This window comes from Gavia stellata, chromosome 20, assembly GCF_030936135.1.
Source record: "Gavia stellata isolate bGavSte3 chromosome 20, bGavSte3.hap2, whole genome shotgun sequence".
NCBI classification, from domain to species: Eukaryota; Metazoa; Chordata; class Aves; order Gaviiformes; family Gaviidae; genus Gavia; species Gavia stellata.
In genome coordinates this window covers 6436228-6579699 of record NC_082613.1, presented here as the reverse complement: position 1 = coordinate 6579699, position 143472 = coordinate 6436228, and the positions used below count along the sequence as shown (strand labels likewise).

The 143472-nt window shown below is 47.4% G+C and overlaps 3 protein-coding genes and 1 long non-coding RNA gene across 6 annotated transcripts in view; 2 read left to right on the top strand and 2 right to left on the bottom strand.

The window, feature by feature from the left end:
• Nucleotides 1-4669, bottom strand: part of CTCFL (CCCTC-binding factor like) — a 13791-nt gene extending 9122 nt beyond the window's left edge. Inside the window, exons 1-4 of the mRNA XM_059827412.1 lie at nucleotides 4292-4669; nucleotides 3074-3287; nucleotides 1192-1362; nucleotides 613-746 (exon numbers count right to left, since the gene is read on the bottom strand). Of these exons, the coding sequence (XP_059683395.1) occupies nucleotides 613-746; nucleotides 1192-1362; nucleotides 3074-3287; nucleotides 4292-4669 (897 nt within the window). The remainder of the gene's footprint in view (nucleotides 1-612; nucleotides 747-1191; nucleotides 1363-3073; nucleotides 3288-4291) is intronic.
• A 14079-nt stretch (nucleotides 4670-18748) lies between these two features.
• On the top strand, nucleotides 18749-25603 carry PCK1 (phosphoenolpyruvate carboxykinase 1). The gene is made up of 10 exons (XM_059827287.1): nucleotides 18749-18766; nucleotides 18962-19236; nucleotides 20602-20783; nucleotides 21388-21591; nucleotides 21911-22098; nucleotides 22967-23129; nucleotides 23260-23484; nucleotides 23577-23708; nucleotides 24447-24542; nucleotides 25149-25603. Exons 2-10 carry the CDS (start codon nucleotides 19013-19015, stop codon nucleotides 25601-25603), a joined length of 1869 nt encoding a protein of 622 aa, XP_059683270.1. The 5' UTR covers nucleotides 18749-18766; nucleotides 18962-19012.
• A 46410-nt stretch (nucleotides 25604-72013) lies between these two features.
• PMEPA1 (prostate transmembrane protein, androgen induced 1) lies at nucleotides 72014-119941 on the bottom strand. 3 transcript variants are annotated; one of them, XM_059827272.1, is made up of 5 exons: nucleotides 119835-119941; nucleotides 85169-85179; nucleotides 79207-79361; nucleotides 72664-72717; nucleotides 72014-72562 (listed from the first exon to the last, which is right to left on the bottom strand). In XM_059827272.1, the coding sequence occupies exons 1-5, from the start codon at nucleotides 119939-119941 to the stop codon at nucleotides 72014-72016; spliced, it is 876 nt and encodes a 291-aa protein (XP_059683255.1). The 3 variants fall into 3 exon arrangements, with proteins under 3 accessions (XP_059683255.1, XP_059683254.1, XP_059683253.1); XM_059827271.1 differs by lacking the exon at nucleotides 85169-85179 and adding an exon at nucleotides 101852-101890 and having other exon boundaries at nucleotides 119839-119941; XM_059827270.1 differs by lacking the exon at nucleotides 85169-85179 and having other exon boundaries at nucleotides 119839-119941.
• Nucleotides 119942-121571: 1630 nt separating this feature from the next.
• On the top strand, nucleotides 121572-124289 carry LOC132318760 (uncharacterized). The gene is made up of 4 exons (XR_009484385.1): nucleotides 121572-121765; nucleotides 121863-121914; nucleotides 122901-123050; nucleotides 123753-124289. It is a non-coding gene; the product is annotated as an uncharacterized LOC132318760 (long non-coding RNA).
• Nucleotides 124290-143472: the final 19183 nt, after the last annotated feature.

Below are 143472 nucleotides of genomic sequence, written 5' to 3'. Positions count from 1 at the left end.
AGGATTCAAGGAATTCAGATTACTTGTTCCTTTTTTGAGGGGCAATGGGGAGGAAAAGATGTGCATACAAATGAAATGCATGTCACCACGAAGTTTTAGTAATCAGCTATCTTGCAGTAATACTGCAGTAACATAGCAGACAAATGAAATTCAACCCATCAGTGTTGTCCAAAGCCATTAGCAGAGCCTGGTGGTCTTTGCTTTGATGCTATTATACATGGGCCACTGATTCCTGGGATCCAGCAGATCTCCCTGCCTTTACAGTCTCTACAGTCCTCTTTCACAATATTGAAGTATTACAGCAACCACAAGTTTGGCCATTCCTCCCAATTCAGAATGCATACATACATCCCCATCACCGGACAAATATTAGTACTGTAGCTTGACATCTGCAACTACCTCTGTAATGTATTGAGTTGATCTCATATAGAAGTCTGACAATAACCAAGGATGATATAGACAGTACGATATATGCACAGATAGGTCCCAATTTAGCAGAAACTTCTCAAGGTTAAAAATCTGTGCAAAAATGTTATAACTGACAGTACATTAAAATCTTACTATTTGGAAGCCTACAAACCCTCCCAAAAGATTCAATAAGGCTGTACTTACTTCTACACTAGAATATTTACACACTGAACACTTGAAAGGTTTTTCTAAAGTATGCTTGTAACGCCTGTGTCGTGAAAGCTCACCACGGGTCACAAATGCCATATCACAGTCACTGCATTTATAGGGTCTGGTACCTGTAAGAATATACTGTTTCTTAGAATTTTATTTAACAACACAATGGTATGATTTGTCTGCCTTAAATCAACATGCACAATTCTTTCATAGAACCTTTTCTGAGATTCTGAACTTTCATATACAATAAATGCTTCATATGGTTATAAAGCAAAATGAAAACATCACAAAAAATTCTGTTATGCACATAGGAATCAGACACAATTAAAGTCAATATGCAATTGACAAAAAATTTTTAGAACGGTATTTAACAAAATAAATGAATATATATATACAGAAAGCTGCTAACTACAGACTTTGTTTTTTTAGCATGGAACTCCAAATGAAATCAGAGATACCTCTAAGCACAAAAGGATCACAGAATATATCTCTAAGACAAAGTCATTTGCCTGTTAATTAAATTTTGCAGACAATACGTAAATTGAAGTATTTTCACACGTTAGATACCTGTATGTACATTCAAATGATTATGCAGGCGAATAGCTGTACGAAAAGCCTTAAGGCAGAGGTGACACACATGACGTTTCTCATCAGAATGGGTTTTCACATGACGATTAAGACTTGATATTCTGAGTGAGGTGAATGTGCACAAACCACAGCTGAAAACTGCTTCTTCTCCTGTGGGAACAAAGACAAATTTAGATTGTATAAGCCACAAAATAATGACTTTACTTTTTCAAAAAATAGTACCAGTTTCAATATAGCTCCTCTACTTTGGGTAAAACTACTTCATACTTTTACATAAAAGGACTTCAAAATACATTACAAAAAAATCAAGCTGTCAAGACAGAAATTATTGTATCTATTTAAGACCTAAGTGATTTGCCCAAAAAATAGTGCCATGTGTTAGATACAGTTTCGAATCTAATCCCAGGAAGCCTAACTCCTAGCCTAGCTCTCACGTCCAAGACAGGATGGAACTTCCTCTCTTAATAGCATCATTAAGATGTGGTTCATCAAGGTACTCACAACCTGTGCAACACACTTCTTGATGACAACTGTACAATTAGTAGTAAGTAAGCTTGTTCAAAGATTTGGAAATGGCAGGTTAAGCTATTCTCAGCTTTCTGGTAGTCCTGAATCCATGAAGTATATGTAAAAACCATCATGATGTAAAAGCTTCTCTAAAATTATTAGTTGAATTTGAGGAAAAAAAGATCAATTCCTTGAAGAAGTCATAGAATAAAGTTATGCTTTCTGGATTATATAACATTTCCAAGTTCATGGCACAGCAGTAATGAATTTCATTTAAGCTTAACAAGTTAAGAGTAAATGTGCAACACTTTCAGTTTTGAAGATTTGAAACTGCGAAATGGCAAATACGTCATACTTGAAGAGCCTTTCCAGAACAGTTGTCTCAGCTCCCAAGTGCACTCTCTGTAATGATTTTCATGCTGAGACCAAAATGTATTTTATACAATGCTTTATACCACACAGAGATGTGCAGCTAACACTTCACTTCAATAACAGCAAACAAAACCACTTTATTTTTATTTATTCATTGTGGATTCATGCCCACACAAAAGAACATTGTTAGCTTTGTTAAAGCTGCTGAGATGTGCTTCCTATAAACACAGTAACTAGAACAAGGCACATTAACAATTGGTACAATATCCGTACTTTAAACAACCTCAGCCAAGATACCTTAATATCCAGATGCTACAACACACACGTTTACAGACTCTTCAACATTACTGATGTCATCCAACTTTTACAGTACAGACATACAGTTTCTGGGGAAACTATTGCTTATCCATTCCCTTCTAAGTCAGTCCTCAACTTCTGCAACATACTTTTACATTCCCAAAATCTTAGATCAGCCATTTTCTGTAACTTTTACTCAGGTTCTGGGAGATACCTTGCTGACAGGCATTGATACATACCCACCACCCTCAGCTAGCAATTTGGAACCACTCTAACCTCATCCATAAATCTCCGAACAAGCACATTTTGAAGCTGAATGAGGGAACTAAGAAAGACTAAGTAAATTACTAGGCTTATTCAAAGGCATTTATACACAATATTAACTTTGAAATCTCCCTGGATGTTTCAAATACCACATACTGTTCAAAAGACCATTAATTTCTAAATGCCATCCAAAATGTCTCTCCTGAGCACAACACAGATGACATCAGCCTGAACAAGTAACTTTTATCACTTAAGGCTGAAGGGTATTATTCCTTCTTCCAAATTTCTACAGAATATTAGATTTAACCTAATTTAAACTTAACAATTAACACTGTAAATATTTAATATAAAATTTCAATCTCACTTAAAAATCTAACTTAACATATGTTATTTAAAAATTAACTACAAAGATTCTTTTTACCTTTTTTCCGATGTGGAGCACAAATCTGAAATTTTAGATTCTTGGGATTTCTTACAACTGTTTGTTCTGATGGAGTTGCATATTCCTGCTCTTTACCTTCATCACACGAGTCTAACAAATCATCACCGGCTTTGCAGCTCTGGCTCTTTGTTTCCCCAACAGTGAAAAGAAGTTCCTTTCCTCCCCCCTCTTCAGACGGGGTCAGTTGCTGGACCTTATTTTCAAATGCAATGACATCATTATCTCTGTCAATTTATTTTAAAAAGAAAATGTTTTATAACTTCCCTAATCAAAGCTAGTCGCTAGTGGCAAAACAACTGAGCTATCAACAAGTGGAAGCGATTTAATTTTGATTTTCAGCCTTAAATGTGATGGACAAAACTGCAACAAAAAATTTGCTTTTAACATACAGCAGCCTAACTGAGAGGTGAACAATTACTAAAATTGAGCCCTAGATCTTCAAAATTTTATATAAAATTTCAGAGCATCATTTTAAGATTACAGCACTGAGAACATAGAAACTTGTATCCTCATTTTTAAAAGCATTTGAAATTTAATTTCTGTACATTTACCTTTTAAATGAAAATGACAAGAAAGTATGCTCTCAATTTTTTACCAAACTAATATAGGACTTTTGCAGCCTAACTGTAATGCTTATATATTTTTCTTTGTCATACGGCAATTAACAAGTTTGTGATACTTTTTGCATTAGATAAACTTAAATATGACCATAGCTCAGAAATTATCTAGGGTGGTACATGAGTTTTAAAAGAAAAAAGAATATTTTATTATAAAAGCAATAGCTTGTATGGGATAAATACCAATGTTTGCACATCCTTTTAATAAAATGCATATCAAATGAGACCATATTACACATCCAGCTTTAACAATGACTGCGGTATTGTACTAATGCAGAAGGGAAATTGTCTAATGCTACTTAAGAGACCTAGGCTGTCAACCCACATAGCACCAAACTGGCGAACTGAATTAAAAACTTGTCTGAACTTCAACAGGTTGGTCATCTAGAAAGGCTAAATTTTTAGTTTGCTTTTTTAAACACGGGATGAAATTATAAAAAACTGTACAAAGGATTAGATGCTGAAGTCCAACAAATCTGAATGTCTAGAAAAAGTAACATTGAAGTCAGAACTGCATCAGTGTGATAGCATAAGCTAACAGCTAACGTATCGCCATCTTCACCACGTACACAACTTGTACCTCAATCAGTAGCACGTCTGGTGGCTTATCTGTTGGCTTCCTTTCTGAACTCTTTGCTTGCCCTTTTTCTTGCAAAGTGTTAATCTGTGTCAGGCCTAAGTCATAAAAAACACAGCCCCCTTCCCGCACGCTTACAGCCATGCCTGCCGGCGCGCTGTGCAGCACAGCCTGGCCCTGCTGCACCACCGGCTGCAGCACACCTGCCCAGGCCAGGGCTGCCACAGCCCCCCGCTTCTGCGGGGGGGCAGTTATCTGGCTGACTCCCTCCAAGTCCTCTTCCTCTGCCTTCAGGCACACTGGCTGTAGTGTCAGCAAGTGTGTTTCACCCTCTTCAGGAGACAGGGACCGTTCTGGGGGGACGCTTGCCCCTGTCCGCATGTTGAGTCCCGCACTGCGGTCACTGGCTCGGCTCCTCTCTCTCATTCACTGTCCCCATCACACTCATCTTCTGTCCCTGTTTTCTTCCGCACCCCCGATTTTGGTAAAAGGCTCCAGCAGCCCTAAGGCTACATATGCTGCTGAGTGACCCTGTTCAAAAGGCGAGGTTAAAAACGAAGGCAAATCACAGACTTTCAGGACAACCCCCCGGCCCTGCCTCGCACTCCAGCCCTTCAACCACCTCTCTCGCCTGCTCGCCCACAGGCCTCCCGCCCACCGACTACCGCAGCACGCCCGCCGCCCCCTGCACCCCCCGCCGCCTCACTGACCGCCCTCGCCCTCAGCCCCACTCCCAAAAGCTCCCGACCGGCCCTCACCGCCTCAAACTCCCCCTCCTCCTCGGCCAGGGCCTCCCCTCATCCCAATCCACCTCACGGCCCCGCAGCGGGAAGGCTCCCACCTCCTAGCCGCCACCCTCCTCCCGCCGCCCGCGGCTGCACCACCCCCGCGGCGGCCTGTCGGCAGCGAGCGTGCCCGCTGCTTCCCCTCAGGGAAGGGCGGGCAGAGAAGGGGCTCTGCCCCACGGGCCCCTTCCCCGTAGCGCACCTCGGGATGGGCGGCCCTGCAGCCCCGGGGCGGAGTCTGCCCCCTCAGCAGCCGCAGGGGGGAAGCCCACTCGTGAGCAGCATCTCCCGCAGGGGAGAGGTGGTTCCTCGCCTGTAAATTCCCCAAGAGGCGCCAAGGCCTGACACGGGCGAACCTCCAAAGGCCTCCCGGCGCGAGGCCCGTGCCCGACGCGCAACACAGAGCCCTTCGCCTCAGCAAAAGCGTGACAAATCCACGCCGCTAGGCAGCAAGGCCTCCTGTAAAAACAGCCTGCCATTTTGTCGCGCTTGAGTCCTAGATGAAGATCTCTCAGTCTTAATTGTAGGCCCTTAACCTTCTGCTCCCACTTGGCTGGAGACCACGGGGCTGAGCTCAATTGGTTTCCCTACTTGCAAAATATTTGAAGTACTTCCCGTGTTTCTCTCACGGAAACACTTCAGCCTGGGTGCCATGTCGCTGGAGTGCTGCTGAAGAGCTGGCTGACTGCTAGTGCCGCAGCGTCTCTTACCCTGGGAGCTGAAGTATTTTTACAAAATGGGCTGAAGTGCGTTTGCGGAGGCAGTAGAGCGATATATAAGAATCATTACACAATACTTCAGGCCAGGATTGGTTATTCAATGAGAACAAGAAGTTTTAGACTTAAGAGTTCTCCAAAGGCATTGTAAAAATGCCATTGAGGTAAACTTGTACCATTTGAGAGACTTAACATTTAATCTTGTGTACCCTTCTAGACTAGCAATTTACAACCATCAAACATTTTATAAGGCCCACTACTATTAATACTGTATTACACGCTAGTGCAAAGGACGGATTTGGAGCTTTATCTCTAAATACTTGTTCAGTGTGTTGCAAAGTACAGTACATTGCAGTCACTATAGCCCAGCGTGCTCCAGATCCTGCTAAACCATGTACTGAGCTCAAAACAAAAGAAACCCCTAACCAATTTGTAGCTTTCCTTGCCTGTGTACGTAACCCGTTAAAACTGGCATTTGTGAAATATCCTTAGCACAAAATAGCAGCAAATGCCGCTGGCCTCTTTAGCTGTACTATTCCATCAGCTGAGGTGGTGTTTTGCACAAAGCCAGTATTATACGGTGTGTTTCTGAGTACACTGCTGGCTACCCAGGAACCACGCGTCCCCTTTTCCACTGAATTTGGCAGGGACGTTATTCCTATTTCTGTGTTTTGGGTGCCTGAGACAGCAGGTGCTGCACAGCACCATTGGAAAAGCCAGTGATTCTGATTGCTATACAAAGGATGTAGCTGTGAAAAGTACATCGGCGGGGCCACTATAACAAGTTGTAAGAATGAAAAATTAAAACCTTCACATCTTGAAAAATGAATCTCACGACAAGCCTGATTTTAGGTCATTGACCTTACTGGGCCTTATCCTTAGAGACAGCAAGTTCCTGTAACTCCCATAAATACCCTTGACAACAAGTACTCCTATCCACAAATCTGTAGAATCCTAAATGCAAAAATAATATAATTTTTTTACATTAGATAACTGTAAATTAGTCATAACTATTATGTTACTTGGAATCAACACGAATCCAAAGCATTTACTTAAGGTTAATATGTATTCCGGCAATTTAGGGCTGATGTTTTAGTTAGACATCACATTATTCATCATCTACAGAATCTGTGGGCTCTCAAAACCAAAGAACAGGATGCAGAATATGCAATATATTCATATAATTATGCTGCTGGTGACTGTAGCCAGATATTGTACTTCTTGCACATTTCTGAATCTTTTCAAATGGCTATGGATACTGTGCAATTATGATAGTTGAAGGGCACTGAGGAAAAAAGTTGTTATAATAATATATCCTCCTTTAGGTCATTTTAATGAGGTTTTCTGCAGTTGAACAGTCATCAGCATCCAAGAGCTGTCCTGCCTGGTACTTCTGCATTATTAATACCAGCACCATCCATGCAGCTACAGTTAAAGGTCTGTCATTATTTCCATTATAAACTGATATTTTCAAGGATTTATAACTCAAAAGAAGAATAGCCCTTCAGTTCATTTTTGTTGAATTTAAAGGAACCACTTGGATCAGCAATCTACAAATTCAACCGCTTTCTAATTACGTTTTGACACAATAGAGGTTAACAGCTCCATAAGGCCGTTATGGTCTATTGTGTATACAGTCTCCAGTTACCACCGTTGCTGCCTACTGCATCGTGTATCTCTCACTCAATCAAGCTTCTACCCACTCTTCTAAAGGGCCTATTTCTTTCTAACAGATCAACAGTCTGCATGAAAAATCTATCATGAAAAGAATAGAGGACCTTTTTTATTTTTTAAGATGTAATTATGTTTTGGGGGGTAAAGATACTCAATATGAATTATTGTTTGTTAGAAGTATTTTATAAGGAATATAAGGAATTTAGTGTTAGGCACATTCTCTTGTGCTAAAGTAATGTTACATAAAGAAACAAAATTCAGCTACAAAACTGCAGATAAATTGCTTATAAGAATCTACCAGTGCATGAAAGCAAATACACGGACAACTAAAATCCTAAATCAGCAGAGTAAAATCTACCCTTGGCTTCAGTAAGGAAACACAGCAAACTGTTCTGATCTGCATTTTCCCCTGAGTATAAACAGCACAGCTGACTTTTTTGATGAGTAAAATATTGAATTCTCTGTTCAGGTTGTCAGTCTTAAATCTGAATAATGTTTTTTATAATATTTAAGGTGCTTAATGCTTCTTAGATGGAGCTGACTTTTTTAAAAGCTCCATTACCATGTAACATAAAGCATATTTGACCTTGAAGGTAGTTCAAAGTCTTCAGTTTCATTCCCTTCCTGTGTTTTAGAAAATCACTTTGGATGACTGCAGAGGCTGTATAACCAGCCTCTACTGCGTATGCTTTGCACCTCCATCTTCCTGTCATAGGTCCTAAACTACAGTCCTCTGATGCCAACAGAAGGCTTGCCATTGATTTAAATGGGTTTGGAATTAGGCCCAGAATAGATAACTATGTGAAGCAGTAACGGTGTGATTTACTTACACATTTTTGACCTGTCCACAAAACTCAGAGTAAATCAGGACTGTTGCAGTACACCTGAAAGAAAAAAAAAGAAAAAAAGAAAAGAAGAGACACAAGCAAAAAAGCCAAACAAATAACCCCCAATTTAACCTCCAGTGCTCATAACTATTTCATTTATGATATTCCATCTTGTAGTTGAAAACTCCATTCTTCTCCAGAACTTGACTCCTGTTAGCCTACGAGAAAACCCAGTCTTTGTTGTGATTTATTTTGACAGCTTTAATATCATTTTCCAGCTGGCATCTGGAAAGTTTTCCATTTTCACTTTCCTCCAATGTCTCACTTTTGTTTCCAAGTATATGTCGTATTCACATTGCACCTGTCATAGTAGTATCTATGTGCCTTAACACTGGTCTGAAAACATACAGGCCTTTACTTTTGCTCTTACACCAGGGGCAATTGCTACCTTCATCACCTGTTTTGCAGTGAGATATCGCCCCTCTTAATAACAACAGCAGTAGATAACCTCCTTCACACCATCAGCTGTTTCAGAGAAAGCGAGTATACTTCTATAATCTTCTAATTCATGTGTCTCCTTTAAATATTTTCAGTTTATGAAGTTGTAGTCACTAAATGGTTGAAATCTTTTCACTGTACTTTCTGGTGCTGTTGTCAACTTGTTCTTTTAGCATCCCACTTTCAAGCAGATGAAGCACTTCTTCAGAGACCACCAAAAACCTTAATTAAAAAAAAAAAGAAAGGATGTCAGCTAATGAGTGAAATTGAAAAAAGGATTATATTCTTTTGGATGCTGTTCTAAGCAACTGAAATTTGCAGATTCAGAATTAACTTCGTGCTTCAGTGCTGGCCTGGAGGATTCTCAGGAGAAATTATACAGCTAATTTCAGAAAAGATAGTGATCACTTGGAAAGAAGAATATTATTAAAATATTTTAGCTTTTTTTTTTCTTTTTTGTTTTTCCCCTCAGACATCTGGTTCTGAGAAGGGAGCTGCAGTTTATTCTAGCAGACATCATTTAGGATTCAGATCTGACTTGGATTTCTTGTCTACCCAAAAGAACACAATTTTCTGGTCCCTCTCTCTACAGTCATATAAAAGCTAGTCAGACCTCAGACCCGGGAACTTCAGAATATACCGTCCTAGTCGTTTCCTTACTTATTCCCCAAAGCAAAGGGAAGATGGGAGCATAGCAAAGCAAAGACAGATGGAAGTCATCCTGGGAGGGTATTGATCGACTAGTGTCTAGCCCGGCTATAAATTACCACTTCTCTTTCTCAGTGCAAAGAGGAGAGTGAGGAGAGCTGCAGAGCTTTCTCAGAGGAACAGCGCTTGCTTGGGCTGTGCCATTCATGCACAATCAGCTAGACATGGGCTGTGCCTAAGGCATGGGGAAGGACTTGCTTTGCTCTCTCTCCAGTGCTAATCTTGACTTTGAGAAGACAGATCATCTCTTTAAATATGAGTGGTTCTTGTAGAAGAACCAAAGCAACTTCTATTAAGTTAAAGAACTTAATGCTTTTAAGTATTGCCTATGCTTTTAAAATCCTACTCTATACTGTTAATGATTATAATTATATAGCATGACAAAAAAACCAGGGCATAATAGCATACAGATGTGGAATATATAAAAAGGGAAGTATTTAACATAAGCTTATTGGACCTGAAAGTACCAGGAATGATTGATTGCTCAGACACAAGTCAGGGAAGTGGTCTAAAAAATATTAACCATAATTGCAATTTATCTATTAACTGTTTCATCTAACATCATGATATATTTAGAAACAATTCTGCCATCCAGTAATGCTCTGTTTGCTGCTTGTGGCAAACAGCAGATATGCGTGCCTGGGTCTGTTTGGAAGAAGGATGTTTACTCGAGAAGCATATCACTTCTTCCATTTCAAAAGACATTAGCATGGTTATACAGTTAACTACACCTCAGTGACTTCTACTGTTTTTATAGAATACTCTTTAATCCGAGAGATAGCAAAGAAAGTTTTAAAGACAACTCCCCTTAGTTAGTTAGTAAACGTTTCTGTTGCTGTTTGTGCAAGGGTCAAAGAGTTAAAAGTTTAAAAGGCAGAAAGTTTTCCTCTTGTTTTGACTAAACTGGAGGAAACGTGCTAGAGCTGTGCAGAATTTGATTGCCAAACACAAAGTGAAGATACACAGTGAGAAAAGATAGTAAAGGTTTAACCCAACTGATGTAAGAAACAAACTCCAAGGATGCCCATGTTTCCTTGCTTTTATCACGTTGTTAATCTTTAATCAGGAAAACAGTTCTGAGAACAGGTCTTTGTGCACAGCTAAACAGGCACCATTGCTTGGAAGTTAATAGGATCACCAGAGAACGAAAGTATTAAATCACTATCCTAATAAATCAAGGAGTGAGATGTACAACCCAAAGGAGTTCAAATTCTGCTTCCACGTGGATATGCAGCAAGTGCACATTAAACCTTGCAAAATCAGCAGTAAGGAGTTGGTTGGTGGGTTCAGAAGAGCAGTGGCTTCCCGTATGATTTTTTTCCAGCTCAGATCACAAATCGGCATGGGCGCTAAAGTTTGAATCAAGCTTCTTGATTCAAAATTCCAAAGAAATCTAGAATGGGCTACAACATTTAGGGGAGCATTTAAAGACACGTATATTAGTGTGACTTCACTGACAGCAGGTGATTTACTACTTGATATTTATCAGCAGAGATACCTTAAATCTTAGAGTCTTCCTCCCTGCTACACTGGTGAATCATCACTGAAAGACCAAAACCAGATAGCTCCGTGCCTCTCCATCACGAACAGCTAACAGAAATATGGTATAGCAGGCATTACTATACATCTTTTATGGTCCTATAAGAACAAGCAAAGTCAGTCTTATAGTCCTCCTCTTCATAATCTTTTTAAACAGCAAGATGAGGAAGTGCCTAGAAAACAAATGAGAATAGCCAAGTCACTTGTGTTTTGTGAATAATGGTTATTACTCTGTTCAGAGCTGCCTCTACAAACTTACAGTCTCTTGATCTGTCATTCATACCCTTCTTTTGTTCTGTCTTAAACAGTATGATCTCCTGGGCAGAACGCATTTATGCTTTCACCCAAAATAACAAGGTACTGCTGCCTTAGTGCTATTGCGATGCAAATATCTGAACTATACAAGGATAGCAAGTGGATTACTTGTTTTATTTGCAGAATGCAAGTTGGTTGCTATTCATTTGTATGTATTAGTTTAAGCTCGTGTGTAAAAGGTTTCTCTTTAAGTAAACAGTATTCATATGTGTATGAATCATCCTGAATCAGTAAATTTGGAGACAGGTAGAGATGGTCAGTCAACAGAAGCATGTACAGCAGAGTCACAATTCTGTCTTCCTAAAAGCGTAAGAAAGTAGTATGATCTCCAGGGTCCAGTTGAATCCTTGACCTCTTTACCGAGTGTTGTTTGTAGCAATAATGGTACTTGTGGCATGTGTCTGGTAGGAACCATTTACACTGACAAAACAAAAATGCTTTTACATTGAAAAAATCCCACTGTGGTCCACCCATGTTGCCTTCTTCCTATTAGAAATGTGCTAAGCATAAGTGTACAGTATGTAGGATTTCACCTGGCCTGTTAACGCTTACATCAGGGTTTTCCAGTAAACACAGGATCTATTACAGAGGTAATTGGTTTTTTGTAATGTTGATTTTCCTACAGCAGTCAGGTTCAAGAACCAAAAGTTATGTAGGGCTTGACATAGGCACATTTGCCTTCTGACCTTTAGATGTAGCCTGGCTTTTATTTCTGCACAATCAGCTTCTCTATCCTGTTGTTGTTGCTTCCAGTGTTACAAAATGCTTGAAATATTCATCAAAGCTATTTTCCTGGGAAAAATATAGAACAAATCTCACTTGAAATAGAAAACATGGTTCAGCCCAAGTTGGTGCTTTTGTGTTGCTGTCAAAGGAGAAAACAGGTTATAGTAAATGTTTTTCATTTCAAATAAGAACATACTATTTACATTACAGTAATCTAGAGAGGACCCAGCAGGGACTATCTGTGACACAGATATAAAGATGAGAAGAGATAATGATCTTGTCTAATTAGGTTTTAAACTCCTCCGGCCGGGAACTATTTGCCAAACTAGGAAGAACGCTCAAGAACAGAGAGAAATTGGCATTATCACCTCCCAGCCCTCTTCCCATGGAGACGATAAAGGCTTAGGCATGTAAAGTTACATGTCCAAAGTCAAATGGGAAATCCATAGCAGAGGAAGAAACATAACCTAAACCTTCCGAATCTGTACCCACGCTTGGAGGTATTTAAAAAGATGTGTGGATGAGGCACTTAGGGACATGGTTTAGCGGTGGACTTCGCAGGATTAGGTTTGCGGTTGGACTTTATGATCTTAAAGGTCTTTTCCAACCTAAATGATTTATGATTACTGGTTAGAGCCATCCTCCTTTAAAGAAGTCGGCTCCTGAAGGACATGTAGAACTGTTTCAAGTGGGTCAGACTGCATGTAATGAGGGATAAAAGTGACAAGAAAGACAAAAGGTAAATGGAAGTATCTAAATAAATGAGAAGAAACACATTGACAATCAGGTGGACAGAGCTGTGTAACCCTGAAATGACAACTGCCAATAGAGTGCTGCTAGCAAGTGAAGGATTGCAGAGAAATAACGAACAGCATGCAAAAGGAAGGAGCAAGAAGAGCCAGGGTTATCTCATCCTAGAAAAAAATAAACATGTTTAAATTTTAAAAGGTGCTGCTATGTCATTTCTTAAGGCCTGAGGAGGTGAAGTCTCTGTAAAAGGGCACAGTTAGCAGGACCCTCGTTAGCAGCGGGAAGTCAGAAGACTGCTCTTGAACAAGAGGTTGAAACATCTCCTGCTGCTTGAACCTGTGTGCGAGGATGCGTCATTTACCCCCTCCGCAGGTAGGAAGCAGGGAGCCCTTGACAGCTGCAAACACACAGCTCTGTGGTAAACAGATTTTGCTCCAGCAAGGGTTACCATTTTTATTTGCAAAGCTGAATCTCTGTGCCATCTGGGTTTCATATGACTGAGCAGAACGGATGCTACATAGGTGAAGGGAAACACAAACCTTATGCTGACTGTTTTCCACTCTGTTTAGTACAGTTTGTCCCCTTCTTTCCTGGCTGTGGTTCTGCTGTGCATCCAGCCAAAAAAATGCAGTAACCATGCAAAGATCATAGTCATGTTCTTACCAACCTTGTGCTGGCTAAGGTAAAGTCAGTCAAAGTCTTGGCTGGCCCAAACTCTCTGAGTGCCTGTTAGACCTTCTACAGTACATGAGAAGAGTTCCCGAGATCACACTTGACAGGATTACACATACCCAGACACCGGTCAGGTACCAGTGGCTACAGAAACCATTACATTCGCACTGATCCCCGATACAGGTTTTACAAAAGAGAGGACAGTGTTCCTACAGGGAAGAGTCCCCAAATTAGAGACACAGCTCGAGAAATGGCTCTGAAAGAGCGACTACTTATCAACCTTAAGATTACATCAATCAATCCCATCTCCAGAGATAACAGGCTGGTAAGAGAGAAGGATGAACAGTGAATAACATGCTGCTCAGAGCCACTAATTGAGCAAACACCATTAACGGGGAGCCGCTTGCTGCTGTGCATGTGGGGTGCCATCTCCCACCTGAGATTCTGGTGCAAAATCAGAACCCAAGCTAAGTGTCTTGTGTTGCTGAGAAGGGTCACCAGTGTGACAGCAGGGAATTAAACCTCCAGTATCCTTCACAGGCAATGTGTGGATGCGCCACAGTACCACTCTAGACAAGACTCCAGTTTTTATTCCTTACAAGAGAATGGAAAGGAGACCCTCACCTCCCCTGGTGACTATAACAATATCTCAGAGCCAGTTAAAAGTGAGCTTAAAAAAAAAAAGAAAAGAAAAAAAAAGAGTCAATAGTTTCTCTGCCAAAGCAGAAGAATAACAAGCTAGAAACCAGTCCGCCTATGGTATAATGTCAGTCTTGGCATGGACTGTGGCACAGTCAGGACTTCCCATAAAATATAGCCCAGGGTTGGTCACTCAAGCTGATTCTAAACTAAGAATCAAAGGTTGGTGACTTTCATCAGAGACTATAAACATGCACTAATGCATGTTCCCGTCTGCTGAGATTTACTTCCATTTGTTTTGAGAAATTTTAGCATGTCTGTTGTCAAGATGAAAATGCTGGACAGGCTTATGAAAGTGCAGTCTAATCATGATAAATCTGGGCATTTTTTCCCCTTTCTCATTCCTCTGCCATCAGAACAAGCCACTTAACTTTGAAGACAGGCAAAAGTTACACCACCTCAGTGATCCACAAACATTGTATTTTACAATCTGCCCAAGAGAAATACTGTGTCATTTAGGGTTCGAGAGAGGGAGGCAGGAAGGGAAGCACTGTGCTCCCAGTTTGCTGCTACCTGTTCTGCCTGGTCCCAGAGGCTCAGTCTCACGGTTCACGCGGTGCACGAGGAGAGGAGTCTGCAGCACATGTGGCCAGAGCCCCCGGACCTCGTGCAGCTGGGTCAGTGCTGAAGAACTGCCTATAAGAAAAAGGGGCTGTGAGGTGGAAATATCACACAGGGCTGTGCAGGATCTGGAATAAACACTTGGCTCAGTCACAGACTCTTTTGCAACTGCAGGCAATTTGCACAGTTCATGTTTTCTTCTGGAAATTGAAGGAGCAGTCCCTGCCTTGGTCTGTGTGAGCTGTATGCTTGCAAGGGCTGCACTTGGATCTGGGCTCGTGCGGCATCCAGTCCAGCAGCAATTGCAGTATACTCAGTATCAGCTGAGCACAACTTCACGGCAAAAATAATAATCAAGCAGCAATGTTCTTCCATTAGTAGAATAGCTCAGAGAATTTTTTTTAAAAAGCTACAATTTTATAACAAAAAACCCAAGTGACAAACTCTTTGGAGGTGACAATATGTAGGATAATTAGTAATGGGAGGGGAGGAGAATTTCTGAGTATTATTATATGTCATTAACAACTTTCAGATCTCATCGAGAATGCTTTGTTACACCTCGGTTTGTAGTGATGAGTTAAGCTTTCTTATGACACTTTTTCTGAGCATCTAAGCAGCTTTGCATTTATTGCATTGAGTTCCAGTAAGTCAGTAAAAGTCAAAGTGCTCAAAACCTCTATTTTGAACAGCCTGAATAGTGTCCATCAAAGCAAACATCCTGAAAACACTCCTTTCAAGGCACTTGTTGAACACTATAATCTTGAAATGTCAGATTTACACACATTTAAATAATTTGACAGCTTCCAAGAAGACACCTGAGGAGCATTACATTCAAGTGTCAAGAATCACAGAGAAAAAAAAAAGTTCAATCTGAAGAAATAGTATCAGCTATTAGATGAGTGTTATAATACAGTTACTACTAAAAAAGGTTTCTCATTTAATGGAAAATAAACTTTACATTCAAGACAATTTTTTTTTAAGAAAGACCTTACATTGCCCCCATACCTCCTTTCATGTCTCTCGCTAGTGAGATCTCCCAGCTCACTGAATCCAGAAGGCAAACACATACATGACAAACAGCAGTACACACTGGTATTGGGCGAACACCTCAAGACCACTGTAACTGAGCCATTGGAGATGCTACTTCTGGGTTTTTTTTTTTTGTGGAAGCCACTGGGATTTATGACTCTTCAGTGTCTTCAAATTAAACCTTTAATGCCTTCTGTTGGGTATCTAAAAGCTAAGTCTCTAAATGAAAAGATTCTTGAAAAAAATGTTGGCCCTGATTTGCATATGCTCCAGTTACTTCATTGCACCAAATACTATGCATGTTTTATATATGGGCTTGAGGCTTACTGTGTGTTTGTGATATGCTTTGAGATCCTCTGATGGGAGGTGTTACCTAAATACAAGTAATTTGATGCTTAAGTGTCTAGAATTCCCAGTGGACATCTGCACTCAAGCCCTGCTGCCATCACAAACGAAAAACATTTGGAATCCTTAATGTGATTTTTAATGGACATATGTTCATAACACAGTGCCACCAATTTGGCATATTTAGTGTCTTCTCAAGAGAAGCCCACAGTTTGTATAGCAAGATTGTGGGAGGTTAGGATTGCAGTGTGAGAAAATTTGCACAACACCTGCCTGACTATAATTTAATTGGCAGAAACTAATGCTCTGGGTTTAGGATTTTTTTTTTTTCTTCGCTCAAAACTGAAGAGACACTAGGACTAATCCTGCTGCCTTACACTGTCAATTTTAAGCTTTTACTCTGACTTTACTTGTGCTGCAATATGATCATTTTCTGGGCCACTCTGTTTTTTCTGGCAACTGAAGCATTGCTGTTTTACTCTCAGTTGTTATTTCTATGTATAATGACTTATCTGGCCAGCAGAAAGGACTTAGTATTTTTGTACTTCACTGAAAAAGGGGTCTGCTTAGTATTACTGAAGATTATGCCCCATTTTATTTTTAATGAAGTGCTTAATGATATGTTCTAAAAGGAAAACAGTTGGCCAAAATATTTCTGAGCAGGTCCACCAGCAACACAGTACGTGGACTCCAAAGACAAACACCACTGCTGTTATTATTAAATTGTCTTTGATTTTACCTTTGCTTACGGCAGAGCCCCGTCTGGAGCTGTCTTTAACACCTCTTATCCTACCAGATTTTTGTTTTCCTTTTCAGGAATGTTTGGCCTTGCAGTGCATCAAGGACAGCCCCTCTTACTTCACTATTTTCTTCCCTTCGCATTTACAAAACATAGTAAAAAGCTTTGCAGGAGAGATAGAGGATACAGTCCCAGGGGAAGCGTTCCTGCAGTGTGAGAGTCAGCTCCATGGTATTTTAGACTTGCAGGGCAGGAAGGTGAGCTGCAATCCTGATCCATGCTGCTCTGCCAGACCTGGCTGTTCAGGGCTTGCAAATCACTGCTGGCTGCCTCGGCAAAAGCCTTGCTGGAAACATGTCATTGACTGCAGGAACCAGAGTGGATGGCGGGTTATGAACATCCTTTATATAAGAAACTCACATCAGTTTTATTGCTTTAAAGAACTCCCTGAAACTTAGATGGGATTCCTAGATTTCCTGTTCTGCAAACTACCATTGACAATATTTTACATGCATGGTGGCAGCCCCATCAATATAAAAAATGACAGGTTGGCATGAAAGCATTGCCTTACCCAGGCCCCAGATGCTTTGCTGGGACTGGGTGTAAGCAGAATGAGATGAAATGGCAGCAGGGTTATTTCTACAGTTCTATTTGTCTGAAATACTTCAGTCTTCACACACCCAGACTGCATGGACAAATGGACACGAAGATCAGCCTTTCTTTATGGGCATGATGGTCTAACACACAGTAGGGGAAAGTAAAGAGCTGAAAGACAGACAGGCAGGCACAGTTAGAGGCAAGACCTCAAAATGCCTGAGGTCACATTCAGTCGCAGAATTATACAAGTAGTGGTGGCTGTTGATATCACATACTGCCACGACAGATACAGATATATGTACACGTCTATATATGTACATATGCATACAGTGCACTTCACACATAAAAAGGGTGCAGCCACATTCCTGAGCAGTTTTGTGCCTTTCCTTTGAGTACTAATTTAAAGATGGATTAATATTTTATGACCCCCATAGGATTCCCAGTAAAATAAAACATAACATTTGAAGGAGGGGGTTAATTACTGAGACAGTTGCTGATCTGTCTCTTCTGAGCTTGTAGCAATAGAAAATAGTTGTTCAGTTTGCAAGAGCCTAAAGCAAGCCTTAAGCAAAAACTTTCTCTCCTGCACTGAAGGAAATCCAACATTTAGATTTACATTGCTTAGTTTTTTTCAGAATTACATGGACAAAAATAAGGCCTCCAGGCAGGCGTATGTAGTGGTTATTCAGGCCTGTCAGTGCTCACTGTTGAACTTTATCCCCGGATCAGGCAATGTTCCCAAGGTGAGTAAACACACCTTGGACGAGCCTCCACTTCACAGCCAACTAGTGAGCATCTGCCTACCGAACGTGCCAACTGCGCTTTGTCTGGACGACCCCCGTGTTCCCAGTTGCAGATACTCTTTGTACTCAACCTTTCCCACACACCGAGAAGTTACGACGCTTTTGGTTTCAAAGTCAAATTGGATCAAAGTTTGGTTAAACTGCTAAATTTTGTAACTGCTTCAAAACAGCAAACCCAGTGGCTAAGAATCACTGCTTTCAGCATTCATTAATCAAACCTGTTAAATGATTACCTTGTCAGGTCTGCTTTGTTGACAACTCTGCATGATGACAATGTCAGTGGCACTGTCCCAAGACACATTCAGTGGTGACGTAAAGGACAAGCCTCCCTCACCTCACCTAGTGGGATGGACAACACCATGAAGAATATTTAAGGAAGGAGAACGCTTCCTTGGAAAGCGGTGATCGCACGAATCCTCCAAAGCAAGTGAAACAGGATCAACTGAAAGGGACAGCAGAATCTTCTCTAACATCCAACTCAATCTTACAAAGACAGTAAGTAGAATGGCCTCTATTTTTTCCATCTTGAAATTACCAGTGATCCAAGTTCTCTATATTGATTTTAAAGCAGAAGTACATCATCAACTCTATTACAAATTCTACCTTTGTGTTGTATGTTGTTAGGAAGGCTTATTGACATTGGTTAGAATGTAATAGTATGCTACCAACACCCAATATATTTGATTTTAGATTGTGAACAGTATTTCAAAGCCATCAGCAAGATCCACTACAGGTTTAATAATGCCCCCACAGTTGAAAGCAGAGGTAAATGTCATACCCAAGGTTGTCCAGGGGGATTTGCAGAGCCTGCCTCCAGAAGCAAGGGATTTCATTGAAAGTAATGCCAAGCTGTGCCAGCCAGAGAGCATTCATATCTGCGACGGCTCCGAAGAAGAAAACAAAAAAATTCTGGACATCATGGTAGAACAAGGCATGATCAAGAAGCTGAGCAAGTACGAGAACTGGTGAGTAGACTGAAGGAAGTATCAACTCAGAATTACAATATGCATTTTCTATCTTGTTTACTTTTAAAACTGCTTATAACCCTTCAATATTTTCTTTCCGTGAACATTTTGGCACTGTAGCTTGCATAGGCAAAATACTCAAGAAAAGCAAACTTTTTCCTCTAAAAATTAACATAAAGCATATTATTCAATTGGACTATCAACTGTACATTGTCTCTATTGATTAGTTACATCAGGGAACTGAAATAACATCATGAGACTTATGTAAGTAATCATTAGCAATGGCTAAATATTATTTAGCAAATACATCTTTTGAAGAATTCTACTATTTTAGTCAATTAGTTTATTCATCAAATACTGTTTTGTGGCATTCAAATAGTTCTGTGGGTTTTCAAATATTATTCAGTACAGGCATTATTCGTGTCGTGCTGATGAGCTTTGACTGTAATGTATTCAGCAAGTACTTTTTTCAAATATTTCATCATCTCTCCCAACTAACCCAACATGAAAGGAGAATATTAACAACAAGTACATACTCAGGAATTACGTGCCGACCAAGAGATCTTCATGGAAGAAATCTGCAAAGACTTTTGAATAACTAAGTGCAGGAATTTGGCAATCTGTTTGCAGACTATTTGGGAGAGAAAAGGGCAAGATTCACCAGATAAATTATTCATTGTTAATTATATGCTTAGCTGTAGTGATGATGGTTATGACAGCCCAACTAGAACGTTTTTATACTCGTGGAAAATTTCTATGCACAGGGGTGAAAATGTAAAACAATCCTCTCTATTGTAAATAGATGGCAAAAATTCTTTAGAGGGGAAAAAGAATCCCCTTTAATAAACTCCTTCAGTTTTTATGATCATGCTTACACTCAGTGTTTCTTTTGTGAGGCCTCTAACTTAAAGGACTATGCCAATCCGCTAGGCTGGATTCTGATCCCACAGGCACTTATACCAGCACTTAAAGTACTCGCTTGGCATCCACTTTGCTTGAGGCATCATTTTGTGGTCCCCATGCAAAACAATTTCACACTCATGAGAATGAGAATTAAACGAGATTAACTTTTCCCTGAAAGTTAGCAGCAGAGAATAAGGCTGAGATAAGAGGCAGGGGAGTATAACATGTAACCAGAATTTCCTCGGCCATATAATTTGTTATTCGTACTGGAAAGTCTTGAAACAGTTTATACGAGAGACTGTAGCTGACTGATTTTTGAGATTGTATGTTACACTGGCTCTGTCACTGTAGTTTTGGCCTTACAAAGCATTGTACCCTTTTGTGCTAAACCAGTCCCACAGAAGGGTAAAAAGTGCTATAGTGATAATTAAGTCTAATTTCCTGGTTTTTGGTGAAATGCAGCTGGTTGGCTCTCACTGATCCAAGAGATGTGGCAAGAATTGAGAGCAAAACTGTCATTGTCACTCAAGAACAGAGAGATACCACTCCAATCCCTAAAACTGGAACTAGCCAGCTGGGTCGCTGGATGTCTGAAGAAGATTTTGAGAAAGCCTTCAATACCAGGTTCCCAGGCTGCATGCAAGGTAGGCAAGAAAAGGACAGTTGACATTGAACTTCTAGGATTACAGAGACACTGCTACTACTAGTTACTGTAATCTTTAAAGAAAGATTTTAGCTGAAGGTTTAGGTTTATACCCATGATATTAGTCACTTTGTTAGTTGCATCCGGATCTTTACCATAGATCCAAATGCCTGTGCAAGGGTGGTCTTTAGTCTCTTCCCAGCATTCTTCTCTTCATAAAGAGGGGCAAAGTAAGGTAGGAAAATGTGGGTGATTTTTTTCAGAAAGTCACACAGCAACTAAGCAGCAGATAGGAAGTGAGGTGAGAATGGAGGACTCCCACACCAGCAGTAGTTTCAGGTTCAGTGATTTACACCAACAGAGAACTTGGTCTCCACATACCTTTACTACTGGCTAGACAATTTGTCTGAACAGCTGCTTTCAGCATTTAAAATTTCTTGCTACACAATTAGAAAAACAAGGCTACAGCTCTTTAAACATAATCAAAAACACCCACAAGACAAACAGCTTTTAAAAGAGTGAGAAACAACCTCCATGTTAATAAAGATTATTTCAAAATTTCCTTGTTTTGCACTTTCCCACATCTTGCTACTCCTGTTTTCCAGGACGTACAATGTATGTCATCCCCTTTAGCATGGGGCCTATTGGGTCTCCTTTGTCCAAGATTGGAATCGAGCTGACAGATTCACCATACGTAGTGGCCAGTATGAGGATCATGACACGGATGGGAACAGCTGCTTTGAAAGCCCTAAGCAACGGGGAGTTTGTAAAATGCCTTCACTCGGTTGGATGTCCTCTACCGCTAAAAGGTAAGAGACATTAAAAACTGTCACCCCTGGAAATTCCCAAGGGCATTTTTGAGAGCTGACTGCATGCTCTCAGCACATGAGAGGCACCATGGAAGACCAGGGTGGTTTGTACAACAGCACTAGGTTCAGAACTAAATTAAAGGAATTAAAGCTCAACGAGAGTTTCATGGAAAGGAGATTATTATCCCTAGTACTTACCAGGGGGTTTCATTTAAAGCATCTGGTGTGGGTTGCTGTCAGAGGCTCAATGCTGATGAAACAACAGTGTGATCCAGCATGGAAATTGCTGCATTCATGAGTACAACATTCTGTTCTGCAGAACCATTAATCAACAACTGGCCGTGCAACCCGGAGTTAACACTGATTGCCCATCTCCCGGATCGCAGAGAGATCATTTCATTTGGCAGCGGTTACGGAGGAAACTCCTTACTGGGGAAAAAATGCTTTGCTCTCAGAATTGCCAGCAGAATCGCCAAAGAGGAGGGCTGGCTAGCTGAGCACATGCTGGTAAGAGCTATTAAATCATGTGTGTTTGAACAGCCATTAAATCCTAAATTAGCTTGATATAAATACATCATATCTTGCTATCAATGAAATTAGTCTCATATGGATAGTCCTGTAATATTAGATATGAAGTTATCAAATGGCAGGCTTATGAGAAATAGCAAACCGCTTGCAAGGTTAAGTACAAAACATTTTAAAATATTACCCGTGTACTTGAGCAGAGCCTAATCATCATCACTGGGCATCCACATTGCCCCTACAAATCTAACAGCAAAAGATTAATGCAAGTTTTAAAAATTGTCTTTCATATGATAAAGAGGTCTATGCACTTAAAAATCTGCAAATATTAGATTTTCTGAATGAGTTCTGCTTTGTTCCTGCCTTTACTTTCTGCTCTCATTTAAACATTCTACTACCATAAAATACCACTGAAAAAAAGAATTTCAAAGTGCGTAAGAGAACAGTCTCAGAAAAAATATCTGTGGACTGAGAAGTGCGGAAGTATGCATACATGAAATGATTTCACTTCACTCCAGTCATGCAGACAAAAGAATATTGCCCGATTTTCTTCTGTCTCTTCTGTATCTTTAATCAGCAAAATAAAAATAAATGTTTGAATTATATACATACCTGACATTTTTTAAAAATAAAAGAACTCCTTACAGATATTCTAAGGGCAGGAAGAATAGACTTCTTGATTAATAAAGTACAGTTTGAGTTATTTGTCAACTATATTATGTGGTGCTTCTTCTGTAGGAACAAATTTGCATAATTAAATATTTTATCATTACCACTTGCTGGGAGACAATCTTCAAAATGGAAAGTGCAAGAAAAAAGACCACGTTTAACAGTTGCATTAATTTTTCAATAGATTCTTGGCATTACCAATCCAGAAGGTGAAAAGAAGTATTTTGCTGCAGCATTCCCTAGCGCATGTGGAAAAACTAATTTGGCCATGATGAACCCAAGCCTGCCAGGATGGAAAATTGAGTGTGTGGGTGATGATATTGCCTGGATGAAATTTGATGAACAAGGTATGGAACTGAAATTGGATTGTTTTACAGTCCAGTATGGGTTGCTTTTAGGTGCAGCAAGACATGCTACAAAAATCTGGATAGAATTAAAACAGTTTGATTTACTTATATTTTGTTCTTTAACTTCCAGGCAACTTAAGGGCAATCAATCCAGAAAATGGCTTTTTTGGTGTTGCCCCTGGAACTTCGGTCAAAACAAACCCCAATGCTATTAAAACCATATTCAAGAACACCATCTTTACCAATGTAGCAGAAACCAGTGATGGAGGTGTCTATTGGGAAGGCATTGATGAGCCATTACCACCAGGAGTAACACTGACTTCATGGAAGAACAAGGATTGGACTCCAGATAATGGTAACCTGGCCCACACCACAGTCTCTCTTGGCTTTTGCTGCCGAATTGAAGTTAATTCTGCCATTATGACCTTTTCATTGTATTCCGTACAGGGGAACCTGGTGCTCATCCCAACTCACGATTCTGCACTCCAGCCAGCCAGTGCCCCATCATGGACCCTGCATGGGAATCACCCGAAGGTGTGCCCATTGAAGGGATAATATTTGGAGGCCGCAGACCTGCTGGTAAGAGATGCAGCAGCCATGTGTCAAGGCTGAAGTGCTGGCCACAGAAGGGTTGAAACAAGACATAGGTTTTGCTTTCACAGCTGCAAAAGCAAGGAAATAACCATGTTAGTCTAACTTCTCCATGTTAGCCTTTGACACGCACACTTACAGCCGCTGATATTTCAGTGTCTGAATTGTTAGATGTTAACACAAAACAGGTGATAATAAAAAAGGGCTGGAGAGAGATCAGGACCCACTAACATGGGTAATAAATAGACACACAGCAAATTGCTGTACTTGTCTTAATTTGCTTGCAGTTTAACTCGTTCAGATAGGAAATGGTTAGAGAAATGAACCAGTTGTAGACAGTTTACAGAAAAAGAAGTAAAATTAATTTATCTGTTAAAGGTCACCTAAAGTTGGAAAAGAAATAGAAGTAATGCTAAGTTGGAGTCCAATATCATGACCACAGGACCAGGTTCTACTTCCAGAATCCCCAGCAGATTTTGCTGAGGTCCCAGGTATCTCCAGCTGAGCAACTAAACATGGATGTGTTCAGTAATCAGTAGCCAGTTTTGAAAACATTCATATAAACTTCTTTGCTATAAGAGGGCAGGAAATGAACTAAGTAAAAAAACCAGGAAAAATTAGAATACATTATACAGTAACATGCATTCAGCAGTATTTTAGGTAGCAAAACCTGTTACAAAAATGTTTCTGGACCTCTAGTTACTGAGGGGATTTTGTTCTTTACAGGTGTGCCTCTCATATATGAGGCCTTTAACTGGCAGCATGGAGTATTTATAGGAGCAGCTATGAGATCTGAAGCAACAGCAGCTGCTGAGCACAAAGGTAAATCAAAATTTAATCTGCCTACCTGTATTAAAAGCAATCCTCTCTGTACTGCCTGCTCTGTCCTCCTCCCCTGCTCTTTCGCATTTCAGTCTTGGCAGCTGATTTTGCAACCTGTGCATTTTCACATTAGAAAATATTTGTACTGGAATTAAAAGTCAAATTCTCTATAAAAGTCAAATTAAGCAAAAATAATCCCCTAGGTGGCAAGCATACAGTACAGGGTGCAGGCGTGGGGTTGCCAGAAGCCTTGATATGGAGTTCTTGTTACAGTCTGGGATGAATAAACTTAACTTTTCTCTTCTGCTAGAGCTCAACATAAATACATGAACAAGGAAAGCCAGCTCTTGAGGATCTTTATTTAGGCTGCTTGATGTGAGATTTAAGAAATTAATTTTCACTGATTACAAAAATTAATTTAATTTTTACTTTTTTTGTACATCAAGGATAACATTTGTGTTGTTTCTTAAAGCTCTTTGGTTCAAATGCAGAAAGGTGGTTAAAGGACCATGGGTACTAAATCCATGGGTACTAAATCTGAATCTTTGTGCTTCAGAATAAATGTGCTATTTATTATCTTACATTCTCCATTTCCGTTTTGAACAGGCAAAATTATTATGCACGATCCATTTGCCATGAGACCTTTCTTTGGCTACAACTTTGGCAAATACTTGGCCCACTGGCTCAGCATGGCACATCGTCCAGCTGCAAAACTACCAAGGATCTTTCATGTTAACTGGTTCCGGAAAGACAGCCAAGGGAAATTCCTGTGGCCTGGCTATGGAGAGAATTCCCGTGTGCTGGAGTGGATGTTCAACAGAATTGAAGGGAAAGCCTCTGCAAAGCTAACTGCCATAGGTTACATCCCTGCTGATACTGCTTTGAACCTGAAGGGTTTAGAAGATGTCAACTTGACCGAACTGTTTGATATCTCCAAAGAGTTCTGGGAAAAGGAGGTAGAAGAAATCAAACAATACTTTGAAGTGCAAGTTAATGCTGACCTTCCCTATGAAATAGAAAAAGAAACGCTTGCCTTAGAGATGCGGATAAAACAGTTGTAGCTGATAAAAACCGCAGTTATTTATCAATTCACACATACTAAGACAGGACAAACACATTTTACCAAATCACCACTGGAAGCATAACAGCACACTGATGAGCAGGGAGTTATAATGAAAAGGAGGTCTTAGTTTAGTTAGAATATAGATAGGGGCATTCTAGAAGTAACTCCAGACCTAATGATTTATAACTACATCAGTTGTGGTGAATAGGTGAGCAGCTGTGGGAATGTATGTGCACATGGTCTTCGAAACCCTGATCTGTCACTTACATGCACATATAGCCATGATGTGTGTAAATTACTTGGCTAGTTCTGCATATACAATCCAAACCAATCCAGCCTTCAAGATGTAGCACATTGTTTCTATCACACAAACTGCTAGAGTCTCAGACTCTACAGGAAAGAAGAAAGAAAATTAGGTGCTGTATATTATGTATTACCTAAACATATTTCATGGCTTAAATATTTTTTAGAAAAATGAAGTTGTAACTTTTATCAGCGTGAAAGATGACTTTGTATTACTAATGCATATTTAAGATATTGCTATAATATATGCCTCATGTTCCTGTGATTTCCAGATGTTTTGAATGGCTTGTTCTTTAAACTATTGAAATAAATGTTTATACAAAATATTACTTCATTTCCAGTATTCTCACTGTTTATAAACTACATGCATATAAATTGGGCCTCCTGTCAATACCACAGCACAGAGAAATTCACATGTGGAAGTTAGATGTTGACTAGCATTGGTCTGCTACTCCTAAGCCAACTAGTTTAAGCCACATACTGTCTTTGCAACTTTTATTCAAGCCAAAGGAATGATCCAGAAATTATGATACCAGCTGTGAGCAGTCATCCAACTAGTGATGTGCTATCCATAACTGGGCATTGTTAGTTACCTCAGGCATTTATAAGATAACGTGCTCTCTAGGAAAGGCCCATATTAGGACCTTGCTTATTTGCTAAAGTCACAGGATTTGTCTCTGTTCCACAGTACCTTGGCTTTTGCAAGAATAACTAGTGGAGCTGTTGAAGTAAAGATAGATTGGGAAAAGTTTTCTGGATTTGTTGAGATTCCTAAAGCCTTAGAATTCAATGAAAATAGGGGTAGGAGCCTGTGTTGACTTCTTTGTAGATCCAAGATACTAAAACCATCACATGTTCTCCCAATTAGTGTCGTCCTTTACATGCTTCCCGTGTTCCTGGCAGGTATCTTTTTCACTTTGAATGCTTGATCTCCCAAAATATATTGCAAATATTTGCTTAGCAAAAAGAAAATCACTTACATTGTGTAATAAGCCTTTTTATAGACCCCGCTTCCTTGCAAAACAAACAGTACCAGAGCTGGTCAACAGATGCCCTTCGAAGTTTGCTAGGAGAGGTCACATAGCCTGAAAAGCTTCTAACTACCTCCTGACTCCATGTTCCCAACTTAACACAAATATTGTCAATTCTGAAGCGACTAATACAGCACAAGTCAATAGATAGATCACACAAAAAAACAGACAATAGAAAGCTGTGACAAAAGCAGGGGAGAGCAGTGCAGCCTCTGTAGAGATGATCATCAGCTGACCTGCTTACTGGTCAAAAAACCCACATCTGCATGGATGCAGGTCTCCTATAGGGTCACTCCTACTCTTGAGTGAGCTCCAAATTAAAAGAAAAATCAAGGTGGAAGACAGTAAATAAGTCAGAGGAAGTGAGCCAAAAGAGACTAGCATATGCATTCCTCAGATTCAAGGACTGCTATCACGTGTATAAAATAAAGTTGTTTATAAAGTAATTCTATAAATAGTTGATGAAAGGCTTGGGACATTCCCAAAGTGATGTGACAGTATTGGACCTGATATTTGGATAAGTCTAAGGAAGAACAAGGGGATCTAAGAAAATCTGTTATGCTAATATCAGAGAGTTACGGCCAGTTACAGTCTTGGAGCTTCTTACGGGCCTCATGAGAGGATCCCAGTCCTGAGCAGTGCAAACATGTTCCAAGCACATTTTGAAATGCTGCCCAGGAGATGTACAGAAGCTCAGGGCTTTCCAGAGCTCTCTGAGCAGCTCCAGTGTGCTGTTCTGCCTTCTCAAACACAATCAGGCTCAATGTTCTGAATATTACAAAAGAAATGACTCATCCTTCACACCAGAGGAATCTGTGCCAAAGGCCCAAGCCCAGCAGGAATACGGACATGGGAGAACCGAGTGACACTTGTCCCATAAAATGCTGCTCAGTGAGGAGATAGCTACCATCGCTGTGGGCCAGCATAACCGGGATCTTATAGCACACACCCAGCTAGCCAGATTGGTCTTACAAGGTGCTAATTGCCTCGAGAACATCATACCCCAGCCCAAAACTCTGGATTTCATATTCTGAGTAAACCCTCGCTTTCTCCTCCTCGCCCCAACAGGCTGGCAGACTTTCCTTCCCTTGACCGCTGCTGCCCTCGGGGTTCTCCTCTGAGTATTCTTTCTGTATAACATAACACAACACATGGGAAGTGGCTATCACAAGCACTTCTCGCAAAAATATTTAAACCATTTGTGGTTCTCCCGCTCCACATTTTAACCACATGCACCTTTTCAAACACTGCTCAGAGACTGATGGGCATGCAAATCATTCCAGAAACTACAGAAAACGGGGGACGGGAAATGCTGTACTGTTAAGGCAGAGAACAAGAAAATAACTTTTTGTATAAGTCATTCAACAGCGCCTTTGTATGCAAATATATCCACAACCCATCAGCATCTATGGGGAGTAAAATTTACATTTAGAATGATCAAAATGTTTAGTATTGGCAGAGAAAATGTTTAAAAAGAGAGAAGGCGGTGGTTTGAAATTTAGAAACTTAGTCAACCGTGCCAGATTATGATCTCAACTTCTCTCCCTCCAACAAATACTATGCTCCATAAAAACAAAATGAATTAGAACAAAATGCTTTTAAATTGAAATTTGGAAGTTCCCTTGATTTTCAAAAGAAAGAGGGGAAGGCAACAAATGCAATAAATTTCAACAAATTAGTAGAGAAATATAAAACTTGGCCTATTAAATGTGATTCAGAGAAAGGAAGCACAGGAAAGACTAACACATGAAGTGTACGGAGCCATAACATTTGCAACAGCTGTGTTATGAAATGCACTTGGTATTCTGGGAAGCGAGAAACAAAATACTTTGTTAAAACACTTGCGGACGTACCGGTGGCTGAAAAGAAGAGAGACAAAAATCTAAATCACAGTTTAACCATTAATGCTATTGAGGATACGGTCTCTCTCTTGTTTATGCCATGATTCACTGAACAAGACAACACAGCGATGGATGCACCACATCCAGGGGAGGTTATGTTCAACTCCCTTAAAGTCAGCGCAGCCCTTCTAAACGACCTTTATCTACTCAGGCAAAAGTCTGGCTTCAGTGCCAAGTACTCCTATTAGCACAGATAAATCCATAGAGCTCAGACCTAGACCTTGGTCAAATCTTTGCACAGGTTGAGAAGTCTCCAAGCTTGATGCCATCCTTTGGACACATTTCTAATGTTTCAAGGTCAAATTTTGACTGTGTTTTGTCTTGTTCCTTCAAATCCCTTTCTCAGATGTCAGTCTCAATAGTAATTAGCTTGAGTATATAAGATATCCACACACCTGTATTCTGTCAACATGGTGAAGGTTAAACCAAACAAATAAATAAAACAGAAAAGCAACATCCAGCTTGCTGCAGAACTCTTATCAGAAAAAAGTGAAATCCAACTTCAAATCTCTCACAATTCTGTGATGAGAGGGCTATTTTCAGGGAAAGAAGTAAAATTCAGAGAAATGGCATTTGTGCTCTGGGAAATACTGTTTTCCAAAAACCTTGGCTACCATAGTAACATGATTTATTCCATACTTGCTGCAGTATAGTCAGTTAGCTCCCGAACTGAAAGACAATTATCGTAACTAGAGATGTACCTGGCTGGAAGACTACTGAAATGCTGCTTATGAATGGCAAAGCAGAGTGCTCTAAATTCCACATTAGTAATCATTATTGTCGATCATGGAGGACATTTCTGGCAGTGGTTTAACCTCCGCGATACAAAAGGGCACATTTGTCAAATGGGTGCTGGCAAACCCCAGTCACCGAGATTCCAAAACACATCCTGCCACATCTGTGAATCTGTATGCAAAACAGCTAGGTGGAAAAAAAGAGAGAAGAAAGAAAAAAAATTGCTATTGTATGCCTTTACTGCATTCTGCAGCCATACAGATACAACTTTTGCCTGCAAAACTTTAACAGAGAAGGATTTTGTGCACAAATTGTGGAAATCCATATATATTAATATGCAAAATTCAGGCTGTATCTGATCCTTGCAAGCACAAACATTGTTACGGTGTCTTTGTTATAAAAGGCCATGCAGAGGACCTCTGAGCTGTCCCTACCCAGTGTGAAAGGCTTTACACTGCCTTCCTTACCACCAGGGACGTTGGTCACGGGGGCATTCATTTTGCTCCTCCTTACACTGGCTCCATTGGACTTGCGTGGCTTTTCTCCAGCGTAAGTGTGACCAGCTGTAGATTCTGAGATTGACTCCAGCTTTGATTCAAGCCGATAAGCTGCTAGCAGAACTTTTTCTAACACATCCCAGAAATGTTCTTTGTGTCTTCTTTGGAAATGTCAGATACTGGCCATTGGAAAAGAGAAAACATCTGTTTTAATCCTCCCAAAGGAACATATCAAATTTTTTGTGCTGTTTTTACGCAGCCTTTATTCAGCTGAAAAAACCCCTTTGTAAATCTGCTGGGGGTTTTTGTTGTTATTGGCCTTTTTTGTTTTTAAACCAAGCTACTAGTTTTTGTTCTTCTTGTAAAGCGTCACTACGCCATCTCCCAGGACCCAAGGAACAGTCCTTCCCAGAAAACTGCTCCTGATAAACAGCTGTTCTCCAGAACAAACTAAGCTCATCCTCCATGGAGAACAGCTTCTAGGCTCACAGTTAATGGATCTTAACCCTGCTTTGTGTAGTTTGGGGGGCTTTCAACTAGTTAAACTAATAGTCTGAATGCTTCCCCCTTCTCCCTGCCTCCCCATCTCATCACTGAAATCCTAGGAAGGCCTGTCACCACGGTGGAGGCTCGCACAGCATCAGCACGTGCATACGAATGCCATCTCAACTATGAATGTGAAGAGCACAACAAAACCTCGTTTTACCCACTGGAAACCATCACTATATTTCATCTGTTCAGGAAGACACAGATAGAAACTTCCCATGGTGTTCTGGAGCTCCAGATCCTGAGAGCAGCTATGAATAGCAGCTTTAAATTTAACCAAGGTTGGAAAGAGCATGAAACCTAAATGCTACAAGACGATGCCAGTTCAGCTGGCTCAGAAGCCGACAGAGTGTTGCTTGCAAGTGGCATGGAGATAAATTCCAGCCCACAGGGCAAACAGCATCGCCATCGGTATCCAGTAACGCTGCAAAAGCAGTATGACTTCACATGACTTACACACCACTAAGCCTAGAGCAGTACTCCCAAGAGTTATTCCTGCTGGCAGAAGCCAGAAGGGTGGTGAGACCCGAGTGAACCTTCTGGAGGTGACAGCACATTGCACTGACTCTTGCTGAGCAAATTTGACTCCCATGTTCCTTTTCCTGTAGCTCATTCAAGTATGACCAGGCTAAGGTAAGTGTGTCTGAACTTTTATTCCACCTTGGTCGCTGGATTACCTTAATGCTAAATAGCAAGTCCACGAAGAGCCACATGGCAGCAACAGTGGAGCTGGACAGCAGAGCTCCTGCCGACTTCTGTTCTTTGCTGAGGTTTGATTTTGTACATTTGGTCTGGTTTTGCCTTTCAGTTTGGGATAATACCAGCAGTTACTTGAAGCTCCAGAGGTAGCCAGTAAAAAAAAAAAAAGATACTATAAATTTAACTAGGAGAGCAGTTGGAAAAGGGAGGGGGAGGATGCATGAGAACTGTGGGTTGACTGGTGGTCTTAGAGTATAAAACCAATATCCTTCTGACACTAGTAAGTAGAAGCAGGCCTCGGATTCCATGGAGTTTTCTTGGTCTTTATTCTATAGAGACAGAAATCTGGCTCCATTTCATCGTAGTTATCTACACTCAAGCACCCCTCCACCCTTGAAGGAGATTAGTAGTGATAATGCATCTGGTACCTGCCCCAGCAAAAACAGATCTATGTGGAGAAGATTAGAAGAAATTGTTTGGACGTCTGCCCAGTCCTAGAAGTCCCCCAACCATTTCCAAAAGTCCCATCAGTTTTTATGGCTTGTCTCTCAAGAAGGCTGCTGAAACCTACATGAAGGGAAGACTTTAAAAAGACTTTTGCAGACATTTATTTCTGGCCAAATTATGATTGCTTGGAGGAAAAAGAAGCCACCATACAAATCTTGTTAGAGACTTCAGCAGGAACTCACAAACCCATGCAGAACTGAGATAAGCTAAAAAAAGCAATAGCATCCAGGAAGGAAAGACGGACCAGCCAGCCAAATGCAACTCTAATTCCAACCCGTGACAGACCCCTGGGGCAGCTCCAAAGCCACTTAGCACAAGCGTGGAGCTGGGCCAGGAGGAGACGCTGGCACCAGAAGAGCAGCTCTAGCAAGTCCAGACTGCAATTTGGTGATTTGCTGAGGGGGACAGACTCAGACAGGCTTGTTACCCCCAGTACCATAACTGCACAGCTCCCCACCTCCGAAACCCTCCAAGTCAGATAGCTCCAGGGACACTGTGATCCCTGAGCTCCCCGTACGGCAAAGTGCGCGCCGTGTGTGTGCATAGGAAAACAGAGTAACAGCACATCTGTTAACGACACAAAAACATGCTGGCAATGCTCGATGCGGCTTGGCAGGGGAACCTATATCAACTGTCTGCAGTCCAAGGTCTAAAGGGCAATCTGCCTTCAGAGATGCCTGCAACTTCAAGGAACTGTGTCCTGGAGTGAAATCGGTGCCTCTGCAGCACACAGCCTGCACCGGGCCCCCAACATGTGCCAAGCGAGCGCTGTACCATCTTTGTGCCACACAGGAGGCGAATTTCCCAGGAAAGCTAGGGGGGAAAAAAGCACACAGAGCATCTCGAGAGGCTAAAGGCTAATCCCTGTGTCTCTCGGACCCCTCCAACAGACCTCAGTGGAAGGACTGCTCTGCCCCAGCACAGGCAGAGTACATGGGACATCAGCACAGGATTACCAGCTGCTGGGGATATTTACTACAGCAGGGAAAATGCCTTTTTTTTGTAGGGATACAGTGCATAGAGCTGCCAGGAAGGTAACTAAACTGATTATTCTGGTGCAGGACTGTGAGACTGCTGACAACTGTCTTGCCTGGGGTGCCCAAGCAGCACTGTTCAGTGCTGTAGGAGGAAGCTAAAGGAGGGAGACCAGATACTTGGGGACAAGTGTTTATAACAATGACAGCTGGAAAAGTCCCCACAGGCTGTGTCGCACTGCTGTGGTTACCTCCAAACAAGCAGCTTTCTCCCATATAACTATACCCTTAGAAAGCAGAAGCTGGAAGCTTCTTCTGTTCCAGTTGCTGGAGAGCAGCTCCCAACCTCCTGGTCCAGGTGAACATGTTTGCTGGATGCTGTCCCTGCTGCAGACACAGCACGACGGCCAGGAAGGGCATCTGTTCAAGACATTTATGATGGTGCTGGGTTTTTTGAACCATGAATTTGAACAGAAACCATGTTGCACCTTAAATGTCACTGCTAGGCAGAAAGAAAGTCAAGAATCTTTAGCAATGTTCCCAACTTCATGATTTTCAAGCAGAAAATGAATATACATTGGAAGAAACACTACAGCTGTGACTGCCTCAGTGAAGCCATTAACAAATGCAATGTAACACATCCAAATGCAGTCAGCCCTGTCTGGGGGCTGCTGGGTCTTTCTCCCATCCTTCTCTCCCCGTCGCTCTGCTTATTGTTTGCTTCATTGTTAATCCCACCTAATTTAAAAATAGGAAATTGATTTCTTATGTATCCATTACAAACCAAATCATTTCTTTATTACAGCAAGGATCATATTTCATAAGCAAGTCATGCAAAATTAAAACCATGCCTGTTGCTTTGATGAAATAATGGAGAGAAACGCTGGAGGGGAAGGCGCAGACAGCTGGGGGCTGTCATGCAACCAGTGGTGCAAGTTAACTCTTTGCAGGCACCCAAGGCTCCTGCAGCTGCCAGTTTTCCTCCCCCAAACTTCTGGTTATACTGCTAAGTACTCCCTTATCACTAAACCTCACAAGCATCTAAGAGAAGGAATGCAACCGCTCCGAACGAAGTAGGTCAATGATTTTGGTGGCTGGAGATTATGTTGTTAACAGAAGGTTTGCAGCCTGCCTGTGTGCAGAACCGGATACCGCTCAATATTAACACTACCGAAATCAGGTGCCTGACAGTTGCTGTTGTACTGTGTACACAACACAGGAACCCACTATACCAGCCACATGTTAGCCCAGAAGTCCTTGTAGCATAAATATTTCCAGGCCTTGGGCATATTAGACCATTGTGCTTTGCTACCAGGTAGGGAGATTTAGATTGAAGGGGAACCACGTTTGCCTGGAGAGATATTCAGCGTACATTGCACATGGCTCATGTCAGTACAGCAGGCACCCCAGCCAGATCAACAACTAGTTAGCAGTGTACTGTGACTCGGGACAGATTATAAATTAAACCAAATCCATTGTGTGCATTACCGGGGATTTATGGACTGCTCTGTGAACCTCCCTGTGGAGCAGACAGGACACGGGCCCTCAGAGAAGTAATCCAGATAAGTACTACAGCTCGCAGGACCTTGCAACATCCAACCCAAAGTTCATCCACTACTTCATTAACATGCTGATCTCGAGGAATTACAGCCAAACAAAACCTCTTCAATTTCCTTATTAGAAGCAAAAAGATCAGTGAGTTATCATTGTGCAGAATGTTTTTATAATGTATTATCTATAGATGTATCTATATAAAAATACCATGTCTGAGGACAAAGAATAAGCAAAACTATTGCAGACCATAAGCAGACAGACTCCATGAGAGTGAAGGGTAGTAGAAGAAGTTGTTTCAGAGCAGTGATTAATCTCTAGTCTGTTCATCGCTCTGAGCACACCCTTTCAAGCAAAAAACTATTTGCCTTCTCTTCTTTGGGGCAAGATTCTCACATTTTTCAAAAAAAGCCCATGTTGCAGTATCTTGGAAATCTGTGTTACTCAAAGTCTGCCATGGCTCAGGGACTTGCAGTTCTTCTTTCTGGAAGTTAGGGCCAGAGAGATTGTCCTACTAAAGTCATTCTTACACCAGCTAAGAGGACTGCAAACACAGCCACCTTACCTAATCCTTCCCCTGCTCTGGGAGGAGGCCAGCCAGCAAGCAGCAGGCATTTGCCAGTTCGCTGCAAAGAGCTTCCTAAGAAGTGAGCCAAAGAAAGTCCTTTTAAAACTCTTTATGGTCCTTTTGCACTGATGATTCTCAGAACTGGAAAACAAGTTTTGTAACTCAGTGGGAGTGAAGGAAATGGGCTCCTTCCAGGAACATCCTGCATTGTCTCTCCTGCCCCCGCCTCCAAAGGGCTTGTCTAAAGCTATGTCACTGGGAAATACTGTGCTCCTTTCTGCTAGTTTCTTTATTGGCTGCTACTATGTTGAACTAACTTATTTATGCAATAAAGATCCCAAGAAACAGTCTGTGTAAATGACTACAAGCTACCACCAAGCAGCTCCAAGATCAGCTAAAATGGCCAAAGGTCTCTCAGCCTCTGTAAAGTTCTCCTACGTAAGAGGCATTTCAATTCCCTGTTACAGAAGATGCTTTACACTGCTTTCTGGTCTGCCATGTTGCTCCCTCATCTGACTTTGCCAGAAACTCAGTCCTCTGTAGTTTCTATTAGCATTTCAGTGATTATCAAATATATTATAGAATTATTTTCAAGAAGTTCCTTCTTTGGAAAATACCCTCCAGGAGTCCTAACAAGTATTTGTTTTGATGATACATTTGATAAGACAGTCACCAAAGAATTTCAGAAATACAGAAACATTCATTTGCACTTGCACAACAGAGCCAACTCACCATGCTAATATTTTAATGGAACCACTGGATGTTTTCATTAGCTGCATTTGCCACTATGACAGCAACAATAACTCCCAGACAGAAGTCGAGACAAGACATAGTAATTAGGTCAAACCTTCGGGATAGAGCTGTCATCACAAAACATAAATGTAAGTTACTCTCCCACTGCCCAAGCTCTGTGAGCTGTGCTAGTGCACTGGGTTGTCTAATCAGGATAAAGAAGTGGAAGAAATGAGGGTCATTCTGCCTTTTGCTGTTCTTCACAATTACCCCGTGTTTAATTGATCTTGATTAATTATTTAAGGTAAACGGAGCTTTCCTGACCTAATGGCAACATGTAAACTGATTAACATTACAAAGCCAGCAAAATGATCTGCACAGCAAGATCAGCTCTGGTAATGTATTATTTAGGCCAAGTTATCCCGCATCACTGCTGCCAAACGCAAGACAGCGATGTGAAGGTGTGATGCAGGTCCCCTCAGGGTGAGGGTTAGACCCACCCAACCCTTAGCACCAGTGGGAAGGGAGGAAGAGGAGGAGAAACTGTCCTGTGCTATGGTAGCTTGACTGCATCCATGTGGGCTTGGGGGAAGGAAGGAAGGAAAAGGAGAAGGTAACCACCTACGGGGTGACAAGGGCTGGGAGCACGTGGGGAGCTTGGGGGAGGCAGCGGAGTGGTGATGAGGAACGAGGCGCAGGTTTGAGCAGCCCAGAGGGACCAGGTTGCAGTTCAGCTAGTGGAGCCAAACACTGCTGCTAGCGCAGCCCAACCCTGAGAAGCAAATGCAAACTGGCCCTTTGTCCAGCTCTGTTTTGGCAGTCCTGTCACAGTCTCCCCATCTGTAACATCACTGGGGGTTACAGGGCAAAAAGGTTTATTTTGTGTAGATAATGGCTATCTTTGCCAGAAATCAAAACCTAGATAAAAGCTTTCCAAGAGATTCTGCCTAGATTCAGGTCAGAGGCTTTGCTTATCAGCCTGGATAGGGCACTGCTGCTCCCATTGCAATGGGGTAAAATTGGTTCCTGTAGTAAATGATGCACATCAGAAGAAAGTTATTTGTTTAGATATCTACAGTATTCCCATCTCTTCTGGCCAATCACTAAGGCAGGTACACAGATAAATGAGAAGAAAACACTCGTCACCACTCCAGCTTCAGGGGAGAAGCAGATAAGGCTGATAAGGCAGTAAGTGAAATTCTCCTCCAGGCTCCCATACAAATACGGACTTGGGCAAAGGCTGCTCAGCTACAGCAGAAATACTGCTGTGGTTGTTTGAAATAACAGCACCCCAGGCACAAATAGGACAATAATCTCCCGTCTCCATCAAAAGCTCCTTGTTCAGAGAACTTACAGTCAAAACAAGCAAGACAGAGCAGCTGGGAGAAAAAAGAGGCACCCAGAGTCCTCCTGGGAGGCATAGGGACGGGTGGGAGACCCAGCAGGAGGTGGATCTTTAGATACAAGCCAAGGCCACCACCCCTGGGGAAGCAGCCTCCCCCCAGGCTGGTTCTGTGAAAGGGTAAGGATGCTGTTAGCTTACAAAATACGTAGGCGAGAGAGATGCAGGCACCAGAAGCCAGCTCACAGGCCAGCACCACCAGTAAGATCCCCATCACAAGTTGGAAGGAGACAACACCCCATCAGAACTGTCCCATGCTGCTGCCACCAGCCAGGAGGAAATATACAGAAGACAGGAGCATCCCCAACCTGCAGGATGGACTAACCCCCCTCAGCCGTGCTCAGAAACCCAAAATCCTTCGGTCAGTGAGAACTCTCTTAATGACCTGGCCATGACACCAGAGGCTTTGAGACCCTCTCCCTCCTTTTTAAACAGAGGTTCATAAAGTCTTATGAGCCATATTACAAAAAAAAAGAAAAGAGATAGAGGCTTTCTGCCAAATTGCTGAGACTTCAGGGTTTCCCTCCCTCTCAGTTTCTCTTACATCCCAACAATTCCTTCCCTGTATTTATTTCTACTCGGTTTTCTACCTCTGGGACCAAAGCAAGCCATCGAACCTGGATTAAACATGCCACAAAAGAATTCAAGCCTTGACATGGCCAAAATACATGGCCAAAATATTGGTTTCCAATGAAACAAAACAAAAGGCTAGGGTGAAGTAACTGTTTCAGCAGTCTATGCGGCCATGTAAATAGATGTTGCCAACGGAGACTGAAGAGAGATAAGACTCCACCACCCCTCTGGAGCTCACAGAGGAAGTGTTCAGATCCAAACCTCATTTCCCAGCAGTGTTCACCACTCTGGCTTCAGCTGACATAGTGGATAAGTCACATTTAAAACATAAGTATTTTAAAAAGGGACAGAAAAATTCAGGCTTCCCAGCTGGGCACCAGGAAGGCATTTCCTCTTGGGGAGGGTTTCATTTCCGAGCCGTAGGACATCTGCAGTCTCCTGCCCATGAGGAAGGGACTGAGCAGACCTCAGGACTGACCCAGGCCAGCAGCAAGAACAAGAGCACATGGTGTTTGTTTTTATTGAAAAATGTGTTTCTTTGGATGATAATCTTCAATGGCAATCCCCAGACCTACCAGGCTGCCCCACTCCAACTACTCCAAAGGTGGAAACGAGGCAGAAGGGGCTGGCAAAGGCTGGAAGAGCTAAGCCTCACATCTTGTAATGCTGGGGATGTGCTGAGGGGCCATGGGCTGCACCTGGGGAGGTTCAGGTTGAACATCAGGGGATTTTCTCCTGGAGGGTTAGTGCAATGCAGTGAGGCTGCCCGAGAGGCCACAGAGTCTATGTCCTTGGAGGTTTCCAAGCCAAGACACAGCTGACCCAAACTAGCCCTGGCAACATCTCAGGGACCAAACTCAAGCCCTCCCAAGGTCCCTCTCACCCAATACTTCCATGAAGACAAAGGGAATCAATGCAAAAGGAGATGAATACAAGATTGACCACAAAAATATAACCAGCAGGTACAAGAAAGAGGCAGCTCTAAAATAAGTGGATTTATCCCTGTGTGTTAATTAACACTGAACCTGATAAAGCCTAACTACACATTTGTTTTAATTAAGAGAAGGGGCCACTTGGCAGCTCCCCCATCAGCTCCTCTATCACAGGAACACCCACGCTGGGCAAAAACACTCAGGAATGCAGCTCCAGCTCACCCGCTGGCGTAACATGTTTGTTCTCCAATGTGTTGGATTCCTGCTTGTAGCCAGCTGTATTGGCTGTACTTTGGTCCAGGAACATTTCACCTGAATGTATGAACCCAGCACTACAGCCACCAGGGTAAACATTGTATTTTCAGAGGGCAATGCACACACCACTTTGTTAAGTAAGCCAATGGACAGATCAACTTTCTTTATATTCAGCCTTTTCAGCAAATTACCAGGGCAGACTGTGCCAGTTTTGCAGAAATCGCAGGGATTGTGCTGGCCTGGCAGGCTTCGCTTTCCAAGGAGGGGGCTGGCAGAGCAGTTATGGGGAAGCTGGAGCCCCAAAGCACCACAGCAGCCCAGGCCACCACGCTCATGGGCTCACACTCCCACAGAAGCAAAACCAGCTGATTTTTGTGGTGGTCTGGGTTTGGAGGGGACAGGGGAGAAGGGAAGAGGCAGGACTGCTGGGGGGTTCAGGCTGTGGTTAACAGGGAGAGGCAGCCTGGGCTGTAAGCACAGTTTGGTTCTTGGGAAGGAAGAAATCTAACCAGAGCCTGCAAGTGTGTGTTAATCTATACACTCTGGGAAACAATTCCTACCCCACTGCAGCCCTCCCCAGGGTTGTTGCCTATGGGCAGAGAGGTAGTACAGACCTTGGGGAGGGCAGCTCCAAAGACGACCTGACCCAAATACCTACTACACACTGCTGACACAGGTGTGTTTGGTGGTGCAGAGAGCATGCAGGATTTCAGGAAGGCTGCAAGGAGACACATGCCTCCAGTAGAGGCCAAAAGCACCCCACACTTCAGGCCAGCAGTTCAGGGCTGGGATCAGGACAGTGATGTTAACGCACTGACTGCCTTCCTGGCTGGTTCACATCTCCAGTTGCCTCATGCTGCATTGCCTGTATGATGCCTCCTCCTCTGCCCAAACCTGCTCCCTTGTCCTAAGGAAATCAGCCCTTGAGAGCCAGGCTGCTCCCTCCTACACAGGACCCCCACTAACACCAGCCATGGGGTGGGCTTGACACAGACTCCATCCTGCACAAAGCAGCACAAAGTCCCTTCACGCGAGGCTGGGTGCCCACCTAGCCAGGACAAGCTGTTGCACGACCAGAGGTCAGGCAGGCTGTCTTGGGTCACTTATCTCAGCACTGCATGAAAGAAAGCAGGATTTGGGGTTTCTGTAACTGGATGTTTTTTTTGTTTTAAAACTATGTCTTGTTTCAGAGAGTGTTTCAGGTAGCCACTGAAGGGAATTTCGACATTAATGGTGCAAAAAGTCCCCCAATGAATACACAAGCATGCACTGGTTTAGGAGGGAGCATGCTGCTGGGACTTAGGTTGCCCCCTCTCAGCTGAACTGCAGTCCCAGGCCACAAACACACTCTTAGCACAGACCTCTTTCACAGGAGGCTAAACTACCCCAGCACACATGCTGAGGACCAACAGACCAGTTTCTGTGGCTCAGCTAACACTACTACTAAGCTACAGTGCCTTGCCCATGGACCCCTTCACTGCAATCAATGTTTAACCCCAGTAACCTAAAATGACCCAGCAGAGAGGTGCCTCATGTCTGGATACCTGCCAAAGAGTTTAGAGCAAACCTGAACAAACTTCACCTCCAATGGCAAGGTAAAGCTGGCAGCACCTTCACTCATTCCAGCCAGGGATCTCCCCCCACCCAGGCACCCTCCCAAGATAAAGCTTCTGTCCCAACTAGGACTAATAACTCCAGTTTATCATATATTGTCTGATTGTTAACATAATATGGTGCTTATCTCTTAATACACAGAGAGAGCCAGGCAAAATAACCCCTGCCTCTCTACTCACCTCCTATCTCAAAAGGACAAAGTAGCCAGAAGTTTCTATGCACTAAAAATAAAAAAAAAATCAGGATACTCTGGACTGCCACAAATTGTAACTACTCAAACAGGTCTGCAGGTCAAAGCACTACTGGAGAAGCGCTAGCTGTGTCTATTAGATTACCAATTCCCATTACAAAATGGCTGTCATAACCACCCTCATTCATCTCAATAGGGTAGCAAAGTAATTGCTGTGATATTGAAAAATAAGGGGACTCCGATGCCCATTCAGCACTGCACTGGCAGGACTCCCCTCTGCAGGTTACAGTGCTGGACATGCTCCTGCTCCTTTCACAGCAGCCAGACCAAGTCTCGCTTAAAGGCTGTCGTGCAAATGCCCACCCCGATCAGCAACGCTGAGGAAGTGTTTAGACAGCTCACGTACAAATTCTTTGTGTGCACATATTTAACAAAAGGACCCTTCTGTTCCTGCAGACATCTTTTCCAGTGGAGGTGTGAGCTGGTTTCCACAGAAAGCTTTTCCAGCAGAAAATATCCAGGGGGAAATACCTTGGCTACCCCTTTTGCAAAGCAGGGCAGAGAGGAACCACTGCCACCCTGCATCACAGGGCAGAGGCTGCCTGGGGGACGGCCCCAACCCTCCTGCCAGGTCAGAGCCGGGCAAGCACCAGGAGAAGACCCCCAGCCCAGCAAAGGGTGGGACTCCGTGCATGCACTGGAGCAGAGCACCCGGAGTGCAGAACAGGAGGCAGCCATAGAGATCTGGCAACATCAGAGGAAAGCATCAGCTGAGGAAGACGTCAGCCCTAGAGCTCATCACCATCACCCTACTACAGGGCTCACCCAGAGCCTCCCCACCCGCGGGCAGCACTTGCCTTCACGAAGCCTCGCATCCCCCTCTTCCACCACACCCTGGGAAGGGCCTTCCTGCTGCTCCCCAGGCAGCTCCTCCAAGCAGAGCTCCTGCTCCTCCACTCCTTCTTGTAGGGCCTCCCCAGCTCCAGGTGTCCCTCAGCAGCACTGACGGGATGCCGTTAACCCCCTCCTGCCCCGGCTCTGCTCCCGCTCACCCCGGCTGCTGGGGAGCTGGGGAAGCAAAGAGTTACGCTGGCAGTAAGAGGGATGCAGAGGGGAAGCAGGGAGGCAGCCCTTCCCTTGGAGAGTGTGTCAGAAAAGGGGGGCAGTCAGGGGGGACGAACAGCCGGGGGACGTGCCGCCAGGTACTCCCAAATTCTGCTCAGGTCGTTTCAAACACCCTCATTCTTACCCAGCCTGGCCATGGGCGTCCCCGTACCTGTTGCCCCCCCTCCTCCCATCCCTCGCTAAGGAAGTCGCGCTGAGACACCCCACGCAGCCGCGAGCCGAGCACCTCTCCCTGGGACAGCCCGCAGAGAGGCTCCTTCGCTCGCCATCTCGTGGTGGCAGCAGGCAGCCTGCCATGGCCCCCGGCCCCCGGCCCCGCCACCCGCATCCCCCGTCCCGCCTCCTCTCCGCAGCGGCCCAGAGCGCGCTGGGGACAGGGCAGGGGCTGGGGCACCGCTGTGCCGCGGGGTGCTGGGGACCCGCAGCACCCATCTGCACCGCACGCCAGCCAGGTTCCCCTTGCTCATCCCAGAGCAAGCGTGACCCCAGCGGTGTCGGAACGTTTACACCTGTGTAACCAGGGCATGGATTCGGCCCCGCACCTGCAGGTCATCTCTGCTCAGGGCTCAGCCATACCCCAGAAATCTCCCCTGACTGCGACAGCAGATGCACCAGGAGGTTAAGACGATGGGGGCGATGATGTGTCAGCCATGCAGAGGTTTCATGCTCCCAGCTTTGTAACAGATTTTAGAAGTTTGGCTTTTCATGTCCCCAGCACACCAGGTCTGGGGTGCCCACCCTCGGGGAGCCCAAAACTGCTGTAGGTGTCACGGGTCGGGCACCCTCGCAAGTGCCCGCAATGGGAAGGGACGTGCCACGAGAGCCCCTCCATGACCTGGTGGGGGGACCACCAGGGCAGCGGGTGGGCAGCTTTGCACTGGCACAGCTTTGCAACCACCCAGCAGTGTGACTGCAAAGCTGCAAAGGCAAAGCTCCTGCCTCAAACCCTTTTAGCATTTTTTTTCCGGGCTGCCATTGCAGGACCCAATATCGTCCCTTCAGCCTGCGCAGCCCCAGGGCTGGCGGCTGAGCCCCAGCGCGCTCTGCCGTGGTACCACCCCGCACCAGGCTGTGGGGCCAGGCCCTGAACCACCGCTGTGCACGCACTCAAATTGCAGGCTTGGCCAAATGGTTTTCATTAAACCTACAAAGGGAAATTCACCCCAGAAAGAGCAGATGCCTGGAAGCTCTTCCAAGCTTGGATACCAAAGCCACGGCTTCTGCAATGTGGCCCCTCGGGCAGGGTCCTCCAGGACCTGCTGTGCAGCCCCAGCCCCTCCTCCAGCATCCCTCACCCTTCCTGCCCCTGCAGCACTCCCAGACCCCACCAGACTTACCCTTTTTCTGATTTTCCCCTCTAATTTGGGATGAATGGTTCTGAAGGACCAATTTTGCTTCCCACCCCCTTCCCATCCTCCCTCCTCCCCTGTCTGGCAGGTCTGTGTTATTATTAAGACACTTGAGATTATGGTTGTCTGAAAGTCGAAGAATGACAGCAAAGAACCAGATGCTGTACACTGATAAATTACAAGGGCATTATGCAGAGGCAGCTGTACTATATAAAAGCCTAGTTTTTATACCACGCCATGATTTTCCATGTGGCATCGTATGGTTCCAGCATCTGGGCGTCACCGTCAATGTCTCCCGTATATTTTGCTGAGCACTGTCATTATGATAATGAAGAAATTGCAGCAGACGTTAATTGCAGTTCCCGCTGGCTATTGCGAGAACTCGAAGGCATCGGAGCGGGCTGGCAGGGCCTCTTTCATCTCACAGGGGGTTTCTTCACTCTGTTGGCAGCAGACGAGAGGGGTTTGGATGGCTCCGGGTGCTGTAAGCAGCATCCCAGCCCTGCTCTCCCAGTGGCCGGCCCCAGTCAGGACTGGCCGGCACTGGTCAGCACGCAGAGATGAAGTCAGCAGGTCTCTGTTCAGTTCCCACTGCTGAGATTTGTAAATGCACTTCCCTCGCATGGTTTTCACATTGGTCTTAGCAGAGAGTGGCTACAGACTGCGTGTGGGAAGGAGGTCCCCATGTCCTCTCCTCGGTCTCCCTTCCCATCCTGGCCAAGGCAATACACAGCGGGGAGGCACCGTGAAGGAGCAGGGCTGAGGCTCACGGCTCTTCTTCGTTCATGTCTGGATACAGCCCAGCAGCAGCTAATCAGTTCAGAGCCTGGAGGGAAGGCAAAAAGGACTTTTTAAAGTTTATTCTTCATCTCTCTGTCATGCATTTAGGGATGTCAAGGCCCTGAGCTAGAGCTGCTGCAGCATCAGCTGCCCCAGGGCTGGCAGCGCTGCAGGGAGGGATTCCCCGGGGGTGCAGACCTCCCGCTCCCGCTGCAGCAGTGGGCTTGCGGTGGCAGCAGCTTGGTTGCTCATGGTGGGGAGATGGGTCCCTTGCTTAGAAAACGCAGCTGTAAGGTACACGTGTATCTGGGGATCTACTGGCAGGACAAAACATCTTCATTTTGCCTATTAGGTCTGAATTTGGAAACATTCAAATTAGGTTCCTCTTTGGACATAAATACCAAGGCTCGCCTCTGTGTTTGTCTTTCCTAAGCCCTCTGCAGTCCAGGGAACTCAAGTTGTGTGCAAAGCTACTCATTTCCAGGCATTGCTATAGGATGTATGAAAACAATATGCCCAGAAATGCTCATGTTCATGACATAACAGGGTTTCAACAGGGACCAGGAACATTTGCTGCTCCGATGAGCAATTGCCTTTGTATCTATGTAAATCCCTTTGCAGGACTGGCCTTGCCTGCGACGCTCGCCAAGGGCCAGGAGACTTGCCTTGCCTTGGGCTGTGGTCTTTGGGCACCATGGTGATTGCTCAAACCACACGGGATCTCAGTGCTGTAACCACACTGCAGGTGACACTGGCGGCACGTTGGAGGGCAGCTAGTGGAGGCCCAGGGAGCACAAGGGCAGGACGATCTGAGCCTCTGGTTTGTGACCCCATCACTCGGCTCTCTGCACGCAGCAGCTGGCAGAGGTACTCTACAAGGTGGTCCAGCCCTGGGCGTGGGGACATGGGACACCGTGACAACCCCTCACGCCCTGGGCTGATTCACAGCGATATCTGACAACAGTCTGGGTGACGGTTTTGGTGTCATGCTGGGGGTTCACAGGGATGGTGGCACGCAAAGCCTCAGGAATCCGCTGCGGGTATGTCCTCGCTGAGCGGCAGCCAGGTGAGGATGGGCAGAATTGCTGCCCTATAAGTCACTCTGCGATAACCGCTGTCAGACATGAAACCTTCCTGCTTTCTTGCTCTGCCGCCCAGTGGAACAGGGACTTATGTTGCGGGTGTGACTCACAGCAGGGAGCAGGGGCTCAGGGTTTATTGCACCGGTATCACGGGCTGCAGTAACCGCCTCCCATCTGCTCTGGTGGACATCAAGGGCAAGTAAAGCATCGCGCCCACCAAAAAGAGCTGCAGCAAGGCAGGGGGAGGAGGCAGCCCCTGCACCCCGGAGCCAGCGGGTCGGATCAGGACAAGCCTCAAAGCCTTGCCCTAGAACTCCACCAAAGCTTTTACAAGTTTCCAAACCCCATAAAAGCAGGTACCTCCACTTCCCCCTTCTCGACCCCTGCCAGACACACGTGTTTCTTTCCAAACAGCTCTGTAAAGTTGCAGGTGGGATTGATGCTCTGCCAGGGCATTGCTGGTGTGACCAGCAGCAGCAAAGCCTGGGAAATCCTCATGTGTTTCCCCTCCGGCTCTCGGTTGAGAAGCAGGAGCTGTGGCAGTGGTGTGCGCCTGGTGCTGTGCCTCCTGCCAGGGCCCCAGGGTTCCTCCAGCACCCCCGGGATGTCACCGTCAACTGGGAAAGCTGGCCTCTCCGTCTTAGGCAGCTGAAGAGATGACTTGAGAAATGAGCTCATTCCCTTCCTCATCACTCACCGTGGCCCATGACTTCATAAACCAACCCTTGGGGCAGCCCTGGGTCAGGAGGATCTTCATGCAGCACCCTCCACCTTGCCTGCACCCAGGAAGACTTTTGCTTGAAGGCAACAGCCGGACGCACCAACACAGCATTCAACCTATCCCTTTCTGAGGGTGACGCTGGCAGTTGTAACACTAACCTCTTTTTTTCCAATGTGCAGCAGAAAATATGATAAGTAAATGTATACGGCTGCAGCTTCAATGGAAAACTACTTTGGGTGCCTGCACCTCGTCAGTGAGCTGTCCCAGGGATGCAGTGTGCCAGACTTTAACATAAACAAGGAGGATGTGGAGTGACTCAAGAAGGTTGTAAAAAGGGGTGATTTTTCCCCTGCAAGGGGATGTTTTAGCTGCCTGCCAGCCAGAGCACATGGCTTGCGGGTGCATGGGCAGACGGGGGTGGCAGGGAGGCGAGTCGGGGGGCTGGTATCAGCACCTGCACTGCACAGCCACTGCCTGCAGCATGGGAATCATGCCCATCTGCCAGGGATGGGATGCCAGGCTCCTGATGGAGACGGTCCTGGGGTGCAGTTTTCAGCAGGGAGGGGTTCCAGTCAGGAGTAGCCTGGAGAGCTGATTCAGGGAGCATGAAATTAAAAGCGATCCAAGATGTGCAGTAAGGTTGTCGGTAAAAGGACAGAGGACTGTCATGTGCTAATGCTGCTGACACTGCCATAAAATGAGAGGAGGGAAGCATCATGGAGCTGAAGCGAGTGGGGCACTTTGTTCGCTAGACTCAAAAGCATTTAATATTACACTGAAACAAAAGCTAAAAGCATTTGTTAAGATCAAACAGCATTCATGCCAGCTATTGTCAAACCTCCAGCTACCAGGAAAGAAGAAAAGAAACGAGATGACCACCAGGCATTAAACCCATGAAGAGCTGGAGCAGGACAGGCAGGGACCCTCCTGCGGGGCAATGACACTGACCCGGCGCTGCTGGGGAATTAGCTCACTGCTCAGGTATGGCTCAGCCACAAACCTTCCACCGGCTGCCGCGGGCCGGGAGCCACAATTAGCAGCGATGCTCCAGCAGCTGCGTTGGGCGCGTCCCCCCGGGGTGGGACGTGGGACTCGGCAACGCAGGGTCTGACCGCCTGGCCCTGCCTCTGCCCTGGCACGCAGGGCCTTTGGAGGTGCCACGGAGCGGTCCTTGGTGGCTGAGCACAGCTCCTGCCTCTGGGCTGAATACAGCCCTATCCCAGGGAGAGTCCCCATGGAAGTTTCTCTGAAATTTGCTTTCTTCCTCTTTGCTTTAGGTCACAACGGGCTCTCACCGGAAACCCACCATTCGGCGGCACTGGCAGTGTTAGAAATGGGCAACACTATGGACATGCATCTTTAAAATCTCCCCCACCCACATTAAAATAAATAAGGCAGCTCCTCACTCAGGTTTCCCTTTCCCCAGAGAGGAACCCTTGCCAGGAGAGGGGCAGCATCCTGCCCTTTGAGCACCCAGAGCAGCGGCTGTGGGGGTCACCCATGGTCCCAGCACTGCCTGCATGCCTCTGCATGGTTGAGGAGCGCACAGCAGCCCCACAGCATGGCCTCCTGCATTAGCTATGGGCACACCAAGAGGTGCTGCGGGCAGCCCCGTATGGGCTGGCATTGCTGGGTGTTGGGAGCTCGAGCCGTGCCAGGCTGGCAGCCCTGCATGGGGGCTCGGTGCCCAGTGGTGCCAGGAGCCAGCCCCATTGCCCGTCGTATGGGGCAGGCATTTCCCGCAGCCCCCAGTGGAGACCCTGCCACGGAGGCATCGGCATCGACCCCTTCTTGTTCCTGGCAGATGTCTTCAGTGGAAAGAAAAGGCCGGGGGGACACAGGGGAGATTTTCCTGCAGGGGGAAAAAAAAAAAAAGAAAAAGAAAAAAAGGAGAAAGAAGGAAGAGGGAGGCTGCCCATCTCAGCTCATCGCTGCCTGGCACCTGTGTCCCAGGGCAGGCGTCCAAGTGCGGCGAGAGCAGGCGCGGTGCCATCGCAGCAGATGGGCACGAAGGCAGGCAGCCCCCAGCCCGCAATCCTGCCGCAGCTTGGGGAGGGGGGCGGCTGTTTAGGGCAAATTTCCCAGCTGAGAATGTCAAAACAGCTGCCAGTCTGGAGTTTATACACCTATAATTAAGGGGGTATGTGATTTCTAATCCAGCTCAAACAGAGCTGGATTAATTGGCAAACCTAAAAATAGCATCCGTGACCATGTAAGGCAAGCTTTTGTGTGTATAGTTTAAATTAGGAAAGTGGGCTCTGGCTGTTTGGAGTGAGCTGGGAGAGACAGAGGCATCCTTCTGCCTCTAGACAGCCTGCGAGGGCCTGATGTTGCTGAGGGACAAGAGGAGCCCGCAGTGCACTGTGCTATCCAAAAGGCACAGCCTGGAGCCAGCAGAAGGAGCCAGGGCAGGAAGGCAGCACCCTGATCCCCGGGGAGATGTGTCCCAGGTGGGGTGGGAGACCTCTCCCCTGGGAGGTGACCCCTTGGCAGCCTCAGCTGGAGCGGCTCTGCTTCCCCTCCCCACACGCCAAAGACCTAACTGCTCACCATTTTACCCTGTCACGTCATTTATAAGAGTCCACAGCAAGTTTGACTGCTCTGTTTGCAATGCCCAGCAGCTTTACATGGTGGAAAGGGACTTTCTGAATTCCTGGAGCCTCCCTGCCTCTCCCAGGAGACACCTCCACTTTCCCACACCACTGCCGGGCGGCTTTGCACCAACACGGCCAACAGCAGAAGAACCCCCATTGACTTGTGCTCTGTGATCCGCTCCCTTTCTCGAACACTCATCTACCCGAAGCCAGACTGCATGGTTAAATTGCTTTTAATTTTTGTTTAATTATCTGCAGTGGCACAAATAACTAACAGCATCGATTTGAACTTGGCACACAAAGGCAGGTTCCAAATGGCAAAGCATATTATGAGATCGAATTATTAAATGTAGCTAATGAGCAAAATAATGATGTGGTGCCAAGCTATAAAAGGTTAGACTTTAAAGTTGTCACAGTTCATGAGCAAGAAAGATTTAATCACATTCTTAATCAAATATTTATATGATAATGTGTTTTAATCAAAATAATAGCAATTAATTTGGAAAGGAATCTATTGTACACTTCCTGTTCTTGCTTTATGGAGTATTTTTGCGGTGGGGTTACAGAGCACATATTCCCTTACTCAATAATAAATCCATCCCAATTGTAAGGTATTCCAGCCATCTGTGCCTGGGGACACGCTGGTGGGGCAACAAAGTGCAGGAGCAATCCAGGCCCTGCAGATGCCCTTCACCTCACAGGGAGCCTCGGGCCCTCCCGGGTGCTGTTGTGGGGTCAGTGCTGGGTCCTGCTCCGTCCCGCCATGGGGCTGGGCAGCCTGGGCTGTGTGAAGCATGGGGCAGCGGGACCTACGCTAGCACCCGCCAGTGAGCCAGGGCCCCTCGCTATGTCTTTGAAGCACTTACTATTCACAGATGATTTAGCTGCTACCTCTTTCCCTCTGAATCCTGCCAAATCTCATAACTCTCCATGGCAGCTGATGCTATCGCAATGATTTCCAGCTGTGCAAAGAAGCAGCTTAAAATGGCTGCTGTGCTGCAGCGCTGATTCTCTCCTTCCCCCTCCTCCTCTTCTGGGCAGGGAGGCAAGGGGACACACCGCCAGCCTCGCTCCCTCCCATCCCTTCTCCGGAGCCCTGCAGCCCCTCCTGCCCTGCTTGGCAGAGCTCAGGTCTGCAGCTGGATGCTGAGCATCGAGATGCAGTGAGTTTTGCTCTGAACTTTTAGTCTAGCGTGTTAAAAATACAAAACTGGGCAGTTTAAAGAAGCAACAGCCAACACCAGGGTTCAATTCCAAGTGCCTGGAAAGTGCAGAGGTGGCTGTCCTGTCCACCCCCGCTGAGATACCACATGTGAATGCCATGAAGAAAGGGCCATGGAGGCTGAAGAGGTTGGACATGTGTAAACCTGCCAGTTTGAACAAAAAGCATATATCTAAAACTTTGCCCAAAACCTCAAAATGAAACTTGTTTGAAATTTAGAAAAGCCTGGAGGACCATTTCTAGCAGGCACTGCAAAGCCAGAACACCACGAGAAAACATCACCTCTTAAGGAGCACATCAAAGTCCTTCCAATGCAATTAGCTGAGGGAAGCATCCACACAATTCCAGTATTTCTTTTAACGGAGCCTCCAAACCACCAGCATTCACTAGATGTGGGGAAAGATCTTCAAAACACCATGCCAACCAAAACAGAGCCTACTGAAAGGGAGCGTGACTTACCCAAAATCCTTGATAAGGATATTCTGTTACTCTGTGCATAGCTCTGATGAAGGTTTTGGAAAGGAGGAATGAGACAAGGGCTGTCAGGACTGCAGTAACCTCCCAGCCGGCTCGTGCAGACCGGCCACAAACCACCCGCACAAGCCTCGCCTGTCCTACGGTGCCCATAGGTAGGGGCACGTGGAGCAGCCGGTGCAGGAGACGCTGCTGGAAGCGAGTACCAGGGACTCACAAGGCAACGACAGCACCATTTGGTAACCAGCCTTTGCAATAACGTGTCAGTCTTGGAGCCACGCGGCTGCTGGGATTTCAATCAAAAACACCGTGACAGTGTCGAAACGCTGGCCCTGCCTCTGGGCCCTTGGCACACACCTCTGCGTATGCACAGCCCAATATTTTCTCTCCTCCTCCATTTAGCCTCTTGTGCTGGGTAGACGTATATGCACTTTTCGCTGCCTGACTTTTTAACACTTCATCAGAAAGCTGGAATTATTTTTTTTTTAAGTGCTCAGTTTGCCGTTTCTGTTGGAGTCAAGATGAAACGCTTTCAATGAACCACCTTTGATTGGAATCACTTCTGTTGCCTTCAGTTTGGCCAGATGTTTCCTAATTACTTATCTGTCAAAATTTTTTTTTTTTTTAATGCACAGACATTTCCTCTAAGTGCAAAATAGTGTAAGGTTCTTGTTTAGTGTCTTCGCCTGAGTGAAATAAGCCAGGCTAAGCTTCATCATCAAGGCTGGATTTTATGCTTGAACATGCAACTTAACATCAAAAGCTTGATCTTTTTTATTATTCAGCGCAACCTTTTTAGACCAACTTCAGCAGGAGCCAAATGGCACATCATAACTTGGGATTTAAAACTTTTATTTTTAAAGCTAGATCTGAGTCATGCAGCTTTCTCCTGAGCTCGAGATGGTTTCGTGTAATAACTCAGGGCCAGAATCTGCCACCATTACTCACGTCACTGAAGGCTTACTTACATGAATAGGCTTATTGAACTAGTGCTACTTGGGGTGAGTAATGGTTACAGAATCAGGTCTGATCCTTCTCCCATCAAAAAAATATTCCTGCTGATTTGAGTCAGTTGCTGGGTCCTATAAGGATGTCCTGTCCATGACTCATGCAGCAATTACTTTGGAGGTAGAAAGACAAAGGAGGAAACCTTGAAGACTTTAATTCCCCAAACTGGCCACCGCTGGCGGTGCAAACCCGCCTGGCAGGGAGCAGTGATCTGATCTAACGAGGCAGATGTCGTTACGTGTCAGTCATTTGAGACATTTGGCATCGATTTGCTATTTGGCTGCTGTCAGAAATCTTTTACTTCGGGTAAGTGTCCCAAGGACCCCGACATTACTGCAAAAAGGAAGGGGAAAACCAGCAGAACTGAGCCCTGAACGACTCTGTGAGTGCTTTAAAGGTTTTGTTCTCTTCCCTCTCCATTAAAAGAAAACAAAAATCCAGTGCCTGTCAAAGTGTCCATGGATAATATACCAACACACCAGAAGGGGACTGAATTAACTGAAAATAAATCCATATAGCAATTTTTCAATAGCTTTAGCTGTCTTCAAAGCCAAGTAGCATTCTTTAATGAAAGCAGGATCAGGCCAGTAAAGCTTTAAGAGTTTAAAGTTATTTGATAGCTAGTTATTTTTCTTCAAAAGAGACTAAGTAAATCTCTGCCTGTAGCCTTCATCACTCCACCAGAAATGCTTTGTCAGTGTATTTGTGACAAATTAATTATAGCAATAGAAAATCTCAGTAGAAATGAATATTAAAAAAAAATTTTTTTTAGGCTGTTGACTTCAGGGAATGCACTTCTGTTTTAAAGCTGTGTGTTTTCCTCATTAGCTCTCTCCCTCCCCCAGTTCTTTTCAGAAGCTTTCAGAAGTGATTAGAAATGGTTTTATTTTCAGCTCGCCTGGGGAATGGCATTAGCAGTGGAACAAACCAATGACGTTAGAGTCTTGCTGGCAACAAGAAATGGCCCATCAGCAAACTTTTCAGAGGAAATATCCTGAAATTCCTGTATCAGTGCTGACTACCTGATGCTAATATGCCATAAGATGCTTGCATGGGGTTATCTCACAAAGCTTTAACACTGAAGGATCTTGTCCTCACAGCTCCAGGGAGACACAGGAGCACAGCTCACTGGCTCCATCCTCTAATGGATCCTGGCCTGATCCTGCAACCAGAAGAAGGAGCAGAGCTGGGGCAGACCACAGGCAGCTCTAACTTGCCAGAAAGAGATATGTGGCTCTTGCTCACGGCTAAGGCTCCGGCAAAGCAGAGGACTCCTTTTTGTCTCTTGCTCTAGTCATTGTTTGTAAATTGCAGATCTTTCATCTTGGGCAAAAGTCATTTCAAAGAGCACAATTCCCATTTGTGAATCTCATTAAGGCTGACAAAAGCAGGAGGCCACCACTGCCTGTCACCTCCCATACCTCCAAGTCATCCTCCTTACCTTCATCCCATGGTCATGCTGGTCCTGTCCCAATGCTTACACAGCTTAGCCCTGCGTGAAGCACTGCAGTATTGGCCTGCAAGTCCTGGAGTCTCTTCTTGACAGGTTGCTTTGGGCTGAAAACAGGAATAAACATGAATAAAACTTCTCCAAAGCTGTGACTGTGCAACCCAGCTCAGGAAGCTCCCACAACTGATGGCCCCAGGAAGAGCCACGTTCCTGGCTCTGCCACAGGAACCAGGCAGAGATCCTCCTCCCCATCCTCACCTCCCCCCAACAACTCAATTAACAAGCTGCCTCATTAGCATCCTATACTTAATTAAAAAGTTGAATTAATAAGTAGCCAGAGCTGCTTAGTTAATAATTAATCAATCCTTTGTTAATAAGGACACCAGGAACTAGTTCATAAGGGAGACATTTCAATAGATTAAGGTGAAAGAAGGATCTAAGGAGGAGTTAAGTGTCTGCATGGAGCTGGATCCCACCCTGAGACCAGATGTCCCTCCCTGAGTCCAGCTGTGAGTTGCCACCTTGCCTTTGAAGTTCTTGCCTGCCTCCTCCAGCCCCAAATCCAGGTTGGAAATGTCCAAAATGCTCATTTGGTTCTCGTTTCCACCGGTGAAGCTCTCCAGACATAGCGCTGGGCGGCTCCTCCCTGGGAGGTCCCTGTCCCTGCTGCAAAGGAGGAGCTGGGGCAGGTGTCTCACCCGCTGGCACTGGAGCAATGCAAAAGGGTGGTGTTACTTGAAATGAGCAACAAAAAAGGGAGGAATAAGTACAAAATACAATCTAAAACATCCTTTCCCTGCCCTGCAATGGTACATTATTTTCCAGGGAAGGACAGTGAATGCATTTCAGTAATTGCAGTTTAAACCTGCTCTGGACCCACCAATCAAAATTTGCTGGGGCCAGGCGAGGGACCTCACCGAGCCCCTGCCCACGGGCCGTGAGCGCGAGGCAGGCGTGGGCAGTGCTGAGGGTCCTGGTTCCAGGAGGAAACACTCTTCCCTTGGGCTCAGGCAGTGCTCAGCTCAATCATAGCCAACTCAATATGTTGCCCACACTTTGACAACATACAACATTTGGCATTTTTCAGTAGGAAAGTGTGAAGAATTACATCGATGTTTCCTTCTCATTTTGATAATGTAAGTGTCTTGTTTCCATATTAACATTGATCTCAAGGTGTACATATATATATATACACACACTGCATTAAAAACACTCCTATTATCATATAACATTTCAAATTTAGCTGAATAGAAGCAGTTGATTTTTCCTGATGGTATTGGTTTGAAATTTCCCATCCACAAACCATTTTGAAATCCCCAAAAAACCAAAAATCAGAAGTGTTATTTCCCACACAACAGATGCAATGCAACAATCTCTAGGAAAATGAATTTTTAGTTTATTGTTGTTTATGGTGACTTCTGTTCATGGCTGGTTTCAAAGAAGATACTGAGTGTAGCAACAAAACACCTTTACAGAGAGATAATTACCATTATTTTCAATTATAATGTTGTCATTTCCAATCCAAGTATTTCAAGACTGGGAAATACAAACATTACTGTTATTGCCACATTGATAAATTATGTTGTTCGTTTATTCTGAGAACAATTAATGGTGCTCAGTTTTGTCCAAAATTTGTTGGACAACCTGAAATAAAACCCAACATAAATTTGTTACTAATGATCACAGCAAGGAGGGGGTTGGGTGGAAGGTATTTATTGGCAAAACACTCTAGACACAGAATCTATAAACAATATTGAACTGGAAATTCAGCTTCCTGGTAGAAAGATGTGAGATGGTATTGCACTACTTTATAAAGTGGAAATCAGTGCTCCTCATACCTCTTATTTAGCTCTTTTTGGTATCTAGTGTTTCTCTAATGTCTCAAACTGCCATTTGCCCAAGTGTCAGTAGGAAAGAGCTGAAAGCAAGTGCAACTTATCTGATGACAGAAGGAAGTTCTAGTTAATTTTGGATTCTTTTTTTCTGACATAAATCTGTATTTTCATAACGTCTCATCCCTATATAGAGCCAAAAATGCATGGTGTCTCAGACTTAGTCCTGTTTTACAAAGGCTGGAAAGGAAGAGGATCTCGGTGGTTTTTCCATCTCCTTTCACCCACTGCCCTCTTCCGTGTCACAGGACAGGGAGCTCAGGCCCAGCCTCCCCACTCCTGACCATAAAGGTTAAAGGTAAATCCAGCGATAAGCATTAGCATCAGTAACACAAGAAAAGCATCAGAAAAATTGAGTAGTGGTGAGTGGTCTCTAACCCAAAGAGAACTGGGAGGGAACTTTTTGTTGGCTAATTGAAAGTATCAATAATAAAAAAGACAAAGTTCCTTTAAGTGTTAACCAACACCTGATGTAACAAAAAAATAAGCCTCAGAACAATACCTGCTGCATGGTCATTAACTGACTGCTTTGTGTTTGATCAGAACTCAAGACTCTCTCTCTGCAGTTTATATAACACGGATTGACATCCTTCTGCATTGTCTTTCCAACAAGCAGCCCCTAAAGCCCTCTGAGGTCTGTTTTGATGTGGAAACACAGGCAATTGTTTTACGTGAGAAACAACATGAAGATTATTGACTTCCAGAGCTTGACGATACAGCATAGATCCTGTTCCAGCAGATACAGATCATGGTGTACTAGTGCTCTAGTGGCTTGAAAGCATTCAGGGTTGACAACACTTCTTATAGATGGTAACTAAGTTATTTTCTCTAATGAGCTTCATGTGACTAGGATGTAGTGTGTGAATGTCCTCCATCACTTTCAAATATACGAGAAAGAGACCCATGAAGCTTCTTGCTCAAGGCCTCTAGTAGGCCAGTAGCAAAGAAGATGTGCAGCCTATCCAGCACAACATTTCTAATGTAGGACTCCCCTCTGTTGGCAGTGGCTCTACAGAGCCCAAAGGGTTCCTCTGCCTCTTCTGCAGATCCCCCAGGACACTGTTAGGGCAAAACCCAAGTGCTGGATGGGATTCATGCCTTAGCCAAGTTTCAGCTCTGTCATACACCAAGCAAGAAAGGATGGGAAGAAAGAAGAGAAAGAAAGAGGCAATTGACTTCATCCCCACTGGACTCCAAATAATGAATGCAACTAATTGAGGTCAAGGACTCGTTGAGTCAGCAGCATGGTTATAGTCTTGAGAACAAAAGCCTGCTCCCAAATGCTTCCCACGGTCAATGTTGCAGTAACAACTTGGAAAGGTTTTCAAAGTATTTACCAGTTGCTGCGTCTGTTGCCTGGCATGGAAGTTCCGACTCTATCGTCTGCACAAATCCACTTGCATTTCTCTGTTTGCTTTACCTACTCTTCATTACATAGCATGTATAACACTGTGGGCTTCTGGCTTTGCAATGCGAACAGCAGTAGCAATCTGGATGGCTTTTGGGGACAGTTTTGACTATTCTCAGATGGTCCAAAATCCAGCAGTGATGCTAAAGACAAGCAAAAAGCTATCTACCCCTCAAGGCAACTTAACAATATTTTCTGTAGTGATTATTGCAACCAGAGATTCCCCTGTTTCCCAACGACCCTCATGCTGAATTTTGCCTTTGTATTGTCATATAACAATGATTACAGATTTGGGAGGGAGCTGCAATCAGTAAGGCACAAAGTAGAGAGTACACACCACTCCCATCCCTCTGAGCAGCTGGGAATTGCAAACATAACTACAAATTCCTGTCCAGTGAAAACTGTATTTACTCATCCAAAACAAATCCATGTACGTCACCATTGCCAAAGGCTCTAGGTCCTATTTTGGACCACACTGATTCATGTGTCTCCTAGATGCCTCACCAGAAGACTGGGCTTGCTGTGAGTGGCTGGCTCTGGCCTTGCAAAGACACAAGCTGACTTAATTTCAAAGAGCAAGCAGGAAACTTTGCACGTGTCCAGGACGGAAGCCCTGAGCCTCCTGCCTGGTGCTGCCCCACAAGAAGGCCCAGAGTTGCAGCTCCATCTCCCATCAGTGACCGGCTCACACAGGTCAGCACCATCATGGCTAATGAATCGGCACTACCACGCGAAAACAAATCAGGAAAGGAGCGGATCTCCCACATCTTCCCGCAAAAACATCTCTTCCAGAACATATCATCCTGTGTGGTCACACTATCTTGTGCAAGTTATATCAGCTTCGAAGCTGAGGACACATGGAAGATGACCCTATCTGTTTCTCATAGCCGAGCTCTGTCTGTTCCCTGTGGCAGGGGACGGACCCGTTTGGAGCTGCCGGCTCTTCTCCAGCTGGATTTCGTGTGATCAACACCCAGGAACTTTTGCTAGTGAATCCCTGGATCAACACATCATCCTTTCTGAGGCTGGAGTCCCTGATCCTGAGACTCCTGCCTTTGGGCCAGACGTGGCATGTTTTACCCAGACTTAACCTGCCACTGGTGCAGCAGGGCATGCGATAACGCCTGCAGATTGATTTTTGACCTTCTTGTTCTTCCCAGGCCTGTCTTGACACTTTTTCCCCCCTCCTATTTTCCATGAAATCTAGGCCAGCAAGGAGGAGGAGAGAGTTCAGTGCATCTGTTCACCACTAACATTGACAAACAGCACAGAAAAGCTTTGCTAACCTGAAATGTATTGGCATATCTAACCAAAACCCACTTGATTTCCCCTGGAAAGCAAAAGCTGTGAAAGGCCATTACGAGCAGGTTGCCCTTGCATGTGAAGTAATTGAATCAGGAAGTGGGAAATGTGAGGCAGGAAAGCTTAGCTGTCATTTTACAAAAACAATTAAATGCATGAAATGTATCTTAATGATATAATTAAGGCAAAATTCCAATCCGCCATTAGTAGTGGCATTAATTATTGCAAGCACATTACATTCGTTATCACTGGAACGATGAAATCCTTTATTATGCAGCTTTATTAAGAAAAACCCCACAGATAATCTGCTCCTCAAGAGAAGCTCTAATGCAAAATTACTTTTGAACAAACCTTGATTACTTTTGTCTGTTCAGGCTGATAGTAAGAGAGGTCAAAGCAACACAGGGAAACTACTATAAAATACTAAATGACTGCTAGCACCCATCATGGGCTGTTGCTGAAGGTGTGCGGTGAGAAAGTCGTATGAAGCAAAGTTGACTAGTATCATAATAGACATGGTAAGCTGTTGCCATACACTTGCAAGAGGTGTGTATATCCATCCCACGTATAGCCCAGGATACTGGACAGCTGTCAGCACAACGTGCAGCCCAGTTTGCAAGCCCTCCCTGCCTGCGGCAACCAGATAGCTGGGACGCTTGCCTTGAGCTGCCCCAGGCTGTGGTCTCACTTTCCTCTGCACTCCTGGATTTCATCATTTCCAAGGCTCAGACCTCAGCGATCAATCAATGGCTGCGAAGTTGCTCCATGTAAACCCCAGCTTTCAAAGGGGCCAAAAACTGCATTTGTGTAGTCATTCCTGGTGCAAGCCGAGTCCTGTAATCTCATGGCCGCTTACAAATCTCATATGGGTAGAATTTGGCCCTCAAGCAGCCACTAAATATAACCATGTCATCCAATGCTCCATCCCATCTAAGTGTGCTTTCAGCAGCTTCTTAATTCCTGGATTTCACAGCACCTTTCACAAAGAGCCCCAAACATCTTGTAATCTTTTCCATCACACGAGAAGTTAAACCCAGCTCATGTGAACAGCTGACTTCCCCACGTGCAAACCCTGCTTTCCAAATTGCACTGGCCAGGTGCCATTCTGGTGGTGGCATCATTTTTGCCACAAGCCCCTTTGGCAGGGCCAAGCCATCCGCTCAGCTCCCCGGGAGCTGCTGCTTCCCCTCCTGCAGTGACATGTCAAAGCCAATTTGCTCCTTTTGACTCAGCTCCCTCCCCAGTCGGGCTTTCCTGCCATCCCCTCGGCATCTGCAGACTGCAAAATGAAGCACAGCTGTTGCATTTTGACCATTTCCTACACTTCCTAGAGGAAACCCTTCTCTGCTGGCAGGAGACTGCCTGCACTGCTGGGCTAAGGCACCCAAAACAGCAAAGGGAGGGAGGGATGCTCCTGGGCAGGACACTGACCCTGCACCTCTCCTTTTACACACTGATTTACGCACCAGCTATGTGCAGGACTTGCTTTTACCCTCCTAAAGCAACTGAAATCTGTTGTCACCTTTGAGACCTGGTTTGCAGCAGAGCAAAATCTCACCTGCCTTATATGAGAGGCAATGAATCACAGCGTTTCAGTTTTACAACTTATTTTACACTTATTTTTATACTCTGCTCCCACTTACTCAGACTGTTGGTTCTCTATGTTAGATTTCTGGGGTTTTGAGGCAGTTGTCTCCGCCGTGCCAAACCAAGGGCTTTGGAGCCAAGTACCTTCACTACCATCAATCAGCTGCTAAAAGGCCCTTGGATGTTGCTCAAAACTGCTTTACATATTGGGACAAATGGTGGAATTACCAATCTCAGAGTTATGAAGACATCAAATACACCTTTCCAACCAAGGGAGGAAGCCATCAATAACATTCCCCCTATGGGTACACTTATTTGTGACTATTAACAAACTTATTAGACATGGAAGTCTGTTTATAGTGATTTTCAACACTTAATTCAACTCAAGAAACAAAAATTAGAAAAATTAACCCCTCCAGACAGCCACGTGACTCCTAGGTGCTAACTGCCAGAGGACAAGCAAATGCATCAGTTGAGTAATTATGTGGATACCTGCTGGAAGAGGGGGGGTCTTCAGTTATGCATGGTTGATTTTCTACATGTGCGTTTCCCGTTGTATGGGGGAAAAATCAATTAGCAAGAGTCATTTGTTTCCGAACGCATTGGTTGGAGAGAAACATTAGTTCAGAAACATTAATTTCTGGACAAATGTTTACAATTAAAATGCAATTTCGATTCCACTCAAGTCCTATACTGCCACCCTGTATCTCAGCCAGAGGTGGAGAGAAAAGAGAGTCTCCAGGAAAGGCAGATCAGGGGTCACAGCGGTGGGAAGTGCCGCCTGTCAGTTTGCCGTGAGGATGTTGAGATGCATCAAGGGACAGGGCTGGGGGACTGGGCTGTTTCTGCAGCTGAACCGTGTTCCTCAAGCCATGAACAAGTCCTGGGTTAATGGGAACCCAGAAGCAGAGAGGAGGACAGCACAGACAGATAGCGCATGGGGATGGAGGACAACATGATGCAGTCCCTGAGGGTTTGGGGTTTTTTCTGTGTAGGACTGATAACGCAGAATTTCTTTAAAAGCAACATGTGCCTGCACTGGATGACATTTGTGCCGTTTGCCCAAGTCCTAGAGTCAGTCCAAGAGATGAAGACCAAGACAGAAAGTGAGTGATGGGCGTAGTCTCCTGGGGGTGCCAGAAACCCCAAGCACAGGCAGCACATGCAGAAGCAGCGACTTGTGGCTGTGCTTTTACCCACGCATGGCACTGAAAGCCAGAGCAGGAAAGCAAAACCAATGCCTTTCCCCATAAACCAAAACTTTAAGACAAAGCCCATTTTCCAAACTCACATTTGGTTCCAGCAATTACTCAGAACTTGTTACAATTGTTCATGACTCAATCTGAGAAGACCTTGATTCAGGGCAGAAGCCTCACCAAGGAGTCGAGCATCTTCTGACAAATCGGAATAGCTGAGTAAACTTGCACAAGTTTTTAAGGTTAGTCCGCTTCCTTAAAGCTTTGCTTCATACTGTGCTTTTCTATACCACAAGGAGTCTCGATTATATTCCTCGATACTGTCCCTTTATTCTCTGACACAGCTATTCAAACACCACACACCCCGAAAGGGAAGAGTTTCATTTGAAGCATCGCCAGGCTATAGGCAATGGCGACAGATATATGCGTACATAAAAAGCAAGGGTGCTGAATGTGCCTCACCTTCCTCAAGATCCGTTGCACGTAAAGCACCTGCCTGCCTCGCCTTCCGTAGGGGTTTTCTGCAATAAGTCACTCTTCTGCCACAGGTTACTCATCAGGTCTAAGTTCTCAGCAGCAGGGTGCAAGTGCATCCAGGCACTGTGCAAATTTGCAGAAATTGTTTATATAGTTTATTTGGGCATTTACAGTAAAACCTGGCCTGGAGAGGGTGAAGAGAGTTCCAGTTTCATGCCACTCTTACAACATTACTGTAAATCTAGTCATATTTAGTATTTTTTCCTTCAAGTGTAGGAATTATGCACCCAGCTGACCTTGCACTGGCACAGGAGGAAAGGAAGCTTTCCAGACCTCCTGTTTGCAAAGCAATAAAACGTAACAGGGCTCAGAGATCAGAAGGAAAATAAACAGATCCTCTCACTCACTCTCCCCCTCCCCTTTTTCCCCCTTCCCAGCTTATATTTAGCTCTGGCCCTTCCATGCCCATGGGAGGGCTGCCCTGGGAGTGGGGAGGCAGGGCACCAGGGCCAGGCTCTTGGGGAACCTCAAGCTTTCCTCCTCGGAACAGAAAATCAACAGACCTGCTCAGCAGAGCAGAGGGAAACTGCAGCTCTCTCAAGAAAAAAAAAAAATAGAGATGAGAAAAAGAAAGCAGTGGGGCCCATCAGGGTCGTGCATCATTTGGTTTTTAACCTGATTCTGCTCATCTGAACCTTGCAGAGCCTTGGTTTGAGATTCAAGGGGAAAAAAAAAATCTGTCAGTGTGCACTGTGGTGGACAAGTACATTAGTAAGTTGTCTGGAGTGAACACGTGCTTACAGCTCGTCATCTTCCCTGAGAAAGCCCTCGGTGTGCACCCACCCCGAGGTAAAACCCAGCCCAGCTCCCTCCTCGCACTCACACCAGCTCCGCTGGCTACCCCAGCCCTACACAGACTCTCCTCAAAACACCACAGAGCACCCTGAAGGGGCTGGTCTTGCATGACTGCGTGCTTGCACGACTATTTTATAGCTTCTAAAGTGTTTTGGATGCCTAATTCCTACACATGTTAATGGGTCCAAGTACTAAAACACTGTAAACAGCTCTTGCTAAAAGGTAGCTGACGGCACTTGGTACTGAAGATACTAACTCAACACTACAATATCAGAGCAGGAGCTGTGGCCACAGCCCATCCTCTGCTGGTAGCACAAAGGGGACACAGCACGGCAAACTGAGAACACCCACCCGTGACACTACAGCGACTGCCTGGGACTTACAGCCACTGCCACGTCCTGCTGATAAGCGACTTAGCAGAGCTGCTGTGGTCTCCAGCACGGCACAGCCATTCCCCTCCCTGGGTCAGGTTTATCCATCTGAAAGGTCTTTTGAAGTAGCCCAGTAGCTTCCACAGTATTGGGAAACAAGGTATGACAGCTGTGCCAAGCTTCCAATGCAGAAAAAGCCACCTTCTTATCTTCATTTATGCCTCGACAATAGCGAGGCCACAGTAAAAAGGAGAAGGTGGGAGCCTGGTGCAAAGCCACCTGCCTTGGTGCAGCACATTGCTTGGTGAGCAACGCGGTGAAGTGCTTTATACTTAAGCCTCCAGTCTCTTATTCTAAACCCAGGCTGCTTATTAGCAATGCGCATCAACACCAAAGCAATAGCTTTGTACTTCAGAGTTACTCTCTTAATCAAATGCAACTTCACAGAGCCACGCTGATCTAATTGTTCAATGTCCAGGTTCCCTGCATTTGCAAGAGATAAATACTCCGAGGAGCTGCATTTTGACTGGCATCCAAAACTCGCCACTGGCTGCTGTGATTGTGATTTATTGCTACTGCTAACAATCAATCTCAAGGCAACTGTGTGCGTTTGAACTGAAAGTCAGGACTGCAGGGGGGTGGGGTGGGGGGGGTGAGAGAATGAACACCCACCAAGAACTGACAACTAATGAATCCTGACCAGCAGTCAACACTCTCCCACATTTCTGCATTGCAAAACCCACTCCAAGTACACTCCATAGAGTGTATCATGTCACCTCTCCTCTGCCTAGTCCAGAGCCATCAGTCTGGTCAGCCAGAGCTCCAAATTTCATTTGTGCACCTTTTAATCTTACCTGACAACAGACTCTCCACATACAGAGCCGGGGAAGAAGCTGTGGAGCAGCATAGCCACCATCCCGACCTGCTGGGCAACACCACCCAGCAGACAAGGGATGCTCTCTAGCAGGCAGCAAGCCCCGCTCACGCAGGGAACGGCGGGTCCTGTTCCCCAGCGGGGAAGGCAGACAGGGAGGAGGCCCCAGAGCTGCCACGATCAATGCACTTTCAGCCCCAGAGGAAGAAAAAGCATGCCTAGAAGTCCTGCAGCATATGACTCTAAGACACCCTGAAGCCCAGTTTTGGGTACCCTAGAAAAATACCATAAATCTCAATCTCACCCTAAAAAGAGTGAGCACTGAAGTGGCTGCTGCTTCAGAGGATTGGTCTTTGCTTTGCATCACCCAGACAGCTTCAGAAACTTGGGGCATCACTGAACAAAAACCCAGTCCTTCCCCATGCAGCTGCAAAGGGTGGCCAGGAAACACCCTCTTCAAAACCTTCTTTAGCTCAGCAGAAGAGCAGAGAAACCCCCACAGCCAACCACCACCCTCCCTGGAGCTGCTTAAATTTGCCCCCCTGGGCCACGGCAGGATTGTGCCCACCTGGCTCAAAGCCCCAGGCTGGGCCAGCTGCCCTGCCTGCCCCTGCCTGCCCCTGCCTGCCCCTGCCTGCCCCTGCCTGCCCGCTCACCGAGCAAAACCCATGAGTCTTCCTGCACTGGGTTCAAAGGAGAGGGGTGAGCTGTCTGCAGGGCTCCTGAGAAGGCAAAAGAGGGAGGGGGAAGCAGTTTTGACCCCGTCAGACCTTAAATGAAGAGAATCTTGAGCAGTGCTTTTCCAGCCTGATCATGTCTAGGAGCACAAGGCAGGAATTATTCCTCTTTTCTCCTGTCCAGTCTTTTGCTTTTGGTACTAACACTGTTACACAGTCCTGTTTTATGTCAAAGCAGTGGGAATTTCTAGACTCTTTTTTTTAAAGAAAAAAAAAAGGATAGCAGGAAGTGTTTAGTGTAAATTCCCATTACAGTCAGGATAGTCAATAGCAAGGATTCCTGTGAGAGCACGTTGCTTTCTTAATAAATCTCAGTGTAATCCATCACTGCGACTCTCACCATGAGGGAGAATTTGCGTTTCCAGCCACCTTACTCGGGGGTTTCTGTCCCTGGTCAAGGCTTCCCCTCCCTCGACGGCGAGGCGGCTCTCAGCCTGCGCAGGGGCTTTGGGGCCAGCAGCATGGAGAAAAAAAACCTCCAATAAATCAACCCAAGGGAAAAGCAGCCTGGGCAGGTTAAAAAGCAAGAGGCTGACTCCGGGTTTCACACCTTCCGCACCTCAAAGCACCCCAAGCCATCTCTTCCGTCTTTACTGGGAGGGAATCACCGGCGGGGACCATCCCCGAGCAGCGGGACGGGAGCTGAACAAGCCTGGGGGGCTGGTTTGCTTCGTGCCCTCCAGGTGCAAACTGGATTAAATGCAGGCGCAGGCAGTGACGTGGCACGAGCTGCCGCTGAGACCGCACGAGAAATGAATCATCTGCCGGGGAGAGCAGGAGCGGGGATTAACGCGGCTCCCCAGGAGAGCAATGGCAGAGAGGAGGTGCCGGCAGACAGAGGGGAAGAGTTTGGGTTAGGACAAGCATATAAAATATGGAGACAAAAAGCGAAAAAAAACAAAGCTGCTGTGAAGTTCAGATACTCTGAAGTTGGAATTTACACCTTCCAGCGAGCGCAGCCAGGGCGGGCCAGAAGAGCTGCAAAAAGGGTTTCGATGCTGGAAGCACAGGGGAAAGCTGAATCTGATTTCTTAAGTCCTATTCAATTTGCAGCACAGAAATCTGTTTAAAATCAAAGGCTTTGCCACTTGTGGTTTCCAAAAGTCACAAAATTGTTTCTTCCACTGAGTTGCAAAAAAAAAAAAAAGAAAAAGGGTTAAAAATAATCTTTTGCCAATCAGCCGTGCTGCAGTGTCCCCAGATCACCTCATTAGCCGCGGAAAGGTAGCTTAGTAACTGTATTTCTCTGCCCATTCCCACACACTGCCGTGGTTGAACTTGGCTTTTTTTCTTCATTAAAAAAAATTCCCCTTTGGAAAATGTGGTTTCAGCTGAGTTCCCATTTTCTGTGGGAAGATGTTGGTTTTAGCCGTGAATCCGAAAATGAAAAATGTCATTTCAAGACAGTGATTCAAACCAAACCCTGCCCTTTCCCCTGCCTCGCCGTGCCTGGAGCAAGGTGGATGTTTCCCCCTTGGATACTTGTGATCCTGAGGTTGGGGCAGGGGCATTGCCCCCTTCTCAGAAATGCAGCGTTTCGTGTTTCTTCACATGTGGGACGGGAAAGCGAGTTTGGAGCCACTTGAGCCAACGCCAGGACCATCGGCATCCCGCCACGGTCACCGAGCTCCTCATCCCGCCGGACCGTGCTGCCCCTTGCAGTGCACGGTGTCGTGTTCGTCAATCAAAGCGCTGTGTTAGTAAAGCAAACCCACTCAGCCCTGCCATGGGTTTTCCCCTTGTTTCTTCCTGCCGGCCCCGACCCCACAAGACTCCCGTGCGCAGTGTTATACACTGAGTAAGCCGTTTGAATTTTTATCTGTGTTATTCACAGTGCATAAAATGAGACATCTGTGTCTTTTCAGGATGGGGGCCTCAGTTTCCGTGAGCCGTGTCAGCTCCCGCGGAGCTCCCGCCGTATCAAGGGTTAATCCTGGCCGTGCTCGCAGGCGCGGGGCAGCTGAGGCAGGAGCAGGGCTCATGAAGATTGCAAGGAAGAGAAAACTCACGTCTTCATTACCTGCTCGAACGCACGCAACAGGGGGAGTTGCTTGTTTTGGTCCATGCGCTCAGGCTGAAATGCAGATTCTGCTTCCTAAAAGCTGTCCCGTGGCAGAGCTGCCCTGGGAGCTGCCGCCAGCCGCCTCACAAGCCTGCCTGAGCTGCTCAGGCACTCTCCCAAAAGGAAACAAGAGATCCAGCACTGGAAAGCCCCCCTTTGGGATAAAGCATCATGCTTGATGGCAAATGGGTTAAAAATTTTAGCTCCAAACACTCATGTGAAAGTTGGTCAGTCGCTAAAATGGAGCGAGCAGGGTTCTGTTCATTTAAAACATGATTTAGAGGAAAAAAGGCTTCCTGGCTAACAGCTGGGGGGTTGTAAATGGCCTGGAAGGCGCTGAACGCTGGCAGCACAGAGCAGTACTGCATACAGCACACTCTGGTACCTCCGATACATCATCTCAAGTGCTCCATGATGCCTCGAGAAGCCCACCTGCCCCTCCAAATCATCACTCACCAATTCATCCCAGAGCCCAGACTGCTGGGGCCAGTGTCCTGTGGTCTAAAATGGCAATGAGAGCAATTTAACCCATAGCGCTGCTCATGAACCTCACCTGCACGGCAACGCACTCTTCCTCCAAGGGGTACCCCAGCTCTTTGGGAACCTCTGCCGCCCTCGGGGCACGGGGACAGCGCCAGGCTTGAAGCCCCACCACCCGCCGGAGCCCTGAGAGCAGGCGGGGACAGTCCCCTGCCAAACCCCCCCCCGCCGTGTTACAGCTGCTGACACTGGGCTGTGTTGAGTAATTTGGGTCTAAAGGAGGAAGGGCTCCAAACTGGACTTGGTTGGGTATTTGGCCCATCAGAGCCTGTGATCAGTTACTGGCAAGTGTTCCCTGAAGCCAGGAGAGCCCCGCCGCCGAGCCAGGCACGGTGTTAAAAGCAGCTGATTGCTTACCACGGGGGAAAATTAAAATGTTCCAACCCAGGGCAGCTGCTTTCCCGTACTGTATCACCCCAGGTTGTCTTTCCAGCAGCCACGCACAGAGGACACCAGGAATCCCACAAAACAGACTGCAGCTAGGAGGCGAGTGGCACAGTTCCAGGATCAGAGCCGGAGGGTTGGATTTGGGGTTCTCCTTCCCGGGCTGCAGTTGAGCTGCTTTCAGTCGTTGCTAGCGATATTTTCCCAACTGGCCATCAGCTCGGGGCTGTGTTGCAAGTAACCAGAGCATCCAGGCATCCCGCTGAAGTCCACTGGAGCTCCTCATGCTCCCAGCTCCCCCAAATTAAAGCCAAGTGTCCACCACTTGACCATCCAAATCAGCCGGAGGGGCTGCTTGTAAAAGCCAGGGGCCACTTTAAAATATGCTGCCACCTTAAATGGAGGTTTGCAATCAGCCAGAGAGAAGGGCTGAGGAGACCAAGGGCTTAGGCAGAGCTGACAGCCTTCAGGCGAAGCCCAGGGATTAATTACTACACACTCCTTGGTCCCAAGGTCTGGGTGAATCTACAGAACATCCTTCAGAAACACAAAAAGAAAACCCCCTGCAAACAGTCAAGTTTTCAATCATTTTAATGTGATCACTGCAATTTGACCACAGTCTCAGAAAGGAAAAAGACACACAAATTATCTGTGCTTAGGATTTGAGTCAATCTACACAGTTCTTGTTGATTGACGGTTATTCAAGTTAAGACCTTCTGACCATCAGTGATGTTCTTGGCTGAAAGGCAGGATCGCAAGTGTTGGACATATTGCTGCAAACCAGGAATGCTTCTTCTGGGATTAAAGCTGCAACACCTGATCTACTCAAAGGAAAACAGAATTGTACACGCACACACGGACTGAGCATGCAAATACACCGGGAACCAGCTACAGCTTCATGGGAAAGAACACGTCATGGCAATACAGACGTTGGCCTGTTATTCAGAAGGCTACTTAACAAGGAAGGGGAAGAAGCACACAAATATCAAAACCCGTGACTATTCATTTTCAAATATTTGAAAAGAAAATAGGAAGAGCTTTTGAAATTACATTGTGTTGGCAAACTCTGATTTTTGGGTAACAAAGCAAAAGGTGAAGGCAAATTTTCCAAAGTATTGTAAAATTTATTGTATAAGTATTGCAGCTTTTAGAATGACATATAATTGCCACTATCGGTTACTGTTACACAATAAGCGTTTACAACAGATTTTTGTAAATTGGCATCAGAGTACATATTATACTAAAACAGCAAAATATAGATAAGTACTGCATTGCATGTGCTCTCAATAGTTTACATAAGTTTAAACTTGAACAGAACTCAGGATACAGGACTGCCTATAACAAACTCCAAAGCCAAAGCAATGCAACTGGAAGTTTAAGAAAATATTAATACAATGAAATGTGTCTATAAGGCAGGCAAATTAGGACTTTAATGTTGTCCTTCATGAGCTTCTATAGTACAGCAAAAATTTGAAGCGCGGTTTCTGGAAAACTTTTTTGTTTTTTGTAGCTTTGTGTTGTACATAGAAAATCTCTGAGTGATACAGAGACAGAAGAGATTAAAAATTCATTCTGTTCTTAGCCTAGCACTGTTAATGCTACACATCTGGATTCGGTCTTTTCCCAATCCTTAGTAAAAATGGTGGGCTTTTCTTTCTTTATTTTTTAATATGGCAGTTAGTGCAATTTTATACTTCAATACACATACAAAAGGGTGATTCTCCAGAAAGCAATTGGATTTCCTTATACCCCCACTTAAGATAGAATGAATTTCGTAACACTTATGGAAACAACACACTAGATTAGTACAGCTGACTCTTCAAACCGGTGAAATCGCGGGTTGTGAAGGGAACACAAGTTTTACCAGTGTCAGCCCCAAATGAAACCCATCCTTCCTCACCAGCCTGATCAACAAAGCCACGTTCCCATTCCAGGCCATTAAGATTTGGGGGCAGGATGCTGTTTGCCGTACTGTAAGCTAAGAAACTCTGCAAGATTAACAACCCCTTTTAAAGCTAACATGACTTAAAACTTTGAGCAAAAAGGCAGGCTAGGACAAGAGGTTGCTAAGAATTAGCAATGCCTTGTTTCTTCCCTATTTGTTTTGTATTCTTAAGGGGCCTGAATCTCTCTGCTGGCAGCTGCAGGACGCCAGAGACTCCTACGGAGCAGGACCGCAGTCCAGCTTCCAGCCCGGGTCTCCCCCGAGCTGCACGAAGGCCAGAAGGAAACGAGTAGAGACATCAGCAAGGGTGTGCAAAGCAAATTCTCTGCCTTGGTGGCAATATGGGACATGGGAATTGGGAAGAAATGGACCCCGAGGCAAAAAGTAACATTAAATAGTAATAATAATAACAACAATAACAACAACAACAACAATAATAATAAAAAAGAACAGACCATTATTTCTAAACACCCATTCGGAACTTGGAGTTGATCTGAGCCCCAGATCTGGTATCTGCACTTGAAATACACAGTTCTCAGGACTGCAAAGCAGAGAGATGGACAGAAGAAAGACAAAAGGTAACAACTTGGCTCCATCGAGGTGGACTCAAGTTGCACCCACTGCCCGGGACCCAGGGCTCCCCCCCCCGGCGCTGCAGCCGCTCCCCAGGGACCTGCACCGGCAGTGGGGAAGGTGGCAGCTTGGTTTTCGTTTGTGCATGGCATGGACCGAAAGGCATCATTTGCAATAGAAATTTGGTGTTGATGAGCCACCCCGTTTCACACTCATTAAATTCCCCACACTAGAGAAAGAGGTAAATGAAACTGGACCCAGGAACTCAACAAACTGATCACTCAACTGCAGATGCTTGGGGTGATGCTTGAGAAATGAAAGCTCACAGTGGGAGTGGACTGGGGAGAGAGAAAAAAAATAGGGGAAAAAAAAAGAGAACCGGTTGAAATTTTGAGGACTTCAAAGCATGAGAGCTGGGTTTAATTGCACTGCATTTTTAGACCCTCTCCCACTACCTCTCCGTGCCTTTCCAGACCCTACCCACCTCCCTGACCTCTCTACGGGGTTTGGTGGCCAGGTGATACCACACGACAAGACAATTCCGCTACTTAACAACCTCCAGTCCCCGCGACACCTCCTTATTCACTACTCAGTTTTAAATGAGTGATGCATATTCCACCCAATACCTGCTGAGGTAACCAGGTTTTTTTGTAGCAAACAAACTAGTTCAGATCACAGAACACCACCCCCCCAAAAAAAAAAAAACACCCAACCCCAACACCACTATTCACGCATTTTGGCTCAAGAGGGCAGTAGATATTATATTTCGGTTTCTCTTTTGGTTGGTACCTCATTTACAATATCCACCACAGTTTCCTACCTCCCCGGGTAGGATAATGTGCATAAACGTGTTCAAGTTCCCTTACGAAGAGTCGGAGAAGAGCAGCGGCAGAGGGAGCAGCCAGGCACATCGAGCTGCTCCGGGGAGCAGGCAGCGCTGCCGGGAAAGAAGGGACTGGAAAACTGAATGCAAGATCCAAAGGAGCAAGAGACCAGACGCTGGTTACTTGTGACACTAACGATGATTTTGTTTTCCCTCTCTAAAAAGGGAGGGTTACTGTTTCTTTAATAAGGCACTAAATAGACATGTTACATAAAGGAAAGATACATTTTAAAAACTCGTATAAATTCATCAGTTTTGTACCTTTCATGAGAAACTAGATTTATTCCTTTGCATGACTTTTTTTTGTGGCTTTTTTTTTTTTTTAGGTCATCAAAATTTAGGTTACACGACTGTAAAGCTATGAAGATTTCAAGAGCTGTGGAAAAGCAGTTTGAAATATTGAGAAGGTACAGGACTATTTCTAGGCAAAAATAAAAAAAAAAGCAAAAAATAATGATCAAACTTCAAGTTCAGCTATTCATCATCTTCTTTAAAATATATATAAATATTGTTCAAATGGTCAGAACTTCAAAACCGTTCTCATGTTCATATTTTTTTTTCAAGTAATAGAAAAGTTGCTTAAAAACAATAGTTATTGCCTTTATATCTTTCATTTATGTCACTCTACTAGATAGCATCCTGCAGAAAATGAAATCACACCTCCTTGTAAAATCTTCGTTCTCTGTGGTTCCCCTACCGACCCTTCCTCGCGCACGGAGAGGTGTCCTCCCGGCCGGGGAGACGGGGCCGAGAACAGCTTTTTTCCTTTCCGCTCTCTCGCGCGCGCGCTCTCGGGCTTCTCACTCGTTCGCTCCGTCACATACAAATTCACCGCGAGGGTAAAACACCTACCAGACACCTACGCAATATAAAAATGTAAACAATAGCATAGTAAGACAAAAATGCTTCTGAAACCAAGATAAATTAAAGACGCACAACACCCGGCGGGCGGGAGGGCAGGTGGGACCGTGCTGCTGTGGATCAGGACATCTTCAGAAGAGGTAAAGGGGGTTTGTTTCTAAAGCGTTAAGCGTATTTCTTTAGCCTTTAATTAATACATCACAGGAGCAGATTCATTTCTATCTACTGTATCTGACGCCTCTTTAGCTAGGATAATAAAGTAAAAAATTGCGATGACCAGAGGCAGCCCGGGGGACGGCGGAGCTGCGAGACACGGCTGTGCCCGTTTATCCCAAACAGAGGGTTGGGAGGTTAACACAAAATGAAAAGGACTTTCACCACCACCAGCTCATACTTTCAACGAGATACTTAAACCCCAGCTGAAAGGCAGCCGGTGGGTACATTACCATTTACTCACATTAACTTCCATAATCACCGCTTGAGCTCCAAATAGGGGCCTTCAGTTGAACATTGAAAGAAATAAACCAAAAAACACTTTGTTCCTTCAGACACAGAAGTTTATTCTCATCCCCACCACCCCCCTCCAAAAAGTTAGAGGTTGTCCAAAAAAAAAAAAAAAAAAAAAAAAAAATCAAGTAATTTTTGTCTGCTTCAGTCATTACTGACTGTCAGAAGCAGGGAGTTTTTATTTTACCTTTTTACTCCAATAATCCTACCGGATGACATACAGACACACACCAACTCCTCTTGTTTGTAGGGAATGTATAAAGCCGTGACTGTCGGCGGCCACGCGCAGGGACTCTGGAAATTAAGGATTTGCATAAGATGCAGACTCGCTCACCGCTCCTCCCAGGGCTGGCATCTCCACTCCAGCGTTTTTCCACCCCCTTCCAGCTACTTTGTTCTTCACTTCAACATATATCCCTTAACAGGTTCATGGTAGACATGATAGAGGCTTTGACCAACACAAGCACTGACATATTTATATTAAAAAATAGTGCAAAATTTCAACATTTATATAAATAACTCTAAACCCCTGCTTTTGATTTTTTTTTGTTTTTTGTTTTTTTACAATGTAATACACGCTTTTTGAGTTGGCACTCAAAAAATTGCCATTTTTCTTCTAGTTCAGAAAACAACTTTTTTTTTGAATAGGCCTCTTCTAATACAAAAATACTCCTGCTCCTTACACATACACTTTCTCTTATTTTTAATATATATTTATATATTTATATTGCAGATCTTTAAACAAAATGTTTTTTGTGCAAATATTTTGTCTTTAAAGATAAGTGAAATAATCAAACAAAAAAAAAGCATTCACACACAGCTCAACTAGAAACAAAAAAAAAAAAAAAGGACTACAGTTGATTTTTTTTTCCTTTTTAAACGTCTAGACACAGCTCAATAAAGAAATGTTTTTGCAAGCTTGGTAGGCTTGTGCATTCAGACCAGACATAACAAGTAAATATTTATACATGGAGAGATGGGGAAGGGCTGCTTTTTTTTTTTTTCCTTTGCTCATGTTCCTCAACTCTCTCTCTCTCTCCTTTTTCTTTTAACGAGAAGTGCAGAGTGTTTCATTTACTTTCTTGGTTTTTTCTTTTTTTTTTCCTTTTTTTTCCTTTCCTTTTTTTTTTTTTTTTTTTTTAAAAGGGGTGCCCTTTTTGTTTCTCTTTCTCTTTGTTCCACGCGGTTGTGCTCTCAAGGCCATTGATTTGTGAATGATGGAGTCTGCTGCCCTCCAAGATGGAGGGCATCCCGTTGTTGTTCTGCTGGTGCTGGTAAAACGTCGACCCGGGGTAGTGCCCTATCACCTCGCTGTACGTCGGCGGCGGTCCCTCCATCCTACCATTGCTCCCATAGCAGGTCGCGCTGATGCCAGAGTTACTGCTGGGGGGGCACGGCCCCCCGTACACGGAGTTATCTATCAAGTCACTGTCAAAGATGGTTCTGTTGGGGGGGGCCCGGACCGACTCTCTGTTGAGCTCCATTTGCTGCTCGGGGTCTCGCAGCTGCAGCGTGCAGGGTCCCTGGTACGGGGGGGGCTCCTCGCCGTCCGACAGCGAGATGGTGGGCGGCAGGTCGATCTCGTGCTGCATGTAGGGGTAGGTTGGCTGGAATCTGTTAAAGCGGTCCCTCTGCAGAAAGGATGGCACTGCCAGGCGGTCGCTGGGTCGCGGGGTGTAGATCTGCTGCTGAAAGAGAGGAAAAAGAGAGAAAGCGGGAGAGACGCGTGAGGCACTGCAGCCTGGGACAGCGGAAAAGGCGGCGGCACCCGCACCCGCATCGCCCTCACCTCTGCTATTCCGTTCCCCGACACGGTGCTTTCCGAAGGCCACAGGCTTCCCTCCTGCATTGGAAAGGAGAAGAGAGTGCAGAGTGAGTCTGACTGCCAGCAGTGGTTAAGCTCCTTCTGCAAAGGGCTCGTGCCAGGTTTCACCCTGCACCACAGCCCGGGTAAGATGCTGCTGCTGCCGTCAACACGTTCCTGCCCTGGCTGCAGCAACGCACAGCACGTGCCCCCTTGTACGCAGGCAACCAGCTCTGGTAGGGGTACTAGCTATTATCATATACGCTGGGTATCATACGGGTATTAGCACATTACCACTGAAAACAACACTTCTGATTGAAACTTCCCTCCGTTTTCACCTCCATTTATATTTAATAGATCACTTACAGAATGAATGATGAGAACGACACCAGCAACCAACGCTCTCCCGTTCGCAGACTTCCCCCCTCCCACCCACATCCACCCAGCATGTTTCTCTCCCTGGTTCAAACACGCCAGAGGAGTATTTTTCAATTTGTGATCCATGAGCCACGGGTGATTCACAAGACATCAGAAAATGCTCCATGAAGTAACGACAAGATTTTTTTCTAAAAAAAAAAACAACAAAAAAGAAAACCCTCACACCCACATTCTGATGCACACAATCAAGGAAATCATGGGAAAATAAAGATAATAAGTGAATAACCAAATGTTAAGCCTAATTTTGATTTGGCTGAAAAAAAACCCCAAAAAATCTGTAGCAACAGGATGGTTCTAGAGCAGTTTTTCCCCAAAAGGATAAGTGGTCCTTGGCGTCAACAGACTGAGGAATTGTGGTCTAGAGGCTTCCTTACGCTGCAAGCATCACCCTGATCCTGCAATCTGAGCCAAGGCGCCAACAACCCCAGGCATGATAAAGCCACAAGCCAATTTCCCCCAAACCATGAGATTAGTTTACAACTCATGATCAAAACAAACAAGCAAAGGTTCTTCCCATTTGCTGGTGATACTCTGAGCGTACACAGTTCACCCTAGACACTTTTGCCTTAAGAACTAAAATATTTAAATATTGCTAATATTCACACACAGCAACATCCCTGGGGCAGGCAGGGCCGGAGGAAAACAAGCCAGAAGGCTCATAACTGTAACCTGCAATAGCTGGCACTTCAGTTCCTTGCAGGTGAATCTCCAGTTCTGGCACTAGGCACAGGCAGAAGTATTTACCACCAGTGGAAAAAAAAAAATGCCAAGGGTGTTTCTTTTTCCCCTTTTTCCCTTTAAGGTGTCCCATCCAAAGCCTACACAGCAGGGCCCTCCAGATGAGCAAACCACAAACTTTCCTACTATGAAAATACCCATTTCTGTAATAACCGCGGTGGCAGCCCGGGCAGCCCAGTGCCCGGTGAAAGTCTGTAAAAAGCTGCAGTGGTACCACAGCACCACAGACACCTTTGCTGATAAAGTCAGAAGGGATTTTGCCTGTTTGATGCTCCCTGGACCTCGCCCAGCTGTGAAGCACATCTGGTCTCATACCAGGCTGCAGCATGCAAGGGGAAACATTGCTGCATACCTTTGCTGAGCAGCATCTCCACTGCCCCCAAAGCGCCTCCGAGAGCAGACAGACCGGGGGTGCCCCATGGGCAGAGCCAGCTCTAAGCCCTGCTGCAGGAGCCTCGGCACCCCAGCATCCCGCAACATGCATCCGACTGCCCGTAACGCAGCACCAGCACCGTGTTAAAATCTCCAAAGAAGCCACCCCTGCCTCCTTCCCCCCCATCCCTTCTTCTTCTTTATTTTCCCCAACCTTGGAATATATTTTCTCTTGTGGCATCGCACGTGGCATCAGATATGGAGAGAATCCCATCAGGTTCCTGTTTTTGAAGCTCAGCTCTGCACTTAAACCTCAAGGCGGTCCTGTTGCCAGTGCAAGGAAAACAATGATTTATATGGAAATGAGATGGCCCAGAGTCTTCCCACTTCTCAGTGTTTTTTAGGGAGCATCTCCTTGAAGCAGAGGTTAAGTGCCACAACGCTGGCATCCTCCCCAGCTACAGCTAATGAATTCAGTGGTTGAGCTGTGTGCCGCATAGCCCTTCCTGAGCAATGCAACGCCACCGTGTTTTATACAGACCTTGAGACTTCAATATGCAACTGTTTACACAGGCATCAACTGTTTAGTCTGGTCCCTTTTACACGTATTTCTTGCCTGCAGAATAGTCTACAGTCAAATTCCCCCAGCAGCCAAAAGACCCAAGAGGAACTGCATCTGCCACAGATCAAATCCTTGCCTCTAACCCCTGCTCAGCCACGGCGCTCACACCAAAGGGCACAGGGAGGGTTTCCAGCACTGCCACACGTGCTGCCAGCCCTTCATCTCATCCCGAAGGACACCAAAGCAGCAGGCAGGAGCGGGAAGCACTCCGAAAATTGTGTTTACTTTGCCATGCCCCTGTGGCAGACTTCCTGAGCGGCAAGTACCCCGCTGCCTTCTGCTAGATGTTTTATATTTAACTTGGCAGTGGGCAGTGCCATGGCAATATCCCATCTGCTTCCCCCTTTCCCGGGAGTGATGTCAGCTGGCTCCCACGAGGGCGGCTGCAGCCCGGCGCTTCCCGGCGCACAGAGCATCACCGCGCTCAGCCGGGCTCCCCGCTGAGGCAGGCGATGGGGAGGGCACATACGCACCCTTACGTGAGCTGCTCCACCCCAAACATCCCCTACCCCTAAGGACCCACTCACACAAAGCCCGCACCCAATATCCCACCCTGGCTCACATGTTAACTCATCTGTTGGCACAGACGAGGTCCAGGAACGATGCTCCGGGCAACACGCGGATGCAAGAGTAGCAAACCAGCAGAAACACCATTAAAATGAGATCCGCAGAGAGATAAGGATCAGACAGGAGACCCATTTTCTGTAGGAGCTGGATCTCTGCAGCTGTTATTAACCACCTCTCCAGGGAGCCCAGGGCTTGACCTGGACACGCTTACATGCCCACGGCTGACCGACCACAAGCACGCTCACCACTTCCCGACACCGACCCCCTGCCTCACACACTACTGTGAAGTCCATCAGGGTAATGGCTCATTTCTCCTAAAAGCTCAATGGTGGGATTAAAAATCACTGGAAATCAGTAGTCAGAGGAGGGCAAAGCCTCAGAGACAGAAAACACACACGTTTTTAGCCTTTGCGCTTTGGCCATGGGATGGCTACACAGCCCCATTGAGCCAAGCAAAACTGCGCTGCCCCATGAGGGAGCGTCACCGCTGTAAATCCTCATCCTCGGGGCTCTCCTCACTCACCGCTGATTTTTGGACTATTTAGGACTTGAATTCATCTCAACAATGGCTGACTCTAGAAAGCTATGGTTTTCTGAAATGAAAGCTGAGATGCTGCTGAGGAACAATACGGCTGTAAAAGCCTCCACAAGTATTCCAGGACTCACTGCAGAACCTAAAATTACTTTTTAATTTCTTTTTAGAGATCAATCTTTGACTTTTATAGAACCACTTGTTTTAGTAATGTCAGAGAATTTTCTCTGTAAAGCTGCACAGTGCAGATTAAGTCTCTGAGCCTTCAGGAGGACTTGTCTTTTCCATTTTGGGGGCCAAAGGTATGCTTGGAAACTGCATTTAAACCACTTCTCCTTGGGGGAGTGGGATATCACTGTCCCAAAGGTGCAGGGACAGGGCCCTTCTTATTGCAAAAAAGTTTTTAGCAGCATTTCTTAAATAGTCTTAGTTCTGGAAAAATAAAGGTACTTCTTGTAAGGAAACAGAGTTTAAGTATGACGAGAACAGTGGTAGAGAAACACATGACGTAGTACAAGAATTCCTTGCTAGCAAGAACCGCATTTAAAAAAAAACCTTTAGGGAAATTAATTTATCCTTCAGTTGTAATTTTTGAGCTACAACAAGAAAGGACAACTCCGGCAGACTTAGCAGCATCCTGACCATGGGATGAACTACTTTAATATTTCAAAAGATGAAAAGCGTGTATGCAGCTCCGGTGCTCGTCTGCGGTCACGACAGCAAAATTAAGTTCGTGATTTAAAAAGCTCAACACCAGTTCAGCGCAATAACATAAACTGGTATCCAGTTCAGCGTAGCCTCTGCCTGCCAGCCTTCAGCGCTCGTGTAGACTGGAGCTGGTTTCTGCAAAAAGACATGCTGTGCTGAATCCGAAAGAAGCCACCTTTAAGATCGTTATGATGATTGATCCCACTGTAACGAGCTTCCCGCTTAGCGCACAAGGGGCTTCTCTGTCCCATCAGGAGGGCGCTCGGGCCACAGGGAAGCTTGGCGGCCACTCCATCGGTGACGGCTGCACTCACGGCACAGACAGGGGCAGGGAGAAGGGGAAGAATTATAAAGAGGGGGAAAAAAGCCCCCAAAACGCTACATTCACATTTCTCGCCTTAGCTGTGAGAAAGGTTTTGAAGCCTCTGCATCCTCACTGAGGTCTAGCAGAGGTGCAGCAGCAAACCTTTGCTGAAAAGCCATTTAATCGCTGATGCATCTGAAGGCTGAATAAATAATGGAGCTGTTTTAGTGTGGGGACTGGGCAAAAAAATGGCTGGAAATTTTGGCCTGGTGAAATTTAAAAAAGAAGGGGGAAAAGGCATTATTTTTTAAACTGTCAACAATTTTTGATTCAGCCTTAAATTTTTGTTCAATCTCCATGCGATTTTCTCTTCTCTTTCCATGTCAGCCTTCTTCCCTCTTTTTAAAGAAAATAAAAACCAGGGCACTTAAGAAAACAGAAATTTGTATATTAAAGTAAAAATGGCTTGATCTGATATTGCTTTGAAAATGTAAAATGAAACATTTTGGTATTGTTTAAGTAAAACATTCTGGACATGACAAAACAGTAAAAAAATCTGAAAAAGGGTAAACAATCTTCCTGCTATTTTTAATAATTCATGTGCTCGGATGCCCACATTCTGCTGCTGTTTAAAGCGGGTGCGCGGGACGGCAAGAAGAGACATAAGATTTCTGTAACTCTGGGAGGAGCCGGGATACGTGCAGGGAGTTTAGCTCTGATCCCCCAAGCAGTCAGGTGCGTGAGCCATCACCACCCTCGCACCGGCTGGTTTAACGTGGGATCACGCACTCCCGGCACTTTGGTCTTGTTGCACCGCATCGATAACCGACCACGAGCTGAGCTCACCGCCGGGCCCTCCGGAGACACACTCCACCGCCCACAAAACGAAGGGTGGTTTAACTGAGCTTGGGGTTTGCACAGCTCTCCTTCCCAAGGGCTGTCTTCCTCACTTCGGCACAGAGCGTCTGATAAGGGACCTTTGTCTGCTGTGTGCAATGTGTGACAAAAAGAGCAGCTACGGAGCAGAGGGACAGCCTGCGCCCTGGGCGTCTGCTGGCTGGACAGCCTCAACAGCGCCGTACTGAAGACTTATTTAATAAAAGATGTTAGATATCTCTCTCTCAAAAAAATAAACGAAAAGAAAAAATAGAAGAAAAAAAAACCAGAAAAAAGAAAGCAATCCCAGCATTTGTTCTTTTTCCTGCAGCGAGCATGGATTTGATACAGGAAAGCACGGCCCCACGCAGACCACCACAAGGCAGCACTGGTGTGCTCAGCCTGCCCTGCAAGCCTTCAGGAGAGGCTGCAAAGCTGTAACCTTGAAGCTCAATAGTTTAAAGAGCTTTAAGATCCTTCAGGATCCTTCAGGGTGAAGGTTAAAAAACCAAAAAGTATCAGTACAAGATATCCCTACACTGAAAACAGAGCCATGCAGGCAGTGGTGAATGGCACATGCTCACCCTCCAAGAAAATGTGATGTCTTTTCTCTATAGGTTCTTGTAAGTCTCTCTGAGCTGCTGCATCTGAGGAAACGGCATAAACCAATGATGCCTCAAGGCTGGAGAGGCTCCCCCTTGAGTCCCCATCAGAAGGACGTTTCTCTTAAGGCTTTTATGAAGCAGGGAGCCTCGGTTACACAGGGAACCTCTCGAGCATCCCCTGGGAGAGATTTCTGCTTCTCTGGCTGACAAGTGTTTTCTGACCCCTCCACCACAGTAACGGCAACACCACTGGTGAAAACTGGAGAAAGTCTTTCAGGAATTCCCGTTCTCTTCAAGGCAGGCAGTAAGGTTTTACACAGTCATCTGAGACTCTCCAACTGCAGCCGCCAAAAGACTATAGTTTGGGGCTGTTAAAGGCAAAGCATATGCACCCCAACCAGCTGAATGTACGTGGTGGTTTCAGGAACCCGACACGCCAACAACAGCCTCATGCAGTTACTTTACTGATGTAAAGTCCAAATTGCAAAGCTCAGGGCAAAGGCAGAGGCTATGGCTGTCCGTATATTACAACATACGGCACCCTAAAGAGCCAGAGGCATCCCTAAAAGCCCCCCCCCCCCCATAACTGAGACACAGAAGATGATGCCAAGACCCAACCTGGAGGGTGTCTCTTCATGCAGTGCCAAGCAGCACATGGGCAAACATGACCCAAACGAATGCCTTTGGCTCTAACGTTTCCCCAGTGTCACATCATTTGGCAAATGGCGCAGGATGACGTGGGTCGGAGGAGCAAGGTGTGACTTACTGATGAGAGGTTCTCGTCTCTCCGCCTCCCCTGGCTGTGCCGGCTGATGAAGGATCGTGCAGAGAGTTTGTAGTGGTTCAGCAGACATGTGATCACCACCACCATCACCATCATCACCACCACGATTATGATTATCTGTACAAACTCCAACTCCGCTGCAAGAGAGACAGACAGACTTTAAGCCACCAGAAAAAGCACCATGTAATTGAGCACAAGAAGAACTAATCTGGCCAAGGCGCCAACGACACCGCTGCATCCTTCCCCCCATAAAGCTCTCGCACATACCCACGTGGGCTCTGCACACTTTGAGCCCAGCTACTTACTTAATAAAAAACTCATTAATTCACTTTCTCAGTGCCACAGAAGAGTCTCTAGGAGGGATCTTTAAAGACGGTCTACAAAGCAGAGTGTTTCCAAGCTACGATGCAGACAGGACTTCTCGACTGCCATCCCAACTGCAGTGTGCTGGACGCCCTCACCGCTGGGTACAAAACCAGCAGCATCTCGGTGCTGAGCATGCCTCGCTCAGCCACGAGCCAGCATAATTCATCCTAATGAAACAGTTTAGCTAAATGCGAGCTAAATTTCTGCAATTCTTTTCCCATCACCACCACTCCTTCCTCCAGGGAGGACTGGACTGAAGTCCTCCTCGGCACACCCTCACACCAGGGACACATCCCCTCTGTCACCGGGGTCGGACAGTGGCACAGGGAGCCTGCGGCATGGCATGGCACCGCACAGCACAGCAGCCACCGGTGCTGGCAGCCCCCCTCTCCCCGACGCCAGCCCATCCGCCACAGGGCGCAGGCGGGGAGGTCTCCCGCTTTTCGGTGAGACGCCAGACAGGCATGATGCAGCTGCCCATGGGGGTCACGTCCCGAAGCTCCAGACATCCCTCGGCTCAGGGCTCGGCCAGCTGACAGTGGCAGCTTGAGTGGCTTGAACTGGTATAAAGGAAAACTGCCAAAAATCCTCCAAACAAACAAGGACAAGCAAACAACAGACTATCCAGTTAACTCCAGAGACACTTGGCAGGAGGCAGTAAGAAGCCGCTTCTAAAATTTCCTAAGGAAATAATTCCTCACACCTCTTTGAGGCTCAGGAAAATTGAGTACTGGAGGCAAACGTAGTGCTGGGGTCATTATTTCCATGCATTTGGCACCCAGAGAGCAGACGCCATCCCCAAACCACTCAGTCGCTCCCCCCAAGCCCCCTCGTGCCAGCAGCGCCCAGGGCTCACTGTGCCCAGCACCAGGCAGCAGCAACTCCAGTGTTCATCGTAAAACAGGGGCCAGACCAGCAAAATTCAATAGTTCTGGGGATTTAAACTTTCTTTGCTTCTCAGTAGAGACAGCTATAAAAATCCAGTTTGGGAAAGCTGTGCCCTAAGCTATCATGGATGCTGCCATCTGTATTTTATCTATAAAGACACACACTCCCCGCTATATATCTGTAGATACATAGGAAGACCCATCATACCTCGAAGGGCAGCATCACGCCACCCGTACCAGCTGGGGTGGCTTCTGCCGAGTCAGGCAAATTTAATTCTTTTTTTTTTTTTATGGAAAGTTTTCTCCTGGCAGGTGGTGTTTAAGTGCCAGTAAAAGCAAATAAATGTCAAGAAAACAGTCCAGGTAGTGAGTGGTGCCAGTTACCTCGCAGCTCATTCTGCTAAACAGCAGCTATTTCTGCCATTGCCCAATGGCACTGGCTTACCCAGCGCTGCCCACCGCCTTCAAAGAACAGATTATGTCTTGAAAGCAGGAGCCTTATCTGTCACTTAAGCTTAGATGCACGAGTGACTTGGAGCCCATATACTTACAGCACCCCTAAAACACAGCTGCGTCTACACTAGAAGACTGCACGTGGAGTGGGAAGAAAGGGATTAAAAGCCAAATGTTGTAAAGGAGTTTTGCCTTAAAAATGCCTTTTAGCTAAAGGCATCTTCCTAAAAAAGAAGCTCTGGGTCTTTCACAGCAAGCCCAGCAAGGTGCCCGAATGCCACTGTGAGGGGAAAAGCCTGGAAAAAACCACGTTCCCGACAATTTATGATCCAGCCCCAGAGCAGCGGCACCGCTCGCCTGTGGGAACGACCGGTGATGTGACCGGAGAGCTGCCAGGGCTGCCCTGTGCTGGAGGCACAACCTCTCTTCCCGCGGCATCCCCCTTATGTAGGGGAGTGTCCCTACGGAGCCCAAAGGCATGTCCTCCTGCCAGCTGCACCCAGAGGCACTAAGAGCATCCCCGCTGACCTCCAGCACCCGACTGGCGGGGTGAAGCCCTGGCACCCCAGCCAGGCACTGGATGCCCCACAGACCCCCCCGGGTGCTCGCCAGGTTACAGCAATCACAGTGGTGTTACCAATAGAAGAGCAATTTTAGTATCTCGCTTTGTGGGAGGAGGGAGAACAATTAAGCTGCAAAGTAATGTTCTGTAAACGGGTTTGGCAAAACATGTCTGAACCGTAAAACCTCATCAGCTCCCCCCATTCGGACTTTGGTCTCTTCATCCCAATGGCCTTCCTCTTTTCTGATCTCCTTCATTAGCACAGGGAAGCAAACAGCTCAATCACTGCAGCGGAGCACATCTACCCTTGTCCTGCAACACAGACGAGGGCTCGAATGTTTAAGTATTGTACACGAGAAATGCATCAGCCCCCACATCTTCTGGTGCTGAAATTAAGATTTCTTCCCAAAGCTGTATGCATACAGGAGGAGGCCAAACCCACCGGGAACCTCTGCTCTCCGCAGCAGCAGGAGCTCAGAGAAGAGCAGAGGGCACACAGTGCCCTGAGTTTTGCTGTACCCCCAGCCCAGCCTGCGAGGAGCAGCGCAGCCTCGCAGTGCCTAGAAGCAATCACATCAGGTATGTTGAGATGAGCTTTAATCCTAAGAACGCTCATGTTGCCCAATCTGGCCTTTGGAAAAAATAAAATAAAAATCAAACCAAACCAAAAAAAGTCCCACACGCTCAATTTGTGCTTTTCAAGTTTCAAGAGACTCATACGCACTTGAGGCACCGAAGTTTCTGCCAACTCTCCCTCTGCTTTAACTTGTCTTCATGGGCTTCATTTGCAGAATGGGGAAAAAAACCCAACACACTGGAAAGCTGGATATACTCGGTAAGATTTTATCCAAGCAGCTCAGTCAAACTAATGAAGAAAGATCATTAAAAACCCAAACTTTGAGTTAATACGTTATTATACAAGTGCAATTCAGCTGCTATGCTAATAAAAAGCCTTTGGGGAATGAAAAACAAGCCAAACTGCAAAGCACATAATTTATAATCCTACTGGTATTCTTAAAAACACACACACACAACAAAACAAGAAAAAAATACTCAACACATTTTGTGTTTGGCTTCCTAATCATTGTCACTTTTCAATTAGAAGAGACCTCATTCCATTTCTCTATGTAATTTTCCCCAAGGGAAGCGTTATAAATGCACTAGGCTTTACAAGACAGGCATATTCAGCCTCCAAATGCAAAGTAAGGTCACACTAATTTAATTTTGCATAATTTTTATTCCAGAATACGTTTCAAACTAACAGGTTCAGACATCACATTTAAGTGACACAACCTGCTTTTCTGTATTTTCTGTCTAGACGCTGCAGCTTTGGGAGCCAGTCAGCACGCGCGCAACTGTTTTGCAACTAAGCATTTTTCCCCCAGATTCTCACAATCCTGAAACTGGATATTCGTGATCAAGTAAAATCACTTGTCACGTCCCATTCTTCAAGTTCGTTACTCGCTTGCCACTTTAAACCACATGTGGCCTTGAATAAGGGTTTCACAGTAGATTATAGCGTTACGTTAATGAATGATAGGATGCCACGATGCGCAGGCTGCAGCCGCTCTCCTGCTCAGCGGGCTTTTCGGAGGAAGGCAGCACGTGCCCTCGATGCCCACACTGGGCTGCCGCCTGGCCACCAAGATGACAGGGCTCTAAAGTGTCTAAAATTTATGAAAATGGCAGCTGGTGCCGACACGGAGGCATCTCACCGGCACGGCTGCCGAGGCGCCTGACCCTGCTTCTCCCACCGAAGACCACGATCGCGGCTTGACAGAAGCGGCTGCAAGAAAGGTGAAGCTCAGAGCTTCCTCAAGTGCCTATGAACAAAACACCTGGCACCCACAGGTTTAAAATTCATTAATATTTTTGCAAGGAGGGAGAGCTATTTGAGGCAACGGTGACGCTGGGAGCGCTGAGCCTCTGTACACACCCACGGTTCACAATGGCCGCAGGGAAGGCGAGGCTATGATATACTTCAAATGCTCTTCCTTACTTTTTACAGCTATACTACAGTTCATAAAATGCTTACTCTAAAGTTTATTAATGCTCTTCCTTCCACATAGAGTACCACTGCTGAAGACAAATGGTTCAAAGCACTGGCAAGTATAAAGAGGAGAAAAAAACATACTATACACCTGCATTTTGCTGCAATAATTAGGGGTACTCCAGCTACCACTTACAAGGCAACAGACCAGCTTTCAGACAGGGTCTCAGCCAAGATGACCTTTGCTTTCAGCTGGGTATAATACACGCCTGCAGGTCAAAACAATTCTCTGTAAGCTACAGTTATGATTTCTATATATATTGGAATTGTGTATTGTTTGAGAAGTGATGAGAAGTGAAATGGACTTAATGGCTAAATGGAACAAATGTAGCTGCACTAGCCACAATTCCTAAGAAAAAAGTTTAAAAAAAAAAAAAAGCTAGTCATCATAAATGCTGTGGTACACCATGCTAAAACCCAAGTCTGTTTTGCTGAGACAAAATTAAAGCAAGCAGAGAATCCCCTGCAGAATACTCTGCTTCTCCGATGTTCACTTTCACTTCCTCTGGGTATTTTTATCATTAAAACCCCCTTAGCTCTGACTTGAAACAGATTGCTGGGACAGTTCAAGCACTCTGAGTCTGATCACAAGCTTGCACAGACTATCTGAAATATGCTTTTAAGGGTGTGGAAAAAAACCCTCCTGCTGCTGATTTCATCTTCTGGTGGACATCAGCCCGGGGTGAGGCAACCCAACACTGCTTCGAGCCAGGATGAGATACCTCCCGAGCAAGCCTTGCTGTTGGCAGTTAATGAAGCATCAGTTAATTTTTACCCAGGACGGATGGGATATGCACCTCAGCAGCCGGATGCTCCTGTGATGACTCCTCAGCATCAGAGCCCCATTATCACTCATTTCACCAGCATTCTTCAGGAAAATACATCTAAAATGGTGGTTTGAGGTTGCTGCATGGGCCTGGTGCAGAGGAGAGCTGGTAACAGAGGCAGGCAAAGCCTTCATTGGGCTTTGGGAGTGATGGGCACAACCCCACTGCTATGGGGCAACTTCCAACATTGCCGCAACATCTGCAACAGCACAGGTCACAGAAAAGGCAAAATAAGGGGGTTTAAAATGAACGCTTATCTCCAGCTGTTTCCCCTCATCTAGAAACTGATGCGAATCTGAGTAGCAGAAAGATCCAAAAGGAAGTGAGTAAGAGTCAGGGAGACTAAAGAGGGTCTGAGAACAACACAGATTTTGCTATTTCAGAAGTTTCGGAGAACTGTGGAAACAGCATTTCCCCTGAATCACCGCTGTGCCACCGCTGCCCACACGGGTACTCGCTCCCAGCAGCCGGGCTCCTCGCTGGGCACGGGGGAGCTTGACCCGGCCTCGGGCTTTAGCCCACCGCCGCACAAGGACTGACTCGTTGAAGACCCTCCGCAAACAGCTGCAATCCGAGATAACAGACTGCCTGTCTATGCTGGGATGATGCTACTCTGCATCCCAGCTGTATGGAAATCTCCAGACTGGCCACTTTCCACCATGCATAGGGACTATTTTTAATTACATGTCACTTATTTTCCCAGAGAAACACCCTGTGAGCGCCTAACACAAGAGCCAAGGAGCCTTGCCGCGTACTGTGCCTTCACCTCTGGTCTTCACTTTCCGTGAGACACAACAACTTTTACAGAGGCTGAATGGGATAGTTTTGTACAGATTCCTCCTGCTGCCTAACAAGCCTCAATAAAATGGGCAGAAAGAGATTGAGACCTTTCTAACCTGCCTGATGAAGTACAGAGAGACGTAATCAGGTCTTGTACAAACCTGAACAGCACCTCTCTAGCCTCCAGAAGACACAGGCTAAGGATGACTTCTAACCGCAGGCAGCTCGAGCTCCCTCACCCCGTCCGGCCCCTGCCGCACCCCTCAGCACCCCAGCAGGGCCCGCAGGTGCCCACGCAGGGTTTGAGAGCACAGTGATGGGCATACTGCAGCCTCCCTCCTCCTCCCGCAGCCAAGCCTCAGCCTACGGATTAAGCCAATGCACAGATATATAAGGCTGGCAGGAGGGAACAATGTAATTAAGGTCCCCAGGAAGCCAAAGAGGGTGAGCGGCTGGAGCAAAGTTTGGCGTGGGAGATGCACCACTGGCAGCGAGGGACAGACCACAGCAAGGCGGAGGAGTGCTCATCTGACCCGGGGCACCTACATCAGCTGCCAAGCAGCAAGCCAAGGATCCCAGCCCGTCCACCGCAGCGGGACAAAGCCTTCCCCGGGTCACTCAGCCCAGGAACAAGACCCAGCTCTCAATCAGCTTTGCTGAGAACCCCGGTCCCTCCTGGGACGGCACGAGGAGCATGGTTCCAGTGCGGGCACGGAGCTGAAAAGCCCACCAGCAGCAGGATGCAATTACTGGGCACGTGCCTATTGACACGAGCAGGGAACCCACAGCACAGGGCACCCGAGCCCTCTGCCAGCGACCAGCCCTTGGGTGAGCTCCTGCGGGGCAGCAGCAGGATACCTGAGAGCACTGTGCGGGGAGCAAGGAGATGCTTACAGAGAGGCTGCGTCAGAGCTGAGATGAGGATGCCCCTGGAGCCCTTGCTCCAGCTCTGAAGCAGCACTTTCTGCTCCTCACTGCACATGGCCACTTCATCGAGTGCCTGTGGTTATTTACGGAGCCTGGTTCACGCGGGCGACTCAGCACTGTGATTCAACAGATCCCGGCGAAGAGCCTGCAATGATGTGGAGCAGAGCACCTCAGTGGGGACCATCCCACAGCAGGTCCCAGCGAGTGGCACTGGCCTCCGGCACAGCCACCGGAGACCAGGAACAGTCGGGTCACGTCCGGTCCTGAAGCTTATGAAATCCATAAATGAATTGCTGCCTACCATCAGCTAAATATGGTGGCACTGTAATGTCACAGCACATGTCACGGCTTCTTCCATAATCCTTGGGGATTTAGGGTAAGTTCAACCAACTGCAATGCTCCCTCCTCCATGCACCACCCCCTCACACCCCAGGAAGAAAGGTCTCTACACATACATACAGAGTTTTTCCAGACATGGCAAAATTAACTGGATGAATTAACGAAAAGCGTTCACAAATCTGCGGCGAGCACTTTCATCCCTGATTTTCCATTAGCACCTTCTGATATCCACGGAGCTGCCCTGGCTGCGTGACTGAGAGCAAGAAGCAGCAGAGATGTTCACAGCCCTGACTGCAGTTCCCTCTCCTCCCAATTTTCTCATCTTTTCATCCACCCCCACCCTTGGGCATCTTCTGTTTGAACAGGTTCCTTGTAGCCCTTGATGGCAGCGCTCTAGTTACATAAAAAAGCATGTAAAAGACATAAATAAGGGTACAGCTACTTTTCGACTGAGCATGTGCAGATGAGGCTATTCAAGAGTAATCAGGAAGGTGGGGGGGAGAAATGGAAGTCCAAATCGGACTGGCACTGGCAGTGATTTGAAGCTTGGAGCTGAAGAGTGTCCATGCAGCCTTCCTCCCTGTCTGTGATTCCCCAGATTCTGCACTAACAAGCTTTGTGGGACACCAAGCAGGGATGTTGAAGGATTTCAGCCAAGAGGAGTTTCAGGCCAGTAACCCTAAAGGCTTCTGAGGAAGCTTGTACAGCTCCTCAAAGATCAAATGGAAGACAAGTCTTGGAATAGAGGCGGACCAAGGTCCCCCTCTTCCGGCATCAGTAACTGTCTGTCAGCACCCAAAACATGGGCTGCTTCATTAGCATCCTATAGCAAGGATCCTTCTCAGCCGCTGGTCCAGAGGTCCCTGTCTGCTCCTCTCCCCACCCATGGGCTTTGACAGGCACAAGAAAAAGGATATGACCCAGCATTTTCTCCAACAGACCTGGGCTGCCGTCTTTGCGTGAAACTTATTGCCAATGGGTAGGAAGACACGCTGCCCTAAACTCGAAGTGATGGGTCTGACTTTCAGCTGTTCTCAGCACCCACATCTCCAGCTGAAGGCAGCGGCAAGGGCAGGGGCTTGGGCACCAGCGGGCTGCGGAGGAGGAGGAGGAGGAGAGACAGCTTTATCCATTCTGTCAGCTACTTGACAGCTGGACCCACTCCCCTCCCCAATCTTCGCCAGCATTTCAGAGCACCACAGCTTCAGCGGTGCCCAGAGGCACCGTCGAGAAGGAGACGCACAAGGACAGTCCTTGCCACGGACAGCTGAGAGCCTACTGCTACCTTGCATGCCCCAGAAATTAGGGCAGAAAACACGTCCTAATCACTTTTGGAAAATGAAAACTGAGGACACCCTGTACCATCTTGCCTTACACCAACATGCCGTCTTTTGCAAGCAGAGAACCAGAAGGGTCAGGAGCTGACATTACCGCACTGTTCTGCAGCGGGCCTGGGCCAAAGAGGGGTCCACAGAGCTGGCCTGAGGTCTGCCCAGTCCCCACGCACACCTACCTGGGCTCGGTTTAGAGCAGGTTTATGCCTGCCCCAAGAGCTTGTGCTTGCCAGCTGCGCGCGTGCTTTGGGAGAGCAGGGGATAGATGTTATACCACAGTTTGGGCACACTTTGGACCGCCGTGTGGCTCCCTGGAAGGACCGGAGGGTTAAACTCAGCAGAATCGAGTCCAGCCAAAGTGTGGTTGTTATGCCAGATGCTCAAAAAGCCTCTGTAAAAGGATGTGGGTTAAGCAATGTAGCCCAAGAGCGGACCTCGCTTTTTCTACTCAAGGCTAAAGAACGTGAATTTGAGAAGAGCCATCTGAATCCAGTCACCCTTCAGAGCTACGATTTTAGCAGGGAGTAAACTCACAACTCCTCAGCGAGCAGCTGCGGGGGCTCGGACTCTGCAGCATCCCACAGGAGAGGCAGCAGGGCCGGCGCTGGGACTGGCTCTGACCGCGGCCCCTCGCCCTCCCCTGTTCATACATACGGCATGGAGGAAAAGACCCTGGCACAGCAGAAACACAGCCCCGTGCAGGCAGCTCTGCCCTGGCCCATCCCTCCCAGCCCCGCCTGGGAAGGGGACATGCCCATTATGCTAAACATTACATTTGAACCGCTCTAATTTAAGCAAGAACCAAAACAGCTCCAGGCAACAGCTGGAATCCACAGGCTGCCAGAGAGGGTGCAGCACCAAACACTGCGCCTGGTTTACTGACGCCATTTCACCCACCAGATGCCGAGCTCCACTTGTTCAAGAGACTAATGTTCCTCCTCTCAGAGACCGTGGACAGGGAAGAAGAGATGAAAGAACAAAGAACTTCAGATGGCAGATTACTCACCCTCTGCGCTCGTCTGTTAGGTCATCTTAGAAACAATCAGACCAGGCAAAGTCATTACTGCAATATTTGTGTATTAGCATTTATCTGCTACATTTATCTTCTAAATAATACCTCCATAAAACCACATACAAAGGGCCCATCGGATTGTCAACAATTGTGTTTGTTTACAAGGCAGCATGGGAAGTACTGTAAATAGTGAATATGAATATGATCTTGATATTGCCCCTGCTAGCACTAATCGGCAGCATCTTGAAGCTGGAGCTGCAGCAGCAACACTGAGGCATCAAAGAGAGCAGGATCAGGCCCGTGACAACAGGCAGGAGGACAGCTGGGAAGTGCCCGTTGGATTCGGTCCTGCTTCATGCATCATCAGTACAGCTAAATTGCATTTCCAGATCCAACATGGCCAGTTCTGATGTAGCAAGCAGAAATAATGACGTGCGAGCTAGCGATGGCAGGCTGAGAACAGGGCAGGAGGGCAGAGAGCAAGTGGGACTCGGAAAACAAGCCAGTTTGAGAAAAAATGTTGCTGGAAAATGGGTGATGGGGCCCCAAGAAGTCATGTTCATAGTGTCAATCCTTGGGCCGTAACTGTGTGTTTAATATAGTTAGTTTTCTTCATTTGTCACCCTGGGTAATGAAGCATCACATCCTCTGAGTCACTGGCAAATGATGGCCTCATCCTGCACCCCCCCCCCTTTTTTTTTATTTGTTTTAAAGGAAATGGCCCCATTTCATGCTTATAGCCATGGAAATATCAGACTGGTCAGGCCTCAGAAAATTTTTTAGTCCTTAAAACTGCCCCGACCACAGTGCTGTGCCTGTTTTTAAAAGGTGACCTTCCTGAGCTAGCGTGGCCACGGTGGCCGCTGCGGGAGCGGGAGTTGCACGCAAGGGCCAGAAAGGCAGGACTGGCACAGCAGCACTCGGCTTTTACAGGGAAATTGCAAATGCCAGAGCTGGGCCAGCAGCTCTTTCAGCTGGGACACCTCCCGGCTCTGAGCAGGGACTTGTCAACGGGAGACTTGTTTAGAGAAACTCCTGAAGACATTAACCAGCTTCCTCAGAGCAATGAGCACTAACGAGGTTCTTTGGGACACTTGGACTCTCTAAAATCTTGCATACGCCAGCCCCTTCCCTCCCTTTTTGTGCCCATTTCTCTCGCCCAGGGTTTTAAGACAACGTATTTTATGCACAGTAAGCCCGATCCCAGTCTACTGAGATGACTGGAAGTAGTACGTTGCTTTTGAAGTTACTCCCAAGGGTAAGGACAGCTAAACTGGATTAAAAGAATAAAGTTATTTTGATTTTGCACTTAAAAATTGGGTAAATTTGCTTGCTCACTAGAAAACACTGAGAAAGGCTCACGGCCCCCACCAAGCTGAGACCAACCAGCATCTCCTGCTCCCCGAGAGGCGGCACGCCGGCATCAGGCCTGGATGGTGTCTGGGGCAGGGGCGAGGGCAGCACGTCACCTCTCCCCCTCGAACACGAGCATCCAGACAGGGACAGAGGAACAAGAGTTTACAGTCTGCAATCATAAATAGCATGAACCAGAAAAAAAAAAAAAAATCTACCAAAGAACAAGTGAAAAAACACAGTACACAATATCTGGATCAAACCCTGGCAGCCAACCCTGAAAGACCAAAGAGGTTTAGTTTGTCAGGGGTACCTCTACAGCTAGTAAAAATAAGCACATTAAAAGTATTTTCGTATACCCTGGAAACACTCCTGATCAATATGTGGCTTGCTACCATAGAGGTCTTTTTTCCTTCCACTCAGCAGAAACTCAAGACAAAGGGAAGCACATCTCATTTATGAACTTAGCTATAAATACTTTTGCTAACTGCCATTTAGGAATTTCATTTCCTGCTTGAGCAAGTCCTGTTGAAAGAGGCAATTACCAAATTTGTTTCTAGTTATAGAAATAGATGTTTGTTGCTGCCCACATCTGTTTCGACAGACAAATTGCCAGTCATGGATGCTCCGAGGAGAGCAAGCGCTCCATCCAGGGAGGGCTTTGCCACCTCTCCAGAAAGCTAACAGCAATTACAGGGATTGGGTTTCCGATTCCAACTTCATTTGAGCCCCGTCTCCCGCTGCAACAGAGCTGCCTCGCACCGACAGCACCTGCGGCTTCACAGTCAGCCGCAGCCGCCTGCACCACGTCACCCGGTGCACACCACCGACCGCTGCCAGCAGTGCCGTAGCCTGCTCCCTCCTCCCGCTGCTGCAGAGACACTAAGGAATATGCGTTTCATTAGTCACCAGGCACATCAAAACAAGGCAACTTTAATTCTGCAGGTCACGAGGATCCAGTACGCTGCGTTTGGTGTGCGCGCAGAAAGGAAGGCAACAGCAAAGCATTCTTGTCACCTGCAAAGTGGTGAGACGGCACACGCTTTCCTGCTCCGTGTGGGACACCCCACTGCAAAACAGCCAGAGGTGACAGCGCATGGGTGCAGAGATGGAGGTTTATGGCTCTCAACAGCATGGACCACAGCCTCTCCCAGCTGAACACTGTGTAGATCGGGTTTTACTGGGTCTCCCTGCCCGGTCTCCTCCCTTTTCACTTCCCTCCACCCTGGCTGTCCTCTAGAAAGCTTCCATTGCCACTTACTCCTGGGAAAACCATCCATCGGCTGATTCCCAACACGCTTGGCCATGGCCCTGCCAGAGCCAGCTGTGGCTCAGGTGCCCCAGTGCCAGCACCCGACCCCCGGCACGGAGCGCGGCAAGTCCTGCGGGACCAGCGCTCGAGCAGGGGCACCCCGCGAAGGACACAGGGACAAGCAGCAACACCCGTGCCTCCCTGCCACAAGCACAACACTCATCAACTCTCGCCCAGCGCCCGGCTCAGGGATGTGGCAGAGATGCAGCGAAACCGCAAAACACCACGAGCTGTGGCCGGGGAACCTCTGCTCCTCCGGCATTTTTCCCGTGTGAATCAGCATGGCTGCCCCCATGCCATCCCACTTACAACCCAGCGCAGCCCTGAGGAGCCCATCAGCACTGGGGAGCAGTGACGGAGACCCTGCCATGCCCCCGTCCCGAGGCCTCGGCACTGCGGCTCCCCCGGGGGCTCCGGGACACGCGGCCCTGGGCAGCGGTGCTGCACGGGCTGCCCCGACAAGTGGCTCGCAGACGGGTGTTGAAACATGGATTGAGCAAGTTGGCCAAAGCCACACAGGTCATGACGGGACTGCAACAGCGACCGGATTTCCTCAGCGCTGTCCAGGGCCGTTCAGCAGGACACCTCTCCCTTCTCTGCCTCTTCTTATGCACCGTTATCATCGATATCGTTTTGCACCTTTTGCTTACAAACAGAGTGACCTTTCACAAGGTAAGTCCATCCCATGGAACAAGGACAATCTTAAGTTACAGACATAATTATGCATTGCAGAAAAAATATGCAAAATGCATGCAAATGCCCAGACACGCACACTGCGTTTGGTCACTGCAATATTCAAGTTCAGCTCTTGAACTGGTCTGAACACCACCAGATGGGAGCGAATGCATATGCATTTCACAGAGATGTGAAAAAAATGTTGTGTGTATATATATACACACACATACACATGCCAGAGTGAATGGGGGAGGTGAGTAAAAATGCACTGAATCTGATAAAATTAAGGTAATAAATTTACTTCCACCTCAGCTGTAGCAACAGCCTGAGAAAGGTTTAACTCCTACAGAAGATATGCTGGAAGGTCTGCATGTTGTTGTGGCATTGTGCATTTCTGAGTTTTTAGGCAGGCACAAAAAGAGAAGCTGTTCCCCAATGTAAAACCCAGCAGCATTTGCTCAGCAGAGATGGTTTTCGGAGCCGAGAACGGGGCTGGCTTCCCATGCCCTCCCCTCGCCTGGCCGTGGCAGGACGAGCCGCCCCATCCCAATCCCCATCCCCTGGCGCATCTGCGTCCCTCCTGCCCGCCCCATTGTCCCCAGCACCCCCGACGGCAGATTGATGACACGGGGCGGCGGTGGAGAACCGACCCGCGAGGTCAGCCCCGACAATGGGGTTTGGGGGCGGGTGGAGGGAAGAGGCCACGGGGGCGAGGAGCCCCCCGGCTCACCCGTCCCCTCTGCAGAGGTGGTTTCTAGCCCGGCTTTTCAAGCCGCCTCCACGGGCCACGGGCCACCTGCCCGCGGGGCCAGGGATGCTGGGCGGCGGGTGGGCACCCCGGCCCCCGGGAGGAGAGCAGAGCGGCAGCTGCCCTCGCACTGGGGCGGAGGGCGACTTCGGGAGGACTGGGAAGGGGGGGAAGAGCACAGAGGGGAGGATTATCCATGGACACAGCTTGTCCCCTTTTCACTGCATTTAACAATAAAGCAGTAGCTATAGCAACGGGGTTAATTAATGCATCCGATTTGCATAACTAAAACTCTGAACCCATTCAAACCTTGCTGATATTTTCATTCTTAAACCTGGCCGGCAAGGCTGTGCTCTTATGGCGAGGGGAACCAAACAAACACCGCCATGGCTATGTATCGCTATACTTGCGGAGAGATGCAGGTACACGCGGGACATCACACAGAAACAAACAGTGCACAAAGCCATCCCTCAGCTGTGGCTTCTGCAGCGTGACCTGCCGGTGAGGCTCCAAGAGCGATTTGCTCCACATACCTTTATTCCCCCAGAAAGCATTAGCATTTGCAAATAAGCATGTGGAAAAGAACAGAAAAATGGGGACTGAAGTGTCCTTCAAAAACTAGAACAGGGGAAAAAGTCCTTTTCAGAGATGGAGGGAGCAAAGCACATTCCAGGACAGAGGGGGTTAGGAGATAGGCAATGTAAAGGTTTCAGACTATCGTATAACCAGAGGGGGAAATGTCTTCTCACCACAAACATGCATCTGCATGATGTCTAGACAGTCATAAAAAGGGCAATTAAAGTACTGCAGGCTGCAGTAAGCTAATGTCTCCTCTCCCAGTCTAAACAGTTGAAACATACTGTACTAACTTTGCAAAAAAAAAAAAAATAGGATAGAGAAAGACAAGTTTGTAAGGAAAAATGTTTTGAAATTCAGTTTTAAATAAGCCAGTAAATTAATTCAACCTTGTCAAATCCTTGCCTTATAACATATCAAATATTCCGCCTGCGTCCTGTCTAGACTGCGATAACAAAGGGCATTTAAAGCCCTGCAAGATGCGCTGACAGAGTAGCCATTTAAAGATGCAGTATTGCTTTCTCCATCTAAAACGATTTGTCAGATGGAGTTAAAATGAAAATGATAAGTAATCACTCTGGTTCACAACCATTTCAAAAGAAAAAACCACAAAACCCCCACAGCTCATAGATACAAATCCCACTAAAATCATTCCAATGTATCATTCCGGTGGGACTTGTTTGGCATTTGCTTTTTTGTTTATTTTTTAGTTTGTTAATCTGAAATGTTGGTAGCTTTGTGCAGCGCATGCATTTCTAAATAGGATCGTGTTAAGTTCTAAAAAGCCAGCTCCATGTATTCATTGATTTATTGATAAAAAATGATGATTTGTGGAGAAACACCATTAAAACTCTAAGGGTTACCACTGAAAAGGAATTTTTTTTCAGTTTATTTAAAAGCAAAAGAATAAACTATCTCACATGAGAGAAACTGGCCAGTCTCCGTTGCTGATACAGTTCAGCCTGGGCAGTCACTATCCTCAGGAGAGCAAGAGAGAAAGAAAAGTTAAAGCAAACCATGTGGGTCTGCACAGCATGTTTTTTTACTGAAAAAGGACAGTTTTCTGGAAAAAGCAAAACCAGATATAATCCTGTCTAATACAAGAAACATTCTCCTCCCTTCCTGAGTTTTATCAGCTGTTGGAGAATTGAAACCTCCAAAAAAATATATATGCAAATACATATGCAAAATAGCTGATCTGGCTTAGCAGGACGGCTAACGCGGCCCATGATGGAGCAAATGCCCTGCAGGCCTACAGCCACCCTACATGCAGCCACTGCTACGAAAACGCAAGACTGACTTTTAAAGACTTTATTTGGTTGCGACATGGCATGACCAGAAGCCCCTGGCGAGGGAGGGGGGCTGGGACATGCCCAGACCTGGGTCCAACCATTCCATACGGTCACTTCTATGGTGGGGGGGCACAGTGGGGAGTCACCCCTGGAAGTTCAAAACCAGGTTGACTGCAGTTCCTCTCTGCTCCTCACCCTACAGCATCCCACCACCACCTCATCTGCACTTCCCTCTGGCTCCCCACCCTTGTTTCTTAATTATTATTTTAATAAGAGTGTTTCCAACTTCACTGCTCATTCTGCAATAGCCCAAGGGCTACAACTGTTCATTAGACAGAATTTCTGCTTTAATTGCACTGACACAGATGTGTAGGTTATCTGGAAGAAATTACTAAAATGAGCAGTAAAGAATGGGGCTGGATGCTTTTCTTCCCTTATGGAGAGTTTAATTTCACATTATTTCCCTCCATACCCCGTACAAGCAGCATCATTCAGTGCATTGCAGGTTTGCAGAGAAATTAACCCCAAATTGTTACCGCTGCCACGGTGCGTACAGGTGCTCCCCGCGCTGCACCAGGACTTCCGCAGGGGCAAAAAGCGCAGGTTTGCTCCAGGGGCTGCAGACGTGGTGCTGGAGGGGCCCAACACCACTGGGCTCTGCAGCGCAGCCCCCTCCACGGATGCATGGAGCGGCAGCCCCACTGTCCTGGGAGAGGAGCGGGTGGGTGACACCCTGCCCAGCTGACGTGCCTCCACTGCCAGCGGGATGGCCCACGTCCCCCTTGTGTCCCCCAGGCAGTGCAAGTCAGTGACATTCACCTGGGAGTGGAAGTATCCGAGACCACCGATAAAGCTTTAGGGAAGAAGTTCAAGCCTTGACCTGACCGTAACTTGTGGGTTTTGCCATAATAAAACAAAGTCCCCGATGGACGCTCAGCTGCAGTCACCCTGCGTGCCTGTGCTGTCACAGCTTTCAGCTACTCCAGAATCACGACCCCTCAGTAAGACGTGGAAGCACCAAACCCCGGCGGGGCAGGAGGCAATGCCACCACCGCCCAACAGCTCGTGCCCATCCCTGCACCAGCACCCCAGGTGCCAGGACTGGGGTGGGGAACAGGCTCCCTCGGTCCCCCTTTTACCTCTTTGCAGAGGGTAAGTCACCAGACGTAGAAAATTGTCATTGCTTCTGCTCAACAGCATCCAGGCTTCGAACCTGCCACGGTTGCGCAGCTGTCAAATCAGCCATGGAGTTTACATGAACTTCCTCTGCAATTCATGTTGATGAGAGCCAGACACATAATAGCCTCGGATCCACAGAGAAAGAGCTGCCAGTATTATTTCTATTTAAAACCTCTATTTGAGCTTCATACACTCATTCTTCACACATCATACACACACGCACAACATGCAGAAGTAAGCCAGATCCAGAAGCATTTCACTTCACCAAGAGCCCTGCCTAACAGCAATTTCAGGTTTTGGCTCACTGTTGTTATTATTATAGAATTAAAATCTATTAAAAAAGTATGAACCTGCCAATTTTTTAGTCTTCTTGCCAGGAAGAAAAAAAAAGAAGAAACCATGCAAGAAACTTGCTACCAACCTATTTACCGAACCATTCCCTCGCCCTTACCTCCCACCCCCCCGGCGAGGGACTGCTCTCCGGAGCAGCGGCACAAGGGCACCCTCCTCCAGGCCAAGCAAAGGCTGAAGCTGCGGGAGCACCCAGGGTGGGCTGGGGCAAGGGGAACCAGCAGACACACATCGAGGGTTGAAGTCCCATCTCTGAATATGTATAAAAGCCATTAGAAATGTCTCCTTCAGCAAAACTCATCTTTGACTTAAAGGGGGGAGGAATTCACAAATGCTTCATGTCAAAAAAAGTCTGCTTAAGAGAAAAAAAAAACACCTTTCCTTTGTTGCTAGGGGAACTACTTGCTTTGTATCTGCTGAAAACCTTTAAAATTCCACCATTGTATTTTAACAAAACCCCGAGACTGAACCATCTCATGTGCTAAAAATCAAGAGAGAGCACATCAGTTCCATCCTTCGTTCGCGAGCACTTTGCTCAGGCCTGACTTCGTTTTCTATCTTGCTCCTCGATGCTTTTTGGCAGTTTGCTCTAGACTTACTGGCATGGGCTAAAAGGTTTCTATTTAGCTGGTGTCAGCTGAGCATCTGTGCCTGCAAGAACTGGAGTGGGGGTGATCCCGGCTGCATTTCAAAAGCACTTTTTTTTTTTTGGGAGCTGCCACAATAACCTTCAATCTAAGTGTGTTTGGGCAGCAGGGTGACTCCCTCCGGAGGGGTCCCTGCTTCAGTCCCAAGCAAAGCACCCAATTCTGGGAAGCATTCCTGACCGGCGGAGGGAAAAGGAGCTGGGAACGCTCCCTAACCTGTGACCCTGATAACAAAAGGCAGGGAGAGCGTCTAGACCTCCAGTCTGACAGCGAGTGAAGGCGAGTATTGTGCTGCCGGCAGACACGGGCTGCCTCAGACAAGGCAGGCATACATGCGCTGCAGGACAGGAGCAGCGATGCAAACCCCAGCTGCAGCAGTCGACAGGCATCGCCCCCAAAGCCCACCACGTTATCGAGGGAGGGAGGCCGCACGCAGCCCACCCTTCCCTGCTGGCGCAGGGCTTAGCAGGGGCTTTTGGGGCAGCTCCCAGTTCCCAGCGCAGCTGGACCCTGCGGAGATGAAGCAGCTCACCAGGTTTCCAGCCTGATTGGCCCTGGGTTTCCCTTGGCCTCCCTGTATTTCACACATATCATCCTCACACTCCCAAATGCAACCATCCCACAATTCCAGCTCCGTACAGATCGCCAACAGGAGCAAGAAGAAAAAAAAGCTTCCTTGCACAGAGCCTTTATTTTCCGCTTTCCCTGTCTGTCTCAGTTAAACGGGGACAAACCAAGATCCTCCCTCTCCGCCAAGCCTAGAAATCAGCTCAACGTTCAGAAAAGTTAAAAGTCGAGACCCAGGTCTACCACGTATTGCTTGGGTGACCCTGGACAAGCCCCTCACCTTCTCAGCTTTGTAGACCCCCACATATTAAAATAGAAATCCCCTAGATAAATGCTAGAGCTAATGGCAGGTTACTGCCAGGGAACTGCACGAAGAGAAAACAAGAGACCTATTAAAAGCCCTCCTTCATCGCTGCCAGAAAGAAAACACTTACCCAGTGCTTAAAAAGACGCATTAAAGGAGAGAGAGCAGCCAGGGGTTTAAGGACAGCCCTGGCACAGCAGCGAGGGGAAGCGCTCCCGGCCAGCTGCCCCCCGTGCACCCTCAGGACAAGGTTTTCCCCAGGGTGCTCCCACGCCCCGGCCGTGCCCTTGGCCATGCCCTGACCGTGTCGCCACAGGCAGCGGGAGCAGCACCCGCCCCGAGCGCTCCTGGCAGACAGCGGGGCTGGTCCCGCACCGCAACGGGCCAACCTGCAGATCAGAACTTTTGGCAAAGGAAAAATCATTAGTTTCACTCTTCCCGAAGGAAAGATAACCACCTCTTAGACACCCGGTTTTCTGCCAGAAGACGCGCTCCAACCCAGCTGTACAGACGGTGAAACCAGAGAGACCCACATGCGCAGAGGTGGTGGCACTGGCGTGGTACCACCCTGCAGAGCAGCAGCACTCACTGGCACAGAAGCACCGCTCCACACGGGACCTGCAACCCCGGGCACAACCAGCAGCCACCGCAGCCGGCTGCAGGGGACCCTCCATCCTTCTGCCACCCCCAGGCTGGACCTTTGGAGTTATAGCCTGAAGCCAAGCAAAAACAGCCCCAGCAGCTCAGATAGTTTATATAGTCATTAAAAGCCCCTTCTGATGAGAGGTGAAATATTAACAGCTGATGGTGAATACCCTGAATTCAGAGCAAGAGAGGAGTTTTATTACCCTGGTAGCCACCTGATGCCAATCCTTCACCAACACACCCTACCACATCCATACCTTTCTACCTGAAAAAAAGGTGAGGGACAGGGAGTTTCTTCTCCCCCTGCCTCCACCACTTCCTACCCCATTTCCAAAACATAATCTCTCCTGCAGCAACTCCTGCCCCAGGTGCTCCAGGTCCCCAGGGCCACCCAGGTACCAACGCTGCCTGCAGAGCTGGGAGCTGCAACAGGACGCTGCGTGGTGGCACCGGGGCAAGATGCCACACACCTGCAGTCTCAGCGAGGTCCAGCCCAAACTTCCTCACAGATTAGCACCTGCCATGGCAGCAGCTCATCTTCTGACAACTGCGTGTCATTTATTTTTGGTACACATGCACAGGGAGACTGCGAGATCCTACACTGGGATTTTAGCAGCAGTATGCAGCTATGGAAACAAACCCATTTAGACTAATATAACAAAATGCCCAAACCCACAACAATAAAATAAAGAACAATGCATATGGGCGTTTTCACAGGGCAGCATTGCAGCGAATTGGTGAGACACTGGAATAAGCTGCCCAGGGAGGTGGTGGAGTCACCATCACTGGAGGTGTTCAAGAATGTGTGGACGTGGCACTGCGGGACATGGTTTAATGGGCATGGTGCGGTTGGGTTGATGGTTGGACTTGATGATCTTACGGGTCTTTTCCAACTGTAGTGATTCTGTGAATACAGAGTGTGACCCAGCTTCTGGGAAACAGGGGAGGTCCGTGTGTCAACTCGGAGAGAATTCACTCAAACCTCTAAGAAATCAGTAGACCACACGTTTTCATCTAGTTACGTATTTTGCCTTGTGAATTTTGTTTTGTGCAAACCCTCCACCCTGCCCTTTGATTTTAAAGGGTTCAAGGGCTGCATCTCCTCCTAAATCACGAGTGGCTCCTTGGTGAGGGCATCTCCTCTTCACCCTCCGCACTCATTCCCAGCCACCCTCTGTGAGAAGCAGGAGAGCTGACACAAAACCCAGCAGAAATTGCAGCACCCCTTTTTGCTCCCCGTGGGGAGGATGGCAGCGCCTGACCGTGCCCCAGTGCACAGCTCTGGGCAAAGGCTGCAGCTGAGCCAAACCCATCCCCTCTCAGCAGGCGAGAGAGATCCACAAGTCATTTACAGAAATTCAAGAGTCTGGCATCCACACCGGAGACATCCAGGAGCTACCAGGAAGATGGCAGAACAGTTTAAAAACCTCCCAGAAAAACCCAGGGAAAGCTAAACCTCCCTTGAGTCAGTCTTGGGCAGTGCTCCCTGCCCGGGGTTTGTGTTTTGACCCCCCGTGTGCAGGGCTTTAGCCCAGACGGCACGGGGATGGGCACGGGCATCTCTCCCAGAGGGGCCCAGCTCCGCAGGCAGCACCAGGGCGCTCCGGGAGGAATCGGGCGGTGGCGGTGTCTGGCAGTACTGGCCCAGGCTGTAGCTGCAGACAAGGACCCAGACAACAAAGGCAAGGCAAAAAGCCATCCCATAGTGGCAGCCACGTCTGGCAGACCGCAGCTTTCAGAAGCCCAGGGAGACTTTCTGGGCATGCACTGATGTCTGCAAACACAGCTCCTCGCTGGGCACACAATTAAGCCAGCAGCAAGATCGCTAAACTGTCCTACACCATACTCGAAATAGTATCCATCTAGTAAGATTAAAAACCCCCAAAAAGGACAAGAGTGTGGCAAAGGAGAAGGCAGCTGGAGACTGCAGGGAACAACTCTATGACAAAAAAAAAATTATATTTAATTTTCTGTTATTTATATTCTACAGAAACTGCATGTTTTCACTTGCATCTTTGACTCCCTCCCCGAGGCACAAACATCCACACAAAATGGGACACGGAAGACCAGGGAAAGCGGGAAGAGCAGCACAGTTAGAACACATCCCTGCTCACACGCTTCCCTAAATCACAGGACAAAAAAATGCGTGCAAGGTTTACAAGAGTGAAGCAACAGCAAACACCTTTTGCTAGAGTGAAAACGCCCGGAGCTACGCTGCTTAGAGCAACTGACACTGGGGCTCCCTCTCCCCGCCCGGCTTACCTGCTGAAATCTGTCATTTAAGGCATCAGTATAAAATAAATATAAAAACATCATTGACTGCTGCAGGACAGTTTCCCTAAGGACTGGCGTGAGTGCCCCAGCACCGGGGCTGCGTCTGCCCTGCACGCACTGGCTGCTCCCTGCCCCGGCCCCACTGTGCCCCTGCCTGATGTTTGCAGGACCGTGGTGTCCCACAGCTTTTTTGCATAAGCAAAAGGACTGGTTTGCTGTGCAACCAAATTGTGCCATCAGACTCGCAATAAAACAACTGAAATAATTCTTTTTTGTTTTATTTTAGATTATGACTTTTACTAATAGATGCTTGATAAAAGCCTAATGAATGATTTGTAGGTATTATAAGCACATTAAAGATCTGAGCATGGTTATAAGCCAAGGTCATAAGCTCTATTGACTTCACAGGCTCTATAACAATTGATTAGTCATTTATTAAAAACATTCATTCACCACTTGTTAACACTTTATTTAGTTGGTTCTTCCCCAGCAGGCTTGGGACACCACTTTTGAGCAAAGACGCCTTACTTTTGAGGTACTCTCATAAACTCAATTCTAACCGGAGAGAGAGAGACCCATAAACGTTACAACAATGTCTTTTTAAACCAACAAAGGCTGTTTTGCAAACAGGTTCAGCTCAAATCCAGCAGCCTGGTTCAACAGGACACCCGATGCCTGGTTTTGTCTGTCCTGAACATGGGCAGCTCCTGCCACACTCGACAGAAGTCCGACATGCCGTGACTTAAAAAGATTCAGGTTGCCAAACTACTTTCACAAAATACAGTCAAAGTTGTTTTCCTCAATATAATGCTGCTTGTTAATTTGCCAGAGTAACAGCAAATGGAAGAGTACTTGTGCTTAAAAAGACGTTCAGTTTTTGAAGACGTTTCTACATTGAACAGCAGAAGAAAAAACCCCATCCAGGATTACCAGAGAGCAGCCAGCTATTGACAGACAAAAAATACCAGGTTTGCAGAATCAGCCTCTGAAGACACCGCTGCATCCCCCTCTGCACCCCAGACAGCAGGTACCCACTGCTTTCAGGGCAAGGCAACATACCACCCATTTCGTCGAGCAAGTAACCAGGGTGTTTATAGTACAGCAGCTGCAATCATGCAATCAGCTTTCATAATTAGATCTTGGCAACTCTTGAAATACTTCACTTACCCAGTTTACCTGGAAAGGTGCGACCTAAACATTCAGTGCCTGGAGACATTTGAAAGAAAAACAGAAAGCATCCGTCAGTGATGGGAGCCACCTCCCACCGGCTGCACCACACACCCCAGCTCCCCTCTTGGGGACTCGTTCTCCAAGAGCTCCCCGGTAGCCAGCCACGGCTGATGTGTGCACCCAAGCCTACCACCTCCGCAGTAGCCAGGAGTACCAAAAGCACGGCAAGCCGGGTCTCACCGCTCCCAGTAACACCCCGCATACTTTTCCCATGCCAGAAGTTGCAGCATGAGGTCCTGTTCCTCTCCAGCCACGCCGCTACACGGGCTTCCCCAGGACCGCTCTCCTCCAGCACTCGCGACCAACTCGCCTGATGACGTGCCGAAGCCTTACAAAGGTTTGCGAAGTTTTGGGGATCACTCAGCCCACCCCAGAGACCTTCCCACCATGTCCAAGAGTGCCAGACCGCCCGTCCGTGGCCCCGGGCAGCACTGTGTGCTTCAAGGCACCAGTGGGCTATTTGTCATGTGCTGCCTCCTCTGCAAAGACGTGTAGCCGAGCCCCACGTGCTGCTGAGCCCTGGTGAAAGCTCAGGGTTTCCTGACACCCCATCTCCGGTGGGGGGGGCAGCACCCTGTGGGGTGCTGAAGAGGAAGACCCACAGCAAAATCTTGCACAAAACCCCAGGTGCAATACCCAGCAGGTGTGTTTTCAAGCGAGGAACAAAGCAGCAAAAAGTTTGGAATAAAAGACAACTCATGACTTCTCTCTCACCCGCCAGTGAGCAATGCGTTACCGCCTGCAAAACCGATGGGGTGACGGGACACGGGTCCCCCCGACCCCGCCGGCACAACCTCAGCACCTGACGAGCTGCGAGCCGCTGCAGGCTGGGCGAGCGCTCTGCAGTCCCGCGGGGGATTGCACCAGAGAAAACCTGTGTACGGGACTTGTTTATGACGGCCATAAGAACTGTCTGTCACTGATAATGGTTAATTGGTACTAATTAGTACCTGCCCCAGTCTGATGCCGAAGGAGTCCTACTGGCCTATAAAAGCGGCCCTTAACCCGAGAGCACGGGAGGCTCCCAGCCGCCGGACACCCCAAGGCACGGCTGCTGCACCGCCGCGCGCACGTGCCGCCCGCTCGCACGCTGCTCCTGCCTCGGTTCCGCCGCGACGGCTGCAGGTGCACGTGCAGGAGAGCGGGCTGGGAGGTTCCGGGGTTGTATTAACACATCATTCATCCCAAACAAAGCTCTAAAAAGTTACTTTCCCTGCAGCTGAGAAGACAGAAAAAAGCAGCTTTTTCACCCCAGGAAAGGATTAAGGGTCAGAGAGTCGCTGTAAATTACTGCGGCAGCTGAGTAACTCGGGATCCGCGAGCTCGGAGTCCGCTCAGTGACTTTAAATCAGGTTGATTTAGAGGAACGAGCTCGGAGGTATTGCAGCGCTCTGCATGCGGGAGGCATTCCAAAGGGACCGTGCACACGTGCGGTGTGGCTGCACTCCCAGGGGCAGCGTGCACCGGCCGCCGACAGCCTGTGTGCGCGTACACCACCGCCGCCCCGCTGGAAGTGGCACCGGCATCGATCGTGGTGGGAAAGAAAAGAAAGGAATTCTGCCGAGCCGAACACCGGCTGCAAGCTGTGACCTCCTCCTCCTCCTCGCTCTGCCACAGCCAACTCGCTGCATAGGGAGCAGAAAGTGGTGGGAGGCCAAAAAGGGGTGGGAGGCTAAAGAAAAGGAGGAGCTAAGAAAAAGCAGGAGTGGAAAAGGGGTGGGAGGCCAAAACAGAAAAGCAGAGGTTGAGAAAAAGTGGAGACCGAAAAAGGGTGGGAGGCTGAAAAAGAAAAGGCTAAGAAAAAGGGGAGGCTGAAAAAAGGTGGGAGGCCAAAAAAGGGTTGGAGGCTGACAAAGGGTGGGAGGACAAAGGTAGACTAGAGGCTGTGAAGCAATGGAGGCCAAAAAGGGGTGGGAGAGCGAAGGAAAGTAGAGTCGGAGAAAAAAACGGAGACTGAAAAATGGATGAGAGGCCAAATAGGGGTGAGAAGCTGCAAAGGGGTGGGAGACCCGAAACGGGTGGGTAGGCCCAAAACACTGGGAGGCCAAAGGAAAGTAGAGGCTGGGAAAAAGTAGAGGCCAAAACAGGGTGGGAAGCCGGAGGGAAAAGTAGAGGCTAAGATATAGTGGACGCCAAAATGGCGTGGGAGGATGAAAAGGGCTGGGAGGCTGAAGGAAGACTAAAGGATGAGAAAAAGGGGAGGCTGAAGAGTGGTTGGAGGCCTAAGTCAAAAGTAGAGCCTGAGAAAAACTGGTAGCTGAAAAGGAATAGTAGGCTGAAAAGGGAGGGGAAGACAAAAGAAAATTAGAGGCCGAGAAAAAGCAGAGGCTGAAAAGGGGTGAGAGGCTAAAGGAAAGAAGAGGCTGAGAAAAAGTGGAAGCCAAAAAGGGGTGGGAGGCCAAAAAGAGAAAACCAGATGCTGAGAAAAAAGAGAAGACCGAAACGGGGTGGGAGGCCGAAAAGGGCTGGGAGGCAAAAAAATCAAAAGGAGACAGAGAAAAAGTGGAGGCCGAACAGGGGTGAGAGGCCAAAAAGGGGTGGGAGGCCAAGGGAAAAGTAGAGGCCGAGAAAAAGTGGAGGCCTAAAGTCGGAAGTCGAGGCTGAGAAAACGTGGAGGCTGAAAAGGGATGGGAGGCTGAATGGGAGTGGAAGGCCAAGGGAAAAGTCGAGGCCAAAAAGGGGTGGGATGCCGAAAGTAGAGGCTGAGAAAAAAGTGGAGGCCAAAGAGAGATGGGAGGCTGAAAAAGGGTGGGAGGCCGGAAGTCAAAATTAGAGGCTGGGAAAAAGTGGAGGCCAAAAAGGGGTGGGAGGCCAAGGGAAAAGTAAGGGCTGGGAAAAAGTGGAGGCCAAAAAGGGGTGGGAGGCCAAAAAGGGGTGGGAGGCCAAAAGTCAAGGCTGAGAAAACGTGGAGGCTGAATGGGAGTGGGAGGCCAAGGGAAAAGTCGAGGCCAAAAAGGGGTTGGGAGGCCAAGGGAAAAGTAGAGGCTGAGAAAAACTGGAGGCCAAAGAGAGGTGGGAGGCTGAAAAGGGGTGGGAGGCCGAAAGTTAAAAGTAGAGGCTGAGAAAAAGTGGAGGCTGAAAAGGGGTGGGAGGCCAAAAATGGGTGGGAGGCCGAAATCGGAAATTTAGAGGCTGAGACAAAACTGGAGACCGAAAAGAGATGGGAGGCTGAATGGGAGTGGGAGGCCAAGGAAAAAGTAGAGGCTGAGAAAAAATGGAGGCTGAAAAGAGTTGGGAGGCCTAAAAGGGGTGGAGGCCCAAAAGGAAAAAGTAGAGACTGTGAACAATTGGAGAACGAAAAGGGGTGGGAGGCCTAAAAGAAAAACTAGAGGCTGAGAAAATGTGGAGGCAGAAAAGGGGCTGGAGGCTGAAGGAAAAGTAGAGGCTGAGAAAACATGGAGATAGAAAAGGGGTGGGAGGCTGGAAACGGGTGGAAGTCCAATTGAAAAGTAGAGGCTGAAAAAAAAACTGGAGGCCCAAAAGGGGTGGGAGGTGCAAAAGAGGTTGGGAGGCCAAGGGAAAAGTAGAAGCTGAGGAAAGTGGAGGCCAAAAATGTTTCAGAGGCCCGAAAGGTGTGGGAGTTCCATGGAAAATGAGAGGTTGAGAAAAAGAGCCTCCGTGCCTGCAGCTGGCTGGATCAGGATTAGTTGTTCTCTGGGTAGATTTCTGAAAGGGTAGAAGGCAACAGCTCTCCCCCACGCCCTGGTCCGTTGCACAGGCAATGCCCCCGCCGCTGTTCGGCGCAGCGGCACTGCACACACCCCCGGCGTGACCCACTGGGCACACACAGGCATGTCGCCCCGTCACACGACGTCTCACCCAAGATGTTTTGGCAATGGCCTGGGATATGTGGGAGAAGCGGGTCTGAACCCTCTGAAGTCAGGCGGGATTTTAGGACGCTGCTTCTCGCCTCTCTCCGAGCCCGCCTGGCTCTCGCACGCTCACATTTGGCCTTTTGGTTTAGCCACGCATTTTTCCAATGTTTTAAACACAATGAGAATTTGCATTTAAAGTCAGTGCTTTGAACTTGTCCGGAGCCACCCTCGGCTCTCCTCCTTTCCTCCATATATGTCTAACTTTTTTTATGCAGTCAGCAGCAGGGAAGAGATACAGATTCCCTGTGGATCAGTGCCCGGAGCCCTTCTGCAGCCACAGTCCTGCCAGACGACTCCATGTGAAGGGTGGCTCACGCTGTCTGCCTACCAGCAGCAGCAAGGAACCAGTAATTATACTGGCTGGACCAACACCTGCTAGTGGTTTTGTCTTACACTGTTTGTGCAACCAAATAGGCTGCCAACAAAACAAAAATCTACTTAGTCTAAACAGGTGAAAACATGAAACAGGGAATGGAGCTGCCGTGTTTGTCCCACAACGCCTGTGTGCAACACATGCTGGAAAATTATTTTTGGTTTAGTCTGCAAGAAGGCTCCGAAAGCAGGTAAAAGCACTGCACGCACTGAAAAGACAAGGCTTTGCTGCGGGAGGAGGGAAGAGCGCTGCCCGTCTCTGGAGCCCAGCTCCTGGATCTGGCCGTATGCTGTGGTGTGGGGCGCACGGATGCGCTTTGCTGGGCTGCAACGCCAGCACCAAAAAAGCCTGGCTTGCCAGCAGCGTGGCCGAAAGAGTCCCGCTGAACCAGGCATCCCACGCAGGGTGGCACGCAGGACAAGGCAGCCCTCGTCCGCCCAGGGCTGCCTGCAGATCGGAGCTGCTCCCAAAAAAGCATCGGGTCAGTTTAGAGCAGAAGTGCCCATTCCCACAGTGCCATATGCCGGGGTCCACACGGGCAGGGGACCCTCGCATGGTGTTTCTGACTCACGGAGCTGGAGCTCGACAGCAAGGTGGGAAGGGAGGGCGAATACCCTGAAGGACCAAGGGCAAAGACCCCAAAGGAGCACTCGGGCCACCCTCAGCCTTCGCTGCCCTTCTGCAAGGCAGGAAAGCCAGGACCAGCTCCTAACTGCACCAAGTCACACCCAAGATACGCTCCCCCGTCAGCAGATGGGATTTATTGTAGATGATTCGTCCTGGAATAAAAACATCCGCCCCACATCTCGCAGCCTATTTACTGAAAGCCACTAAACATTAAACAGAGGCAAAAAGCGTATCCCAGCAACATCTGGAATTTATCCCTTCCTTCTTCTAGAAAAAAAAAAAATAAAAAAAAAAATCACACCCTATTCTTTTTGAAAAAGAAAAGTGATTATATAGAATTATAATGGTGGAAGAAAATAGAGAAGAGCAGAGATTTTTCTTTGAAATGCTGTTTGGACAATTAAAAAGGGATAGTTTCAAAAAAGCAGTAAATTCTATCTCAGCTTTTTCTGCCCTGTGTCACAGTGCCAGGCTTTCCTCCCATGTGTTGGCTAAGACAGTCTTAAGAAAGCAACAGAGTTTTTTCATCCTTGCAAGGCCTTTAGTAAGCTAGAAGGAAAACCACCTCTAAGTCCTAACAGGTTGAAGATATACCAAATAAAAAATATTCTTCTTTCAGTTCCTGCCAACAAGGTTCAGAGGAGCCTTGTTTTCACAGAACCATAGAACGGTTTGGGTTGGAAGGGACCTTTAAAAGGTCACCTAGTCCAACCCCCCTCCGCAATGAGCAGGAGGGGTTTTCTGTGGGGAAAAGCTACTTGGGGACTAGCTTTCCAAAAGAGGATGGGTCAGTCTTTACCCAAGAGAGCTGACGCTCTGCCTCTTCAGACAGAAGAATGGAAAGGCTTTAAATATAGAAACAGGAAAGACTATCTGGATTAATATGAGGATGCAAGGCCAAAACGTGATATCCTCTACTTCCTCAGGCTCCCGATCCCAGAACGGCTGGGTGACAGCCCCACAGCATCACCTGGCCCTGACTGTGACCAGGGAAGCCTCGATCCAGAGGGAACCCCCCCAGCCTCCCTCGAGAGGGAAGCAAAGCAGTCGCTCTCACGCCAAGCCCACAGAAGTGCCTCCAGCTACTAAATTACCCAACGACTTACAAAGTAACTGCATTGATCAGGCTCGAAAACAAAGCTGCAGTTCTTGGCATGTGCACGATTAGGAGGGTACAACTGCAAGAGTTTTGCATTTTTCACCTGTGAGTGGTTACCACCACAGTAAGAGATGCCCCTTCCCCTGCCCAGCCCCAGCACTGGGCAGCTGAGTGCTGCAGGGAGAGACCGAAGGGCAAGCGCCGGCAAACCGCTGCTCCAGACACCTTTCTAACAAAGCAGAGCCTCAGCAGACAACAGGCAGGTCTGATTTTGCAAACGAGGGCACGGCTGTTCCTAGAACCAGTCCCATTACTTGGGCTCCTCAACCCCCGTCTCCTCAGCTGCGCGTGGACTGGATGCAGGATTTCATTGGGACATTAAACTCAGACGCCGTAAAAATCACTGTGCAAAAAACCAATTATACCTATTTTCGTTAACAGCCAATTTAAGCTTGTATTTAGGTCCCCTCACACACCCCTACGTGACATAAAGCATTTCTTCCACTTGAAACGTAGCTTTCTAAAGGCCATTTTGCTTAATTTAATAGATGCTTAATGCGGGTCTGCAAATCTCTAAAAGCGTAACCAAGGAAGACACATGACTGCAAGATACAGCCTGATCCCTTCCCGAGCAAACAGAAAGAACGGGAGAGGATGAAAAGCATCTCCAAACCCATGAACCTGCTGCGACTGGAGTGCACTTGTGGTCTGAAGAGCAGCAAAACCCCACGGTCAAGTCAAAAGAGAAATTCCCGAAGACCTGCGCACGGCTGTTAACCCACCCGAGACCAGGCAGCGCTCTGCAGGCTGCGCAGCAGGACGGATCCTTCCCTCGCTGCGTAACCAAATGAGCTGAACTGAGCCCACTCAGGCATGCTCCCCTCAGATTTGAAAGAGCTACTTTCTGAACTTAAATTAAATAAACACAGTCGTCTTTTCTCTTTTCTTTTTTTTTTTTAAAAAAAGCTGCACTAATAAAAAGCTCATAGTGAATCTATTAAATGAGGCTGTCCATTACGTTTATTGTTCTTTACAATTCAGGCCTGGATGGCAAGTCAGTGGATGTTGAGAAGTATTTATCAAGAAAACCCATGAGAATAATGAGGATTAAAAGCTATCTGCAAGACAGAATACATTTGTAAGCCCGTAGTTCGCTCTGTGCCTCGCTCTGAGCACGTGGGACCCCCATCAGAGATCTCTGCCCCCTCTCCTTATTCTTGAGCCCACCTCTGGCACATCAGTTGACAGGACAGCCATGACCTGCATTCACAGCAAAAGCTGAAAAAGGTGCAATTTGTATATACTGCTACGAATGAGTGACGCTAGAGAAATATAAAACACTCACTGCATTACACACCAGTGATCAGTATCATTAAGTGTTACACACCTCGTGCGTGTGTCTGAGCACGCTGGAGAGGGAGACACCGAACTCGAAAATGCATCTTCCAATTTAAGCGAAGTCCCATTACAGTAATATAACTGTAACAATAAAAGTGAGATTCCTGTTTATTATATGGGAAATTATTGCAATTTAAGAGAATTTTACTTTGACTTGTGTGAAACAAGTGTCCATAACTCATGTTGTTCCTTAAGTGTCCTAAAGGCAGCACCTGGCAGGGCAAGGTACTTGCAGAGCCCAGTGCTAAAGAGCCTAATTTGTATATGCTGGTCTAAGTTATTTAAGCCAAGAGACCAGCCTTGGTAAGGTGGAATAATGGTGGAAAGAATAAAAAAGAAAACAGAAAGAGCGGGACCTGCTCCTCCAGGAAAGCAGCCGAGACATCTACCTTCTGCGAAGCCAAGCCCTCGCAGCCCAGGCCAGCGCAGGGGACACCGATGCTCTCCCACTCTCGAGGAACCGGGTCTCATCGCACCAACACTCGTGAAGAGCGTGAGGAAATCCAGCCTGGTTTCAAGTCTGGAGCGTGCACCAAGAACAAGCCCAGCCCCGGGTCATTTAAGCTGCTGAGCTGTGGGTTTCATCCCCGCAACCCTAACAGCCGGCCGGTACCCCCGGCACCGTGGGAAACGGCATGGGAGGGGGCGGGAGGCTCGGGGCTCAGCCTTGCTTTGGGGGGGATTTTTTGTTTTTATAAGAAATAACAACATTAATCGTAATATTAAATAGAAACCACTAAGGGGGAGAATTTCCACGCTCGCCCAGCACAGAGCCCAACCCGCAGCAGGCCAACCGGCAAGTGGCCGCAGCAGGCAGCTTCCCCAGGACTTGTCCTCGGCAGCCAACGCCACGGGTATGTCGCACACGGATGGAGGCGGCGGCGAGCAGATTCAGGAGGACGGCTGTAGGGACTCAGGCTTGGAAATGTTAGTCTTAACGCTCAGCGGTTAGACGTCTTTTGGGAATTCATCCAAATGGCACTGCTTCCTTCCCATTTGCCCCGCAGGTAAATCTAGCATGTGGCTTACACAATCTGTTGACTTATATAAAGCAAGGGCAGAAGAAGAAAGGTGTTCAGACATCAGGAGAGGCTGATCAGTCCTTTGGGCAAAAGTCTGGGTCACTTCCCCCTCCGCAGCATACGCGCTGCGTCAGCCAGGGCCCCGTCTCCCTCCGTGAGAGCACGTGCAGCGAGGGTGCAGCAGAAACGGTCACAGTGTTCAAAACGTCACTAACAGGACAACAACGACATGTTGCCAAATTCTTCCATATTTTTGGCCAGCGACAATGCTTAAATTCAATTTACAGAAATTTGAGTCCATGAGCTCTGTGCTCTAGTCAAGCCCTTTAGAAATCAAACGCAACCGAGCAGTGACCGCACGAGTCTCCCGGGGCTTGGGGAGATGGGGCCACAGCCGCTTCCAAACCTCACGGCGCTGGTCCACCCGTGCCTCCAGCTCGCCTCCGGAGTAACGCTCATCCACCCTGCGGACGAGCAATGTTTCTAAAGCACTGCGAGACCATCACGTGCTCTGCAAGCACAGGATCTTGTGGAGACACCTATCTCAGGTGCAAACCCCAGCTGCAGTGTGCAGGACTGAAGAGCAGGCAGGCACTGGCCGCAAGCAGCATGGAGCGAGCCCGCCAGCCGCCCTCATCCATACACCAAGAGTGCTTCTTGCCCCTGCTATTTTCTATCGCTAGCCTCAAACTCCCTCCTTCTCACGATCAACGCAGGCACCCAAGCGCCAGCCCTGGGGCCCGGCTCCCCCAGTAGTGAGTGTGGCAGGGGCAAAGTCTGCCTCCCCCAAAGTAAAAGACTAAAATCTGAACAAAGGAATTCTGAGGCGGCTGCAGCCAGGGCTGTTTTGTTAGCAGGGTTACAAAGGGGAAAATTCGTTCTCTCATTTAGTGAAATGGGACGGAGGTAGAGGAAGGCTACCTCCTAAGATGCAGGTTGTCTTCCCTCTGAGATTTTAAAGCACTGAAGATGCATTTGGAAGGAAAACCGACTCACCTGACACCACTGTCTCTGCTAAGGTGTTGCACACCCATTCTGCCTGGTGTGCAAATGAGAAACCCTACCACTGATCATCAACGGCAAGTTAATTAAGCATTAGGCCAAATTCTGCATGTAAAGCATATAATGTCTGAGGTCTGCAACAGCAAAGAGCCGGACTTTGCTACTACAAATACTCATAGTGCAAGTTAATGTCTCAATCTCAAGGAAGGTAGAAGGGACTACCATAGCAGTTAGGATGGTGAGGTCCTTAGGAGGCAAGCTAGACACTCAATCCATCTCTCATATCAGACCTATGTTAACATTTAAGTAAGACCTACTGTTGTGATCTTTAGCAATGAGCAGATGTGGTTTTGAGTAATGGTTAGTGTTACTTAACCGGTTATATTCACTAATGTAATTGACACCTATTCCATCATCCTTAATACACCCACTTCTTTCTCCGATACCATAAATAGATTAGAAAAGTTTCTGCAGATGGCCATGACCCCATTTGTTTGTGCACTTAGCCATGTATGAATCACTCTTGGCTTGTAGCAGCACTCTGGAATTACTGAAAGATAACTAGTCGGCACAGACACCAATAAATGAATCATGCTTTCCACAAGACCAAACCTTTGGGCTTTTACAGACTCCAATTACAAAGTAAGAAGAAAAGAACAAAGAAATTACTCAGTCTATTTGCACAAAGTCATGCAGAGTTGATTCATAGTTTTACAGAATTATTACTGACAATCATTTGTAGGGGGCTAGAGTAACAAACCAGCTACTTAACATAATGGACAGAATGAAGAGATGGAAAAAAATCCCCAAACCACGTCCTGCGTATATTCTTGAAAAGTTGTATTGATTTTTGTGCAAGTACCTCTTTTCATTCTTGGCATGCTCCAAGCCTGGGGGTTAATCAGCTTTCATGCTCCAAGGCTAAATTCTGCCTTGCTGGGTTGCTTGGGCCATGTTTGCAGATGTGGGAAATCCTGTAGCACCTGCTGCAGCGCACACACCTCGCGCCAGCAAACCATCCCAGGCACAGTTCCTCAGCACTGCGGGCACGGGCAGGGTCTCATGAACGGATCGGAGAACTGCCATGCCCAAAAGCACTTGTCTTTCTAAATGCACATTTTTGAATGTATACTGCAAGTGAAAAATTAGCCAGTCTGAGGCATTTTAATAAAGATATGTGTGAGACTGAACACACCGAACACAAATGTGTGAACCATCTGAAAGCACTGTGGTCATCCACCAACACTGACAACTTGTGAGGCAAGTTTCAAAAGATGCGCAACATATCTTTTTGTAACACCACAGCCTGTGACGACACTAACATACACCACACAGAGAAAACACACCCTCTTCTAGATGGAGTGTAAGCCTAGTCTTGTATCAATGAGAAACTGGAAGTCTGACTACTTGGAGAAAAAAGGGTATACTGTATCGATCACGACCTTAGCAATGCTACCTTGCTCTATGCAGTGAAAAAGTAGTGTTAAGTTAAAAAAATCTAAAGGTGGTGGTGGTGGACTTGGTGCCAACCTGACCCTGCAATATGCACCAGTGGCCTGGTTGTAGCATCTCTGAGCGTGCCGGCTCAATTTACAAGCCTTAGGGCAACTCAGCCTCACATGCTCCAAATCAGCGTCCTGTACCAGAGAGACCTGCAGAACAACAAGGATAATGTCCAACTGAACAAAGTCACTGACCGTTTGGAAAAGGATGTAAGTTAAATGTATACGTGATACTATTTGTCTAAGACCTTCCACTGATGCTACCCTTTACACGTAACTGAAGACCCAACGTCACGGGCTAGTTTAGCTTACAAACGAAATGTGTGCCCTCTTCTACATACCAGCTGAACTCGGTCCACAAGCAGAGAGCTGCCAGCGTGGTACAGCTTAGAGTCACAGCTCAGGAGAGCCCAAAACCAGCACCAGAAGAGATACCACACAGCTCCAAATCAATTTGGGAAAACTTGCTTATTTGTCCTCACCCTTAAGGCTGCTGATTTCCCAAGACAGGTATAAACCCTACCCCCAACTGGCTACAAGAAGGAAGGATGCTATGCAAGATTTACATGGAAACCTTAACAAACATTCCTAATTCCTACCCTCTCTCCTACTCTACCCATACTATACCAACTAATGCAACAAGCTGTCTTGTTTACGAATACGTAAGTGACAACAATGTTCTCCCTCCAATGAGAGTCTGCAGATGTGCTGTAGATCGAAGGGGAAGAAAAAGGTTCCCAATAGCACCACTACAGCAGCACCGGGTTGTCTTTAGAAAGCTCGAGTCACTAGAATCAAGGTCTTCAGGTGCAACGCAAGACTAAAAGGATGCATGTGCTAAACAGTAATGTGTCCTTTAGAAGGGAAAAAAAGCTAAATCAGGAACGTGCAATATCAGGTGGGTGCTTAGATAAATACGGTACAATGTACCGCAGCAAAAATGCTAATGCAAGTTTAGGTTTCACACCAGAGATATTTCAAAAGATTTGCAAAGCTTTGATAATATTTAACATCTCTACTGATTTCCTTTTTGGTGTAATCATAAATTTACCATAGTAGCCAAAAGATCTGGGATGAACTACAAGTTCTAGCTGGCTCCAAAGCCAACAAGAATAATGTGTGCTGTTACTATTTTCTCTCAAAACATACCTCTGCAAAACCGACTTAAAATGAGAAAAGAAATTGTGAAACTGTCATTACAAAGAAGCATTTAAAATGCAGATCAAAGTGCTGCCTTAGAAGCTGTATTCCTTGCCAAATCATCAAAGCTCTCTTTACTCTCAATAGCTCCCCAAATCCTCTGATTCGGATGATAAACTCCTACAGCTGAAATTTATCTGCTTTTAAAAGAAACAAGCAAAAAGCCCAAAACCCACAACTCCTTTCTCTGGTTACCAACTACTTCATTAACCAGTTCATTTTGAACTTCTTTCTTGTATTCCTAAATCAATTAACTTTGACAAATGTGTTTATGCCTGTATACACACACAGACAGTACCCCGATGCTTTTTCCAGTATTGAAAACTTGTCAGCTCTCAGAGGTGTATACGTATACGGCCTCATCCCGCAAGCGCTGAAGCGCTAACAGCTCAGGTAGCAGCAGCACCGCGCTGAACGCCGCTATTGCTGCTGCACCGCTCCACTACACCCTGCGCTCGCCCGTCGCTCCTCAAGGAGCTCCAAGGCCACTATTACATTTAGTGCAGCAAGGAAGCAGTGACATAGCAGCCCACATAATCAGCTCTGAAAGACAGAGATGATGGGTCAGATCCTGCTCTCACGGAGGGGAGCCTTGTGCCGGAATCCTCCCTGTTCCTCTCTGGGGCTGGACTCAGCCGCGCTGCTCGCAGCCAGAGCAGGTCTCTGATGTGTTTCCTCACCTGGGATCTGCCCAAGTGACCTACCTTCTGCCACCCAAAATAATTATAAAATAATCACCCGGCAATTTAGCCACACAGACAGGAGGAACACTGCATAAAACATCCCCATCGACATTAATGATTCCTTTGCTTTATGGACGTCTGGGAGTGTGCTCATGGTGTGAACCAAGTTGCCACTTAATTGCAGCAAAGTGGCCCTTGTACCTCTCGCCTCACAAGCTTTCCAGCCAGGCTTTATTACTTGGATGAAACACGCCAATAACAGAAGCACTGCGCATCGGAGAACTTGAGGGATCCGATAAGATAAACCGCACACCGCGCATGGGATCTCCTTCCAGGAAGCAAACTGGTAGTCAGTTTTTAGGTGAAACAGCACTGCAAATAAATGACCTTTTTTAGCTAATTAGGTTACCAAATTCTGACAGTTGCTATTACCTGAAACAAGACCCACAGCCATGACTGTACAATGAGTTACTCAGGAAAGAAGCTGGATTGTAATTACTGTCTATTAGTGACACCATGTATTTTGGTACTTCCCTTGGAAAGGTCTCCTCATGTCTATCCATTTATAATTTAGGTTTACAAATTCATTCTAAAACTGGATTTATCTAGCCACAAACTCTCAGCCTGGGACATCTAAAAATATTAGTATATTTGGTGAGCAACAGCAAATACCAATAAGTAAGAACATACATTTGTAGGGACTCCTCTCTCCACCTGCAAAGTAAGCAGCAGTAGTTCAGCTAATTCAATATCCTGAAAATTTAGAGGTGATCCCAGACCCTACCTTGGGAATTCCTGGCTTTAAGAAAAGGAATATGGTTGCTGTTTCCCACACACCCTTCAGTGCTGGTCCTCTCATAACCAGGATCTGAAAACATACTGCTAAATAAAACGAAGGCAAACCAAAGACTTGTTCAGGGGGTAGAGGATGCCTTCACGGCAGGTCAAACATCCTCCTCTGAATATAACCTGATACTGACTGAAAAGGAAGAATTAGCCATGTCTTGTCTCCACTTCGCATTATATATGATCACCTCCGATTACACAGGATCACCTCTGGTGCTGTGTGTGCCGGTCCTGCTGTGCAGCACAGCGCAATCCAGGTGTTCACCCAGAGGAAAAAAAGCAAAGTTTGACTGTTTTCCTCCCATTTCCTCCTCTGTGTCTTTTCATTTTCCCATTCAACACTGATTATAAAACACTAAGATTAAAATCACTGCCTGAGGGCACAAAATAAACTGTAATTTTAAGACCCCTCTGCTCTCCAGGCTCAGGGAATTAGGACTTTCTCTGCTGCCCTCAGTACGAGAGGTGAGACCCGCAGAGCTGGGACCACAGACCGCCGGGGTCCCCGGGGATGGCCAAGGGCACACACAGACAGTCCTCAGCCCACCGTAAGCAAAAGCCATCCATGCTCCGCTCCTCCTGGGTCGTACCTTGGGACGCTGATCTCGGCAAATAGCAGTGCTTGTCATGGAGACATGGCCAAAGCCGGACACGGGGACCTCCCCAGCTTGGCTGAAGTCAAACTGAGATACCACAAACTGAACACACTCTGTGCAAACACTCTCTAGCTTGCTGAAACGCTGGTAGCAGCTCTGGCTTCCCGCCGTGTCCCTACCTCCTGGAGGAAAACTTGAGGGGGAATAAAGAAGTACATGGTTATTACCCACTTTGCCCTGCAAGAAGCCGTAACTGCCGGTGACACAGTGTCAGGAAAGAAACGTATTTGCCAAAAAAGCAGTCTGAAGTGGAAAGGAGATGTGATCCCTGGTTGAGCCATCTGCATTTGGTTTGTTATTAAACCAAAGAATGTGAAAACCTAGAAGTCCTCGCTTGGACAGAAACCCGCTCTCACGGTTCGCTCGCCCAGCCCACTACCAGCCGGGCACGCTGCTCTGACACCGGCGTCAAGCGCTGCTGCCAGCCGAGGGGAACAGCCTCATCTCCTCGGGGAGACGTAACGACACCTCTTAAACGCCTGAATGCTTCGGCTAATGTTACTGCACGAACACAGCCTCTGCCGAGAGCCACCCAGCCCAGAGAGAGAGCTGCCCTCACGCCCCGCGGCTGAAGTCATCCTCTCGCAGGGATGCCTGGGTGCCCGCGGAGGCAGGATCCCCACACTTGGCACCCAAACCCTCTGGGAGAAGTCCCCGCGGGGTGCGAAGCAGCCCTGGAACAGGCGTGAGGCCACCTCCCCATCGGGGCCGCGGTGCTGGACACAGCGGACAGGCGCTGGTGCTTTGCACCGACCCAGCCGGCGGCGGGAGCTGAGCTGCCCCGGGCGAACAAGCGGGGAAGCCAGCCGGGAGGCAGCCACGCCGCCTCGCTCCGCTCCCCGCGCCAAATAATTAGTTATTTACAGACTCTTCCGCCACGACAATCACCCCTGACCTCTTTCACCCAGCCGACGCGATTAGAGACCACTGCTGCAGCCGTCTGGCTGCTTAACGCCGCCCGGCATATTGGCACTACAGCCCCGGCGGGTGAGGCTCCGCGCCCCCGCCCCCAAAAAACCCTTTTATAATCCTAATCTGGGAACGCCACACACAGAAACCAGCTGCTTCCTCCACCGCAGCGCCGCAGCCTGCCATACGGAATAAAGCCTGCAAAGAAATATTTTTGGGGATCGGTTGTACAGGTAACCTAATTAGAGGGTTAAATTAAAAGAGTTTACAGTTATGCCACTTTCCTGAAGCATTCCTGAGTGGTAACTTTTGGCTAGAAAATGAAATAGCATCTGGTGGTAGCTGCTCTGAGGTTCCCTCAAAGTCATATTGGAAAGATAAATAAAATCAAGTGATTGGAGGGGGAAAAAAGCTGCATAATGAATTTATCTCAGGGAGGCTCAACTCTGTTCCTTCTACTGAACCCAGGTGGAGGAAGCAATCAGGTAACAGCTCCTGCAGTGCAACCAAAGCCCTCCTGCAGCACAGAGGTGAGCTCACGCCGCCCACCATCGGCAGGAAATAAATAAATAACGTTGGCGATACAGAAACCCACGCGAAAATGAAATAAGGAAGGGCAGCATTAAGGGAGCTCGATCTAAGGCTCCCGGGAGCTAATGGGAACTCAGCACCTGAGTGTCAGGTCCCCAGAGCTGAGCGGCTGACGCAGGGGGACAGGGGCAGTGCTGGCGGGGGACAAGCCAGGGAAGGACCTCGGGAGCCGCACGGCATCAGGCACGAGGCTCCCGCGGCACCCATCCAAATTCAGGCAAGGTGTCCTCCAGCATACTTCACTGTCCCCTGCCTCTCCCACTCCCCCCATCCATAACCGGCACCTGCCTCCTACCAAGCCTTTCACATGCTGAAAAAATGAGGAAAAAAATTATAAAGTATGCGATTTCTAAAAAGTCAAGGAATGAAATTAAAAGCCTGAGTTGTTCCAACAAAACCTATCATGCCAAGAGTTAGACTGGAAGAGAAGCTTTTTCTTCAAAAGACATTACACATTTTAATTCACAACTTCTATCATAACCATGAGCCTTGATCAGACACAAAGTCTCGTCTCTCATCCTTGCAATTCTGCGGGACACAGTTTATGTTCACCAACTGGCTGACACAAAAAAGAACTGTATCTTCATTATTTATACGCTGCTATTGGTATGCACATCTAGCCTGGCCTGTTAAAGTCAGGAAAGAATAATGGTCTATTCAGTACGGGTAGTGTTAATAAAATCAGGCAAATCCAGCTTAGTTTTGTCTGAACACGAATGAGATTAAATCAAGATTAAATGTGCATACAGTACAAAGGGTATGGTTTATGCTAAAATTCAGAATGAACACGTTTTATCACCCGGTATACAAATGCCTACAGACCTTCTCCAGGACTCAGACACCTGAATTAAACAACGATGAAACTGGAGAAGGCGAAGGCAGACGACACTGGACAAAAGCCGTCCAAAATACCAAGGGACAGATGCTGGCTCTAAAATACTGCTCTGCGAGCCCGCTGGAGGTAACGGGGCAAATCCTGCGCCTGCAGAAACAGGCACAGCTCAGCTGACTTTCCCCTACGCGCACCAGGCGCGAGCCTGCCCCATCGCAGTGCCAGGAATATATGCAAAATCAAGACTCTTTCCCAAGTTTTCATTTTGGGCCATTTTGCATTAGTCTGTGAAGGGTTTGGATTTCACGGCACAGAAGAAGGGGTTAAGCAGGCTGCAATCCTGACAACCCACCCCGCCTGGGGTGCCTTGAAAACCTCCCCTTTTACAGAAAACACCATTTGCTTTAAATTGCCAGAGAAACCAACTCAGTTCTCTTTCCTCAGCAATAATAGTCTTTCTCTCTCACCTCCATGCACTTTCTTTCCAAGAGGGAAAGAGCAAACAGAAAAGTAGTGGATATTTAGGTCAGGCACCGTACTCAGCGCTACTCTGCGCGGGTTGAAAAATGTTAATAAAAAAAGGCAAATGGCCCTTCAGACGGAAAAGCCCCCAGGGGCTGGAGGCGGGGGGCACAGGTCCCCGAACGTAAGCGAGCCCTGCTCGGGGGTCCGCCCGCAGCGCTCCCCCCTCCCAGTAACGAGAGGAAGGCGATTTACAGCGGGGCTAGCGAAGCCCCCCCCGGGGCAGGCTGGGGGGCCCCCCACCATCACCCCCGCAGCAGGGAGAGGCGCGGGGCAGACACGCGGGGCAGGGGCGGCTGCACCAGCCGGAGCCGCGGGGAAGGGCCGAGATGCGGGCAGCGACGGGGCCGCGATGGGGCCGGGCCGGGATCGCGATGCCGGGAGGGCGAGGGGGCAGAGGAGGCGCCCGGGGAGGCTGCGCCCGGGGCCCGCCGGGACCCTCCCGCCCCCGGCCCGGTCCGCGCACTGTCACGCCGTGTCACGCACTCACTCGCGCCGTGTCACACCCGCAGGAGAGACCCCAACAGCTACAGCCGAGAGATGAGGGCTCGCACGGAGGGGAGAAAGGGAAGGGGAAAAAAAAAAAAAACCCCTCGGGGAAAGCGCATCGCAGCGAAGGGTCCCGGCGCGGCCGGGAGCCCCCGCGGAAACTTCCCTGCCCGCGGCGGGGGCGCGGGGCGCCGCGGAGCGCCAGAGCCGCCGCGCACCCCCGCACCCGCGCACCCACTCGCGCTCACGCCCGGGGAAGCCGGGGCGGCCCCGCGGCGGCAGCAGGAGGAGTACTTACTGATCTCCATGCTCTGGAACAAAGACCTTTTGCAGTTGCATGTGCAGGACACATTGGGCTGAAGAGCTACGGCCGTGCTGTTCAGACCCATGAAGTTATACATTTAAAAAAAAAAAAAAAAAGAAAAAAACCCAAAAGGCGGCGACGGCGACACAAAGAACTTCACGGCCGCCGAGCGCTCTCCGGGCAGCACCACATAAAGCCGGGGCTCCTCCTCGGCGCGGGGGGGCGGGGGGAGGGAAATGCAGCTGCGATCAGGAATTGGAAATAAAAAACCCGGCGCGGCCCGGCGCGGCGCAGCGCAGCGCCCCCCGCAGCGGCGCGGCTCAGGCTCGGCTCGGCTCGGCGGCGGCTCCGCGCCCCCTCCGGCCCGGGAAGCGGCTGGGCTGGGCCCGGCCGCGGCAGCCCCGCACTTTTGTGGGGCGCGGCGGCGCGGCGCGGTGGGAGCGCGGTGGGAGCGCGGCCCGCCCGCTCCCCGCTGCCGCTCCGCTCCCGCCCCCCGCGCTCATTCACGGCCACGGGGACGCGGCCGCGCGCCGCCGCCAGCCGCGGGCGGGCTCGGTGACGTCAGCGCCAGACGGGGACTGCCCTTTCCCTCGCGCCGCCGCCGCCGCCGCCGCCGCCGCCGCCGGCGGGCGGGGGGGCGGGGCGGGGGCTCGGCGGGCGCGCGCCCCGGGCTGCCCCGCGCGGGGTCCGCGCCCCCTCGCGCAGGCCGGCCCCCCCCCCCCCCCGCCCCGGGGCCTCGCGCCTGAAGGGCGGCCTCGGCGTGGGGGCGGCCGCGGCGGTCGCCGGCGGGGGAGCCGCGCCGGGTCGGCGCTCCAGGAGGCGAAGGCAGGTAACGGTCCCCCCCGCCCGCGCCCCGCGCCCGCGGGGGGCGGCGGCAGCTTCCCGGGAAGGGCGAGGGCCTCTCCCCCCCGAGTCGCGCTCGAATTTAGTTTTTCCTTTTTCGCCTGCGCCGCCGAGCCCTCCCTTGCGGGGCGGGTGCTGCTGCGTGCGTGGGCTCGCTGCACCCACCGCTCCCGTCCTCCACCCGCGGCGGTGGGACCCGGCGGTGATGTGGGAATCCGCCCCGAAAGCCGCTGGATTGGGCCGTCCTGCGGGAAAACCACGCGCCAGCCAGGCGCAGACCCCCAACGCCCGCCCAAGCCCCGGCGCCCCGACTGCTGAGAGCCCCGCTCGGCCCCAACCACGGCACGGCCCCCCCGCACCGCAGCACAGCAGTCACGGAGCTGTCGGCTTCTCTTCGCACAGACAGTCCCCAAATCCAGCACTTCAAAGAAAAAAAAATGAGGAAGACTGGAAAAGAAGGGGGACGGGGGACCGTAAGCGCCGATTTGGCCATGGCTGAACTCGGTGCAAATTCTGCCGTTGGCTCCAGTGTTAATGCCAACAGTGCTGCTTTCTTCTACAAAGCTCAGAAACGATTTCAGACAGAAATTCCCGTTTTTGTTTCAAACGCCCTGCTTTAAAATGGAGAGACCCCATTCGCTTTTTAGACAGGTAAAAGGAAAAAATATCGTCTCTTCCCTGAGTGCTCAGTGTGCCAAGTTATAGCCAAGACAGATTTTAAACTTTTTTTTTCTCTGGGAAATAAACCTGTGAAAACAGAGATTTATAATGAAAATGCTGAAACAAGCTTAACTATAGTGGTGCAAAGTAGCTGCTATAATAGTTGGTGAATCCTGTTACTGGGAGATAAAGACAGCACCAGTTATCTTCTAAGAAAGCATGTTCTCCCATAATTCTTGATAGCTCCGATTTAGGATTTGGAAGTATCTGAAGAGTCCCCAGCCAGGCCTGTGCTCCCGAGAAGATCGCACTGAGAAGGGGACAGGCTGCCAACCCAGATCTTCTACAAAGCTGTAGAAGTCACACAGGACACATGGTGTCAAGAGTCAGGTCAAGCACGATGGCACTCACTACTAAGGTTTGACCTTTATTTCCCCCCCCAAAAAATGGAATTTATTTCTACATGACTACGTACAAACCAATGTTAAATACGCACCCGTGCTTTACGCCTGCAGCCCCATCCAGTCCTGTGAAAATGCCTGAAGAGAAGGAACAAGGCACTGCCAGGTTGTTTAATCTTTTACTCTTTGCCACTTGACAGATGGTAACTCCCAACAATTACTAATCCAAAGGAAACACGGAAGAGGATCTTGCGGCTCGGTTAGAAACGAGCTCAGAGAAGTTTGTGCTTCCCAGTGCTGGGCAGGCGTGAATTACCGTACCAGTGCCGTTCCCCAAACGCGGGGGGGGCGGCTGCAGAGGTGGGGGTTAGTGTGCAGGCCTGGGAGAGGAGGGACAATTACCTGAAAAAAATCTATGCTAGAACTGGAAATAAAGCATTTCCAATCCTATCTTTATATTTTGTTCCCAGCTTCAGTTTCCTCATCGGTAACGCAGGAGGGGTAATTCTTACCTGCCTTTTGGCCAGTTCCTCCAGGTTGGTCCTGGAGTCTGAGTTTCTTTTCTGCCAGGAAAATTTCTAGAAATGCTTCATGAAAATGTGAAGCACCGTTACCCATTACAGGGACATGGGCCTCGGGTGGGTGGGAGCCCCCAAGTCCCAGAAAAGTTACAGCAAGGCACAGGCACAGTCAAAGCTCTGAAGACAAATGGCGGTTCAGACACCTTTATCAAGCGACCCACTTTTATTATTCTTTAGCTGGATATATTTTTTTTTTATTTCTAAAACACTCAGCAGCTGAATATTAGAGACGCTTTTCCAATGGTCCTTGCCTGACTGGCCAGAAAAGGTGGCTGTAAACTAAGCTGAGCCCACCAGCCTGCAACTAACAGTCCTTCGCACTTAAAATAATAGCACCGCCATAAATAAGTCAAGGTGAACACTACGTGCTTCCTCGTGTTGCATGAGATACCAGCCGGCAGCAGCCTGCCAGCACCAGCCCTGCCACCGCTGCCGAGCCCTCTGAGGTTGTCGGCTGCATGGATGCGGCTATAGTTTGTGTTGATTCAGAATTCTTGTATTTTAAGACACAGACACAGTGTCTTAAGCAAGTAAATGCAGCTTTAAGTAATACATTATTCTTCTGTGGCAGGTCAGTTCCTTGACTGGTGCCTTACAGAGTCCTCCTCGGCTCTTTCTGCTGCAAACAAGTATGGCTTTGCCTTTCACAGCTGGACACGACATCACCCGTGGGCCCAGGGAACGGGAGACAGGGCGGCACAGGAGAAGGGCACGGCTAGAGGTCTGTTCGCAGGCAGGGCGTGCTGGGGGTGGGTGCTGTGGCAGAAGGAGCCTTGGTGGCGGCATCTCACAGACCCTAACCAGCACCGATGGCTGAGCAAGCCCAGGCTGGGAGGGCCCGATGCCCAGGTTGCAACTGAGCTGTGGAAGAGCCGGCTCCGGCGGGGGGAAAGGCGTCCACCCTCACCCCGTGAATCAGCCAGCTTGTTCTAGGTGGAATTTTTACAAGTTTGCAAGGCTTTGGTGGATAAAGGCTCCAGTTTCAGATGCAGGCTGCTGCAAGTTTACACATCTTCCTAGCTTTCCTTAAAAAAAAAAAAGAAAAAAGAAAAATAACTGTTTGCAAGTCAATGCTGGTTTAAAAATGCACTGTTTACTGCCATCCCGATTTCATCTGAACGACTCATGTGGCTTTAAGAACAATCAGCATTTTTCCACCATGATTTAAGAACAAATAATTAAAGTCATCCCAGATGGGCTTGTAAAAATTAAAAGTACATCAGCTAACTTAAATGCTTCACCCTGTTCTTTGTAATAACGCTATCCACCCTCCAGCCCACTGCCGTTTGTCAGAGTTTCTTCTGTACCGGCAGCGAGTACTGCTCGGCTGGTGGGATACTTCCAGAACACACTTTTGTGGATTTTGGCTCCTGTATTCTGTCACTGATCAGCTTTTTTCGGTTTCTTCTTCTGTTCTCCCTAGAGACACCTCTGATGGCTCCAGGATGACTCTGGAACTGCGAGATCTCCCTTCGCTTCCTGGTTTTGCCATAAAAATTTCAGGGTGAGCTGGGGCTGCTGGCTGGGCCTCAGGCTCTTCAGCCATGGAAAGGGACACACAGGAGCTTCAGTAGTATCTAAGGTCCTTGGACAACCTGAACGACATGGACACATCAGTCTGCTCTGGCTAGTTTTGGACTGTAATATAATTTCACTCATTGCCAGACCAGGAGTCGGGCATCTGCCTGTGCGGTCACGTTTAAATCTTTGCTTTTATTCCTCACTGCAACGCTTCAGCATTAGTTAAAGATTTGAGAACGACCCCACGTAATCATTATAGTGCAGCACTAAGGGTAAATTAATAAAATGTAATTGGAAAGAGATCCATGTGAGAAATAAGTAACCCTGAGAGTCAAATCATTTTCTTCCCAAAGTGGTTGAGGTGCTCTAAGGAAAAGCAAAACAAAAAACTCCACAACTCCCCAAAGATTTGTTAACTAAACAGTTGTCCATTAAAGAGACCAAATATTTCACAGCATTAGTCTTTGGATTAATGTTAAATCGATATGCACTAACGCAATAGGGCAATAGTTACCATGGTGAATAATTCTATATTTATTTTCAAGCAAGCCTTATTTCTAACAATTCCAAACATGGTTTCCACTTTCTGGTGACTAACCTCTTCATTTAAGTTTGGGGGTTTTTTAACTGTTTGGTACCAGAAACTCGAGTTTTCTCCCTGACAGTTAGAACAAGATCTCTGCCGTGACAGAGGAGAACAATGCGGATGCTCGTCAGTTTTAGCTAAGGGCTTGTTTGCCTTTGGAAGTCAGTACAGCTGCATCTCGGGTACGATTTAAAGTGCAGGAGAGACTGAATTAAGTCTTCAGTAGACAAGCCCTCATCCTTGTTTGGAACAGCAGAAGCATTTACTTGCTGAGACTGCATACCATTCGCCAAGTGTCAAAAACCTACCTCAGACAATATTCCACCTAAAAGGCTCCGAAATACCCTCCCCACCCCTCACTGGGAGCCCCTCCTCAGCCCACCCGCTCCCTCCCTTCTCACCGGGTGAGGCCAGGACCCTCCTTCCTTCCCGCTGTGGCATGGGGCTGACACGGGACGATGACCCTGGGGCAGGAGCTGCTGTCACCAACCCGGGCAGGTCACAGCAGCCTCCCAAGTGCTGTTTTCCATCTCTGCACAGTGCTGGGTTGGGTCCCATTTAGGAGGTTTTGTTCCCAACCAGGAGGGCTAAAAAGTCAATGAGTATTTGTTTGTAACGAAAATTTTTACTGAAGCCATCAGAATGTTATTCCAACTCATACTGTCTCATTTGGGGCCTGATAGAACTCCGACTGACGTCACTGGAAAGACTCCACCCTACCTTTACATTTTATTGGAGGCACTGGTAGGAAATATATCACTTCACTAACAAAAAATAATCACCCTCTGAATTCACAGCTGCCCAGCTGAAAACATTTCATTTTCTTGTGCTAGGAAAACCAGGATGGCATATGTAAAATAAAACAGTGCTAAGGAAAGAGTTTTAAATGCATAAACATAAAATAATCCCTGACTTTTCTTGATGGAACAAGAGGCATTTTGGAGAGAGGAACGGTGCTTTGGAAAGCAAACAAAGGTGACCCGGAACTCCCCAACTGAGAGCTGACATACTGACGTGAAGACTTCGAGCTCATCCGAGGAAGCACTTGAGTAATTCTGAAGCTTTGCTGCCGGGCTCCTTCTGTAGAGCGGTTTAGACGTGCAGCAGCTGCAAACAGTTCATGGATCGAGTTGTCCTTGTACAATGCCCATATACACCCACATGTACTCACATAGGTGGTGAGATACATACGTACACATGAACATACTCATATTTGCCAAAAAACAATTGCTCTGTGTTTAGTTTCTTTTGGTTCTTGCATGAAAGGTGCGATCAGAGAAACCCAGGCGCTGTTCTGCATTTTTCTGCCCTGTCCCACGCGAAGGGGTTGTAGCTCTGGGGAAGCCGGGCAGCCCTGCTCTGCTGCAGGAAACAGGGGAGCTCGGCCGCCCCTGCCCTGCGCCTCTGGTCAGACACCACAGCCCAACACCGTCACCGACTCGGGGATCGCCCCACGGAGCCCCTGCACGCCTGCTGAGGGAAGGGCCGTGAGGAAGCTTGAGATGGAGGCTCTGAAGGTGGCCCTGCCTTGAACCACCGCTCAGCACGGGGCAAGGCCTCGCCCTCCTCCCAGCTTCACCCCATCACCCGGCTGGTGTGGGGTACGCGCAAGGGGTTCATTGCACAGGCACTGGTTTGCGATACCCCTGGTGTGCTTCCCCCGCCCTGGCCCTGCACCTCACACCCAGGCAAACGCCCTCGCACCACCCACCCGGGCCCGCCACGGGGGCCGGGGGAGGCGCCCCGCCTGCCGCTGCCAGGGCCGGCGGTGCTGCGCAGGAGGGCACGGCCGGTGCCGGGCGCTCCATGGCCCCCACGGGGCACAGCACGCCGCGGGGCAACCGCCCGCGGGGCGGGACCTCAGGCTCCTTCCCGGCCTGGGGCAGCCGCTCCCGCGGGCGCGCAGGGGCTCGGCCCCGCTCCCACGCAGCTGTTCCGAGTCTCCCCGGCGATGCAGCCCCGGGGTTCGCATCGAAAACCAGGCGGAACGGGGCGGCCTGGAACGCGCGCCTGTCAGCGAGCGCCCGCAGAGCCGAAACCCCCTCCCGCCGGCGCCCCCCGCGCGCCCGGCGCGCCACGCCACGCGCCCGGCCAGACTCTGCCCCTTTAAATCCCCACAGACGCCGCGGGGGCGGCCCCAGACGGCGCCCGGTGTCACGGACGGGCGTTCCCCCGCCCTCCGCATGTAAATGACGCGCGCGCTCAGCCAATCAGAAGTGGGGGACCCGGCCGCCGGGCGCAAGGCAGCCAGTCAGCGGAGGGAGGCGGGGCGCGCCCGGCCATGTGGGCTCCAACTCCACGTGGGGCGGGGCCGTGACCGCGCGGTGACCCGGTGCCATGACAAAGGCGCAGCTCGCGCCTTCCCGCGCCGCCGCCTTAAAGAGCCAGGGCCGGGGGCGGCGCGCGCCCCGCACCGCAGGGAGAGCCGCGGGCCCGGCCGGGTGCTCGGGGCGGGGGGGGGGGGTCACGACCGCCGGGAGCGGCAGAGCGGGGGTGTCTGTGGCGCCCGTGCTGGGGAGGAGGGCGCGCGTCACCGCGCCCACGGCGCTTCCCGCGCTTCCCGCACAGGTCCGCCAAGCCGGCGTGCAGGTCCGCGGGCCGCAGCAGGCACTACCCTACAGCAGCATCCCTCGGGGACCCCCGAGCTGGGCTTGCGCCCCGCCGTGAGCCGCCGTGCCCAGCCGCAGGAAGGACCGACAGCCGGGGCTCCGCCGGCGCCCGGCTCGGCTGCGGACTCCCGCCGTCCCTTCGCAGGGGTGCGCTGCCGGAGCCCGGTCCGTGCAGGGCCTGCGGAGGCTGCCGCGGTGCCAGGGCCGTGCCCTTGAACTCTGTTCTCCTTTAGGCTACACTTACTTCGAACCTTCGAAGTGCCCCTCTGTCACACCTTGGAAAACACCCATTGGGAACGTCAGCTGGGACGGGCCCGAGCTGCTCGCTGGGAGACGTGCGGGCAGCAAGCTGGGTGCTGCTGGTGGGAGTCAGTACGGGGCAGAAGGAAAAGTCGACGAGATGCGTGTGTGTGTGTGGTACCGGCCAAGCTCGTGCTGGAGTGGCCATGGCCTTGGGTGGCGGCGAGCCAAGCCCGCAGCTGAACAGCCCCACGGCCGCAGAGAGGCCCATTGTTCATGGGCAGGCTGTTGAACTTGCACTCCATTTGCTCAGCCCCTGCGGCTGCCGTGCAGTTGAGGGGCCATGTGGATTGCCTAGCTGCACATTTGACATCGTCATCGCTACCTAATAAACCTGTTAACTGGGAAGCTTCAACACCAAAGAGACAGAAAAACAAACAAACAGGAGGGCTAGGAAAGAGGGAGGATCCTGGAACACAAATGCTCCCATAAATGCCTTTTCCGTAAGTCTATTTACTCAGCTGCTGAAATGATTTCAACTGAGTGATTAGTCTTACATGCTAAAACCAAGCCATCCATTCTCTTCTCTGATAGTCCAAAATCCTACATCTGGTACTTTATCTGCAGCCTTCCCCCCCGCTTTTGTTTAAAAGAGAGAGTTTCTGCAGTATTTGATCCCCCGATGCACTATATCATCACAGTTTGGGCTCAGAGGTGAATCACAGATATTAAAATTGGTTGTTTCAATCTCACTCAACTGCAAAGAGCTGAATCCTCCCTCACAAGGCTTTATTTTCTAACACAAAAGAAGAAAAATTTATAATTTGAGAGCCTGCTTTTCAAAGAGAATGAAAAGGTTTTAACTTCAGGTGAGAACAACCTTAAAATGTACATTTGAGCTCCTGTGGTGCTTTGGGGTGTCATAGCCCCAAACCCAAAGTGCTGTCTCCTCTGGGGATGAGGCTCTCCGGGGGTACTCTGTTTCCTAAGATATACGCCAGGAAAAATAGAGGCATCGAAGACTTTGTGTGACGCCAGATCATTTAGCAGCAGCTACAGCGATTCTCTGAACTTGGAGCTGGCTAGAGTGCATTGTATATTGTAGATCCAGGTATCAGTGTTGTGTATGATAAAATAACTGAACATACATAAAACATCACCTACTGCTCCGTTATCAATAATCTCTAGTTCTGTTGGAACATTTAAAAAGCCAAATTTTTGTACTTCTTTCTCAAATCACATGGAGTCTTGCCTGAGCCTGGTACTGCTTGGCACAAAGAGAACTTACAGGCACATCTAATTAAATCGTATGAATCAGGGATATTGAATTGTTGAAGGTTTTTTGTTGTTGTTGTTGTTAGTGCAGTTTTAGATTTCTAATGATTCTGATAATCTGTGAAATCATTAATTCTAAGGCTTGAGAGAAAACACAAAAAAGACACCTTTTTGGGGCTCCAGGGGCCATGTGTGAATCTGATTTTCCAAATGAAAAGAGTTATATCAGTTAAAACCTAAAGGCTTCACTTTTGCAAATCTTTTATGCTAGATTTTATACAGCTAATACATCGCCAATGTTTCCAAGGAAACCAATATGCCCTGTTCTCACTGAACCAAATCTCACTATTAAAACAATTAAAAACTTAATCTGGGTTCCCTCCCTTCCTCCCCCTCTCTCCTTTTAGTATTATCGTATGCATTTTAATTAAAAACACGATTGCGATAAATTTTTTACACATACGTAGGCTACACTGTAAATTACCTAAAGGAAGCTTGACTCCAGAGCATAATAATTGGGGATCAAATATGTTGCAACAATTGAGCAAAAACAAATTAACAGGAGTCTTGATGAATCAATTATAGCCACTGCTCATCTCTGAAGGCTACTGGCCATAGCTGATGGAGAGCAGTTTAAAACTCTGTCAGGCTGTGAAAAATGTAGGTTTAGGCATTAGATGTAGCTTAGACAAATTCCTGAATCTCAGCTGACACAGTGCGGTGAGACAGTCCTGGCTGGCGGAAGCTCTGGCTAGCCAAAGAGGAAGAGTCAGGTCCCGAAGGGCACCAGCGCTTGGCTGTTCGGAAGGAAGTCTCCCGATTTTTTCTGCTGGGTGACCGAGCAATGGGTTTTAAGGTCACGGCAGCTACTGAAGGCATCCGTTTCACAACTCCGCTTCCGCAAAGCTGTCGCACAATGTGCACGGCACCACTGTACTAACGCTTAACTGAGCCTACAGAAAGGTCGGATGCCACGGGATAGAGTTGCCTGAAAGCTGAACGCAGGCTCAGAGGGGTCTCCTGCCTCGTGCTTAGCGGGCGCACCCCTTCTCAGTGCCTTTTCAAATGTCTGCTTATGAACCACTTCTTCATACATCTGCACCCGCAGGCCCAGCTGTGGAAATGAATCAAGTGAGAGGCCCCAACACCTCCACCTGCACCCACGCACTCTGCAAAGCGAGAGTGCCTGGAGAAAGAGGGGGCTTGAAAACGCATCACTAATAGCAGGCTTTGAAAATCTGATGGGGTTTTACAGCAGCTGTCAAAGTGCCTCCCTCCAAAGCTGGGTGTCTCGGTGGCACAGACGGGGCAATTGATGCCCTTCTTTTGAGGAAGTTCTTTGTTCTGCCCGGTTTCTGTGTGTGGGATTTTGGGGGTGCTGGCCTGAGCTGACAGCCCCAATCAGTGCCAGAGGCACCTTCCGTGGGCCAGAGCACAGCACGGTCCCGGGGACGGCAGCGCTCGGGTAAGCTCTGCCGCGCTGCCTCAAGCCTCTCTGGGTTTGTTTGTATTGACGTAGCACCACTGCTGTCCTCAGGAGTTGGAAAACAAATAGGAACCCCGGGTGCCAGTGCCAAGGAGCTTAAAGCCTCGATGCAAACACACAGTTCAGGCTCTGTGTCCAAAGTGTTTTGCTGGTTTGATCTGAAGAGGCATAAGGATCCAGCCGCAGGGCTTTGGGGTCTGTCTGCTGAGGAGAGGGATCTGCAGGTCAAGAGGCTCATGAAAAGAGGAAACCGGCTCCAAGCACGAGAAGTGAATGCCACCAGGAAGGCAGTAAACACAGCCCCGCTCTTTGTTTCGCCCGCATTGTGTTCCCAGCCCTGCCTGCTGCACATTGACTCGGCTTTTCTGTTCCCCTTGTGTGTGTGTGCAACTTCCACTCCCATGACAAGAGGCTGAGCACGAGGGAAGGGAGCAGTCGGCACAGAGATGTTTCATGTGGATCCAAGAGCTAAATCTGGCCCTGGCTTATGTGCTCCCCCGACTCCCCAGGGAGCAGAAGGGAAACGCAGCCAGAGCCACTTCCTCCACCATTGTCTGAGCACTTGGACATCCTTCTGCCCGCGCTGGTGAAGGGCAGGGGATGGGGACCAGGCGTCTGAGGAGCTTCCAGTTTGCCTCATGCCTCTGTGCAGGGCTGGATGGAGAATCTGGAGCGTGGCCCAGGCTCTGTCCTCCCTCCCTGGGATTCCCTTAGGCATCAGGTTGCCCAGAAGATTTAGGGAAATGAACCTTGCTCACTCCTTCACACACATCTTTTAGGGTACTGCATGTTGCTGTGTGCTCTTTGCAAATGCAGTTTCCTGTGAAAAAAATTCCCAGCCTTGCTAACATCCCACATGTAACGTGATACATTCCCATTCATACACACTTCCCACCACTCTGACACACAGCACTGTACAACCAGGGAGACAGAAAGTGTACGGCACGTCTGCACTCAGAGATACTGAATTCTTCTGGTGTGCAGGGGGTGACTTGGGGTTATTTGGCTGGGTTTTTTTCCCCCTTTTCCAGAAGAGTTTGGAAAATTACTTTCCACCATCTGCCCTGCCAGAGCTAGGAAATATTTGGAATACATTCCATTCTCCTAATGAACACGCAGCAGCAGGGGTGCCGCAAATAAGAGAGAGAAAATCTTTCTAATGAACAACAAATGAACTAGAAATCACATCTACATAGCTTCAGCTTTTGTTGCCTATAGCTTTAGGGTGATTCATGGAGACAAAAATCAATAAACGTGCTGTAGACCCAGGTCTAGCACGGCGTGCAGAAGTCTTGCCGTGACCCAAGCCATATTTGTTTTGGATACAAATACAGACTCTCGGTAGCTTCCTTTTTCTTTTAATTGAAAGAAAGTAGGGGAAGAATTTAAGTATGGTTCCTACAACTCATTAACGCTCTTCAAAATGTGTTGAATTTATAGGATACTGTCAAACACATATTAGCATTCATGATACAAATCACATTGCTTCCAACTGGTATATAGAGTTCTATCATGCTCTTTTGTTAAAAAAAATAATAATAATGTGCTCAAACTGAAGAAATTAGTGGTTCTTTCTCAGAGGAAAAGGGCCAAAAAGCTCCTCTTGATCCATGCTCTTCAGAGACTGGGGATAGATGTTGTTAAGCATGGCCAGAGGTGAATTTCCAGATCCACCACAGTAGAAATTAAGGGCTTCTCTCAAGTACTGTATGTGCCATTATGAATATGCAATTAGCTGTTCTTCTTTTAAGAGCTTTGCCTGCTGCAAACCATCCAGACATAAGCAAGTTTCCACCCAAGGTTTTTGGTGTCAGAAACTTGGACATACCAAGTGGAAACCTCTGTTCAAGGTTCAGACGCTGTGTGAGGCATGGTGTGACCCGTCACAGCTGGCCTTAGCAACAGGAGAAGTGTGAGGAATAAAGCCTTCACAGAGCTGCAACCCATCCCATCCTTATTGGCAAAACCTCTGCTCAGATACCATGACTTTTCCTCACACCTCTTTACTGGTGGATTTATTTTCTTGCACCAGCCCACAAGCTCCTGCCCAAAATACTCAAGGAATGGCAAGTGCCAACAGAGGACTCACATCATCAGCTCCAAAGCTGAGGCATCTCTCAGCCCCTCCCTTAAAGGAAAAGCCATGGGAGTAGAGGGAATGTTTCCAGCCTGCATTGGGTATCATCACACTGGCCACGGCAGGTCAAAAGCAGCATTGCCAAGCCAGGCAGATGTGGGTACTAGAACAGGGAAGGTCTTAGTCCTACAAATGTAACCTTAGAAGATACTACAGACACTTTCTATGCTACCCTGAAATCCTAGATTGATGCCACACATTTCCTAGTCCCCAGAGCACCGAGTTCCTCATAGGAAACATCACCAGCAGGTGAGATGGGAAACTACGTAGCAAGAAATCCATCTCATCCTGCCCTTACAGGAAGTTTCTGAAAGCCTGGAGCCCTAGAGACATGCATATAGCAACCCAATACATCGGGGATCAAAGTAATGGCCAGGCAGGCGTTGCTCTATTGGTACAATACCTGCTTTTCTCTATGCAGTCTCTGCATCCTTCATTGGGTGCAGGAAGACCGGGATAGAAGGCATTGCACTGGCTTTCCTCTCCGCACCTGGTATTTTCACCTGTTTGTGTGCAGAGATGCTGATTTTTCGGTGTATGCCCTCATTTTCTTGGAGCCTGACTCTACTATTCCTTCAAGCGTTTAACCTGCAAGAAAGTCAGCAGTTTCCCCAACAAGACCTTACATGACCAGGCCTCCTTATTTAATACCATCTTCTGCATACACGTTCACCTTCCTGGTCTTCCATTCCTTGCAGTTTCACCCACCTGAAAGAGCAGCTGCATTCAGCATCCCAGACTCTTTAAATAGCCACTTGGTTCCCCCTTGTTCTTGGTCTCTCACACTGAAGCACACATTAAAAAGAATAAAAAAAAAAAAGGAAAAGAGAAACAGAACGTTCCTACAAAAAAGCAATTTCTTGGCTGGCCCTTTTTTTTTTTTTTAAACTCCCCTCAATATGGCAGGAGATATTTATGTCTGAACAAATCCTTCTCCCTCCCAATCAATCCAGCTTTCCTTGCTTCTGCAGTGCGGTCACACTGTTTGTATCAGTCTGTTGCTGTGAAAATTAATGTGACAACACAAAACGCAACATAATGACTAAAGGTGTGTGAAATAGTCCTGGAGAAATACGAAGTGACTTCAAATGCAAGGTATTTCCTCCTTCCCCTTTCTCCCATCCTACAAGCTGCTACAGTTCTGAAAATGGGACAGTTTTCAAATAGGCTATATTTGCAGAGCAAAGATGGATGCTATTTTTATTGCAAATTAGCAGATTTTTTAGCAGATCCAACCTCATTTGCAAGTGAAAGTGACTCTACTTACCATGCAGATATAGGTCTTATGTTGGAAACTCATGGAAATTCATGTTTTGAACATACTTACAGAAGAAAAAAATAGACCTTGCCTTTATTTCTGGCTGAGACTAGCTCCACTGAAGAAATACCCGGGGAGCAGTGCGTATTTGCTAAACAACTACATTACGAGCAAGCGGGAGCAAACCTAAAGTAACTTCTAGCTGTGCCCTGTGAACTTCTGGGGGCCTGGGGACTTCAGGGAGTTGACAGAGATATGAGAAAAGGTGTTCAGCCATTAGCAGCCTGAAATTTGCTATCCACGGGTCCACATTTCCTCTAGAAAGTTTTGAATGGTCTGCCTATTGATGAGACCTGAAAAATCACTACCCTAATATATAGGGCTAGCTAGGGTTGTCCATGGTCTGGACTGACGTGAAAAATTCAATGTAGTAAACAGTACAGGGGCAAAACATTGTTAGCAGTTAGCCCTGTAAAAGATGCCATTTCAGAATGCCAAAACTTTTCATTAAATTGGAAAAAAATCTGGTGAGTGGTTTAAGCCAAGAACAACAGTTGACAAAAATTTAGGGAAATGAAGCACTGCATTTAAGTGCTACTGAATCAAAAGATTTTCAGGGGGGTTTGTTTCAAAATGAGGTTTTTCTGTTAAAAGTCAACCTGGAACTTGAAAAAGGCGAGCAAATGGTTAAATGCCTCCCAAATAAACCAGAAGAATAAGTCATTACATCCCAAAGTGTGCCAGTTGTGTCAAGCCCAAACCCACTTCATAAAAATTACTGAGAAAGTAAAATTTGAGGGAGCAAGAGAAAAAACTGTGCACACCTTTAAAACCTTCATACAACATTGCTGCTGGATTCCCAGAAGTGTGATTTTGGATTTGGTTACAGCTCCACCATGAAAATGAACTAAGAAGATTAAAAAAAAATAATATTCATTTTAATACAGGCATTGCAAGAAGAAAGTGAAAATAGAACAGCAGGCAGGGAAAGCAGAGAGCTCCGATTTCAAGAAGTGGAGTCTAATTTTAAGAGTGCAATTTCTACCTGCCAAATTTGCACATGCATTCCTTCACCCCGAAGCTATTCGGCAGGTGTGAACCTGTTTGTACCTCTCCTGACAGGAGCACAACAGGGGGAAACCAGCAGTGCAAGTATTCAGGTATGCTAACAAATTCTTTTGGCAGATGCCAGTTTTGCAGTTATCTGCTACACATGAAAAAGCAGAAGGTGAGCGTCAGCCCTGCTGTTATGTTGTAGCTCTTCTTTCTCCCTGTCCCATCCCTATGTATTTTTGGCATCTACAGCTCCCACTTTCATAATGTCCATTAAAATGGACAGATCACATTCCTGAACACTGCTATCATGGACTTTAATGAGACTATTTTCACCACAAGCAAGTTTACAATCAGAGGTAACATCTTAAAAGCACCTAAATTCATCTTACAAAAATAAGCAAGTGTGCAAAGCTAAAGGTGTTAACAAAAAAAAGTCTCAGGCAAAACATCCCAAACCTCCAAGTTCTGCAGGCTCAGGTCCTCTGTCCATACACATTTAGCAGCAGGTATTTCACACTCCGTATACCCGTCCCAGACACCGATTCGCTCCCCTGTGAGTGATGACCCCCTTGGGTTGGTATCATGGTGGTAACACTTCTAGCAGCGCAGGCTGCGCCGCTACAACAGAAGTTACACTTTGGAAACTGAAAAAAACCATGCTTCCCCAGTTCACAGTTTTTACAGGCCTTATTTTCCTTAATATAGGTACAGAGAATATATTTTCTTATTACTGACAAAAAGATCAGGGTATTCTTTTGTGTGCATTAGGCATCCTATCATTTGTAGCAGGCATGAATTATTGCAGTGTCTCCATCCAAACAAGTGAACATCTGTATCCCATTTTCACTGGCACCACGAGATACCTGGCGCAGCCCCAAAAGGGAATGTTTAGCTACAAGGGTTTAAAATATGCAGTAATTTGCTGTTGTGTTATCTTCTGGTATTCTCTGCTTTGGAAAAAAAACAAAAAAACTTTATCAGTGAAGTCCTCCCACTGTCTATTTGCCTTGCTCTAGCCCAGAATGAAATGAATCAAGTAAAACAATTTTCAAAGCCTCATTTATTTTCCCTCCTGAAGAGCAATGCTTATGGAAGCCAGTTGGAGCAGGGTTCTGTGGAGGATGGGACATTTCATGTCCCTCCCTCCGCTTCTCCTGGTGAGGATGTTTTATACAGACATGGGTAAGTTTATTCAACCCTCCCAAGGACAGTGTTACTGGGAGAGCCATATTCAGCAATCCAAGGGTGGGGGGTTCACAGAAACGCAGTCTGGGAGCTCTTTTAGTCTGGTATTGCATCCTTAGCTTTTGAAAATATGTTTAAGACCATGTCTTTGTTGAAAGCAAGGTGTGTTTTTACAGCAGATTTCTATCTACAGTGATTAGCCAACTCACGTAAAACTCTAGGGCAGAAAAGCTCAGTTTCTATGGCTTTCAGCTCAGCTATGACCTTATATCCAGATTCTGCTTGGGCTGAAAAGATCTTCTGCTACTGAAAAGATCTTTTTCTAGGTTGCTTATATTTACCTGGTCACTCATCTCTGCAATCCCAGCTGGGTGGCCCCCACCTCAGACAGGAGCTCCAGCACCAGGCGAGTGAAATGGGGATCACCCCAAATGTAAGTCATCGGCTGCTGCTCCCAATCTGCCCAGCTCAGAAACCATCCTTCACCCTCCACCCTACCCCAAGCTTCAAAGAAGTCACAGCTACCTCCTTTAAATCCTTTGTTAACACTCCCCCTTTCCAATGATTTCTGTGTGAAAAGGAAAAACAAAGCCTCAGCACCAGTGTGTGCTGTGACTACTGCCCGCGCAGTATTACTCACATTGTAACTCATCTTCCTTGGCTGCTTACACCCATCTGTAGCTTCCCATCAGGACTATGGGGAAAGGGATGCCCATTTTCCCTGCATTTGTACAAGCACTGAACAATGGGTCTTCACTCCTTTGAGCTGCTGGAGTTTAGATGGTTACTACTGGTTGTACTACTACTACTACTACTTTGGTCAGTCCTGGTGGTTACACTACTGTCTGCCTTTCTACAGCCAGCAAGTGCTCATATCAGACCTCAGAGTCACCACGCTATATTCTGGATGAACTCATGTAATCTAAATCACTGTCACCTCAATATTCAGTTACAAGTTCACTAACACCTTCTCATATGTGACTCCATCTCCAGTTTAACTCCTGGGGAGAGGTGAATTGGGCAGATGGGGACATTTCCCCTGGTGGATTAAAAATGTTCCGGGTCACTTTTCTAACACGTTGCTACAAGTAATAGTCACTTAGTCCTTCAGCTACACTGAGAGTGGGAAAATGTGGCTGGCATGGACTGTGGTGCAAATAGGGGAGCAAGGTCCCTACTGAGGCAGCACACTCCTGCCGTGCTCCCCTGTGTTAACCGCACAGGACAAGCCTGGAGCAAACGCCTCCAAATGGGAAGATGGGAAAAGTCCTTGATTAACAGCTTGGCCTTTCTCCATAGCTGGGAAACTGAGGCACTCAAGGCAGATGACTGCATCTAAACCACAGATGGGCAGAGGGTTTCAGGCAGAGCTGGGTACTGAGTTTTGATCCAAGCTATCTAGACCACACATCATGTCTGATGACTAAAATGATGGCATTGCTATGTTTCAAACTCTGCTTGGCTCTGGAATAAGAGACAATTAAAATGGTAGGAAAATTCCTGTTATTAAATGTCCACAGGGAAGCTGAACTGACAAATAAGAAACAAATTCACAAATATCAGCAAACAGTACGTTGAGCTATAGAAGTAAAAATAAAAGACAATTAAATAAGTCCATGTCTCCACAAAGAAACACACTGTTACACCAGTATAGCTGTAACTGCCCTGGAAACCCTCTCACCTCAGGGCAAGGAGGGCTTTTGGGGCATGGCTTCAGAAAAGTGACATTAGCGAATCTGCAAATAGTCTTGCTTTCAAGCGTCTTCACTAAGGAAGATATCCCAAAAATACCTGTATCAATTTCAATTCACCCCTCACATAATACTGAGTATTTTCATAGAGAGAGTTGAAGTCTCATTACAGCCCCCGTGCAAATGAACTCTCACCGGCTTTGGAGGATTCTCCCTGCACCAAGTGCAGGATCTGTCTCTAATGCTGCTCGCCCAAGTGTTCACTGGTTGTTAACTGTGCTCCCTCGCAGCCTCCTATCTAGGAGAGCATCAAAGGGGAAGGAATGCCACCTGCCTAAACGTGATAGACTATTGCTGCAGGCAGGAGTAACTTGTGCTGTCAGTGTTCAATTAGCACCAAGTTAAACTAAATGTCTTCTGAATATTTCATAACGATCTGCCAGCATCATATCTGAACTCTCTGGCTTTTACCAAGCCATTTCCCTTCCAAAGTGACACGATGTGGAATTAAAGAGGAATGATGAGCCAATCTTGCTTGTTTGAGTATCTGCTCAAGAATCATGCTGTATAACAAAAAAGTAGTAATAATTAAAAAAACAGCACAAAATACCCCAGCAACAACTGTCATCAAAAAATAGCCTTTGATAATAAACTGTCTTTGAACAAAGTGAGAGTTTATATAAAGAACAGTTCTTCTTTTTCTAACTGTAAATTTATTGTAGCTTTCCCATTTACTCTGCGAGTTAGAGGAGCTGATGTAAGCTTTTATATTTCCCATCTTGTTTTTCACAAAAAGCTCCGGAGTTATATAGGTTGGAATAGACCTTAAAAGCCAGGGCTAACTTTAACTTGAAATGCTGAACCTGTGGCAAGCACCAGGTGAGCTGCGCAAGCGAGGCACCCTCGCCTGCGCCCCGTGTGAGATGCAGGAGTTCTGAGCAGAGCTCACTGTGGGATCTGGGGCAGAAAAAAGACGCACTCACAAATGCAAATACCTCGGTGCTGCAAACCAGCCACTAAGCAGACATGCAAATCTCAGACTGGAAAGTAGCTGTGGGATCTGCATCACCTGCCCAGGGGTCCTGGGCAATAAGTCACCGGGGAGCCGGCTTCCAGGCCTCGCAGCAGGCAACCTGGAGCATCCACTGAGCCCTGGCAGAGTAGGAAAGAGCTCTGGAAAGTAGAGGCAGCAAAATCTCAAGGGTCACTATGCCGACTGCTCACAGTCCCTGCTGAAGGACAGCGGCTTCCTCCAAGGAGGGAAAGCTGCCACAGGGCACAAAGAGTCTTTCCCAGACTTTCTGCTGAGGCTGCCAATAAGGAGATCAGTTGGTTCCAACAGTAATGGACCAAAGCCACCAATTCATATCACCTCATCCATCATACACCCAGATGATAAATGATCCTGGGTTTGCACCAGCCTGGGCTGATACTCTGCAAAACACAGCCAAATTGCCTAGCTCTGCTTGCTGAGGAGACGGTCCCCTCGACTGATGAAGGACAGGCTAAACTAGAAACTTCTGCTGGCTTGGCTACACGGGCTGGGATGAACGTCCCAGTGAAGTGGATTTGCACAAGCAGAGCAAGTGCTGAGACAGGCTTTAAAGTTAGTTTAGCAGGTAAACAGCAATAGCGAGTCTGAAATAACCACAGGGACTAAACCATTTCACTTGTGCAATGTTCAGCAGCCCATGGCTAGTCTCACCTAGCCAGACTGCCTTCGGGTCTTGAGTCTTTTTGCCACAGGATTTTACAGGAAAATAGTTAGCATATATTAGCCGTCTTCCCATAAAGAAAAAAAAGAAGTCACACCTCTTGATATGAGGACTTAGTAGGAAAAGCCACATGAGAGCTATTCTACAGCATTGAATACAATACAGTTACATGTTGCTGTAACTGTGTTGATATACCAGATAAAACTTGCTTATACAGGCAGGATTTGGGTTTCACCATTTTAAGAATAGTATTATATGGCATAACATAAATAAATATATAGGAGCTCTTCACCACTACTCTCCCTCCCCTTGGTACCCAGTCCTCATCCACTTTGATCACTCACTTTGCCGCAAGACCCACTGCCCGAGCACCATAGCCACGCTGCCTGTGCCAGCAAGCAAGAGCTGCTACTGACCCCGCAGAGACATTCCTCTCTCCGTCCACTTCGGCTGGCGTGAGCGCGTGGAGAGGGCAGCCATAGCAGGAAGACATCGGACATGCAGGCAGCCACAGCCTTCCTTCATCCCAGTGTCCTGCAGCAAGAACAGCCGGTGTGCACCCCACGGCCCAGCTCCCAAGGATGCATCCTGGCTCCGTCACCGTGGCAGAGCAGGCAAAGGGGAAGAAGGACATGGCAAAGCCAGCACTGTGGGAGGCTCAAGAAACCCCCCGGCTGTGCAAAGGGACATTTCTCAAAAGGGCCAAATGAATTAGGAGCTCAAATCCCAGTAAAATTTGCACTCACTTCTAAGCTGTTTTACAAAATGCAGTATCTTACACCCCTCTCTTGCTTCAGCCCATTTATTAACAGGAATCTTCTCGTGAAGGGTTCTACAACAACTGGGGGGGGGGGGGGGGGGGGAGGAATAAAGCCTTATAAAAGGTGGGGACTGCAGGTAGGAGGGGCAGGGAACTCCAGAGAGACTGGAGGCACCTGGGGAGATAGGAACGAGACCTGCAGGAGGAAACAAGACACAGCTCCAGGCTCCTCAGGGCCAGGGCACTGCTGTTAAACCCCACATTAATACATGCTAATTAACCCCCCCGCCTTTCCAGATAACGAGGGAGTTGGCTCTGCTGGAGAGGGGGATTGGCAGGAAGCCGTGTCCACCTCCCTCCACTCGCACCTGAGTGATCTGTGTGCTGGCTGTGGGGGATAAAGCCCAGCACATGATGTTTAAAGGCTCCCATAATTTGTTTAACAGACCTGAAGACCTACCAGCATTTAACTGCTGCAGATAGAGATGTAATACAAACAGCAAAACAAACCCAAGCGTGGCTGGGCTGGAATATTAATACATCCCTCCAAGGGCAATGGAAATAGGGAAGCGCCCGCAGATCTCGTACACAGGGGAGATTTGGCTGTGACAGGCAGCCTCATTAACAGCAGAATGCCCTGACCCTTCTGAGTTACAAATACTGACATTTACTCTCCCCAAATGGCTGAACTAATATACTGATAGCGGTGGTGGCATCCTTCCAGCAGATGGGACTGACACGTTTTGTACATAGACCTGTTGGGGTTTTTGACACAGTCACTTGTCTGAGTGCCAGCATCTGAAAAACAGCTCAGGAGGCCTTTTATAGCTCCAAACTTGAGGCTTTTGGGACCTTTTCAATTTTTTTTTTTTTTCTGTTAGACAATCACAAAGAAGGGGAATGCTACTGAAGTCTGTGCAGGTAATTCATGGAATAGATTTCCCTGATTCTGTGTTCAGCTGTATAGCAGCTGCCCAAGTAAATTCAAGGATGTGCTTTAAAATGCCAAAATATATTAGTAACGCTCATCTATGAAAATAATGATTATGGGAAAGGGATTTGTTTGTAAGCCTTAAAGAGAAAACACAATTCATCCCATATTTTGCTGGAAAAAGTCCCATATGAATTTAATGTTGCTGCTGGAGTTTCAGCTTGCAAGCTGAAAAGCTGGGGCTGGAACGCTCCCAATGTTGCCAGAGCTTTTCCGGCCCACCCAGTCCCACTGGCTTTTAGCAGGTTGTTAGAAATAATCAGGAGGCTGTAAAAATAATATTTCTGACTTGATTAACATGATGTTCCACTTAGCCACTCCACGGCTGTTGTTTTTTGTCCTTGATAATCAACGGGTAGAGGCTGATATTGAGTGTGTAATTGCTAACCACCAGATTGTATGTCAGCCTCAGCCCTCCGCAGCAAAGGGAGTGAGGAAAAAGAGAAAGGAAAGGGACCCTAGAGGAAGGTCACGGAAGAAATAACTTTACAACATTACGAGAGGGAGTAGCACATGTGTAACCGCTGCTATAAACAAGGGGACCCGGCAGGACAGGGAATGAAGGGCTTTTCTACTATTCCCTTGCATATCTGTCAAAGTTACTCATCCATCATCAGGCACAGGTAGGAGTGCGACAATCATTAAGGGCCCTCAAAGCCTGAGCCCGTGACTTGGCATGGACACTGGGAGACAGCAAAGGTGCCACAGCACCCACTGGGAGACAAAAGGGTTCCCAGGACTCACGCTGCACCGGCAAGACCTGTGACCTGCGCTCAGACACCAGCGAGGACTGAATTAGGAGTAGCTCCTGCTTCTCCGCACAGGGAGATCCCAGGCAGTGCTCTGTGTTCCTCACCGCTGCAGATGGCCCTATACCAAACCCAGCTTTCCTGCCAAATGCATTGCCCCAGCTCCCTCCCTGCTCTCCGGCAGCAGGCACTGCGTGCAGGGCGAGGTGGGGACCCCCGTGGCACTCCTTGCAGCTCTCTGTGGTTGAAAGCCATGAAAAAGCCCAATTTCTGTGAAGTATCATAGTTCACCTGGTGCCTCCAGGTTTCTGTGAGATGTTTTATTGCATTAGTGTTGTCAAATGGTGACATTTCTGAGTGTAAGTCACAGGGTTGTTGTTAATGCCAATTTAATGGTGCTAAAATGATTAAATATGGCAGGCTTTTAAATAATGAGGTACATAAAAGGTGTTAATAACCTCTTAAGTGCTTTAATAATATTCTGTGCTATCATAAAATGTTAGTAATTGGACCTCTTAACTTTCATCTGCCATAAAGTAATGAAAGAAAAAATCTCAACAGAGGCGCTGAATGGCTGAAAATTTTGCTTAAGTAAAAGAAAAAATTGAACAATGGTAAAACTAAGCCCTATTTGTTAAAAAAAAAGAAAGAAAGAAAGAAAGAATTAACTGGAAAGCCCAACGGAACATGCATTTTAATATCATGCAAATTCTTAGCATTTCCAAAAAATGTCTTTGGTATAAGGTACTGCAAGAACAAAGGATCCCAATAAAGGCACGATGGCTCATTGCTAAACCCAACATCAGACGGGCTGCTTAGTCTGACGTAAGACAAACCGGTATGTTACTTGTGTGAGTGAGAAATGGCATCTTACTTGTACATAACAGACCTAAGCTAAGCCTGGGCTACTCCTGCAGACTGTGCAGTTGAACAGAGCTTCTTACACTGGTTAATAACAGTGGATCTGCTCCTGCAGTGGGACATAGAATTACAGAATAGTTTGGGTTGGAAGGGACCTTTAAAGGTCATCTAGTCCAAGCACCCTGCAATGAGCAGAGACATCTTCAACTAGATCAGTTTCACTGTAATTAAAACGCTAAAATTGGTAAACAGAGAGGCCAAATAAACATATCTAAATAAAATTTGGACAGGATCATGAGCAAGCAGCAGCTTTGACAGAAAAGGCCAGAGGTCTGTAAAATCCCCTCCAGGCTACTGCTTAAATCCCACCCAGAAAATAGCTAGAGTAGCTGTAGCAGTGTCCATAAAATGTACTGACACTGGGCTGGTATTGCCTTAAGACTCAGCAGGCTCCCCAGCATCATTTCCAGTAACATTCTTTAGGTCTCTTCCTCCTAAATACCAATGCAACCCAATCAAATTATTGTGGAAAACCTGTATCAAGCAAAATCATTTTCATGAATGAAGATTTGCAGGTTCCTGATTCAATGGCTCTTCTAGGGAAACCCTTTTAAGGTCTTCCTAGCTGCTGCCTTATGTGCTTTGCTTTTCTTTTTCACTTGTTAACATGTGCACCCAGTTCATTTTAAGAACAGGTGCTTTGAAATGACTCTAAAAAAGAATCTCTGAATTTTGGGGCTACCCATGTAACAGGTAGTGTAACCGAGCACTTCTGAGCCATGCCAGCCCACCTCTGTGAAATATGGATAGCTGGGATTTTTACCAGCCCTCTATTTATAACGTCACGTCATGCAGGCAGGGAGCAAGAGCAGACCCATGTGAGCGAGGCAACCAATTGCTCAGCAGGAATAACAATAGGAAACAGCAGAAGCCAAGAGTTTGCCCATAGGCATTGAAAAAATTATAACGAGCAAATCGATTTTAAGTAGTCTAAATTTGCTTGGAGATAAATCAGGAACGGAA

Coding starts and splice junctions, on each gene's coding strand:
- PCK1 (XM_059827287.1), top strand. CDS start 19,013: ATGCCCCCACAGTTGAAAGCAGAGGTAAATGTCATACCCAAGGTTGTC. Junction 20,784..21,387: donor GTTCCCAGGCTGCATGCAAG/GTAGGCAAGAAA, acceptor CCTGTTTTCCAG/GACGTACAATGTATGTCATC. Junction 23,485..23,576: donor GGATTGGACTCCAGATAATG/GTAACCTGGCCC, acceptor TATTCCGTACAG/GGGAACCTGGTGCTCATCCC.
- PMEPA1 (XM_059827271.1), bottom strand. CDS start 119,941: ATGTATAACTTCATGGGTCTGAACAGCACGGCCGTAGCTCTTCAGCCC. Junction 72,718..79,206: donor GAGACGAGAACCTCTCATCA/GTAAGTCACACC, acceptor TTTCCAATGCAG/GAGGGAAGCCTGTGGCCTTC. Junction 72,563..72,663: donor CGGGGAACGGAATAGCAGAG/GTGAGGGCGATG, acceptor CCTCTCTTTCAG/CAGCAGATCTACACCCCGCG.